The sequence below is a fragment of the Amborella trichopoda genome, chromosome 13 (assembly GCF_054954075.1).
Source record: "Amborella trichopoda isolate Santa Cruz 75 chromosome 13, AtrichopodaSantaCruz75HAP2 v2.0, whole genome shotgun sequence".
Classification (NCBI taxonomy): Eukaryota; Viridiplantae; Streptophyta; class Magnoliopsida; order Amborellales; family Amborellaceae; genus Amborella; species Amborella trichopoda.
Window position 1 is genome coordinate 52,313,777 of NC_142348.1, and position 116,384 is coordinate 52,430,160.

The 116,384-nt window shown below is 35.5% G+C and overlaps 4 protein-coding genes and 2 long non-coding RNA genes across 24 annotated transcripts; 4 read left to right on the forward strand and 2 right to left on the reverse strand.

Moving 5' to 3' along the window:
* The first annotated feature begins 5,468 nt into the window (after positions 1-5,468).
* On the forward strand, positions 5,469-8,384 carry LOC110008249 (late embryogenesis abundant protein). The gene is made up of 3 exons (XM_020674664.2): positions 5,469-5,541; positions 7,489-7,610; positions 8,009-8,384. Exons 1-3 carry the CDS (start codon positions 5,480-5,482, stop codon positions 8,071-8,073), a joined length of 249 nt encoding a protein of 82 aa, XP_020530323.1. The 5' UTR covers positions 5,469-5,479; the 3' UTR covers positions 8,074-8,384.
* A 9,521-nt stretch (positions 8,385-17,905) lies between these two features.
* LOC148779334 (uncharacterized) lies at positions 17,906-21,918 on the forward strand. Of its 2 annotated transcripts, none has more exons than XR_016048555.1 (3): positions 17,906-18,085; positions 18,233-18,527; positions 18,845-21,918. It is a non-coding gene; the product is annotated as an uncharacterized LOC148779334 (long non-coding RNA). The 2 variants fall into 2 exon arrangements; XR_016048556.1 differs by having other exon boundaries at positions 17,909-18,085; positions 18,233-18,530.
* Positions 21,919-23,548: 1,630 nt separating this feature from the next.
* Positions 23,549-28,848, forward strand: LOC148779335 (uncharacterized). The gene is made up of 2 exons (XR_016048557.1): positions 23,549-23,677; positions 28,646-28,848. It is a non-coding gene; the product is annotated as an uncharacterized LOC148779335 (long non-coding RNA).
* Positions 27,464-34,192, reverse strand: LOC18445826 (Protein kinase superfamily protein). Of its 2 annotated transcripts, XM_020674504.2 has the most exons (8): positions 32,627-34,192; positions 31,648-31,752; positions 31,400-31,522; positions 30,707-30,877; positions 29,092-29,221; positions 28,686-28,895; positions 27,742-27,907; positions 27,464-27,624 (listed from the first exon to the last, which is right to left on the reverse strand). In XM_020674504.2, the coding sequence occupies exons 1-7, from the start codon at positions 33,277-33,279 to the stop codon at positions 27,776-27,778; spliced, it is 1,524 nt and encodes a 507-aa protein (XP_020530163.1). In that variant the 5' UTR covers positions 33,280-34,192; the 3' UTR covers positions 27,464-27,624; positions 27,742-27,775. The 2 variants fall into 2 exon arrangements, with proteins under 2 accessions (XP_020530163.1, XP_020530162.1); XM_020674503.2 differs by having other exon boundaries at positions 27,464-27,907.
* Positions 34,193-52,136: 17,944 nt separating this feature from the next.
* On the reverse strand, positions 52,137-99,047 carry LOC18445825 (uncharacterized). 16 transcript variants are annotated; one of them, XM_088857009.1, is made up of 9 exons: positions 98,770-98,909; positions 95,567-95,664; positions 89,422-89,520; positions 85,268-85,386; positions 75,029-75,111; positions 70,935-71,056; positions 55,483-55,647; positions 53,913-54,006; positions 52,137-52,846 (listed from the first exon to the last, which is right to left on the reverse strand). In XM_088857009.1, exons 4-9 carry the CDS (start codon positions 85,376-85,378, stop codon positions 52,597-52,599), a joined length of 825 nt encoding a protein of 274 aa, XP_088713135.1. In that variant the 5' UTR covers positions 85,379-85,386; positions 89,422-89,520; positions 95,567-95,664; positions 98,770-98,909; the 3' UTR covers positions 52,137-52,596. The 16 variants fall into 16 exon arrangements, with proteins under 16 accessions (XP_088713135.1, XP_088713138.1, XP_020530226.1 ...); XM_088857012.1 differs by having other exon boundaries at positions 98,766-98,907; XM_020674567.2 differs by lacking the exons at positions 89,422-89,520; positions 95,567-95,664 and adding an exon at positions 97,400-97,440 and having other exon boundaries at positions 98,770-98,940.
* Positions 99,048-102,809: 3,762 nt separating this feature from the next.
* On the forward strand, positions 102,810-109,389 carry LOC18445824 (BTB/POZ domain-containing protein At1g63850). Of its 2 annotated transcripts, none has more exons than XM_020674589.2 (2): positions 102,810-103,975; positions 108,906-109,389. In XM_020674589.2, exons 1-2 carry the CDS (start codon positions 102,821-102,823, stop codon positions 108,918-108,920), a joined length of 1,170 nt encoding a protein of 389 aa, XP_020530248.1. In that variant the 5' UTR covers positions 102,810-102,820; the 3' UTR covers positions 108,921-109,389. The 2 variants fall into 2 exon arrangements, with proteins under 2 accessions (XP_020530248.1, XP_006856016.2); XM_006855954.4 differs by having other exon boundaries at positions 108,917-109,389.
* The last annotated feature ends 6,995 nt before the right edge of the window (positions 109,390-116,384 follow it).

Genomic DNA, 116,384 nt, shown 5'->3' on the forward strand with positions numbered 1-116,384 from the left:
AATTTCGACATTTTTGAACAAGTATTTTACTTTTTCTCATATACTTGGACTCTTCACCTAGGTAAAGTGTTATCATATTTTGTTTCAAACTTTTTTTTATTTTTTTTTATTACATATAAAATTAAGCCCTAAGGGTGATTTTAATTTTTGAAACGTCAATCTTAAATTAGTCTTTACAACACTACATGTCAATACATAATTTAGGAAGGGAAAAGGTTGGATAATGAGTAATGTTAAGTACTTTTGCAAGAGACGTTGAGAAGAAAGGTGAAAAAACATATTTGTATTTTTAAAGTATTACATGTGTGTGTCTTGTCTTTGGTGAGTCGATTGTGCAAAAGCACATGCATGCATGCCCATCTTAGATTGGTGCCAAGTTCAATAAGCAAGGGAACAAAAATTAACCTTCTCCAATGTTTTAAAATTTGCTTATTCAGATCGAATTCAGTCGGGGACCAACCCAGCAATTTTATGGAATTTGGAATTGGTTTGGCTCAATGAGCCAAGTGGTTTTTTTTTTTTTTTTTTGGGTAATTAATGACCCGAGTGGTTGTACTAACTGAACCACTCGGTTCATTCACACATAATATAAGTTTTTATGTTCTAATATTTTTTGACACTAGCATATTGTCGATTCGAATCGGTACAGTGGAGGGGTTTTGAAACACCACTAACTCTTGAAATTCACAAAAAACTTTGTTATGTTGTCACTTGTGGGGTAAAAAGTATGAAACGTTAAGAAAACAATGGACCGAATTTTATAAAATATATGAACTGAATTTATGAAGATTTGGATCGTAAAATGTCGTACTTCAGATTATCTGCTAGAAACCAAACATACTTCTTGCATAAATTGTGTGATTTGAATCCACGATCTCCTCTCTTTATATGCGCGTAAGTTCATATGTTTCTCATTTAAATATGTAATTTGAAAATTTGAATTTGAATACTACGATGTAGCCGTTATCTAGTTGTACAACGGGCAAATAAGGGGCTTTCACCTACCTAACTTAAAAAAAGAGGAATGGGGCATGTGAGCTCCCTTATTTTGGATTTCAAAAGTAAGAATAATGAGGGAAACTTTTATGTAGTCCTTTGGAAGTATGACTATAGATGTATTTTTGGATCAATAATCATTTGTTCATATTCGGGTCGTAGGAGGTGAGCCGACTGTAATGATAAAATTTATTGATGCACCTCAAGAACCATCAAAAAAGCTTGTTTTAATATTGAAAAAACTTCTAATTGATCATCACCATATGGAGATGTATGAATATAAAAAAGGAAAAATATATTGAGTCTCGAAAATAATGGAGATGTATGAATATAAAAAAGGAAAGAGATATCGAGTCTCGGAAATAATTCATCTTGTAGACCATCTATTTTCAAGATTTTTATATGTTTATATAGCTACTTTATTTTAACTATTTTTTTAGATTAAAATTTTACAATTAGATATAAAATTAGATTTTGAGATAAATTTTATAAATTTTTTTTATCAAAATTATATGTTATAATTAAATTTGAAGGTGCGCTTTAATTGGATTTTTTAAAATTGCAACATTACATAAACAACAAAAAAAACGTTACATTAGTTATGGCTAGTTTTGAGTTTTTGTGAGAGATCATGGGCAATGTAGTACTTGTAACAAACGCAGGTAGTTTTGAAAAGCGAGGAGGAGAAAGAAGAAAATGAGGTGGTCATGTCCCATCATGACATGCCAATCTGGTTCCGGCTGCTAAAGTTTCATAAACGTGCCACGTGGGCCCTATTTGTAGAGAGAGAAGAGATTTAGATGATTGCCACGGTTTTGGTGAGTCAGCGGACTCACTATTGCCATGCGGTCTCTTGTTTATCAAACATCTAAGAAAAAGTTTATACAAGGTTGAGCGTACCTAAAAAAAAAATAAGTAGAAAAAGTTGTTTTTATGCTGAAAACTTTCAAATCCAACATCTTGAACTTGAGATACATGGATATAAAAAAATATTAATGCGTCTTGTAATGCATTATTATCTAGACGGCCAATTTTGTAGATTTTCAAATGTTTATAAATATACTTGATGTGCACTTAATTTTTTAAGCTAAAAATTTATTTTCATCCATCTTAAGGATTTTTTATGCTGAAACGGCATCTTTCGATACTATTTGAATGTGCGCCTTACTTTGATTGTTTGGAGCCTCAACCTTATCCAAACCATACTCAACATCTATCCCTAAGATCAATATATAAAAGGACCCGGTTTTGATATGGCCAAGCCCACATATCTAGAAATTTTTTTAGACTTAATTTTTAAGGACATGTAATATCTAACATGGAGATCATGAATATGAAAAAATAAGTAAATTTTTAAAACTAAAAATAATAATTCTAGTAAGAAAATATTTGGACAGTTAGTTTCCATTGCTTTTAAATGGAACACCCACTTGCATCTATCTTTAAGATGGATGCATTACACTCTTTGGACCCGCATATGTAGTCTTGCGCTCTAAGCCCGCATGAAACAATTTTCCTATACAAAAAGATGGCTAAAATTGAATTTTAAAAAAAAGTGCAATTTGTATAGAGTTTAGGTTCTAAACAGTCGAATTAAAGCCTACGAAAATAAAATTAAGACGTATTTGGGTGAGTCAAATAAAATCTAAAGAGAGAGGGAAGGTGAAAAGAAATGCAAACACAAGGTGGCAATTAGTCAGGTCGCTTATCTCTAAAACAAAATAATGCAATGCTTAGGCGACCAAATGTGGCCCGTGAATCGGTCTTGGGCCTAGGCACAGAGTCGGCCTGGCTTGATTCGGGATTCTCTATACCTGGACTAGGGCCGGGATGGAGCCGGGTCCGTGCAGATGAGGGCCGGACCTTTACAGACCCAGCTCCTTGCCAACGCTACGTGAGCAATGAATAAAGTCCTACGATGACGGGATACGTCCTATGAAAATAGAAGTACTGGGCACGCATTCGTGAGCAGAGAGAGAGAGTGAGCCATCACCTGCGTGATGGTCGGCTTGTCTCTCGCACCAGGTGCAAGCCGCTGCCACCCCCTATTAACCCACGTGAACCCACTGACTCATTTGTCATTTCAATTCATTATTTTATCATCGTGCCATCATCCCTGCATCCGCCATTTGCATGTCACGGTGGGCGGTCGAGGATCGGTAAACCCTTCACTCTTTTGGTCGCAGTCGGGTTGGGTCGATTCGACCCCAACTTGGGTTCGGGTATAGCTTTAGCTCGGTATATGTCTAGGGTCTAGTTTTAGAAGTATGGATGTGAAAACGAGTATTTAAAACAGCATATTGACGACCCGAATCGTGCATTTCCGTACTCATGTCGAATTGGTGGATCGGATCAGAGAATCGGCCGAATCATAAATTTTGTCTCAATTTTGTTTTCAAAAAATCACCATAAATCTTTAAAAATATGTTATTTTCGTTTCTTAAAAAATTAGGAATAATGCATTATGTACTTTCCTTACTTTGTAAAAATATGTGAATATTGAGATGTTGTTTTCATTACAGCGAATCGTCGATCCCTGACGTCGTACACACAAATCCGCTAGATCCCGTTTTATGGCCAGATCCAGGATGGTCTAACCGATTCTCAATCTGGATCGCTCGATTCCGAATCAGGGCACCGAATTTTAAATACCGGTGAAAAACCAAGTCAGGTTGGGTTTGGATCTGGACATAATTGGATCACGCCTGACTCGACAAGTTATTTTCTATGTATAAGATACACCCATGTTTTTACAAATAGACCATAGTTTCACGGACTCAGCAAGACTCGACGATTCACTATAGCAAATCACCTATCCCTGACATCACACACCGATCCAAGACATCATACATGTGATTTACTGTAGCAAATCGGCCGGATGCCATTTTATGGCTAGATTCGCAACGGTCCAGCCGATTCCCAATTCGGATCGTCCGATTCCGGATCGAGGCACCAAATTTTTAAATAGTGGTGAAAACCAAGTCGGGTTGGATTTGGGTCTAGATATAATTAGATCACGCCTAACTTGACTAGTTATTTTCTACGTATAAGATACACCCATGTCTTAAAATCCGGTGATCAAGATAAGGAATCGTCAATCTAGGCCAGGAATCAGTAGGGACCAAATTGGTTTTGAGAAACTACATGTCCCAACCCAAGCCCAATTATCCGCTAATCCCCATCTGTCTATTTTATTTTTTTCTTTTAAAGTTTTTCTAATTCTTTTAGGTGGCCAAAATCCCCACACCATAAAATCTTGTTTTAATTTGTATTTTATCTTATAATTTATAATCTTTTATAAATCACTGATCTAGATCCAGCAATCCAATGCAGAGTCTATAAAATACCAATTTATGCTTAAGGTCTATGAAGTGGAAGAGGTTATGTCCTAAAATGTTGGCCACAAAAATAAGTTACATCCAATATTCAGAGTGCATAAATACCAATTTTTGGTTAGGGGTGTAATGGTAGCACAACCGCACTGCACTTCACAAGAGAAAATGTAATTTCCAAAGCATATCGTCTTTTCACTCTTGGAACTCTATAAAATAATTACGACTCCTAACCTCAAGATTTAACCTTCTCTCAACCCATTAACAAACTTCAAAGGTTTAGCTATTTCGTAATTATTTTATATAGAGTTATGTCACAAAGTTTAAAATTGATCAATAATAACCAATATTGTTAGTGACATTGTTGTATACAAGATAATTGAGTTTATTATATACTTCTCTTTTTATATATATTAAAACACTGGTAAGTTGGATCTCAATAGGTGTCATCTACTTTGGAAGAGTTAGATCTAAAGAGGATGACAAGATCTAGGCAGCTACTAATAAAAATAAATAAATTTGGACACGGTTTTGGTGAGTTAATTGAAACATGTTGGTCTCCTCATGCATCAGATGCCCATCTTATAAATGGACATAAAAAAATCACGATTTTAATGTATCTCAAAATGGATTATAGAAAGAAATATCCAGAAAATATTGTTTTATTTTGCAAAAATTGAAAATTCCATATTCATAATTTGATAGTTGAGACTAACAAATTCCAAGATTTTTATATTCAAATACCATATTAAATATGAATTTTGATGGAGGGCTGCACATCCCAATAGATCGGGTCTGAGACCATATATTGGATCCGAATTCTATTTGTGTCCGAGTCTGAGTTTGAGTCCAATAATATTTTTTTAGATCTCAGCATATAAATTATATTTAAATATATAGATATTTTAATTTTGGGTCGAGTTTAGATTTGAGTCGGGTCTTCATCCAGGCATGAATTATTTTTATTTTTTTTATAAATCCGGGTCTAGTAAAAAGCGCATGACACGTAGCATTGTGGATCTTTCCATGTAAGAAAAGCAACACGTAGAGGGCTCTGCAACAAGTGGCAGTGTAAGGTAGATCGACTTCTTCTTTTGCAAATCCATTGAATCCAAGGGAAAAAGCCCGACACCCATTTGCACGCAGAGAAGATGATGGATCAGAACCAGAAGAAGAAGGTTGAACATAACCAAAAACCATCCGAGGATAATGGGTATGTTCACAATCAATCAATCTCTCTCTCTCTCTCTCTGTCTGTCTTTTTGAGGAACTTTTCTTTAAGAAACCTCTCTCTCTCTCTCTCTCTCTGTCTTTTTGAGGAACTTTTCTTTAAGAAACCTCTCTCTCTCTCTCTCTATCTCTCTCTCTTGTCTAGACTCTTAGACCATGTTTTCAAAACAATATGTTGTGTTGGACCATCAAACTTCATCACAGATGGATTATGGTTTCTCATAGTATGAGGGATTGTGGGATTACGATATTGCCGCATGCGTGCCCTGACTATGAAGCATTCATTTGCTGAACTGTAAATAAGTGATCCAACCAAAATCTAAAATAAAGGGTCTGGACAAAATTTAAAAATACAATTTTTAAATTTTATAATTTATTATTGTCATAGTCTAAATTATGATTCCTTATAAAATTGGAGCCAAAATCCATGTTGGACGGTGCAGATTTTAGGGGACTTGTTTTGCATGAACATGTTTTTCACCAGCATTGGGCTGCATATAGAATCCAAGGTATAAATCCATATCATTTTTTTAGAAAAAAATCTATATGAGGTTGCAAACTTTAAAATGTAGAATTACATATGCACCACAAAAATCCATCGGAAAATGTTGTTTTAAGGTTGAAAAACCTTCTAATTGATCATCTCGATATCGAATTATAAGAATATGAAAAAAAAAAAAAAATTTAGTGCAATAAATAGTGTATCTTGCAATTAAAGATTTTCTTGATTTTAACTATTTTCGGAGTTTAAATTTTTTATAATTAAATATGAAAATAGATTTTGAGATAATCCTAAGAATATTTTACATCAAAATTACATATTACGATAAAATTTAGACGAGCGCCTTAATTGGATCGTTTGAAGGTTGCAACCTTATGGAAACCACACCCTCTTCTTCTTCTTCTTTTTTTCTTTTTTGTTTCTTTTTTTTATTCAAAGGACGCTTAAAGCTCCAAGAGTATTTATACTTTTCAAAGGAACTCAAGAAAAAATTGGGTCTGGAGCCCTAAAAGTCTCCTAACTACAACCTCCCAATTCAGTGTTTCATGGTGTTGCAAAGGCTACACCATAGACACGGCTATTTGGCAAGGTCTGAAGGCCCATTTTGGAGGTTTTTTAGGGTTAGTTGGCAAAGACTCATATGTAAATGGGGCAATTACGGCTAGTTGACAAGGTCTGAAGGCCCATTTTGGAGGTTTTTTTAGGGTTAGTTGGCAAAGACTCGTATGTAAATGGGGAAATTACGGCTATTTGACAAGGTCTGATGGCTCATTTTGGAGGCTTTTTAGGGTTAGTTGGCAAAAGACTCGTATGTAAATGGGGAAATTTTTTTGAGGTAAGAAAAAGGGCCCCTACTTGTGGTAGAATTGGAATTGGAATTGGAATTGGAATTGGAATTGGAATTGGAATTGGAATTGGAATTGGAATTGGAACTGGAACTGGAACTGGAATTGGAACTGAAATTGGAACTGGAACTGGAACTGGAACTGGAACTGGAACGAAATTGGAACTGGAACTGGAACTGGAACTGGAACTGGAACTGAAATTGGAACTGGAACTGGAACTGGAACTGGAACTGGAACTGGAACTGGAACTGGAAGCGGAGAGGTAACCCTCTACTCCCTTAACCACCAAGTACACTCGCCCATTTTTCGATGACATGGGTTCAGGAAAAGATGGGTTTAATGGTCTGGGCTTTATTCACCAAAGTGGTTTAACAGGGCTTGAAAGTTCTCTCTCCCTCTCTCTCATCTCCTCTCCTTCCTTGCACACATTAGGGGTGTTCAATAGAAATCAATGTCTGGTTAAATTCTAGATGAGTGCAGACTGCGTGCAACTCTTAAGCACAATCGCGCACGCATGCATACATATGTAACAGACATGTAACATAGGTTTTGAATGTATGATTAACATTCTTGAAACGTGTAGGGATATAATCACTCACTCCTTTGGAGCGGGGTACGCGACCCGTTCTGATGAGGAAGGATTCGGAGGGACCATAAATCCCTCCGAAACATTAAAAATTGTGGAGAAGGAAGAAAACCATCCTGGTAAGATAGATGTCTTTGTTCGTTTTATGCTTATGTTTGGATTATATGCTTTAAGGCCATCTAAATTTGTTACAAGTCACCCTTGGATGCAAAAAATTGGCTTGATTATAAAATATTCATATATACATCTATATTATGTATAATATCGTATTCGATTGATCTTGACCCAGACCTGAGCCAACTCGGATGGATCTAGACCTTGAACCCACCCAAGTTAGACCTAGATCATTTGGTCCTGAAGACAACTTACCATGTCCAGTATTTGAGGTCCAAATCTAGATCGGCCCACTGGTTATGTTCGATTAAATTGTTTTCTCTAGGAAGTATTTATGTTTGCTCTGGGTAAGATCTTGCTGGGGAGTGGCAATGTTACTTCACATTTTCATTGGTTCTTGTAGAATTTGACAAATCCCAAGGAAGTGAAGTGAAGGAGAAGGAAAAAGGAAGGCACCAGCCCCATTAGAAGACTTCCTTCTATGAAAGTAATAAGAGTTCTTGCTATATGTGCATCACAATAATCAATGCCTGATGCTATCTCTATGTGGGTTTTAGTTTGATATTACTTGTGAATAACTTGTTATTGCCGAGTCACCATGGATAATTATTCGCCAAAAGAAGAGCTTCATGTGTTGTTATTTGGTTTTTCTCTCTCATTGTGCGCCTGAAATTTCACTGGTTACACTGTTTTCAATTTTATTTCATTATTCACAGATTGAATTGTGTTTGAATTTTTAAGTAATGCAAGCACGCATGAAGTAATGGGTTCCATCCTCATATGTATGTGCGCCTGAAATTTCACCAGTTACATCGTTTCGATTTTATTTCATTTTTCGCATATTTAATTGTACTGTGTGTGAGCCTGAAATTTCACTAGTTACATCGTTTTGATTTTATTTCATTTTTCACAAATTAAATTGTACCATGTATGTGAGCCTGAAATTTCAAAGCAGGGTTCCTAGAGGTGGCTTCCGTATTGTACTCGGCGGTGTGAGTCGAGTTGCTTGGGCGAGATCGAGGGACTCGTCCATGTACTGTACATAGCTAATAAAATATTTGGAAGGACAAAACGGGTAGGATGAATGCAATGCTTCCTTTTTACGAGTCCTCCATCTAAAATCTATCATACATGTGGATTTTGGATTCAGAAATTTAGTGCTGAGAATGGTGATCATGAATATAAAAGACTACCTTTAAAATAAAAAAATTATATTCTAAACCTTGGTTGGACTACCACATTTTTCTCTATCGTTAATAGTTCGATTGACCTTTTAACCAGTGATTGTCCCTAAAAAAAGCCGATCTTTAGGATTATTTTCGATGTCTGATCTATTATGATTTGTGGAAAAGGATACAGATGAAGGATCACAACACGTGACACCCCTTTGTGTTAAAAATTTATAATTTTCTTTGTAAAATGGAGCTGGAATTGCTTTGAGTCTAGAAATTTATCTTTATTTTTTGGAAATAGAGTCTAGGAATTTATCTTCTTGCAGGTGGATTGAGGTTCCAAAACTCTGTAGATTAGAATGGGAAAATGCGTCGAGACTTGCAGTGGTGCATTCTAAAGTGTTTTAAAAGCAGTTGGCATTAATAAATTTAAAAAAAGCAATCGATTTTCATCAGGTCTGAAGTTCACATATGAAAAAAGGGTGAGAAATGTCAAGCCAATTCGATGTCTCGTGAATCGCCCATGTTTTCTGAATTAGCAAACATCAGAACTGTTGTCATTCGATGGGAGAAGTTGTTAGGCCGATTCGATGCTGTAACCTAGATTTCGAGCCATTCTGTATTCGAAATCGAATTGCTTCGGGACTCGACTTTGGGGACTTTAGTTCCAGTTAAAATTTATACCGTCTGGCACTGTCTTGCGCTTGAATCGGGTGATCTATGATTAAAGCCATGTTGATGGATCGTATAGAAACCCAATATATTTGTTGTAAACACCAGTAAGTAGAATCGGGTGATCTGTGATTAAAGCCATAATGAATCTCCTATTAATGCTTGTTGATGGATCGTGTAGAAACCCAATCTGCTAAGTTATGGTCGGGTCTTAGAGGAAAAGGTTAGTCATGGTCAGTTATCGATGAATAGGGATGTTATCTTTACTCTATCTGGATTGAATAGGGATGTTATTCTTACTCTATCTGGATTAATGTCCACGAAGTTAGCCTAATGCGCATCATCTGTCATTTACAGAGTTGATAGCCACTTAAAAAGATGATAAACCAACCCAGAACTGTGATTTGATAGCCACATATAGAATAATAAACCAGATCGTGTTTATGGAAGTGTACTGTGCAGAAAAAGTTTGCATACGGTTACAGCCTTAAAATGCAGAATTACGGTGTATCTCAAAAATCTATCGGAAAAGATTGTTTTGATGTTAAAAAACTCTCGAATTGATCATTTCGATATCGAGATGTATGAATATGAAAAATAAATAAAATAAATTGAGTTTCAAAAGTTTACAGATCTGCTTGAGTTGAACCATTTTTTGGAGTTTAAAATTTTATGGTAGAGATGAAAATAGATTCTTAGGCCATTGTTGAACCATTTTTGGAGTTTAAAATTTTGTGATAGAGATGAAAATAGATTCTTAGGCCATTGTAAAAACTTTTTATAGTAAAATTACATGTTATAGTAAAATTTAGAGGTACGTCATGTTTCGACTTTCATATAGATCTTTGGACAAACTTGATTTTATGACTAAGTGGGTCAGATTATAGACGAATCTAGATCCTGAGATCGAGATCTAGAGGATAAACAGGCAAAATGGTGGAACTGTTTCTTGTTTTCTCTTTTGAAAACAAAGTGATGCTCTTGGACAATGTTCAAAAAATCGATTCGACCAAGGTACTCGTGATTAAATCGGGCGTGTTCAAGTAACTCATGTCCAGCTTCTTCTTTTTTCTTTTTTTTTTTTTAAGAAAATGGAAAAAAAAAATGTTATTATATATATTATTAGTGCCATCTTGATATAGAATTTTGCAAGCAGGCATGTGGGTTAGCCTTCCCTTCGTAAAGGACCTCTCCTGAAGATGTGTCCGCATCGACCATTTCTTTTGTTGGAACTCAAAAAAATAGATTTTGGAGCTATTAAAAAAGGGAACTAAAAAAAATAGATTTTGGAAATTGGAACCATTAAAAAAGGGAGGCTCTAAACAGCCAAATTAGAGCCTAATTCAAAATTTTCACTTGAAGATGTTTTGATGCTCAAATATTCTCAAATTGATTATCTCCACATCAGGATGTCTAGATTTTAAGTTTTCAAAATAGTGCATCTTGTAATCCATATCTAGACCATCAATTTTTAAGATTTTCTAAGTTTTCATAGATCTGTTCGATCTACACTATTTTTTGAGCTTAAAATGTCATAATCAAAGATGAAAATATGTTTTAAAGTTATCATAAATATTTTCACTATTGAAACCACATTTCTCAACAGTATTTGAAGGTGGGCTCTAACTTGATTCGAAGCGGCAAAACCTAAGCAGTAGAGCTACGCAATAAAACATTCAAGCAGAGCTGAAATAAAGTTGACGTGATAATATATTTGAAGTTCAAAAAATGATGTACAACCTATTTGGTTAAAACTCGCATCGCCTCGCCTATAGGGTGAGGCTGAGTTACTCAGCCATGTCCGAGTTGCCTCGGCTGAGTTTTGAAACCATGCTCTCAGATTTGGAGGTTTTTCTCTTGTTCACATTCAAAGAAGTTGATCAAGTTTACCAAGCGAAGGACGAGGGCTGATGGGCCAAGACCACAGGACGGACCGAGTAAAAGAGGTTCGTGAGATTGTGCCACCGGTGTTCCCAAATGTGGCATGGGTACATTGTCAGAATGCATGATGAAGCGTATGATATTCTTGTGGAATGTTACAAGCCCTGCAGACTACTGAGTAAGGAATAGACTCGTCTTGTTTGAGACTACATTTTAAATCTGGATGAAGAATGGACAAGGCGAAGATGAACCTAGATATCATGTGAAGTGTATCAGTTTTCTCTGAAAAGACTCGATGTCTATTTTTCAATATGAATATACAAACTCATCTTAAATAGATAAATATAAATAAATAAATCACAAATATATATAATATACCCAGACATACCATAAAATACTAAATATTATAACTACCCTTCTCATATATACTAATTACAATATACACCTTCCATATTAACTTGACAGACGTCTTAATTTGATGGTTTAAGATTGCAAACTTATGCAAACCACATCTTTCGTTTTTATCATTTGAAATTTTGGGATCAAAGTGTTTGTAGATTACTTCTAAGAAAAAGATTTGGATTTCATATATATTGGTTAAGGCTAATTCATGCCGTCCTCGTACTAAAATTACGTCTTTTCACGTCCTCATACTAAAAGTACATTATCTTATGCAATGCTTTAAAAAATGCTGATCTAAATTGTAATCGGCCTATTCTGATCGAGAATTGTCAAGCGTAAATCGGTTCCTATCGGATTCGGATTGACACTTGTTAGGGGAACTGGTTCCGGTCCGATTCGGATTGACACTTGTCAGGGGAACCGGTTCCCATGAAGTATTAACGAACGGCTGGTTTCCCCACAACCGATTTGTATCAAAAAACCCACTACTTCTCCCACGGTCTTCTTTTGGAATGTTTTTTTTAAAAGAGGGGCGGCGTGGCCCACATCTCCTCTCCTCATTGGGCAACCTCAACGCTTTTCACCTTTGTTTGTAACTTGTTACCAACCCATACGCTTCTAATTTTTATAATGTGGAAAACGGTAAGATGTTTAAATATAATTATGTATCATTTACGTGTAAAATAGTAAGATGTTAAATAAATTTTTCTATGATTTATAAGTAAAACCGCAAGATGTTAGATAGAATTTTGTATGATTTATTCCTAAAAAGCACAAAAATAAGTGTTCAATTTATGCTTCGAAAATGTAATAATTATGATGGTAAAAGAGATAATTCATTAAAAAGTAGAAAACATAATGTATGTTTAAGAAAGGATAAAATAGAAGGCATCGCCCAACAACGTCCGACCTATAAAATGGGGGAAAGCATTAAGAAGGGAAAATAACATAAGAAAAATTAATTGAAGAAAAAAGGGATTTAACTCTTTATATACTATACTATTTAGTTTTTATAACTAAAGGTAAACTAAAAGGATATTTATTTCGGTCATTTTTTAAATGATTGCCTCCACTAACGGATCGATATGAATGTCTCTCTTACCCTCCCTTATAAACACTTTCTCTCCCTCTCTCTAAAGAAAAGAGAAAAAATTAAGTGTTTCGAGTTTTCTTTATTATCAAGAGCATCACCGATGTCTTTCTCTACCTGCCTTGCTCATGTTCAATATTTCAATATTCTTTATATATTTAAAATTGATTCATATGGCATGAGAAATAATTTGTGTGTTTTTTCGACAATATCACAATGATTTTATTACTCAATCAAACCAATTATTACAGTGAAAAGATGACAAACACAATAATTAAAAAGAAAAAGAATTGAGCACCAAAAACGGGTCAACTCTCCATCCTTAGCAAACGAGTCAGCCCTTTCATTCGCTTCCTTAAAAACATGATTAAAAGCCACAACCTTATTGTGGTATCTATAAACCCTGATATTACGCCTCCAAAACCAGCATATTCCAGGTTTTTCAAATAACTGCCATCAAAATTCAACTTAAAACATCCAAGATAGGGTGGGGTCCATTGGCATCGAATACTGGGAACTTCGTTGATGTAACAAACTCCTCATATTCAGCTGAACATCGATATTTGAAACCCCAAAATCTTATTTTGTATAAGTAAATCACAACCAAATATTTTGAAAAATCTTAACTTTCACACTATCTAACTCCGAACTGAAACACTGAAAAATTCGCCTATTTTTCTCCAACCAAACTTCCCAAAGGATTTAATCTCTAAAAATCTGTCATATCATCACCCCTTTTTTAGAGGGAGAATCGAGAGTTGATATGTCAAATCAAAATGATGTACCAGTAAAGGCATTTGAAAACCAATAATTTGAAAGGCTCAGATCCACAACGCTGAAGTAAACAGGCAATGAATAAACAAATGATCTCCAGTCTCCTATTCATTTTTACATAAGCAAATATTAACGGTTATTTTCCTTTTCTTTATTTGTGAGAGAGTCTATAAAAAGATTTGAATCTTATGTGGAATATGTTATTTCCAAATGAATCTAAGTTTTGGTTGTTCCCATCTTAATCTATCATAAAGTAATATATGATACACATGCTTCACTAAGAACATACCATATGTAGTTAACTCTCATATTACCTCATCCTCATGATGCCTGAATACGTAAATTGTATCAAGATCTAGCAATAGATCACGAAACTGATTAAAAACAACATCTGATACCCTATCATAGCTCAATCAAATATCCCAATATAATATATCAGCATTCCACCTTATAGCCTCCTCCACCTTTAAATGCTTATTTACAGACCTATCAAACACTTATTTATACTTAAATCTCAACAGATCATCACCGATTCACTTATGATTCCAAAAATCAATAGTAGATCCTCTACCCACTCCCCACCTCAAATTTCTCACTTCGACTCGCTAGTAGAGTATATACCTTTCCACAACTGGGATTGTCAATTTCCTCATCTTCTCTTACCAATAAAGCCACTACTATCCACATTTTATTTGGCAAACAAGACTTCCTTCCATAATTGATCTCCATAGTTAGTAGACCCCCACCACCATTTGGATAACATAACTAAATTAACAAAGTTGATCTTGCGAAGCCCCATATGCCCTTTAGCTTTAGGAGAGCAAACTTTATCCCCGCTCACCAAATGGTAGCTTTTGTTGCCATCAAAAGAGTCCCATAAAAAATTGTGCATGAGCTGTATTTTCAATTTCCTCAACGATAAGGGCTGACATATAAAACAACGATAGCAGGTAAACATGAATATTAAATAGAGTTGATTTGATCAAAGTAACATGCCATTGAGGAGATAAAAATTTAGACTTCTATAAATCCAGCTTAGAGATAACTCTATTCATAATTGGGTCCTATACCGATATTGATAACCTTTTATCCGAAATAAGAATACCTAGACAATAAAAAAATAAAATTATAAAATTGAGTGATGAAATGGGTTTCTATTGGGACATATCTCTTATCCAATTGGATAATTGAGATGGAGAAGATAAATTGTTCACTCTGAAATTAATGTAACGGACAATAAATACTCAAATATCGGACAATATTTATGTATTTTTAATAATAATAATAAAATATTATAATTAAGTGTCAAAAAATTTTTTAATAAAAAAATATATTTTTATATTTTAATTATTTTTCAAAAATTCTTAAAGCTGGATTCAACGGATTTTTCAATTCAGACTGTTGATCCCCCAATCCGATTTAATTTTTCTGATAGAAGATATGGGACATTAATCCATTTTTTAAAACATAGATACCGTGGCTAAGAATCGCCATTAGAAGGGTAGGAATTGGATTTTTCAAATGAGCGGGGACAGATATCCTGGCCAAGCGGCGAATAATACCGGTCGAAATCAATCCGAAATTTAGGTGAAAGTGGCGGACGATCCAAGGTGAGCCGAAATTTCGGTTAAATCGGCGAACAAAACGTTTCATCAGACCATTTTTAGTGGGGAGGACGTATTCCCTTACCTTTTCATTTGCCGCCTCATTTTACGAGTTCAATAAAAGCGTATCTTTTTTATCAAGAAAAGTTGTGATCCTTGTGAAGTCTCAACTTTACACCTAATATCTCTCAATTATATTGCCTTATATATTATATAGCACATAACTTCTCTTACAATGACAATGGAATTTATATCTCCAATAATATTGATGCTTTTAAAAGATGGGAAAAGTTTCTATATTTCGTATGAAAATTCTATATTTTCCCCGTCTAGCCATTCAATTTAGATCCAATAAGCCACTGATTATTTTGCTCTAGATCCAATGCTTTCGAGTATTTTATTTTTAATTTTTATTTTTATAGATTATATAACTATTAAATTTTGTATGAACTACCCCCAAAAATGATACTTAGTATTTAAAAAGTGGCGGGTTTGAATTGGATCGCCCATTTTCCTGTGAGGTTCAATTTTGGAGAAAATTGCACTGACCAATACTATATCTCAAGTTAGACTCTAATTATTGTTTATATTTCGAAACAATACTTAGTATTTATTAAGTGACTGGGTTGAATCCAAATCACTTGTTCTATTCAGTTTGGGAGAGAATTGCCGTATTCTCTTCTATTACTATTATTATTATAATAAGTTTGATTTAGCAGAATGAGCATAAGTTACACTTGGTCTCAATTTAAATAAATGTATGAATTGTTCCATAAGGGGAGGGATAAGCAAGGTCTCAATTTCAATAAAGGGAAAAGTTTATATAAAGTTGAGGCTCTAAACAATCAATTAAGAGCCTACCTAAAAACTTTCACTGAAAGATGTTGTTTTGATGCTGAAATATCTTCAAATTGATAATCTCGACATCAAGATGCATGAACATGATAAAAAAAAATGGATTTCAAGTTTTGGAAATAGTGTATTTTATAACGCTTTTTTGGACCGTCAATTTTCAAGATTTTCAAGTTTTTATAGATTTGTTTATCTACCCTATTTTTGAAGCTTTTAACTTTATAAATAAAAATGAAAAAATATTTTAAGGCTGTCACAAAAATTTATAGTATCAAAACCATATTTCTCGATACTATTTGAAGGTAGGTCTGATTTGATTGTTTAGAGCTTAGACTATATACAAACTGCAACCTTCAATAAATGTATGAAGTGTTTAAATGGGGTTGATTCCCTAAAATTCATTAAAAATTCGCTTTTTTTTTTTTTAATTTAAGTATTGCAGTTGAAAGATCTTCAAATGAACTGGAAAAGAATATTGACTTTTAGGAGAAACGAAAAAATTTCACTTGAATGTTTTATAACTTTGTAAATTTTTAAATAAATTTGAAAAATATATGTTTATACTATTTATGATTTTTTCTTTTATCATTGCAATGTAAAAAATTATATATGTTGATTACTTACCTTGTGAGACTTGGATTTTTAAGTATTTAGGTTATATTAAAAGTTAATATATTCATAGCATCGCCTTAAACTTGCGTTACGCACACATAGATACAAAAGCATACATATACATTGACATATTTTATTAGGTCCTCTGTATCAAATTCAAACAATTTAAGCAATGTTTTTTTCGCCTCTCATCATATTTACAAGGAGTCTAACGAGGTTCCCGATGCTTTGGTAAAGAAGAGTGTTTTTTTTCTCTTTATGGTAACTTCATTATTGTTTGCTACTAATAATAATTTCAAAATTGTAAAAACTAAATAAAATAATTATTAGAACTTTTATTGTGGGATTGTATACCTCGAGTATTGATTTGACTCTAATTGATCGTAATCATTCCGAGCTTGATCGATGATTTCAATGACATGCCCCACTATTGTGAAATGTGAATTGGGGATCGAAAGTGCTAACTTTTTAAGGAAAATGCTAAATAAGATATCAATCTTGTGCCCTAACTGATAATCTTTACCTCGTAATATATTGATATAGAATGAAGGATTTCAAATATAAAAAACAGTGCATCTTCCAACACATTATGTAAACCATCAATTTTCAAAATATTAATATTTATTGATGCATTCATATTTTTTCAGCTTTAAAATTCATAATTAAAAACAAAATAAAATTTTAAACCATTATAAGATTTTTCACTATGGTTACAAAATTAAAAAGAATTGTATAGACTGACCATTTATCTTTGGTACAGGATGGTCACAATTTTTTACAACCAACCGATGTGATGTGAAATCTGAATGCTTGCATGTCATAAAGTTTGAGAAGTAGTTTTTTGAATTGTGAGTTTAATCAATGAAATAAATGTAGTCACCGACTTTCATATTCAATGGTAAAAATTAAATTGTGAGCACTACAAAAGGTAAATAACTTTATTATATACTTCGTTTAATAATTTAAAATTTTAAAAGTTTAAATAACTCTGCAATTTCACTTGTAAAGGTAAGATCCCGCTCATCTATATAATTTACTTTAACTGTGGACTGTTAAGGAATTTGTATCGATTTGAGGGTATTTCAGGTAATCTAGGAGAAGCTTCTCGTGTTTCCGTCCTTTTCGCGGTCAGCATCGACACCGACTTACCACTTACCAAATCAATCTGGACCGTCCACTTTGGAAACTCCCAGCCGTCCATCTAATCTCTCTTATCAATAAATTAGGGTTTTCACACCTTCACAGCTCTCATTCCTTGCCATCATAGCTTCCATGCGTGACCGCTGTGTTATTTTCTTAGATCTATCTTTCTGGTTTTCTGAAATGGTGCATCTTTTTGTCTAATCGGTTAGGCCGATCGCCGATCTATCTTTTGGTGGTTGTTTCACTGTTTCCACATCTCTGTAACTCACTCTTTGCAGGTTTCGTCGTCCTCTTCTTATTCCGTTATATTTTCATTTGAAAATCATCTCTCAGTTCCGAGGATCCCTTCTTGTCACCCCCTTTTTGAACTTTTTGACGGAGGAGATCGGGTTTTAATGGGTGTTTCAAACTTTACTTCTTCGCAGATGGCGGGATCTGTTCTGTAAGTTGACGATTTTGGTTCCTGATCATGGCTTTGGGAGGTGGATTCTTTGAAGTGAAGGCTTTTGGTCCAGATCAGTTGTTGTTTTTGTGTAACTATGGGCATATTGATTAGATCTGCAAGGTGTAGGTTTTCTGATGTCTCTGAATGTAAGCAAGGTAGATCTGGAGAATCATAGGGTTTGTGACATGGAGGGACCAGGGTTTGTGATCCTGTGCGTCGTTCCATGGATGTAAGCGTGAATCTCGATACCCAGATGGAGGGTGAAGCAGGTTAAGGTGGTATGCTATTCTGTTTTTTGTTTTTTGTTAGGAGAGGGCGTTGCCATGGCAGGTGCGCTTGCATGGCAGCCCAAAAGCCTCAATAAAGTTATTTTTTCGTGGTTTTGGGGGAGGTTGCATGGGAGTTTATTAAATCCCGGGGCCTCTCCCGTGTCGTGTGTGCTCGTGTTCTGCTTTTTTTCTCTTTTGCTCTCTTTTGGTTTTTCCTTTTCTTTCGTTTTTTTGTTTCATGCACTTAGCACCACACCATAGGTTTAGATGAAATCCTGGTTGGGAGTTCGCACTTTTTCAATATCTGCAATTTCTGCAACCAGCAACCTGCGGCATCAATTTGAATTGAAAAAGAAACTGCAAAGGATGGTCTAATTGCCCTTGAAGCCACTCATTTTATCAATGAATCATTGGTTTTGAAGTTCCTTCAACTCATTTTATCAATGAATGAGTGGCTTCGAGGGTCCTTCAAAGTGCGTAGTTCTGGAGCATCATGTGTACTTGCGGCAATTATTTGGCAATCTCAGCAAAGGGTGGGTCGTAGCTATTATTTGGGAATCTCAACAAAGTTTGGGTCGTAATTTGCAAGGTATGGTCTAATCTTTAATCTGCGCACATTGTATAATTCGGTTTTATATTCTGAAGTAACGTACTCGATAATCATTGAAAATTCGCTGATGGGGGGGGGGGGGGTGGGTTAGAGGAAGTTAGTGTTAACGTTAATGGTGGACTATTTTTGTGGAGGACATCTGCAAGGCATATCATTTCGTCAATTCATTTTGTTAGCAATTTGGTTCATGGTTGAAGCAATAACCTTTTTGTTGGGGGAATTTGAATAGCATTAATACTGCATTGGGGTTATTAGTGTGTGTTTTAATGAAGTTATTGATGATTTATTTCTTTGATATTTTTAAAACTATGAATATTTTTATCTGGTTTGACGTTGGGTTTTTGTGAAAGAAATTGACAATTAATTTTTGTGGGGGCATTAGGCGAATACCTAGTCGAGTTGCATAGGAAGGCTATGTTACCCACTATAATAGGCCACTTTTTTTGTGAAAGTCGTGACTTTTTAATAAAAGCCTTGTGAATATTGGATTTATAATTCTTTGTTTATTTTGTGGGATATTATGTGACTATTTTTTTAGGGGACAGTTTTTTAGAATCTCAAAATATTTTAATATCGACTGATAAAATTTAAATTTTAAAAATGGTAAATGTCAAAGTTGATCCATGGAAATCTATTTTAATATCTACTTTTAAAATTTAAATTTTAAAAATGGTAAATGTCAAGTTGATCCATGGAAAATATTGAAAATGGCCTGTGTAGATAATATGTTTTAAATTGCACTATTCCTGTGACTAGGATCTTTTATTTTTCATGATCGTACATCTAGATGTCAAGATGATCACTCAAAAGGGTTGTTTAACATTCAAACTACCTATTCCGATGAGTTGTTGAGGTTGCATCCGTAGTTCTACATTATGTGGCGGTTTTTAGAGGTGCATCCGTAGTTCTACATTAAAAGGTAACATCTTTATATAACTTTTTATTTTTTTTATAAAAGATTTTCTTGTAATTGGAATTTGATGAAACTCTTTTCCTTTCTGTAAAAGATTTTGTTTTAATTGGGATTTGATTAATTAGTTTCATCCAATGTTGTCTTCGTTAGATTTAGTTTTAACAAAGATTTCTGTAACGAAAACACGCTGATATCCTTGTTTCTTAGTTGTTCTGCACTATCTCTATTGAGATGAAAACAGCCTCCGTTGTTCGACAGAAATGCCAATCAATATTTTTCATGTATTCATTGCTGATCATTACCTTATTTTCAAGGGGTGGGGTGCTGTACTTCGATTGTTTGAGGTTGGGACCTTGTATGACTGTCGGCGCTTTAGTTAGGATGAAGTTTTTACGAGACCTTGGCTTTACGCTCTCGCTCACTTTACACCGCTGTTCGTAAATTGCCCTCGGCAATAAAAGTCTATGACATATCGGTGATAGCAATTATATTCCAACACTTGTCAATTCCGACACTGTTACTAACATTTGAAGCTCGAAGAATGTGTAGATTTTGAGAGTACATCATGACATTTAAAATCAAAATAATTAGCTTAAATGATTAAGTGTGCTTTACACTATTTTAAAGCTAGATGTCTTCTCTTTTTTAACATGAGTAATATTCCATGACTAGATTATTGCTCTAAAGGTTTTCCATGGTTGGCTTCGGTATTTGATGAGTTGCGACGTGAGGGTTAACTTAGTTTTACAAGGCTGCAGTCCTATTTAACTATTTTCGTAGAGTGTTTTCTTTTGCCAGTTATGTATTTTGAGGCTTGTTTTGGACTGTTATGTACTTTATGAAGCTTTTTTGTACTTTGTGAAGCGTGGGTGATGGTGTGGTTTTGGGGTGATATCAGTACTTTTGTATGACCCCATGTTTGGGGAATATGTGGGTGTGAAAACTTGTTGATGAGGCAATTTTGAGTGTGTTGTTACTTCTAATTGCTTGTGGTTGCTGGTTCGCAATGTTATTCCACTGTTGGAAGAGGGAGCTCCAGTAGGTACGGGAAGCAAGGGAAAGCAACTTGAAGACTTTCATGATCTTCCTCGGTCTTTGAAGTCGTTATGGTACATTTGTTCGTTCAATTGGATTGGATTGTATTTGTTCGGGCCTGATCGAAATGAAGTTGCTGCATCAGGATTGTCCTGCGTGCAATGCAATAAAGCAATAAATCAAATGGATGTAGATTTAAGTTGCTCCGTCCTTGTAAAACAATTGATTTCCAGGCCGCTTCATAAGCTTAGTTTGGTGTCGTTTGCAATTCATTCCGTTGCTGTGCTGTGGGTGAATGTGCTGAGTTTGGCGAATTACTGATGACTGCATTTGACTGTCTCCAGTTGTGAATTTAGGAGGCATTCTTCTACTGTTGTTATCCACCAACATGCGGTAGTTTTACATGCTCTGATTTTGCAAGCTGTTGCTGATACTGTGCTACCATATGCTGAAGTAGTCCCTTCTGGATTTTTCTACCCCTGCTTGTTATCCATCATCAGGTTATCTCTTCATGCGGACTCCACTATCGTCCCCTTTCTCAGTTCATTCTTTTTAAATTCGTTTTTGAGTTTTTTTTTTAGGCTTCATTTCTTGTAGGTGAATTCTGCAAGGATGATTGCACCTTATATAAACTTTTTTCTTAGTGGTTGATCATCTTGAAAGATCAGATTGATCGCTATGTTTTTTATTTTTTTTGTTTGTCCTCTCTGAATATTAAATTAGTGATGTTTATAGTCTTGCATGTTTGCGTGTTTTTTTACAGCAATGTACTTATTGTTGTATTAGTGAGAGATGAAAACAATCTCTCATTGGAGAAAGGAGGGGAAAAGTTATCATGACCTGCTTTTTCTGTATTTTGTATGTTTTTTGGATCGATTATGTGAATTTGATGAGTGCAGATCGTGTAATATGCCGGTGTCTTTCAAGTTATCCCCCCCAAGATATTTTCCCTTTTTTAAAGATATTCAAAAATGGATATGGTATTTTTGTGCCCTGTATCTGCACATTGTCAAACGCAATTATGTTTTTAATGGTTATTCCGTAATTTCAAGGCGGGGGGGGGGGACGACTAGGTATTGTCAGGATTCTTTTTATGAAGTTTCCCTTTATTTTTATTTTTAAAATTTTAATGTTAAGCGGCCTATTTTTTTTTGTGGTTGAAATCTTGCATTAGTTTCATTTAAATACACCGCTTGGTATATCGCGTGATGCTGGATAGGTCAAAGGCTTTTTAGGACTTGATTAGATCTCTTTTTAAAGTACCTTTTTAAAGTGCCATTGGCAACGACGGCAGGATTTTTCCTACTCTAATTGTCACCAAGAAAATCCTTATCTTCCGGGGAGTGTATCTTCAAAATCAGTATACCTCTTTGGAGTATTTTATCGTGTTATTATTATTAATACTATGCTTATATTTTGTATACCGTATCGAGGCAAAGTGTGTTTTTAGTTGATCAATGTAAATATCTTGGGGAGCTGAGATTGTTTTGTTTTTTAAGTTTTCGTTACTGTTTTGACTATTTTATGATGTGTTTCTTAGGCCACAGATACTTGTAACCATCTCTCAGGTAAAAATGCGATGTTTACTTCGGATGCGTCCCTAATTAAAAATGCGATGCGAAGTATACTTTGGGTGCGTCACTTTAAGTTTAAAATATTTTAACCATCGCTCCTGAAAAAATGCGATGTGTAATTCGCGTGCTTTACTAAGTTTAAAAATATTTTAGTTTGAATTGAGTTTATTTTTGTTCTCTATTGTGAGTTTGGTTACTGGGAGTAGTCAAACCACTAAATTTAACATCCAAAGGTAGTAGTTTAGATTAATTTCGACTAAACTTTGCCCTAAATAGCTTACATTTTCCTTTATAAGTTGTCTGTAGAAAGGGTAAAAGTGATTTTAATTTTACTGCACCTATATTTTTTCATAAATTTGGGGATTTGTAGCTCATTGGTTGAGCGCTCGAAGCACAGATGTTTTGAGAGGTGGTGGTTCGAATCCGCCCTAATCCGTTTTCAAACGATGTCTTACAATTACTTGGTTTCAATTTTTTCGTTGTAGGACAATTGAGGCTAAAGAGAGTGAAACTGAAGTTTTTTCGGTTGTGATTAGTCTATGATTTGAATGGGATATACTTTTAAATTTTTTAAAGTCAGGATAATACTTAAATTCCTTTCCTTTTTTGATAAATGGAGTTATGCAATTTCAATGAATAGGACTATACAATGTCAATAGAAAAAGGGCAATTGTTTGGGGTTGGGGCATCTGAAAGTAATATTGTCTTAAATTTTTATTGATTATTCCGTATTCATGATTACCATATTAAAGAGTATCTGTTCTATAGAAATTAGGATCAAATTGTATTGAAAAAAAATATTTATTGCCAAGCCAGGTACATGTGCACATGCTAACGGTGTCTGGAAAACTACATTTCATGATACTATTGGAAGATGTGCACTACTGTTTTCTCGGGAAAGCTTTCTATCCCTGCGTTCCCCTTGCCTTGTTAGCTTCACTTCTATTATTGAGTACTCAATTGAGGGCGGCGAATAGTTAATGCTTTGGGTTTCGGAATAAATTTTTTGGTTGTCATGGTCAAGGTAAGTCAAATCCAGCAGATGATATTTACTTCTTTTGTATGTCGGATGAAAAAAATGCATTGATTACTTTTATCATTTTATTTTATAAATCTGTCTTAATATTCTTTGTATAATTATTTGTTAAAAAAGTTTAATTGTTGAAAAAGTTGAAGTAAAGTTGCAATAAGCCACACCACCTGTTTGGACAATATGAATTAAATACTAACTTAGATATCAGCATGGTTGTAATAAGCTACACCATCAGTTTATTTGGAGTGTGAATTGAATACTGATTTAATTATCAGTATTGTTGTAATAAGTTACACCGTCTATTTGGACTGTTTGGACAGCGTAAATTAAATCCCGACTTAGATATCGTCTTCTTGGTAGATGTAGCTGACAATTATAAAAGTTATCTTCTTCAATTGGAAGTTGTGACAATTTCTTCTTCAATTGGAAGATGTAGCTCACTTCAATATGTAACTGACAAATCTAAAAATCCGTTATTGGCGTTTTTAAGAATTTTCTGACTTGATTTCTATCATGTCTATTAATTTTGTTTAATATGTTCTTCAGAACTATTAAAGGTGATTTTAAACTGATTTAAACACTGTCCGTTCACTCTTTTCTGATGAATAACATGTTCCATTGATTTATTTTTTAGTTTATGTAAATTTAGGTGATGTATGAGACTATTCACTCAAAAGAACAAGCTGTTAAAAAAAATGCATGTACTTTGCTTTCTTGTAGAAGTATTACTGCCATGTGCAGGTGACGTAGATGGGATGGGAAGATTTTTCCAAACCGGAAGTTGCGGATCCAACATAGAACCAATGGATGATTATTTTCACGGAAGAAAATTTGAATTTTGAGTTTTCTAATACTTAGATCTTACCCTCGAAAGATTGGATGGTCTCTAATACTTAGATCTTACCCTCAAAAGATTGGATGGTCTCTATTTGTTCTTAAGACATTGTTTTTTCAAATACATAAGAGTGTGGTTTAGAAATTCTCTTTATTAAGGTCAGCTAATAGGTTTAAAGAAATTCTCTTTATTGAGGTTAGCTATAAAAGGTCATATCCCCAAATTTGGGGTCCTACAAGTATTTTCTCGATTGGGTTTTAACTGGGGAGTAATAGACTGTATGCTTTCCTAGAAGCATGAAATCTTTTAGGATGTGAAATAGGATGGTGATAATTTTTGTGAAAATTTTTAAAACATTAAGCAGATTCATGGTCCACCTATGATCATCCAAACTCATATTTGAACATCAAAGTAAATTTGTTTTATGTTTTCTAATATATATTAAAATATGCATAGAGCTATATGCCTAACCCATGTTTTGGACACTAAAAATGGGTGCAGAACTTCAAATGCGAAATCCATTATATTCTAACAAATTTAAAGAATTGGGTTTGGCGCTGCAAGTGCTGATTCTGCAACTGTTATGTGAAAAATGAAGATCTAACAAAAAAGAGACCTCGAGCTTAAAAAAATAAGAACATGAAACTATTTTACATTGTACAAAAACATAGAGGATGCTCACAAGAATTTCCCTGAAAATCATAAATTTCTTTACAATTTAGTATTTAAAATTGCCCTTGTATGACTACGATATTTATACATTTATGTGTTGCTCCGAACACTCAAAAGTATAACTATTTTTGAGAAGTTATAAACCTGTACGAATATTTATTTTTTATTTTTTTTATCTTGATAAAACTTGTATATTTACTCTGCAATACTTTGGAATATTCAATGGGGGTATCTTATGCATCTTTATTTGATTTCATTACCCATTATGAACTATAAGTATTCATAGAATAAATACTGCCCTTTCAATATCTCTTCCATTAATGTAGAATTATTCAAGTAACACACATTCTTTATGACATGGACGTTTCTATGTGGCCGAGCCCATATATATGTAGAAATGCGGGCTTCATAATAAATCTTTTTTTGAGATGGATTTTAAGACTTAATTTTTAAAGGCATGTAATCTTTAACATGCAGATCATAAATACGCAAAAATAAATAAATGTAAAAAACTAATTAATTATAGTAAGAAAACATTCGAACCATTAGTTTCCATTGCTTTTATATGGAAAACCTACTTGCATGCATCATGCATCTTTAAGATAGTTGCTTTACACTTTCTAGACCGCGTATGTAGAAATGCGGCATGAAACAATTTTCCTTATGACAATCCATGCTTTTGAAATCATGAAATATTTGTAGATTTAATTACAATAATTATGGCAGTATTTGTTGCATATATCGTGCCATTAATGCTGGGCATCTGTTGAGTGTCCATTGATCCATTCACCCTCATTTCTTCTCAAGATATAATTGCAACCATTGCATTCATATTATGTGAAGTGTGTTTTTTTTTTTTTTTATGTTTTCCCACATGTAGAATTGTTCGAAGCATAATTATTCAAAACCAATCGCAAATTATCTGAGTATTGTCTTTAAATCGGACAATTTGTATGTCAAATTTTGAAGAGTTTTATGAGCTATGAGGACTCGCATAATTGCAAAATAATATTTTTGAGAGAGTGATTGAATCAATCTTGATTGATTAGCATGTTTTCTCTATTACTTCATTTTACATAAGGTTGAGTAACAGAAATCACTATACCATTTCATCCAGAAATAAAATTAGGAATTATATTACTTTTACAGTTATGCTTCTCTCTCACTAGTAAATTAAATTGAATCACACAACTCTGAAAAATACTATTTCAAGATTGAGTATATTTCAATAATCTTACTTTAATATCACGCACATGTGTATCATTAGTATATATAAACCAATTCCATTATATGTGAATGATTAAGTATACAAGTAAATCTCATAATGGAATGATTAAGTATACAAGTAATAAATCTCTAACACTCCCTATCGAGGATACTGTAGCTTTCTTCCCTTGGAATGTATAATATTTGCTCCTATGCTACAAGAGCAAAATTCATTCGCTCCCTCTGTTGTATTACCCACTAAAGAGGATTCTCTTGATTTAGAATTTTGAAATCCACCTCAGAATTGCAAGAGGAGATTTATAAAAAAAAAAAAAAAAACAGAAGGTTTTAGCTCCTAAACAATTAGATGCGACCGGCCAAAATTTGACAGTCTGTGTGCAAACATATGGCATGTTTTTTATCAGGCAGATTTAAGGTACATAGAAGTTTTCTTTTTCTTTTTCCAGGCAGGTTTAGGCTGCATCTGAACAATCCTCTAAGCCAAGGTTTTGCCTAAGGAATCATATATCTTTTACTCCTAAGGGAGCACATAATCTTTTCAGTTACTCAAGTCCCTTTGGATTTTTTTTTTCCCAAATTTTTCTCAGGGATATCTTCATAAACATATATCAACATGACTATGTTTACAAGAAAAATCACCATCATAGCTTTTTTCCAATTAATTGGGATCGGCTACATAAATCATGATCCATCATTCTGCTTTGCTAAGGGTTATACCTTACGTGAAACCGTAAGTCCCCATATCATGTCTCGCTACTTCCAACCATGTTTACAAAAAAGTACAACGCAACAATCTACAAAAGGTATAACTTGCAGAAATATATCTCATGTTTTGAGCAATAATATCAGGAAGAGCCATTATTTATTTTATATCACATATTTGGTGAGAATTTCTAAGACAACTATGAAATTTCCTCAATGAATAATAAGCTTCATGGTTCGGACAGAATCAGAATAAGAAAAAGGAGATCAGGATATGTAACATAGAGACACAGACATGTTCTATGAAAGCATAGAGTCTGTAGGTCATTTCCATGAACAAATTGAACAAATGCTGCCATTTCATTCTTCCAAACTATCATTAAGAATTCAAGACTGTATAGCTACATCTCTTAGGTGGTAGGGTCTCTGCAAACTGCTTAAAGAACACTTTTACATCTGTAACATTAGGAATCATCCCCTGAGAGTCGCAATGATGGTGTGCCTAGAAAAGGAGGATGAAAAAGCACTCCCTATTTAACATAATTTTTTTTCTCCCTTCTAGTTTTTTTCTCTAATCAATGGTAATATACACATAAAAAATATGGACCATCTTACATACCATAATTGGGGCTTGAATGATTAACAATGGCTGCTCATCTCCACCTTGTCCTCTCAAGATTAGCAGCACTGCTATCTCCATGGGGTGAGAGGCCAAGCCTATTGGCTGCTGCTATAGGACTATCACGAGGAGGGAGTTGGGCTGCTTCTCGTGCTAATCGGTGTTCCTGCATGAAATTTGAATGGTTGATTATCTAAATTCGAATATAGTGATAACGAATTATTGTACCAAGACTGATTACCTTTAGTACAAATAGGAAATAATCATCACCAAACACATATGTGATGGCTAGGGGGTGTGCCATTTCTCCACACAAAATCTGAGGAAATTTCTCTTAGACTTGAGCATGGTCAATGGCACACGGCTTAGCTGCTCTCATCTGATGGCTAGGGTTCAGTGACTGGGACGTATATGTACCAAAGGTAGATGGACATATTGTATGCTGTCCCTAATGAGAATACACATCAAAGAATGCCTCAATTTTACAAAACAAAATTAGTTTGGAATATGATTAAGAGATCTCATTCTGTAGAAAAAAGGGATAATGCCCAAAAGGATCACAAGTAAGAAGGATGTCTAGTCTTTCATTTACTCTTTTTAATACTTCCAATCTGGCATTCATCCAGAATTGATGGGATATAGAAAATCTTAACCTTTAATTGAAGCCCAGCATTTTAATAAGAGAGATACATAGAAGATCTCTGTTGAAGTATTGGTATATTGTGCTACAAAGGTTCCATATCAAGACTAGACAGAGTTATGTAGTCTATTCGTCATACTTGGTAACAAATACTGTGAGTTTGATCTCTCTATATGTAAGATATTACTTCACCATATTTAAGATATTACCATTAATATGACCATTTTTATAGATGATCAACAATATTCAAGTTCTTATACTCAGATGTCATAAAGTAAAGCCTACAAAGATGAAGAGAAATTACCGCGCGAAAGGGGAACTCATCTGCTTCAAGCATGTGTATAACTTGTCCCATCATTGGCCGCTTCTGAGCATCCAAATCCACACATCGGAGACAGACAAGCAAAACCCTTTTCAATGCTCTCGGTTGTGGTTTTTCTTCAATCAATGGATCAACCACTTGTTCACCTCTGCGACTCCCTATCATCGCTTTAAACCAGTCTACCAGGTTCACCTGCATATGCACCATACTCTTAAATATCATCAAAATGGTTTCTTTTTATTTTATTTTATTTTTTATTTTAGAGGTAGTTCCACGGTACAATTGACGAAACAGTAAGAGCTCTCTCTGAGCCTTTAGCTATCCAATCAACTGAGAAAGAAATAAATAACTTTTTAATAAAGTAAAAACTTTGATAACTGAGAAATACCTCTCCAGCTGGTCTTCCATAATCAACGGGACTTCTTCCCGATATTATTTCCATGAGAAGAACCCCGAAACCGTAAACATCGCTGCTCTCGTTAAGCATTCCAGTGCTTGCATACTCAGGAGCCACATACCTGCACAAAAATAACCAGATGAAACTAAACTAGCATAAGGTTTCCGTGATATGTATGGATATGTTCTCCTTAACTATCATGTTCAATATCCATCAAACAATCATGTTTGGATTTATTGGGTTGGCTTAATAAGCAATCTCCTAATTGAAACATTTTACATTTGTCAAGGCTAAAGCACTCCAATCAGGGTAAGTTATTTAAGTATAACCAAATTTATTAGTAAGTGGCAACTAGCTGAATTTATTATGAGATTGAATACATTAAAAGAGATGGGATTTTAGGTTCACATGAATACTCCAGGAGAAAGAGTACACAAGGTCATATTGATTATTGAGTGTACAAGAATTGTAGTCTGCACAAGCACGAACTAAAGAGAAATAATTGAATACAAAAAGTAATACTTGATACATAAAGTGGAAAAAGTAATTTGGCAGAAAAAATAAGTTCAAGTAAACAAAACAAGAGACAAGTAAACAGATTTTCTCACATGCTTGTCACTTTCCAACTTAAATATTGGGAATAGCCGTCACTTATTTGATATGGCTCACTTGGTACAAGGGGCAGAAAAATCACAGAAAATCAAACATACAAATTGATTGTGCAAAATGAATGTAAATTTGTTTGTTACTTTTGAGAAAATTAAATGATCACAGAAAATTAAACATAAGATACTTCTGTTAGTTTGTGAGAAAAGGATGTTTAGGTGTGTGCAAGAAAGAGCAGCACCTTTCAGATGAAAGTTGAGAGTGAAAAATGAATTCAGTCACAACTGCAAGTGAGATCAAAACCTTAAAAAATTTACATATTCACATTTCCAATCTCTGCATCAACCAAATCCATTTTCTAAACAACACAATATTGTTTATCCTTCCAGAAATATATTTGCATTAAGTAAATCTGTTCATGAAACATCCCAATCTCAAAAGGCCATTTATATATTAGTGAAGGTGATAAGGCAATCCTTAGATTGAATCACTTAATAACATAATTAAATCGTTCCAAAATTTCACCAAAAAAAAAAAACCTTAAAGAAAAGAAAGAGATTAGGGTGTTGCTCAATCTGTTCAGGTAAACAACCCATTCTAATTCACTTAGCTTAAAGGAACTCATGTCATTTTACTAGTTTGACAAAACATGCTAAGCAAAACCAATAATGAAAGCCAAATAATACATTCTTCTGCTATACTTGTGGAGTTGCCCAAATCGACTCTAACTTTAAATTACAGTATTTATACGCAGAAACAATCTTTCCAAGTTGTTCTGAAAGGTACAATAACTACATGCACAACATACACCAGTATGAAAAGTGAATTATATATGTACGTTATTACTGGTCCTGACCATTTGAGAACTTGATGAGAATGACTATTGAAGATGATCAGAATTTAAACAAAAATGACTATGAAAATGTAGTGAAAACTTACAAGAATTAACATTAGAAATTCATGAAACTGATATGCTTCAAATGAAAAGTGCATAACTAACCCAAAGGTTCCCATAACACGAGTAGTAACAAAGGCTGAATCAGGTCCCAAAAGCTTGGCAAGTCCAAAATCTGAGACTTTTGAATTCCACCTCTTATCTAAAAGTATGTTGCTGGACTTTACATCCCTATGCACGACTTTAGGCTCTAAACCTTCATGCAGGTAAGCCAATCTGCAACAGGAGCAACAGTACAAGGTTGCATTAACCCCACACAAACATACACGCACACACACACACATAAAAGCTTGACATCATTTGAAGTAATATAATTTGAAGTAATATAATTTGAAGCTGATATCCCCAATTACCCGAACATTTCAAGGATTATAAAAATATTTCAGAAAATGCAAGGGCATATTTGAAAATATATCCCATGATTTTCATGACTTGGGTCACTTGCATCAAATATTTGGGTTGTTTGCGCCACTTCTATTCATTTATGGGTTTTCTTTTTTACATTAAGCAACATACCATAATAAAAAAGCATAAAGACAATGACTGGGTTTTGGAGGTCGTATCTGCGAGGTTCAATCACCCTATGGTTTAACTAAAAAGTCTGTATTTCAATCTTAGAACCCAATAACTTACCTAAATTAAGAAAGAAGAGAATTTCTAGAATCCAAAAGGAACAGCAGAGAGCAACTTTCATATATATTTCTCATTGTCCAACTCGTCAAATATCAAATATCATACCCTTTCGCTGTTCCAATGGCTATCTTCATTCGTATATCCCATGTAAGGGGGCTGGTTGGCCCAACATCACCATGTAACCATTGCTCCAAGTTCCCATTATCCACATACTCATAAACCAGCATCCTAGGTCCCAAAGAAAAAGAATTCCAATTGTATTAGCAACTGATTCTACTTCAATGATTAAATTTGAATATTCACGATAAATGATGAAAAATTAAAGCAAGCTAAAATAGACCATATAAGATTACCTTTGGGCACCTTCTGCACAGTATCCCATAAGCCCCACCAGGTTCTTATGCCTCACTTTGCCAATGGCCTCAACCTCTACTCTGAACTCCCTCTCAGCCTGGCCTCTGTACATATTGTGCTTGCAACAATAGCAGATTAGTTAGAAAATTAGAAGTCAGTGCGAAATTAATAGTCACAACACTATTTCTTTCTTTTTTAGAATGTTTTAACTTTTGTATCACTGCACTATTTACAATTACTCAATTATATAAATGTGTCAAATTTACTCAATTCAGAAAGGCATATGCGCACACACACACACACTCCTATTATTTTTCATGTCCTATCGATCTTCACAAAAGGATACAAAAAGTTTAGAGTACAATGTTGCCTCTGACTTGGGGAGCGAGCTAACCAGTAACTTGGAAAAAGGTTATGGGGTTCAAGTTCAAATAAGTCTTTAATCTTCTTTTAGCAATAGTGTTAATTCTTCAAATCTTAATTGGTTATTTCTGACCAATTAAGTCTGCTATCTTCTTCAACCAACAGCAATTGATGACACAATTTTTTAACATTGAAAAAAGTTACACAAATTTTAACACAATCTTCTTTGTTTATGAAGCCCTGATTTTCTGAATTGGAGTAGAATGCTCCTAATTTTTTTGAAGAGGGACTAGAATGCTTCTAATTGTAGGCCCTAAAATGTAATTGATTTCTCATGCGAACAAAAAATATTTAACTGGTTTTTTTCCAACACACACTCAGAGAGAGAGATCCCACTTGCTTCTGAAACTAAGATTAATACTCTCACTGTAATTGTAGGCCCTAAAATGTAATTGATTTCTCAAGCGAACAAAAATTATCAGTAAAATCACTTATTTCCATAAAAAAGGCAACTTTTCCCATAATTTGCGGTTAATTTTCACACCAAAAAAGATTTAACAAGGTTTAACAGAACAAAACCCATGACAAAAAATTTGGATAGGAGCCACCACTTACTTGTTGTTGAGGAGATTTTTAACTGCAATGACAGTGTTATCAGGAAAGACCCCTCTATAAACAACTCCATAACCTCCTTCTCCTATCACATTATCACTTGAAAAACCATTAGTGGCCACTTGAAGTTCTATCAGAGAGTACCATCTTCCCCATCCAAAGTTCGAAACATCTGAAACCGAAGATCCCTGCGTTCCACAAGACACATTGCTCTCTCCACTCAAAGGCCTACCTTTCTCTTCTCTTTCCTCTGATGATTTCTTCTCCCCTTTCTCCAAATCCCCAATGAAATCCCTGAATTTCTTCTCCTTCTTCTCCAAACCTCCATTAGAGCCCTTTTGATGATTCTCTGGTTCCTCATTGCTAGGCCCGACATTTTGAGCTTTCTCTGAAGACCCATCAGCCTTAACCTCTGTGATCTCCTTTGAAATCATGGGGATCAAACCAGAGGAGCACTTAACCAGTCTCCTCTTCTGCCTAGAAGATGTCCGTTTGCAAATAAAGCACACAATGAGTATCAGTAAGGTGGTTACAATAACACCAATGCTCACTCCTATCACCACCCATAGCTTGAGACCCAAAACTGAGGTTTTTTCAGAGAGCTTCTGGTTCAAAACACTTTGAGAGGGATCAGCGGTATGGGTTTTCCCCACCATTTTCAGATTAGAGGAAGTTATGAAATTTTGGAAATAGTGGGGGCAATGTAAGAGGTTTTACACCATGAATCTGGATTTTTTTTGAAGGAGTAAAGGTCTGATACTAATGGGTTTTTCACACCATTTACAGGAGGATAGTGATGGAGTGGGAAAATGTGAGAGAAGTTTTTGAGACAAGAAGAAAGAGAAAAGCCTGGTTTTCTGCATGGAAATTTGGATCTTTCATAGGTAAAAATGGCTTCTTTCTCTCTTGGAACACTAAATCTCTAGAATGGTGAAAATATGAGAGGTTCCATAGAATAAAATTGAGAAAAAAAAAAAGCTTTTTTCCAGATAGAGAACGACACTCTTTATAGGGACTTACAATAATATGGGTATTATCTGTTTTTTGCAGAGAAATGGGTTGATCTTAGTAAGAGAGTAAGGCTCTTTATAGGGGAAAAAAAGCATTTTTCAGAGAGAGAATGACACACTTTCTAGGGACTGTAACTACTAAGTACTAATTTATGGGCTTGGCTCATTTTTGCAGAGATGCTTGTAATATTAGTGAGCTTTTGAGCAGAGCGAGAGAGAGAGAGAGAAAAAAGTGGTGAGTGAATGTGGCTCCTTATAGATGCTAGATAATAACTAATGGGTTTTCCACAGAGAAAGATGGGTTCTTTTTTTTTTTGCAGAGAAATGGGTCTGATCTGAATGGGTTTTTAGCAGAGCAAGAGAGAGAGAATGGCGGAGCAGAGATAGATTTTGGAGAGAGATAATTTTAGAGAGAGGAAAACAAGCAACGGCTAGAATAAAGGAAGGGAGCGGAGGTTTACTGGTTATTAGGAAAAGGCCTCCTCTCTCTCTCTCTCTTGGAAAAGTGAAGGTTTGGAAGCAATGGGTCATGGTCGCACTTAACGTGCATAGAAGCAATAATGAAAAAGTTATTTTATTTGGCTTTTTCATATTTCTTTAATCAATCATGTAAGGAAATGAATCAAAACTTCTATAAAGTTCATAATCCATGAAGAGGACAAAAATATAAAAGAATTGAAAATATAAAATAGAGACAAATATTATTTAAGGGTTATGGCGATTTCTCACCTTCTCAAAATCGCCCCCAATATTACATAAAATAAGAAGTTTAATATAAAAGAATTTAAAATAGAAAATAGAGACAACCAAGGAGAATAATTATTTCAGGGAAATGGCGATTACTCACCTTCTCAAAATTCCCCCAATGAATGAAATGGCGATTTCTCACCTTCTCAAAATTCCCCGAATATTAAATAAATAAGAAGTTTATATAAGGTAGAACCCCTATATTAAAGAAGTATGTGCATCTCAAAAAACCACTAAAAAAAAGTTGTCCTAACTCTAGAAAATACTCAACTTGATCATCTTTTTTTTTGGTAAGTTATTCGAGGAGAAGGCCCCTCTCCGATTTTTATTAATAAGTAGAGAAGCAAAAGTACAACTCATAGTTTAATAAACTCTATTGTAGTGAGTTTGTGCAACATCAAATTTAAGATGTATGGATATGGAGAAAATAAGATTTTTAATCTAATAAGGCATTATCGGAACCATCAATTTTCAAAATTTTTAAGTGTTTATATATATATATATATATATATATGCTTGATATATATTATTTTTCAAACTTTAAATTTAACAATTAAGAATGAAAATAGATTTTGAAGCGACAACAATGATTTTCGGCACTTGCACTGCATCTCTTGTATTGCATCTTTCCAAATGGGTTAGAGGTGTGTCTTCCTTTGATTGTTTAAAACTGACACTTTATAGAAGCTATAGATGAGCATGATTCCTACTATGTTTAATATAATAATACCATTGTGTGCTTTGAGATGTCCAAAATGCCCTACCAATAAATCTATAAACAAAAAAATCAATATTAATTCAGTTTTGGTTTTAGAAAATCAGGCTGAAAATTTTGGTGACAGTGGAGGGCCACACCAAATTTGGGGTAAAAAGATGTGAATGGTTAAGATTTGGTATAATAAATAGTTAAAATAACAGGTGCTTATGTCTCTAATTGTGTGTACATGTTAAATAATAGGTAATTAATTGATGCATTTATTTAAAAACTAGGTAGTGGAATTTAAAAAATAAAAAAATCAACTTATTTAAAGATAAATCAATTGAAGAATAAAAATGGGACTTTGAACATGATGTCAATGTAATATGGAATGAGTTGGTTAAATATATCAAGAAAGTGACAAAAGAAGTTTTAGGAGGATCAAGAGGAAAAAAAAACTTCGATAAGGAAACTTGGTGGTGGAATGATGAGGTCCAGAAAACTATTGGCGAAAAACGATAATGTTATAATACTTGGCAGTTTAACACAAATGAACAAAACTCAGAAGAATATAAAAATGCAACGAAAACTGCTAAACAAATAGTATGTAAAGTTAAACTTAAAGCATATAATAACCTATAAAATAAACTGGGAACAAGAGAAGGTGAAAAAAATATATTCAAATTAGCAAAAATAAGAGAGAAAAAGTGTAAGGATCTAAATTATATTAAATGCATTAAGAGTGATGATCAAAAGGTCTTGGTAAAGGATGATGAGGCCAATGAAATGTAGAGAGTTCATTTTCAAAAATTATTAAATGACGGAAAAAATTGGAACATAGTGGTTGAAGGGACTGTTGGTACAAGTGACGACGGAGGTCATAGGTACATATTTAGGATTAGAATGTTGGAAGTGAAAGAAGTTTGAAAATGATGAAGATATGAAAGGCTTTAGGACCAGATGGTATCCCGATAGAGGTTTGGAAGTGCATGGGGGAAATTGGCATTAACTGGTTGACAAAGTTGTTCAACAAGGTATTAAGAACAATGAAAATGCCAAATGAAAGGAGAAAAAGTATTGTGATACCTATTTATAAGAACAAAAGAGACATACATAAATGTGCAAACTATTTAGGGATTAAACTTATGAGCCATACTATGAAGCTCTGGAAAAGAGTCATTGAGCAACAACTAAGGTATGAAATGAGTGTATCTAAAAACCAATTTGGTTTTATGTCAAGAAAATCAATAATTTAGGTTGTTTTTCTACTTAGGCAACTGATTGAAAAGTTTATAACGAAGGAAAAAGACATCCATATGGTCTTTATTGATCTAGATAAAACTTATGATAAAGTACCTCGAGATTTATTTGGCAGGTGTTAGAAAAGATATTCATCTCTAGACACTACAGGTGAGAGATATGTATGATAGAGCGGCTACTGGTGTATGAACAACTAATAGAGAGACGAGTGAGTTTTCAGTGATAATATGTCTGCATCAAGGGTTAGCATTGAGCCTGTACCTCTTTGTCTTAATTATGGATGACTTAACTAGGCACTTACAAGATGAAGTACTATGGTACGTGTTGTTCGGAGATGACATAGTTTTGATTGATGAGACCCGAAAAGACGTTAACACAAAGTTAAAACTTTGGAAGAATGCTCTAGAATCCAAAGGTTTTAAAATTAGTCGGACTAAGACACATTATATGAAGTGTAAATTTAGTAATAATAGGAGTAGAGACGAGGAAGTAGTTAAGATTGACGGCTAGGAAGTACAAAAAAGACCGCACTTTCGATATCTTGGGTCGATAATCTAAGAAAATAGAGAGATCGAGGAAGATGTCGCATACAGAATTATAGCTGGGTGGGCAAAGTGGAGATGTGCAACTTAAATTTTATATGAATACCGCATACCAATGAAGCTGAAGGGCAAGTTCTATAGGACATCGATAAGACTAGCTTTGCTTTATGGGATAGAATGTTGGACGGACAAAAAACAATAGACCTATCAAATGAGTATATCGGAGATGAAAATGTTAAGATGTATGAGTGGCAAGACAAGAAGGGATATAGTTTGAAATGAATCTATTCAAGAGAAGTTAGGCGTGACACCAATAGGCGATAAAATGAGAGAGAGTAAACTTAGGTGGGTTGGCTTTATGTGGCATCGATCAAGTACAACACCTGTTAGGAGGTGCGAATTAGTTCAAGTAGAATGACTGAAAAAGTAAAAGGGTAGGGCCAAAAGGACATGGTTGGATGTAGTCTGAAAGATATGAAGATTGATGACCTCATTGAGGATATAATCTTTAATATAACAGAATAAAGAATCAGGATTCATATAGCCAACCCCAATTAATTGACAAAAGGCTAAAATGATGATAATGATGATTTATTTAAAGCGAAAGAAAAAATAGGTTGCACTGCTCCTACACATCCGAAGATAAAGTTCAAACCCTTGTAAATGGCTTGAAAATGTATTCAAACCTCTAATAACCAAATTTAAATATCAACGAGTAATGTGGATATGGTTGATATAAAAACACTTGAAAATGATAAAACGACCGTATAATATGTAACGAGCAAGCTTTTTATACTTCTCCTACTGTATAAAACTTATATACTTCTCCCTATTTAACTGTCCATTCTTAATCGATGGCTGAGAAGGTCCAAATCATAATGTCATGCTTCTACACTATTTTATTTTTTATGTAAAATATTTTGACACCAAAATTTGGGCGTCCACTCCTCTCTTAAACTTGCATCTGTAAAAAATATAAAAACAAATATCATCAACAAAATAAAATAATCAAAATACTCCTGAAACTTTTAGAGATACCCCTGAAATGTTATTTTCCTTTAAAAAAAAGTTATTAATGAGTAACATATTAATAGACCAATATTACAACATTATACATGAATGAGCCAAAAGCAAATTTGAACTACTTTTTAAATAATTTTAAAAAAAATAAAATACAATGATATTTAATTTCCTTCAAATTTTTGAAATCTACGTTATACTAAACTTAAACCTTTTAAGTTTTTAAAAATGGGTTCAAAGCACTAAACTTAAACCTTTTCAGTTTTTAGAAATGGGTTCAAAGCATAGGTGATCAGGGGTTTCATTCCTATCAGATAATCCTTTATTTATTAAATTACAAAAAAAAAAAATTTATCTAAAAAGTGGTCTTTCCTAAAAAAAAAATGCATCTTATTCTCATAATCAATTTTTTTAAAAAAATAATGGTACTTTTTATTTTTTCCCCCAAACGTCAACTATTAAGGGCGTGGTTGTATAGAGCCGAGGCTCGGCTCTAAGCGATCATTGTAGAGCTCACCTTCGAATAGTATCGAGAAATCTGGTTTCAATGTTGGAAATCTTTGTGATAGCCTTAAAATATATTTTCATATTCAATTACGAAATTTAATTCTTCAAAAATAGGATCGAGCAGATCTATAAAAATTTAAAAATTAACGGTCCAAAAATGTATTACAAGATGCATTATTTTTAAAACTTGAAATCTATTTTTTTTCTCATGTCTATGCATCTTCATGTTGAGATGATCAATTTGAGGATGTTTAAGCATCAAAACAACCTCATCTAGTGAAATTTTTGGGATGGGATCTAATTTGATTGTTTAGAGCCTCGGCTTTGTGTAAACTTTTTCTTTGCAAGTATAAATAGAACTATTTTAAAAGAGATATTTTTGCTCAGGTGATGAGATATCACGGATATTTATGAGAAAATGAGGGGTCTCTGGATAACTGGGACTGGTTCGAGCGTTAATACGTTTGTCCGTTTTGAGAAAGAGGAATCCTGTGAAAAGAGGCGCATTCTCATGATGTCAGAAACCATTTTTAAATGGGAAAATTAAATGTATTTAGTAAAGGGCTCCCAAATATGGGGGCAAAATTTTAAATAGTTGTTAAATGTTAGTATTAAATAAATTCATTAATGGTTTTCCTGCTTTGAGTGAAATAAATTCATGGATTAATGGTTTTCCTATAAGTGAAATAAATTCATGGATTAATGGTTTTCCTACTTTGAGTGAATTAAATTCATAGATTAATGGTTTTCCTATTCTGAATGAATTATTTGCAGTATTCCTCGGAAATGAAATTTCAATTGGGCTCTTGGTCCCTTCGATCTCGTAACTTTTGCAAGAATGCAGTTAATAAATAAACTATTTAGCATTTTAATTCTTCATTTAATTTCAAAATATAAATAGTTGAAAATAGGCAAAAAATAAAGGAAAATAATTTGATTGGCTTCAGCCTGATCAAAATAAGTAAAACCTCTCCTCATAATTTATTGAAAATTACAATTTAAGCACTGGAAAATGTTTACATGATCATCCCGTCTTGAACATTATGGTTGTGAAAAAAATAGGATTTCAAGCTCCAAAAATAATGTATATATTATAATAAATTATTTGGACTGTTTATTTCTCTCTAAAATTAGCATTCAAAGATTGACAAAGTTTGTACATTTTTTTAGTTTCAAAATTTAGTGTTGGTGTTGGAAATTGATTTTAGAGCCATCATGGATATATATATATATATATATATATATATATATATGGCGTTGATTTCATCCAACCGTTGTATCATAGTATATTGCAACGACACTTCTAAAAAACCATGTTTGTAGTATTTGTATGACCCAAAATTTTGCACACACACTCTCTTCATCACAATAATCAATCCCCCAAAAAAATAATTCAATTTGAACCCTAGATATGGTCCGCCTCCAAATATGAATCTAGATTATTCATTCATTTAGCGAATTTCAAGATCTTAGCATTTATAAACTCAAAATCATTTCTTTCTTTTTTCACATTGTTCTTCTAATGGTAACAAAGCCATCCAAAAAAATTGAAAATGAAAAAATCCTTCCAAGGCATCGATTTAAGCATCTGACAAAAATGAATGGTATATGTTAATTGGGTTAAAACATACTTCCTAGATTTTATTTTCAAATTTTTATGTTTTGTGATTGTTTATTAGAATGAAAAGAGTGTATATTTCAAAATTTGGATCAAACAAATGGCCATAACATAGTTTTTGAAGGTTGTTGCATCATATTATTCTACAACCATATATATATATATATATATATATTAGGATTCATAAACGTGAAATTTGATAGTTTGGGACACTGTAAAAAATTTGATTTTTTATTTTTTTAGATTTGAGCCTAATCAATAGTACACCTCAAGCTTAAACCGACTTGATATCCAATGGTTGAGTGCAATTGTGAACCATTACACTAAAATAAAAAGTCTTATATTATATTTTTCCTTATCATTTCAACACACTCCCTTTTTTTTCTCTAATGTAAGCTTTATTTCTCAAGTATCTACAGACTCACATGCCTTCTTTCGTTGGTTCTCACCTGATTTAGGATTTGAATAAGTTATGATTTAGATTATAGATTATAGTAAGTGTGGATGGCAAGAAATAGAAATACAATATAGAACCATTTTTGGGTCCAAAATCAATGAGCAACATAGATTTTTAATGGGTAGATGCATGAGTGCAAGGACACACACTGACTATTCCCTCCGACTATTAGACTTTCATTGTTTTTGGATAGTTTCTTATTATTGGAGATTCCCATATGTTTTGAAATATTTGAAATTAGTGCATTATCCTAGGTATCTTTAACTTGTACAACTTTCATGGATAATTTCTAGTGGCATTGCATCATGAATTTGAAAACTGAGGTCAAACAAATACCTTTAAAGGTGTGTTGTGTTATATTGCTCTCAAATCGTAGCATGAAATCATGCTTATACATATACATCATCATAAGAATGCAGGATAAGATGCATCAAAGGTTTACGCTGGCTCTCTATCTAATACAACCCACCTCTTTTACCTGAGCTTGAGACGCATTAAAGAAAAGTTTAAGGTCCTCATCGTTATTACACACATATACATATACACATTTTTTTTATATAAGGTGTTAACTTTATACTATAGAAGTAAGATGCACCTCAAAAGTTCACCTAAAAAGACTCTTCCAATGTAATCCTACAATTGATCATCTTGATCTCAAGATGTATAGATACAGGGAAAAAAAGATTTAAAGTTCTAAAAATAATATATCTTGTAACATATTATCTAAACCTGTTATTTCCTAAATTTTGAAGTATTTATAGATCTGTTCGATCTGCACTATTATTTTTGACGCTTTAAACTTCATAATTAAAGGTGAAAGTAGGATTTTGAGTCATCGTAAGCGTTTTTAGTACTGGAACATTATCTTCTAATAGCATTCAGATGTGCGCCTTACTGCAATTGCTTATTAAAGTTGACACCTTCTAAGAAAGTGTTTTGATAGGGTCAAAAGAAAAGCCTCACTTCAAAACGAAACTTTCAATTCGATCATCTCGGGCTTCATCATTATGGTTGCGGGAAGAAAAGGGATTTAAAGCTTAAAAACGAGTAGATAATGTAAGATATTATGCATACAGTATATTTTGCACTAAAATTAAGTAATTCATGGATATGCAAGATCTATACTATTTTTTGAACTTCAAATTTCATAGTAGGTGTTGGAAATAGCTATCATAGAGATTTTCAGTGCCCAAAGTGCTTTCTAGACGAGGATTCAAGCTGAGACTTTACTTTGTTTTTTAAAAGCATAGGATATATATATATATATATATATATATATATATATATATATATATATATATGGAAAAAATTCATATGAGAATGCAACCTTATAATGTAGAACTACAGATGCATTTCAAAAATACATCGAAAAAGGTAGTTTTAATGTTGAAAACCCTATGATTGATCATCTCGACATCGAGATGTATGACCATAAAAAATAAAAAGATTTTAAGTCTCAGAAATAGTGCATTTTACAATATATTATCTATACCGTCCATTTTCAAGATTTTCATATGTTTATAGATCTACTTGATTTTAACCATTTTTTACATTTAAAATTTTATAATTAGATATAAAATAAATTTTGAGATAATCTTAAGAACAATTTACATCAAAATTATATACCATGATAAAATTTGCAGGTGCACCTTACTTCTACAGCTACGGATGTATCCATATGCCAACTGCACCTCTCTCTCTATATATATATATATATATATATATATATATATATATATATATATATATATATATATATATATATATATATATATATATATATATATATATATATATATATATATATATATATATATATATATATAAAAGATAATCTAAACTTCACAACCCTTCAAATTACAAAGATTCAAGCTAAAGAGAGTTGTGAATGTTGGATTTATTAATATTGTAGTTTATTTTTTTAAAAAAGTTGCTTTTGTGGGCCAATTTTGTAAATATTACTACAAGACAAATGATACTTTTGTCACATCAATAATGCGTAAAGTTTAAATTTTAACTAAAAGACAATAAGACTCTTACAAATAGAGTTCCAGAACATTAACTTCCAAAATATCAATATATTTTTGTGAAAATTTTAAATTTGCCATTGCTTGATGATAAATTACCTATTTAAATAATTTTTTAATAAAAAAGTAATGATTGTTTTGATAAATACACCCATCACAATATTTTCTAACTTAAACCTTTGTATTTTAAGGGGTTGTGACTTAAAATTCAATTTGAGCCATTGGGCTCATTTTTTCCTGTGAGCTAGTGGGCTCACCTAGCATTTCCGATATATATAAAGCACCGTTTATGTGAGTCCATATATAAATGAGTCACATCTTAAAAATCTATTTTTGAGATGGATTTTTGGACCTAACTATTACAGACATGTAATCTTTAATAATGGAGATTATGAATATGAAAAAATAAATAAATTTTAAAAATTAAAAATAATAATTATGTTATAAGAACATTTAGACAATTAGCTTCAACTAATTTTAGTTGGGCCACCTATTTGCATCCATCTTTAAAATGAACGCTTTATACATAAGGGACTCTAACTGTAGAAATACGGTCCCCACCGCATGAGTTCCACCCCAACCACAATCACATTTAGGTCAAATGGAACCGTCACCGGGTCCACAAATGGAACCAAAGCTGACTTGACTCGGGTCCACCTGCCTGTCTCCTGCCCTTAGCTTTGAGGAAAAAAATTCAATTTTTTAAAGAAATGTGTTGACATATGTGCCTTGGACGAATAAAAAAATCACAAAATTAGTCGAACACGAGGCACTGAATCATGAATTGAGATCCGCGAGGGCAAGTTTGGGAAATTAAAAATTTCAGACGTAAGGCATTCACTCAACTTGCGTATTATTAAAATAAGCACACGGCCTGCAATTACTAATTATGATTTACTTAAGCTAATCAACTATGGGTGTGATTTGTATAAGGATGAGGCCCTAAACAAACAAAAGGAAGGCACATCTTCAAATTGTGTTGAAAGATGTCATTTCAGCACTAAAAATCTTTATGATGGATTGAAAATTTATTTCATTTTTAATTATGAATTTTTTTTCTTAAAAAATAGTTTACATTAAGCAAATCTACGAACATTTGAAAATCTTGAAAATTGACGATCTAGATAAAGAATTACAAGATGCACAATTTTCAAGACTTCAAGTCCATTTTGTTTCATGTCCATGTACCTCAAGGTCAAGATGATCGGATTTAGGGGTTTCTAAGTATCGAAACAACTTTTTCTACTAATTTTTGGAAGTGCACCTTAATTTGATTGTTTAGGGCCTAAACCTTATATAAGCTTTTTTCCATTAATAATTTGTCGGGTAAAATTGACTAATTATTACTGCCATTTGACTTTGGAGGTCTTCATGTTTGATAACTCCTCACGACATCATGTGGCCGAGGTCGATATTTATTATCATTTTTATATAGACAGTTTTGGGGAGCTCTCAATGTATAAAACTAATATTATTGCATTTAGAGATGTTATAAGTTTCTTGTTTTGATTAAACCAATTGGCAGAAAGCCGTCAATGAGTTCAGGGAACACTTACTATATTTTCCCACCCATATATATTTTTTCTACGTCCTTATCTTCCAGTCGTTCGATCACAATGGCACGTTTATACATTATTTTAATTTTTAATTTGCTATAAGACATTTTAACAAAAATTTTAGGATATCTATTCCTCTCTTAAACTCACAGCTACAAAAAGTATAAAAAATATTACCGGAAAAATCAAAATTTAGAGATATTTTTATTATTTTATTTTTTGAAAATATTTTCTAAAGTTTTCAAATACACCCCATTGAGATGATGTCACATATCAAATTTCATATTCATACGATTAATAACAAAATTAAAATATAAATAGTACTTTGAGATATCATATCTAAATCATACAGTCAATGGCTGACTTGTGACATTATGGTTGAAGCCGTCCCAACCATCCATTCAGATCAGATGGCTAGGAGATGGAGAATGGATGAAAGATACATATGCGTGGAGAAGTATAGTAATTTTTACCATAATATCATATATTAATTCTAATTGACAAAAGTAATCAGAGCTAATCTATAATACTATATGTCAACCAAAATATAAATTGACCAAACTAAAATATACACACGTTCCAAATTTCAGATCATTCCGATTAGTTAAAAAAAATGAAAAATGAAAACACTATCAGACAACTGTTGATGAGGGTAGGCGAAATCATTGTTCATTTTCACCTATAGGCGTTTTGTAGTATCTTTTATATATATATATATTACTTTTTGTCATATATTATTTTATAGATATAAAATAATTTTTTTGGATCTGATTGGGTCTGGATCCCATGTATACTTTTTGGATTCGAATCCAAACCCAATCTGACCCACCCTCAATCCTATATCAAATAACTAATAAAATAATATTATTAAGCATATTAATTTCATATAAGATAATATATTCCAAATAAAACCAATTGCCACGCATGCCCTTACTGATTTTGAAGATTCAGTTATTATTTATGTGCCTTCCAAAATCTACTTGTGGCTACCAATTGATAAGAGTTAGGAAGTCTAATAGCTTAAAAGGGGTTTAAATGAATCCATGCCTTCATGGTGAAATTGGCGACCAGTTTCCTCTAATTGCAAGTACTCTTCAATTTCAATTGAGATTTATCCCATGACTCCTCTGTTTTAGCACAGTTAGAATTGATTATATTCTTAATTTGGCCAAACCTTTAATGATCATTTCAAAATAAGGCATTTTCGCTGACATGAGTTGGTGTCATTCATCGCAAGACTTGAATTCAATCCAAATTTATCATTCACTATACCAGGACCAGTTTTTAAAATGTTCCGGATTTGACTTGCCAGGCTGTCGAGCTTGAGTCCATTGGTCTAACTCGGGTGAGCCTGTGTCATATCGCCCAATTTTAGGGGTGGCAATGGGTCGGGTATGGGTTGGGTCCGGCCGGACTCGGACCTAGACACGAAATTAATGGTCTCAGACCCGGATCTAATTAGACCTAGACCCAAATCCGACTGGACCCAACTTTAAACAATCCAATTAAAGTCGCAACTTTAAACAATTGAAAATCTTATAAGGTGGCAACTTTTAACAATTGAAAATCTTATAAGGTCGCGACTTTAAACAATCCAATTATGGTGCACCTTCAAATTTTATCATAACATGTAATTTTAGTGTAAAAAATTATTAGGATTATCTGAAAATGTATTTTTATTTCTAATTATAAAAAATTTTACTCCAAAAATAGTTAAAATCCAGTAGAGTTATAATTATATATATGACAATCTTGAAAATAGACGGTCTAGATATTGTGTTGCAAGATGTACTATTTATAAGACTCAAGTTATCTTTTTTTTTTTTTTAACCATATTTATACAGATTGATGTCGAGATGATCAATTAGAGGGTTTTACAACATTAAAACAACTTTTCTGATAGATTTTTGAAGTGCATCTGTAATTCTACATTTTAAGGTTGCAACTATATATAAACTTTTTTCTATGTTAAATATATAAATATTATAACTAAAAATCAGGCCAAGTCCACATGGACCCAGACTAGAATAATGTTCAGGTCCAATATTTTGAGCCAAACCCAACCCACAGTTTCCAATTCTTGGACCCATACCCGGGGGTCCCAAGTCGATTGCCGCCCGTCTTGAATTTTCACATAGAATTTAAAAGTTTATAAATAAAAGGGGGAGTTAGGGGTTATTATGGTTGATTGAGTCCTAGTGAGATGAGGGATGTTTTTAAACACTGGGGTGGAATGGAAACCTTACAATTGAAATGTGTAGGTGTAGGAGGAGGAGGAGGAGGAGGAGGAGGCATGAGATTGTGGGTGAATTGCAAGGATTGTTCAGTCCCCATTAAAGCTGAAGTTTCCAGCGATGATGGGGATGTATCCAACCATACTCCTTTCTTTTTGTCGTCCACATTGATGTGACATCATTCTTTCCGGCACTTCACTTCACAATAATAATAAATAGCACCAAAATAAGAAGCAAAAAACAAATAAATAAATAAATGCAAGTGAAAATGGGCCGCAATAAATCTTTTTTCCCAAAATTGAGGTAATAGGGTTTAAAAGCGTTATGCCGTAATCCTAAACTAGGGGTATTTTTAAGACTCCAAATTCTAAGAACGTGACCTACTCACCCCCAACTATCAGACCAAAAAAACATAAACAAACGGATTGCACACAGATTATTCAAAAATTTGAACAATGAAATCTAGGTATTTAGGTACTTCGAAATATTTTTTATTCAAAAATATTACTTCGACCATTCTAAAACAGATCGGAAATTTTCATATCAAGTACTAAATAGAAGGTATTCCTCCCACAAAAGCGTAGCATATTCAGTCTATAATATTAATGGAAACAACAAATCGAATATATTACATTGTGGGTGAGGTGAGGTTTATATAAGGTGTTGACTTTATACTATTGAAGTAAGGTGCACCTCAAAAAATAAAGTTTTGGTGCTGCAAAGCCTTGCGATGATATGAAAATCCCCAATTATGAAAGTTAAAGTTTAAAAAATGGTGACGATCAAGAAGATGTATAAAACACTTGAAATTTTTGAAAATGGACAGTCCAGATAATTTGTCAGAAGATGAATTATTTTTAAGACTAGATTTCATGTGTATGAATCTCGAGGTCTTTTCAACATAAGAACAACCTTGTCTATTGAGTTTGTTAGGTGCACCTTATTAGTATAGTATAAGGTTGACACCTTATATAAACTTTTTCGTTTTCGTTATCATAGTTTAGTTCCAAATAACGGCAGTGTACCGTTAGATAATGCAATCAAATGGTCAATGGTTCCCCTAACTTTGTAGAGTAATGGGAGACAAATGGTTATTGTGTAGGAGTTCAGACATGTGCTTTCGGCCCCATTAGTAACATGCAATGGAAACGTTTGTCTTCAAAACAAAATATGCCCACTAACCTCATTTACTCGAACGACTTTTATACCTTCACAGAGACCAAAGTCCACCAAAATAATTCAACTACAATTTGATAGGGTTGAGAATTTACCGAATCTGGGTTCGAAACCCAAATTTCGGATCTAGATCTAAAATTTAGATCTAAATTACTATTCGGATCAAATCTGGGTATTAAAATACCCGTTGGGCTCCTATGTAGCGGTGAACTAGTCGGGGCTAACCTCAACCCCTCACTCTCTCTCTCTTTCTCTCTCTCTCTATATATATATATATATATATATATATATATATATATATATATATATATATAAAAGAAAAGTCTTCTTAACACCTATAGGAAAAAATGAACAGTGATTTCGCCTATACTCTTCACTGTCCAAAGTTCATCGCATCGTCACTATTGTCCGATAGATGGAAATGAACATAGGCAAAATCATTATTCATTTTGGCGCTATAAGCATTACGTAGTGTTTTCTATATGTATATATATTTTTTAATTTCAATTTTTATTCCATAAATCGGAATGATCTGAAATTTGGAGCATGTATTCGTCAAAAATAGGATAATCTAATAAAAATATAAAAAAATAATTTGTAAAATATAAATGGATCAAAATACCCCTAAAAATTTACAGAGGTATTTTGGTCAATTTATATTGTACGAAATATTTTGTCCTTATTTTTATTAGATGCGCCTCTTTAATATATACACACGCTCCAAATTTCAGATCATTTAAATTTATGGAAAAAAAATGAAAAATGAAAAATGAAAAATGAAAAGCTATCGAACAATCGTGACTTTATGATGAACTTTGCACGGTGATAAACATAGACGAAATCACTGTTCATTTTTGCCTATATATAATGTATATAATATTTTTAACTTTTAAAGACCTAATATTTTTGGATCGGGATTCGGATTTGGGGGATCCAAACCCAAACCGAAAAATTATCGGCCGTATAACTTGATACACAAGGGGTTGGTAGGGGCTTTGTCATTTTTAAGGGGAAGATGGCAAGCAAGCAAACAAACATGAGATATATTGTGAATAATCGTAGGCGAGGTTTAGTTGAAATCCATCTAAGAGATTGACTTTACATCTAATCATTTGCAAGTCTATCATCCACACCACTACAATTATGAATCTGAGAATAAAAACCTAAGCATACTATTTCTCTCTTTTTTTGGAGCATTCATTTTAGTCATTCAAAGATCATCAGATTCACATTGATTTTGAAGCTCCAAGTTCGTGGATTTTATTTTTTTGGGCAATTTAGTGGGATACCCATTTCTGAATTAGTTTGTGGTTTTTAAAGTGTCAATGGGGATGGAAGGCACAACGTGCAACTCAAGTGAGGTGTGCTACCAACTTGAAGCAAGAATATAACTTTACAGTGATTTTGGGTACTAAATCCCTTGAAAATCAGGGCGCTCACATGAGTTTGAGTTCTGATTGACTCACCAAATACTTTTCCATGAAATTCCTTGTTTTAATAAGAAAAATACATACAATGCTGCTTGTGTTAATGTTAAACAAAAAAAAAAAAAAAAAGCTCCCCCAAGTCATATGGAATCCAGAAATGAGAATATGCAACAAAAAATACATGAAATATTAACGAATATAAGAAAAAAGAAGGCGATAGCTAAGATAATCGGGGTATGCACCTCTTTGTGATCTCTAGGAGAAGATAACTTGTAGTCCCTGTGTGAACTGAATCTTAAAGAGAATAATAATTTTCATTATTCTTCTCAATTTCACTTTTCCCTTACGTGCATGTGCCTCTTTTTCTCTTGAATATAGAGATTTTATATCATCTTTTTTAAGTGGAAAGTAAGCCTGTTTTTTCTTTTTTATGGGAGAGAAGGTGGGGCAAAAAATGTATACTTGTATTCTTTTTTTCTTTTTTTTAAAAAAGCTTTTCGCCACTCTGTACTAGGAGAGAAGAGTAGCATACTTGTATTCTTTTTTTTCTTCTTCTTTTTTTTTAAAAAAAGCTTTTCACCACTCTGTACTCGGAGAGAAGAGTAGCATTTGAAGAATGACGGTCCGAATCATCCGATTCAGGCCCTAGTGAACAAAAGGTGGATAATCCATTTTTTCAAACACTAATTTGGGAGGGGGAAGCGGTATTCCCACCTTCCCCTCCCCCCCCTCTCACTGGCGCAACAACAAAAGAGGAGCAACTCCATAAACAAATAATTAATAAAATGACGAAAAGGAAGAGCAAGGAAAGCTCACTCCCTTGCGTTTCCACACATTTTTTCTTTGTATATCCATGGCCATAACCGGGGAATCTTTATTTAAGTCCAAACACCTATAATTTGCATGACTTATAACCATCTAATCAAGCTCCAACACTGGAATATTATTATTTAAGTCCAAATCAGTGTTCGCAAAATCGGCTGATCTAACTGCTAACCAGCCGGTTAGATCAAAACCGGCTAGTGGTTGGTTCCAGTTTTGGTGATCAACCTATATTTTAAATATTAAATAAAATACTACTTTAAATTTATATCAAGTACATTAGAATGGTTTATTGGTTAGCATGGTTCGAATCCCGCCTCCAGCGTGTTTTCTTTTAAGAATTCATTTCGTTTTTAAAAAAAAATCACTTGCCCATTGGAATCCCATAATCGAACTAGAATCCAAAGAAGTCCTTTATCATCAGACTCACTAGCCAATACGCCATTTTAAAAAAAGCACCTATATTATATATAGCTTAAGTTTTTCTTCATTTGCTTTTAACAAAAGAGTTGGTCAAGTAGATTTTTTTAACACTATTTTAATATTCCTTACATTATGGTAAAGATTAAATTTTTTTTTGGTCAATGATACTCATTTTTATATTTTTCCATCTTTTTCAAAGAATTTTTAAAATACCTCTAGACACAAATCGATTCGTTAAAATCCATTTTTTCATTAATTTTCAACTTCATTTGAGTATGTTTTGTTTTAATCACATTCTTTATATGCTTTTCATATTTTAGTAGATTTTTTGTATCTTTTTTATTGTTTTCAACTTTCTTTTTATCGTTCGGAACTTGCCCGGTTAGGGCTGTTGAATCGGCCGGTTTATTGGTTAAGCCGGTTAAATCGCTTTCAAGCCCATATCCGGTTAACTGTACTGGTTCGATTTTGTAAATTATGGTCCAAACACGTATTATTCGTATGCATGTAGAGGCTTATAACCATCTGATAAAGATCAAACACTTGGGAATGAGTTGGCAACAATGTAGCTAACATTTGCTATCAGTAATTTTATCAATATTAGGATTTTTTTTTAAGAAGAAATACTATAAGTTATTTCAAAATAATATCATTTAAGAACGCGTATACTATGTTCCTTATAGGCGGGATATCACAGACTTACTCCCTTATGTGAAAATGCTACTTGGGAAGATTTTTTAAGTAAAAAATTTGGATACAACTAAGAATCACTGGAAAATCATTTTCTAAAACAAAAATTTGGATTTCGATCTCTTCAATACTTAGATCTTACTCTCTGAAAATTGGACGGTCTCTGTTATTAAATATATTGGACAGCCCTGCCTTTACAAGCATCGACAGCGCCTCCTTCTCCAACCCACCCTACCCTTTCTTTCCCCATTTAGTGTGTATTGACGGTCCATAAGCACTGAAGCCCCGCCTTTGACACCATCTTCATCTTCTTCTTCTCCACCCCACCTTTCTTGCCCCATTCGCCCCTCTAGCTTGCTTGCCTCCATTGCCAAACCCAGAGAATAGAGAGAAAGGAGAAGACAGAAAAACGGGAAGAATAGGGATGGAAGCAGTAGATGGAGCACGGGAGAAGAAAGAGAATGGGTAATGTTTTAATAGGGCAGATCAATGTTGTCATTGTCAAATTCACATTCGAGTCTTTTTCGGTTTAATGAGAAAAATGGAACAATTCGGTACTTCGACTGATTTGGAAAAGAAGGCTTCGAACTTTTTTTTTTTAATTAAATTATATATTTATATATATAAAATAATTAAAAAAATTAAAAATATACTTCTATATAGGGTTTTTTTCTGACCGAAAAAACCCGAAGCTTCGGCCGAAGTATACCCAAAACAAACCGAAACAGCCTGAAGCGGTCTGAATATGATTGAAGCAGCAGCACCACGCTTCTCTTGGCTTAGGTTTATGCTTCTCAAATTTAATAACATTGGGGCAGATGGAAAGGCAATACAGTAAAATAGAATATTAGTTGAAAATCAATAAAATTTAATCAATTAATAACTTTTTTGTCAGGCAACTCTCTATGAAAGACTGCAGTCTTGAGTCTCTTGATATCAAATTGCTTCAACTCCAAATCAAACGGTACAACCATAACTATCAGTACCCGAATAGAAGTGCAGTTAACAACTAGAGAGAAGATCTTTAAGAGAGGGGCTGGATCATGGTGGTAACACTCCCATACCTAGTTACGATGTTGTGACTTTCAATCCAGCTAACACCACTCATTGATACCTTAAAAAAAAGCTAACTCCCAAATCTCTATGAACAAAACAAGCAGGGACCTGTCTTCCCCACTGAATTACCCAAAAAAAAACACTTTTTTTTAAATAAAGTTCAAGATGGATGGTCCAAAAGTCTCATACACAACAACTGGGTGCATTAAAAATACCCAGGATCATTCTCATGTAAAACTTTAGAGGATAAAATTTAAGTTTACCATTGCCCCATTGAAATTTACCATAAACCCGAATATAATGTTGAGTTAGAGGATACAATTGCCCCGTTGCAATAAATAAATAAAGGTTAATTAAACCTATGAACAGTATTACAGGAGAGACTACAATCGCTGCAGTCTTGAATAATGGCACTGGAGGCAACGTGCACTTGAAAGAGTGGTTCATACCAGCTGACATGCATCCAATAAATGATTAAGCTTCTTGCTGATCATTAACATCTTTAACATGCATAATTCTCCATCATGCCAGGTATTCGGTGCATGCGTCAAAAAGAATCTTAGCCAATAATCAATAAAAAGAAGCCTCTGCATCAGGGAGGTCCATGATGGATTTTTTCTTTTTACCTGTTTTTCTTGCAATTTATTCTAAACGTACTGTTCTTCAATTATCACTGTATTTTCATCCCCATGGTTATAATTGCATTAAATTCTGGACCTAATCAATCTTCTGGTTCTTGGACAAGATGGTACCTCCTGTGACTGCTGATTTTCTGGTAGATAACCAGCTTTTATGAAGTCCACTACAGTGGAGGCTAATTCTGACCCGTGAGAGGAATATACATGGTTTGCACCTTCTATTGTATGCAGTTTATGGTTAGGGATGAGCTTGTCAAACTCTAGAGCATCTTCCACAGGTACGATTTCATCCTTTGTGCCATGAATTGTCAAGACTCTGCACAAGAATTTTTAATCATTCTCGTGCACTAAGTAGAAAGCTTTGAAAAATGATTAAACATAATAAAATCATGATTATCATCATATTGTAAAGAATCTTCACTACTTCTGAGTTCCTATTAGTCTAAAAAATAGATGGCACGTGTGATACAAGCACTAATGACAATCTCTTCCTCATGTTTTCTAAACTTCAATGTTTTTGGTTTTGGCCATATCAACAAGGACATCACTACATGCTACCAAAGATTTACTTTGTCGACAATAGATCTATAACTGAACAAATTATCGTGTAAATCTATCAGATCCGAATCATAATCATCTGAGCCTTATCCCTACTATCTAGGGTCGGTTATACAAATCATGTTCTGTCATTCCACTTTATCAAGGGCCACACCTTTAGTCAGACTGTAGGTCACCATTTCTCTTCTCACTACTTCCATTCATGTCCATCCCATCCAAATAATGTTTCTAAATGCACTGAAGAGAATTTACTCAAATTCAAAATCCGGTAGAGTTAAACATGCGAATAACAAAAACAATGTAGGCCAGTATAGTTCTGTCTAGGTCCTATTTTTAACCCTAATACATAATTAGCAGTGCCACTGTTCAAGGGGAAGCACTGCCGCACATACAGTTTACATCCATATGTGGATTAAGGTGATTCTCAGTTATGCACAAATGCCTGCTTTATGTTCAACACAGTTTCCAATTGTCTCTACGTTGGACAGATTACCCATTTCAGCTCCTATGGGGTTTGTAAAAGATACTCAGTATGGTGACTTGTTGGTGAAGTTCATTCTACTGTAGGTCACATGGAATCAAATCTCTGATAGTAACTCATTGATTTACTAGTAAACTAAGATTTTGGCATCCTGAAAAAGCCAATCTTTGGGGTCTAGATAATGCGTTGGTTAACGCATGATTCGTTTCTGGGGATAAGCACATAATAATGTTGTTAAAAATCTTTTATTCAGGTATGCAAGAACTAAACCAAATCTAAATCGAATGTTATTACCACCCATCTGATACATAGAAGCTATCCAAAGGAAGAACTGAAATTGAACCTGCAATTTTTATCAATCATGGGGGAGGCTACATGCATATCTGTACTTAGACGATCCATCAAGCTTTCTTCTGTAACACGGTACTCAAATTTCCCTACAAGTTCAAGCAAAATAAGTAATCAAGGACTTGATCAAAATGGTTTGTCAAGCACAAGCAATCAATTTATAAATGTAAAATAAGAGAATGAATCTGATTTCCTTGCAATGTATATCAAGCAAGTTATAGATGGATGCCCCGCAGCTACTACTAAAAATAAAAGCCAGAAAATATAGGTTCTTCAAAAGAAAAATGAAGGGACATATTCATATGGGAAATAAATCAAATCTATGCACAAGATAAAAGTAAGAAATAGAAAAAAATAGAACTTAAGAAATAAATCAAATATTTGCACAAGATGGGGCACACTTATGAAGTAACATTTGGGGGCCAACTGATTCAAAAATTTGTATCCAAAAAACTTGCAAGTTTTGGGAAGCCAATTTGGAAAAACTACTGATTTAATTTTCTGATGCTGCAGGATTGTTTGGCCCTTCCATAGAACATCAAAATCCATTTTTATTTGCCTAGTATGCCTGTTTGGCCCTCATAAAGAACATCAAATGCTTCTTTTAGGTTTTGTCTAATCATGTGACGTTGAAATGCAAGCAATTTTTACCATGTCAAAGGATTGAGTATTCTTTCACACAAGGATAAACTAGACTTTTGAAAATTTTATTTATGCATTCGATCATTTAGATTGACGGCCAGGAAATACCAAAAAGAGTACACTTCGATACCTTGGGTCAATAATCTATAAAATTACTGCTGGGTGGGGAAAGTGGAGATGTGCAACCAGAATTCTATGTGGTTGCCGCATACCTATGGAGCTAAAGGGCAAATTCTATATCACAACTGTGAGCTAGCTTTGCTCTATGAGGAGGAATGTTGGGCGGTTAAAAAATAATATACCCATAACATGAGTGTAGTGAAGATGAGGATGTTGAGATGGATGAATAGCAAGACAATATGGGATAGAATTCGAAAATGAATACATTCAGGAAAATTTAAGTGTGGCACCAATAGGCAATAAGAAGAGAGAGAGTAGACTTTGGTGGGCTGGACATGTATGGTACAGACCCAATACAACACCTGCTGAGAGATGCAAGTTAGTTCAAGCGGAAGGGTAAAAAAAGGCAAGGGGTAAACTCAAAAGGACATGGTTGAAAGTAGTGAAAAAAGATATGGGAACCAAGGGCTTCACTGAGGATATGACCCTTAATAGAGCAGAATGACGGACCAAGAAAGGCTTTGACGATGATGATGCATTCGATCATTTATGAGAGAAAATTTCGATTATACTTGCTTATTACCAAAAATGGATTCCATACGTGATCAAATTAGGAATCCAATAATAGATCAAAACTACTTCCCGCGACACATATTAAAAGAAGTTTTGGAAAGATTTTTGCAAATATAAGTTCAAAAAATTTTTGCAAATATAAAAACGTCTTTTCCTATACATTAAAGACCTCATTTAAACACAAAGAAAATTCCCTTCTCAAGGACTCTTTTGTGACAACAAGCACTTACCATTCCTGTCTTTGACATCAATGAATATGTCGTTCTTGATCTTTTCCATGAAGTCTTTACCTAAGCGACCCACAATTCCTTGACACAAATCAAAGCGGCCACAAACATTAACCACAGTATCAACGTCATGATACTTGGAAGCATACAAAAGCACTGCATTTCCTCCTGCAACAGAATTTAGAACAATGAATCCCACCGAACATGCGAAAAATAAACAAGTATGTGAAACACAAGAATCTCACGCATAAACCAAAAAAGAATGAAATTCATGGAACTATTATTAAACTGTAATGAGTAACACTAGCCATAATAAAGAAACAATTTCATGTGAAACACAAGAATCTCATGTATGAAGCTAAAAGAACGAACATAACAAAACCATTATTTAGAGGAAATGCAATGTTTCACAATAGGAGGAGGAGATGTTAATTCAAGAAAAAGAGAACAGGGAACTCATTAAAATTGTCAGAGTAACCAGCTAGAAAAAACATTGATAAATAAATGGAACAGGTCCCCAACTACAATTCAATCCCATAATGGTCAATAAACTTGTGAGTAGAAATAGCTAGCATAAAAAATATCATACCCTACGTCCATTCAATTAAAAAGAAAGGCATGCATCAAATAATAAATAATACAATATATATAATACAAAAGATTTAATGAAGAGGATTTAGCGAAAAAAGAAGCGTGTAATCAAGAGGACAACAAAAGCTAAAAGGACAAATAAGTCCATGTCCATGCATGGAGAATAATGTCAGCATCATTTGCCGAATTCAGTAAATAGCAATGAATAAACAATCAAAGAAATCCCTAAACTATTTAAAATCCAGTGGGTTACACCCAGTGTTCACAAAATCAAACCGGAACGGTTAACCGGACATGGGGCTGGGAGCGGTTTGACCCGGAATTGGACTAACTGGGGCGGTTAACCAGACTAACCGGTCAAGTAGATTTTTTTAAAAAAACAAGGGTCAAAAACCCCCAAAAAAATAAAAAACAAAATTAAAAAAACTTAGATTAAGTGTATAATATCTTATTACATAGATTTATCTTACAAAAAAAAAATTGAAACAACTTGTTATAAATTAATATTTGAATACTATTGTCATGTACATGATCCCAAGCAGGTCACATAAATCATTTTGTTTCCTAGATTAGGATATTCTTTGAAGATATTTTTGTCATGTAACATCTTCTTCCAAGAATTAACATATTCATCCCAAATTTTACATGAAAAACTTTCTAGTTTCTTTTGTACAAAAATCGCTAACATTAGGAATGAAAATTTATGCACTTTTTTGCAAATAACAAAAGTAGCTTGATGCTATTGAATCAAATAAAAACGCCAACTAATTACGACAGGAAAGAAAGGACCTCTTCCATATATAGTTAGATAAAGCATAATTCATACAATATTTTTTCGATGAATTAAATAAGGCATACTTCACGAAAAGTACATCTCATAATATGCAACAAAACGAAAAATCAATGCATAGCACACTGAAATGCTCTACTGTTCTTATATGTATCTACCATATCCACATCAGTGTGTTGTGCATTGATTTTATCAAAAAATAAGTACAGTAGAACAAATAATTTTATCAAAAACTAAGTTTATTCTGAAAAATAGAAAAACACTTCCCATATTTATCATAAAACATAATTTTATTCAAAAACCATAATTTTATCAAAAATAATAATTTATTAAGCAAAATGGAAAAACATTTCCCATATTTATCATAAAACATAATTTTATTCAAAAACCATAATTTTATCAAAAATAATAATTTATTAAGCAAAATGGAAAAACATTTCCCATATTCATCATAAAACATAATTTTATTAAAAACCATAATTTTATCAAAAAAATTATTTTGTTAAGCAAAATAGAAACACACTTCCCATATTCATCAAAAAACATAATGTTTTATTAAAAAACATAATTTTATTAGAAAGATAATTTTATTAAGCAATATAGAAAAAACCTTCCCATATTGATCAAAAATAATAATTTTATTAAGCAAAATGATTTCTTGTTTTAGAAAAGTCAATTTCTCAAAATGTAAGGGATGATTTGAAATTAAGATCACCTTTGTAAAACTCTCTCTCTCTCTCTCTCTCTCTCTCTCTCTCCAGTGACCGGTCCCAAGTTAGTCGGCCGATTTTTTTAAAATCAGCTGACATTTTAAAGACTCTTTCCATAACATTCCAAAAGCCTTGATAGAAAATAAAAAAAAAAAAAATGAAAAAGAGATGAACCAAGCACATACAAGACAATGGTGTTGCATTCCATTGAACATAAGGCAACCAAAATTTTTGCATGCACTTAAAGAAACAAAATGTCCCATTTCCATCATTACAAATATAACTATATCATGCACTTGAAAAAACATAATTAAAAAAAATCGAGCAACATTATCATGCACTTATCAAAAAGAAGAATCAATTTCATCAAAAAAATAATTTTATCAAAAAGAATAATTTTACTAAGCAAAATAGAAAAACATTTCCCATATTCATCACAAAACATAATTTTATTAAAAAATCATAATGCTATTAAAAATAATTTTATTAAGCAAAATAGAAAAACACTTCCCATATTTCATTAAAAAACATACTTTTATTAAACAAAATATTTTTTTATAAATATCGATTTTTCAAAAACCCCTAAAATTGAGCAACATTTCGAGCAAGAAACGACCCTCAATGTTTGGATAATCGAATGCACCAAATCTCATCAAAAAATATTTGGTATTTTTAATTTAATTGAAAAAATGGTAAAAATCTCAGATCTATGAAATTTTCATGATATGGTGCAACAAAAAAATTCATATTAAAACATTTAATCAATCATAAATAGACATACCTATTTTATTTGAGAGATTAAGCCTTGATGATCAAAATACACAACTTAATTTAATAAAAAAAGGACCAATAAATTGATAAAAAAGCTGTGTTTTTGGATCGAACGCATGTTCTTTGAGCAGCAACATTTCGGGCCAAAATCAACCCATAATATTTGGTTTTATGAACAAATTGAAACATGAATCTGATAAATACTTCGATTATCTATCAAACCCACCAAATTTCTTCAAGAACCATTAGGTATTGAATAAATTAATGAAAGAATGGCGGAAATTTTCAAAAACCTAAAAAGTCCGCCATTTCGATCCAAGAAACTCCTTTTTTTTTATGTTTCAATCCAAATTTCTTGTTTTATATATTCTAGATAGTGATATACGGCAATAGATCACGAAAAAAAGACAAAAAAAAGGCACGAAAACGAATAAAAAAAATTAAAAATTTAGATTCAAGAATGCATGCTGCAAATAACGGCCACGATTTCAAAATAACTGCCGTAATGGGTACATAACCATTATTTTGTAAAAAACGACCGTCATATTGTCTAACCGGTTCGATTAGCTTAAAACCAGCCGGTTCTACTAAAAAATGACCGGTTCAACCTCCAACCGGCCTGTTTTGGGCCGAAAAATTTTTGGGGGTGTACCCTAGGCTACTTGTACCCCAAAACCGGCCGTAACCGGAGCCGAAACCCTGGTGATTCCGATCTAACAGGACGGTTCCAGTTCGAACCCGCCGGTTTTGCGAACAATGGTTACACTAGAGCAGGTACCGCCCATCCTTTCCTCAATCCAGCCCTTCCCCTGGCCAAAGCCAAGGATATTACTTTGGGCATCAATGGTGGCAGCCTCTAATTGGGCTCTATGGATTGAACACAACAACAGAATCTTCCAAGGAGAATACTCCCCGTGGATCAAAATTTTCACCAAGCTCAAATCCATGGTCATTTTTTGGGCAACCAATAACCACAGGTTTAAAGGAGTTCCCACTTCGGCTTTTTTCCAGGATTGGAGCACAGTACTTAGGCATAATCGCAAACGACCTGCTCGGGCTTCCCTTTGGATTCCCCCCCCACACACACACAGGGCCAGCTTAAGCTGAACTTTGATGGATGCTCCCTCGAAAATCCAGGACCATCCAGAGTGGGAGTCATCATTAGAGGCCATCTAGGCACTACTGTGGCTACTACTTCCATACATATCGGCCATGCTAACTCAATGGAGGCCGAGGCGATAGCTCTCTTGGAGGGGCTCAAGCTCCTCCAACCTCTCTGTCTGAACTCCACCACGCGATTGAGGGAGATTCGAAGAATACCATCCCTTGGGCCCAGAGACCTTCTTCATCAACCCCCCCCCCCCCCCCCCTAGTCCCTTGTCCACTTCTTTGATCAGATTTATTACCTGTGCAGGGATATGGATGTCTCTTGGATGCATGCTTGGCTAAAGAAGCGGCACCAATGGACGAATTTTAGAACTTTCTGCATTGGTTTTTGTTTGGATTTTTTGGATCAATTTCTTTTTCTAGGTTGCTGTTTCCATACTGTAACCTTCAAAAAGAAGGCTTTGGTATTCCACTTTTGTTTTTATTTTCTTCCCTAGAGCATCCGCCCTTGTGGATTGCCTAGGTCTCTTGTACTTATCTTTTTCCATAATTTAAGGTTAACATTATAAAAAATAAATAAACAATCAAAGAAAAAAAAAAGCGCGATGTTTGTGCTCCAAGAGTTTGGAACCTTTTGAGACCTTCAAGCAAGGCGATGGGTTTGATTGTTGCTGCATCAAAAATGCTGATACACACTGAGAATTACCTTATGGTGTTTCCTTGCTCATCTATGAAGATATCACCATAGCCTGCAGGACCAGGGTACCCCAGGGAACAACCATCCACATTTGCATGTGAACAACCATCCAAATTTTTTGAGTTTCCATATTCCCTGTGGCTCCATGCCTAGAAGTGGTAGCAACCAGGTGATTTGGTCAGCGATAAGGTGAAGAATTATTTTTGTTCAATCACTCCCTATCCCCATCTTCTCCAAATCCAAAGCATCAATGGTAGAGCCAGGCTAACCCCAGTTCCCCCAAAAGTACAAGCCTTCAACTGATTAGTGCTGTAGAGAAGAGGATGAAAAGTGACAATGGTGTATGAACTCAAAGGTTTTCTTTTATTTCTTTTTATTAATATCGGCAAGTCTACTAACAAGACTTGGACTGGTTACTCACGTGGCTATTTTGCTGATATAGATGGAGCTGCTAAAGGCAATCCAAGCCAAGCTGGTTTTGGTTGAATTGTCAGAGATTGGACTGGTCAATCGTGTGGCTCTTTTGCTGGTTACTTGCGACGTGCCACTAATTTCTATGCTAAACTTTCTGCATTTTTCAGAGGTGCTGAGTTTGCTCGTACCAAACAGATTGACAAATTATGGATTGAGAGTGATTCCAAACATCTTATTGCTACTGTTAACTCTCAGTCTTTTCCTTGGAGATTTCATCAGAGATGGCTTGAGATTACACCATATCTGGATTCCATTATGTGGAAGATATCTCATGTTTTCAGAGAAGCAAATGTTATTGCAGAGAAACTCGCCAATAAAGGAATTGAAGTTTAAGTAAATCAAGATTAGAGGAATGTTCCTTCTGGAATGGAAGATGAATTGGCTTGGGATGCTTTAGAAAGACGAAGGTTCAGATTCTTTAAAGCCAAGCATTGATTTTGGTTGAGGTTTCTCAACTTCTTTTTGTTTTGTTTGATCCAGCATGAATATTGTTGATGGCCATGCCAAAGGTGGTATTCATGTTGGAAATTTGTGACTTGTAATACGCCTGAGGTATGTTTTGGCATTCATTCATGTACCTTATTCTTTCATTCATTTATAAAATTCATCGCTTACCCTTTAGCGAAAAAAAAAAAGTCTACTAACGAGCAACTTAAATGCAAAATATGAAAAACTAAATCCTATACAATTTAAGGATCCACTCTTACTACCACGAATAAAAACCTTATTCATAAAAGAAAGAATAACTACAAAATAACAGTTAACTCTTATAAAAAAAAACAAGAATAACTACAAAATAAAATATGAATCAAGAACTAGGGAATTTTACCGGAAATAAGTATGCCTCAATACTCTAATTTGTTGGGGTAGAGAGCATAACCAAGAAGAACCTCCTTCTAAACAATTAGGTTTAGAAACCCTTTTTCTATGGGGTGTACCCCCTCCCCAATCCAATTGGGCTGGCGTGCTACACTAGGGCTGCCTAGGTGGGTGTGCACTACCCTAGGTGAGAGAGAGAGAGACTGGTCATGCTACAGTAGGGTTGCCTATGTGGGGGTAAGAGAGAGAAAGAGAGGCTAGGTTTTGAGGTGATGGAAATGCGGAGAATAGACTTCCAAGGCCCTAGGGTATGCTATGTTAGATTAGGATTCAATTTGGACCATTAAACGATAGTGACCCGTGGGGTGAAGAAAGGCTTTAATCTCAACCCTTCATTCACTAAATCAAGGCTTTAATCTCAAGCCTTCATTCACTAAATCAATCATCATGATAGAGGGAAAGATTCTAGAAACCCTTATCTCTTAGTTTCCTTGACCTATTCTCTTTTACTTATAATAGGATTAATTCTATCCAAAATAGGAATTAGATCTATCTATCTTAGGAGGTGCGAGTTGGCTCAAGTGGAGGACTCAAAAAGGACAAGGGGTAAGCCCAAAGGGATATGGTGAGAAGTAGTGAGAAAAGATATGGAAACTTATAGCCTCACTGAGGGTATGCTCCTTGATAGAGCAGAATGGAGGACCAAGATTCATGTAACCGACCCCAAATAGTTGGGAAAAGGCTCTAATGATGATGATGATCTATCTTATCTTAATCCTCGAGAAGCTTTATCTTATCCTTCTAGAAGATCTAATCTTCTAGAAGTTTTATTTTGTTCTTCTAGAAAAAAACTATTTCAGGATAATTCCATAATGTAAATATTCTTTTCAACCAGTGGACGTGGTCACTCCTAGCTTCACTCCGCACTTGTATCAGGCTTTCCTTTACACTCCCTGGCCCAAGGCAGGAAGAGAACTTTGAAAAGCCTCTGTTTCAGCCACACTGTGGATTCTGCACATTGCAGAGGAAAGAGACCTTCAGTTGGGGCTTTGGCGGACAAAGTCACGAGCTTAATGGCCTTTTGGCACGAACCATGGCTTGTTTAAAGGCATCCCCTTATCTGATTTTTATAGGAACAGGCACAACTTACTCCAGGGGGCAAAGCCAACTATCTCTAGATCTTCTCTTTGGAGACCACCTGAAGTAGGCTCCAAAAATCAAGCTCTTTGATGGCTATTCCCTTGGGAACCCCAGCCCCTCAGGTGTAGGTGGGCTCTTTCGTTCATCCGATGGACAGACCTTGCATGCTTTTTCCTGCTCCATTGGCCTTGCGGACTCAAATCTAGCCGAAGCCATGGCCCTTTTAGAAGGTCTACATAGTTTTCGCATCACCTGGAGGCACACCTTGGTGGTGGAAGGGGACTCCAAGAATGCCATAGCTTGGGGATCCGGTCTCTCTCCCTGCCCATGGTGTCTAGATGACATCTTCGATGAAATATCTCATTTGTCACCAGATATCTGAATCTCGTGGTGCCATATTTTATCGGGAGGCCAACTCCGATGCTGATTATCTTTCTAAAGAGGGAGCCTACTCTAATTCCCTAGGGGGGCCTTAGATTTTTGTTAGATCGCCCACATCCATCTTTGGAGTTGTAATTTTGCTTTTGTACTTTTTTATATCCTTTGGGGATGCATAGGGTGCCCCCTAAGAGGGTCCCATTTTTGTGTACATTTTACTACTCAGTAATACAATTCTAGTCACCTTTAGTCAAGAAAAATTCTTTTCAACCAAACCTTATCCCATAAAATAAAAAATCCAATTACCTAACTAAGGTTCACCAGTTCACCTAGTCAACCTCAATTAGGAAAGAGGAGAGAGGGGCATGCGAACCCATAGAGGCCTTGTTGGCCCATGTGTCCGACACCTAGATGGGGCCCACATGTGTGGGCCCTCATGCATTGGGTCCCCATGTAGGTCCTACAATTTTTCTAGTACCTCCAAACAATTTTTTAATACACTCATTCATTTGAATTTTTATTCTAAAAAATCATGTGTTTTGAATAAAAAATCCATAAGGCTAAAATAAACTATGTAATGGTGTTGGAAAAATTATTTTTGTTTTTCATAATTTTTTAACATAAACAAATACTATTAGAAGAGAATTAGATCCATCCAGTCAAGAATATGCGAATTACTAAAGCACTCCATCTATGCTAAAAACTAGTAACCCTCATACTATCTTCTCTAACTAACCCAATGGAACACATGACCTACAAACAATCGCAAGGGCTCGTGAGTGTTTGGCCAATAAATAGTGGGAACACAAATTTAGCGTATGGATTACATATTCCCGCTAAGGACAAGCCCTATTCAAATGGATGAGTACACATTATTGTAATAGTGCAGGGGGTCCTCTCTTTAGCACATGTACACGTACTACCCTCTCAGACCGCTTCCCATAATGCGGTTGTGGGGTGGTTGTTGAGAAGTTGGCCCTTACCCTTGCAAGCCCACAACCAATACAGAAGAGACCGGCAACCACCAAGCTAAAACCATCCTATGCATCTCTTCGACCACAATGACGGATTACCTTGCAAATCCTCTCCAATTGTGCTTTGTGCCCAAGGCTAATGGGTTTAAGACTCATTCCCCAAGCCTAGACCACCCAACCCGTGTTAGTCAATCAGAATTACCTAACATGCTTCTCAAGTACCAATGGACCTCGGTCCCACTGGAGCACAATATCACTTTAATCATGAGTTTTTACATGCTCTCAAGGCCTTCAAAGCCCACATACCCAACAAAGCACTAATAGTTGATCAGTAAAGAAGGGAAGTACAACTGTCTAACAGATGCATAATGTGCAAGGCAGCAGAAGAGACCTTTGATCATATATTCCTGCATTGTATAGTGGCCAGCAAAACCTAGGGCTCCCTGCTTCAAGCTTTAACTGGTGCTTTGCAATGTCTAAAACTGTTCAACAACTTTTTTGTGCCTTCTATTTTCCCCCACCCTTCAGCAGCCCTCTTCCTTTGGAGCGCCTCAACTATAGTTGCCAGCTAGGTTATTTGCCTAGAGAGAAATACCTGAGTATTCAAGGGAAAGGAAGCAACCTTACAAGCTATCCTCAATAAAATGAGAACCCTGAGAATCTTTGGGCTAAAGGATCTAAAAACATCAAGTATTTCTCAGTCGTGGATTCTGAAGCAAAGAAGAAGGTCCTCTTGATCTTCAAACCTCCAAAATCCCATGATCTAGTCTTTGAAGACCACCTGACCAGCCAATAAAGCTCAACATAGAGTGTGCCTGCCCTTCAGGAAACCTGGCACCGGCAGGCTCTGAGAAATCTCGAGAAAAGACTCAGGCTAGGTTCTACTGTCATTTTTAGGATACAGTTGGCATTGTTGCTTCAACAATGGCCAAGTTTGTGGCCCTGGTAGGGGCCTTCTCCCCCACTGACTTACCCAAAAAAAAAATATGTTTGTGGCCCTCCTCGAAGGACTCAAGCAATTTGACACTGCTTGGGGAAATTCCTTAATTGTTGAAGAAAATTCCAGAAAGTTATGAAATCATTCTTTGGGCATCGAATATGTTTAATGCCCAAGGAGATTAGAGACACTATTTGGCATCATATTTGACCTTTGCAGTGCGAGTAACTTTCTGGCACACATGGCGAGAAGCCAATGCATCATTATGTACTAGTGGGACGTACTGCAGGTGGCACTACACAACACAGGAGGGTGCAGTTTCCACCTTTTTTTAGCATTGTACCCTAGGGAGACCACCCCCATCATTATGCACCAGTGGGTGGCAGGAGTGGCAATGGGTCAGGTTGGGTCCGGGTCTGGCCGGACCCCAACTTGAAAAAGTATTATGGGACCCAAACCCGGACCAAGACCGGATACGATTGAACCCGACCCAAATAATCAAAATATCTATATCGTCCAATTTTTGGACCCATACCCGAACCGGTGTCGGGTCTACACATCGAGTCCGGGTCCATTGCCACCCCTAGTAGGTGGAGTGGACAACTACTGCATTTTTGGTAGTTCATATGTTTGATCAAAGCACCCAGTATTGAGATGCCATGCTTGGTGTTATACAAACCTCACCAGAGTTGACTTTTAAAAAAAAAAAAAGTCCAAAGACTTATTAAGAATGTTTCAGGAGAAGTACAAAAAAGGATCTGGATAGCAACAGATGTCATGGTGCCATCTCATTGATCTCCACCGTAAATACAATATATCAACTCACACTGCAATTCTCCAAAGCATCCACTTCAGCATTCGCTTCCCCAAGAATATGGCAAAAAAAGATAGTTCTAGATACACAGATTAAAGATATCCACAAGAATATTCAACAAAAAGGTATCAAGGCCTCCCCACACACTCTCCACAATGAGCCTCCAATCTACCAAAGCAACGCGTTTGACCAAACATGAAGGCTTGGGCTGCTACATAGAACAAAACACAAACGATTTAAAGTCCCAAAAAAGGTAATAAAGAAAAAATAAAACCTTTGCATCTATAAGTAGTCCCTCAAATGCCTCCCAGCCCATCTATAAATCAGTTTTATTTAGATCCATTTTTTTTGTATTTTTTTAACCCTATTTGGACCTTTTAAGGTTGCTTTTATTTTTACTTTACATTTACCGCCTTCATTTTTATTTTTCATATTTTTATTATTTTTTTAAATTTTTCTAGGGCATTTTTGGCCATTTATAGGACTCAGGTAGTCCACTCAGGCTCACCCGAGTTACTTGGGACGGTCAAGGGCCAAGTGCCTTGGCCGAGTCAAGTTTCAAAATAATGGCTGGTAAAAATAAGCACCGCCATCGCTCCTTGGGCAATTCAGGCGAAGACTTAGGATCTTTTTTAATATTAAATAAAAACCTCAAAAGTAAGCATTTTTCAATAGATCGGGTATCATCATCATCATCCAAGCCTTATCCCAATTATTTGGGGCTGGATAATTCATGATAAGATGTGGCAAAGTTTTATGCTGCCTGCCTATCTATCGGGTATATTTTTCAAAAATTTAAACATATTGGGCACTTTTCTTCTGCTTTGAATAACGAGTGATATGTTGAAAATATCATTTTGGGCTCAAGGTTGAGTTCGAATAAGGAGAAATCAGAAGAAATAGGGTGGGAGCAAATGAGGGATTGTTCGCTATTCACTAAGCTGAGTCCACTAACATGGTTCAGTGCTAGTCGATGATTTGGGAGTTATAGAAGGGATACATTACAGGACATGTTCAACAAAGCTCAACCCTAAAGCCTCAAAGCTTGGAGAAGATTTTGGTGTACTCGTTTAATTACTCGTTGAGATTGAATCTCTCTCGTGGAATCGAACAATCCTACAGGCTCTGCTCTGACCTAGCGACCTGTTCTTGTCTTACAGATGAACCTCAAAGCTAGATTAGGTAGACGAAGAGTGGGGAGGTGCCTCCAAGTAGTCGGAGTCGGATGGGGGGCCCCAACGGGTGAGAGCTGGAGCTGCCATAGGTTATGGGTAGAGCAATGGGAGGGGCCCCACCACAGCAACGAGAACAGTCGGGATAACGAGCACTCCACCCGCAAAGCGGCCGGCAGGAGCTGCAGGCAAGTGCTTAGTAGGCCAACAGCGTAGTGAACCGGGCGGGCCACTCGACGAAAGGGGGGCACACAGAGCAAGCAAGTACGAGAAATTTGCCCCGCTTTCTTAAAAGCAAGAACCGCTACGGGCCAAGAATTCGACGGATATTCATGAGATTGGATTTGTTAGAGGCACAAGCCCAATATTTCAGCCAAATCAAAGCAATCAGATAATATTTGCCAGATGACAGAACCTCTCCAATAAAGCCATCTTAATGGCCCTCAGAACTTGAAAGTAAAAGTTAATATGGCCCACATAAACTAAGAAGAATCCATGATAATAGCCTAAATATTGAAACCGAAACAACAGTGAATCAACAACCGTTTCGACTTAGAATTGTCAATGCACATGTTGTTAATATAGGACCTCTCCTGTCAAGGTGATCCAATGCCCTAATACTACCTGTATATGATAGCCATCCAAAACAACCGACCATTGGTGGGGAAGCTCCACAAAAGGGACCAACTCACTAGGTCATCCCTAAGAGCCCTATAGAAGGATCTTGATGAAAAGATCCCTCATGACTCAAGGATCCCCTCTTGTCCATGCCTCTTACTGGGATATAAATATCATCAAGGGTACACATAAGGGCCATAAATACCATCAACTCCGCATCCTTGAGATCTCCTGGAAAACTGGACACTCCAGCATGTATTCTCTCAAACCAATCTAAACACCCTAGCCTGAGGATCAACAAGAAGCCTGAAAAGTGTAGGGTATGTGACATTCAACAACCTATTGCCACGCCAAACAAGGGACCAAAATCAGGTGCAGGTGCCAACCCCAGTGGACCCAAGATATAAACTTAATCCTAACATGCTAGTAGTCTAAAGTACCCCATCCCAAGACATGTCTCATACTTCAAATAAATCAACGCCATCCACAAGTCTCTACAATCCTCAACGACCACTTACCAGCAACGCCTAAATGATCACTCAAATATTTTCAAAACAAACGTCACCTTACCTCATTACAACATTCCAAAGGAAACTGCTCCGCAACACTAGCAGGCATATCAAAAGCGACAAAGCAAATATGGACATTAGTTAACAATTGCCTTAATGAAGGTCATTTTGCCATCAGTCTTCCAAGAAGCATGGCAGCTGTTGATCTTTCTGGGAATCATATAGGCCTTTCTTGGGCTTACAAATGTAAATGGGAAGTCCCAAACAAGAGGAAACTGAGACACATGGAAAACCAATCTGCCAGCCAGCATTCTTGAAGAGTGGATGGCATAGACACACACAGATAGTAATTTAGCAAGGACAATTAGAGACAGAAAGAGAGGTACATCCAAGAGCACTGGACAGTTGAATGCTTATAAAATGGTGAGATTTGAGTGAGTTGAGACGTGTTAAATTAGGCTTCGGTTGAGAAGAGGAAAGACTCCTTATATAACACTTATATGTCTCCTTTTTTCCACTATTTGGCTTGTATCTTTTATATTTTAAAGTAACTAAGGGATGTTCAATTTTCAAATTTGAATTGATCCCCAGTAGCCTCCCAATACCTCCCTCCTTCCCATCACAACCACCATAAGCACTGAGAAATCACCAATTAGGATCGGAGATTGTCCGATCCGACTCAGAATCAGGCAGTCACCAGTTTCGGATGCCCCCAAACCCATTAGTCACCCTACTATACAAAAATTGCCGCCTGTTCATTTTTTCTTTTACTATCTTAACAAAAATTGCCCCCAGTTCATTGTAGTGAACCAGGTAAAAATTCAGGAATTGCACAATTTTCAAAAATCACCCAATTGACTCCTGAATAAAGGACATATTGCCCTATTTCTGCCATTTGATTGGTTTCTCTCTAATTTTAACCCATTTTTTCTTTCGAGCAAACCTGATTCCAACCATTTTTCATAGATGTGCAGGATCAATACATTTGCTTTGCCCTTATCTTGTTTTGCTTTGATATGGGGTCTGACTTTGAGACCTAGGATTTGAGAATGATGTATACTTGGTCAGAGTATCAGGAAAACAAAAAAGCCCGGGCTTTATGGGTTTTGACTTTCAAGAATGCTTGTTAATTTAAATTTTGGCCTTGTAGGTTTTGATTTTCAGTGAACATTTTGCCATACTCTGCAACTTCAGGTTAGGATTTGATCTTGAAACTTGGCATTGTCGTTTCTTAATTAGAGTTTTAGAATAAAACATTCAGTGTTTGGCATTTTATGGGATACTATTGTGCTGGATATGTTTATGGTCCCAAAACTGGATCGAATAAGAATGAGAGGCCAGAAAAACTTCCATTGAGGTGCTATGGAAGCCCAAGTCGGGACACATTCATAAGTATCTCAAATACATACTATATGATGCATTTTTTTATAAACCAAAAAACATATATTTTAACAAACTCTTCACCTTTTAAAGCTCAATTTAGCCGAGATCTCCCCAAATCAAATGATCCAACTCAGATTTTCAGGCGACCAAGTGAAAAACAGTTCCTGTTTTTTAAACGATGACCACCACCGCACCACGACCACCACGTCTACCACTCACTCCGACACTACTGCCTAGCCACCACGAGATCACCCACTCCATTGCCACCACTACCACACCACCTCCACTACCACTACCACCGTCACGGCCTAGCAGCTGCTGCCACCACCACCATCACTCCATCAGCACTTAGATGCCACCCATTTCCTCAATCTGCCAACACCTTTTCCACCACTCAGATGCCACCACCACTTCCACTTCCACCAGTTCCATCACCACCAATATCACCATTACCACCACCGTCACACTATTACGACCATCAACATCACACAACACTAACAAATCACAGTTCATAATGAATCAATCAATCACACAACCAAATTGCCATGTGGTAAATTACAAATTAAAAAGACCACCAGTTGTCAAACTTTTGAAATAAAACATTGCCTAAGATAAGATTCTGAGATATATACCCTGGATCCTAAAATTTGTATGCATCTATATCTGTAGTATCTAGGACACACCACATCTTCTTGTAATTGTTGTCTATACATTCGGCCTTCATTGTCACTAGGCCATATTTTTTGCTTAGTGGGCTACTCTGAATTAATGTACAGTGCACCCTTCTTGGTGTGTTTTTTGTACTCTCTTAATATCAATATAAGTTAACTTTCTCAAAAGAAAAAAAATTGTATGCACATCATGGATGGCTAGGGGGTGTGAAGTTGCTTTTCATGGTTGAGAATGAATTTTGCCTAAACATTAACTGATACGAAGTCACTCATACATCAGATTTACGATTTCAAAGTGTTCCAAGTACAGAAATATTTGAAATAACCTCGACATATGGAATCAAGTACACATTATTGTTCAATTATAAAAAACTCTAAATATGACAAAATACTAACAATATAAGCCCTAAACACACTGAATACTTCACTGAGCATCTACAACAATTAACCTTCATTATTTTGAACCAATTAACACACCTTATACCAGTCTATATATATATACAATAGCGAAAATATATTAATCAAGAATGATTACAGAAAAATCATAATCCATAGCGTCATCAAAATCCACTAAAATGATATATGGTGATGGAGAGAAAGCAGGACCACCAGATTAAGATATGAACCCCAAGCTGTTCTCACTCTCTCCGTCAACATCACTGCCCATCAGGACTTTAACTAATGGCCCAATGAACTATGATTTCCCCACAGCCCATTGGATTCATTTACTTTGCAAAAAACTGTCAAATGAACTTCTAAGCCACTCAAAAGTGAGTGATGAGATAACAATGCAACCCAAAGCAGCCATAACTGACACACACATCAAATGGTATCTAACTATACTAACTTGTCAGGCCATAAACATATAAACAATGTTCATGTTACACAACTCAAGATCACCTTTACTGTGCCCGACAATAGCTATAATTTTACGTTGAGCCCCAGAAAGGTATTCAACCACAGAACGCAAATCCTCAACCTCTTTCCAGTAATTTCCATATTGAAATGATCCATCACTTTCCCTGGAAAAGGAATGTCTCTGAACATCAGTTTTGATCGATTTCTACCTAGACAAACAAAAACACACCTAGGAATTTTGTAACACCCATAACTAAATTTTTAAGAGCATGCAATAACGCGGAAAAAAAAAAAAGCAATAACTGAAACAAAGATACATTGACTCAGAAGTTTGAAAATCCTTGGAATGGCACTTACTTACCAGAGCAACATGAATACAAATATGCCATGACTCAATAGTGTTTCTTTGGCACATCATTTAACTTAAAATAATTAGGAGTTTTAGGATGAGTTATCTTGTATCATTTTTCCAGTTTTAATTTCATTTTATTTTTCCAGTTTGCAAACAAAGCAATCTGCTATCATTTGAACACAGTTAGGTCATTTAACCAATTTCTAAATATTTATTTCAAGCTTTACAGAGTTCTTGAGAGTCTCATCATTAAGAATTAAACATACACTTTTCCAGATTTCCAGGAAGTTTAAAGACACTACAGTATTACATTTTTTTTTTCTTCAAATTTCCATAAATAGCAATTTCTGCAAGTCTATCAACTTTTAGTTATCTATTTGGGATTCTTTTCTAATTAATCCAAGCCCACCTCCTCAGCCAAAGTTCAACTCTCTGTAAAATCACCTTAGGTCTCAAATCCATTGATGAAGGAATGGCCAACTTATTTTTCTTTATAGAGCAAATCCTTATATAACAGTACTGCTAGTGTCTTATCATGAAAACCCTAGGCTTTCTTCATAAGTAAACCTATGGAAAATATTATTTCAAGGTAATAAATCTACACTATAATCTAGAATATAACCACCATAGCCCATGGTCCAAACTAGGAAGCTTATAAACGAAAACCTAATCCATGATCTATAATCCAAAGCCCACTAAAGCCCACATTCATGTGATACACAATCTATGTTCTGCAGCTCATGAACTAAAGGTGCACCCAAAATTTTTTTGGGAAATTATCGCAAATATACCTTAATGCTTGTCTATTTAGAAGAAAAAAGACCCAACTTTTATAAACTTCGTCCACACCTTTTGTCTTCAATTTTGGGCATTTTGTAACCAAAGTAACCTTCACGGTAGTCGTATTACCGTTAAGAACAATTACGGTATTTTAAGGGCCGTAAAGTTTAGCGCATTTTATACATACTTAAAATACCGTGAGAAAACCTTTCGGTATTACGGTATTGGAATTACCGTAATACTAAGTGATGCTAGAACCAGAAGAGACACTTCCATCCTCTGAAATAGAAGTTAAATTCGACATAGCCGATAACCCAAGAGAGAGAAAAAGAGGATATATAGACAGAGAAACTCTATAGCCTGAGCTGGGTCATGGGTTATATAATCTAAGGAAGAAGAAATTGCACCTTTGACTGAAAAGAATCCCTAAACTGTGAAGACCTCGTTCAGTGGGTCTATAACCACTTCATTTTCTTATATCCCTCTGCTCTCTCTCTCTCTTCCTTTATTTTTTTCTCTTTCTAACAGGGACTTCTAAAATAATCAGAGAAATTACAGGGACTTCTCTTTCTAACAAGGACTTCTCTTTCTTCTATCCACTGCTGGATTTTGCTTGTCTGAGCACCCCTGCGACCAAAACTAAGGTCCAATTTCTTCACAAGACTATAATTAAAGAAAAGAAGAAGAAGAAAAATAAAGGGAAAGAAAAAAGAGAGCTCCCCATCTTTCGAAGCCTTCATATTCCATCAAAACCATTCATGAGAGAGAGAAAAAACAGCTATGAAAATGGTGATAGCGATGAGAGAGAGAGGAAACCTATGAAACACGCTAAACCATAATGTTCTTCACGGTAATACGACTACAATGAAGGTTATTTTCGTGAAAAAAAAAGCCGAAAATGAGGAAAAATGGTGTAGACAAGGTTTACGAAAGTTGGGATATTTTTTCAATTAAGCTAAAATTAAGGTATATTTCTGATAATTTCCCTAAATCTTTTATAATTACAGGTCAACTTTTTGTACAACTTTGCAAAGTAATTTACCATGGATTTTGTACAAGAGATATATTTTAAAATAGCACACACACAGGCACACACACACATATTAAGGCTTTGAGATATATTCCCAAGCTTTACTGCATCCATTTTATTAATGGATATTTTCATCATCATCTTCAAAGCCTTTTTCCAACTAATTAGTGTTGGCTACATGAATCTTGTTCCCCCATTCTGCTATTAATGGACATTTTATGATGGTTAATTATTAACGGACTATATCCTCCCTTTGGGCCAACCTCTCTCTCTCTCTCTCTCTCTCTCTCTCTCTCTCTCTCTTTGACCCATGGGATCACAATCCCATGAAAAACGGATTGCAACTCCAAGGTAGATCCACTCATAGAGAAACAGCAGTTTCGGAGCAGGACCACCCCGAGGGGGAGTGAAAAAGATTTCTCCTAATAGTGACTGAATAGTAAAATTCCCTTGTGGACAACCTTACCAATTTGTTGCATATAACAAAAAAACAACCACCATTCCAAGGCTGACAATCTACCAAGTTACTCCTAGGTCAAACATGTTGATCTTTCCTCACTCAGGCATGATTTTCTTCTTGACAAACTGCTCATGAAGATAGTCATGTACGACACAAAAAACGCTCTAGCTCCAAAACATTAAGATGCCAAGATACCAAGCCATACATCACTCACATTAAAGAAGCCATGTTGCATATTAGGAGATGTTTTTTCTTCTCAATGTTTCATAACTCAACCGAGTCGACGTGGACTCCGCTGAGTAACTTGGCCTCACACCCTACCAAGGCAAGTTTTTTAGACTAACTCGGGTTTGTTAAAATCAACTAAAAAAAATTATTACTCATCAGTAATAAAATGTTCTATATGTTTTCAATATAATTTTTATGCTATTTATGCGCTGTGAATTTTTCTTATTATATGCTCTAATTTCTATTTTCCCCTTTTCTGGATTTTTCTGAATTGTTTCAAGCTATAAAGCATTTTTTTTCAAAATCCATCTTCTATACATTTTTTTTCCATCTCTTATAGATTTTTTTTTTTTGGAAACTGTCATCTCTTTTAGAACTTTAATGATGTTTATAACTCTCTTTATTTGTAATAGTTTTAATTAGTTTTTAACAATTTCTTATATTAGTTTCACAATTTTGGAGCTATTTTTGGGCTCGTGCAGGACTTGGGCACCTCCACTTGGACTTGCCCAAGTTACTTGGCTTGGGAGGGGGCCAAGTCCTGAGCCAGAGCCAATTTTTTAACATTGTTGTTTCTTGAGCAACAACAATACTTCAATCAGATTATAAATGGTTACATCTGGTAATCAGATTATAAATGGTCACATATGGTTGTTCCAGCTAGAACAATCAAACATAAATGCCAAGAGACAGAGTGAGAGTGTCAGAGTGAGAGAGAGAGATAGAGAAAGTCAAGTTGGAATGGAGGGGGCTAGCGCCAGTGAAGCGATCGTAACTTGTAGACTGTTTCATCAACCAACAAGTGACACCAAATCAGTATTTTCAACTATTGTTGACCAAACTGCTAAGCTATTGGTAGCGCACATCATCGAAGAATCATATATCATGAGTTCATGACAAAATTTCCATAACATAAGAATCTAGACACATCTACCTATATGTTGTCAGTGAAATCTCTCTCTCTATCTCTCTATCTCTCTCTCTCTCTCTCTCTCTCTCTCACACACACACACACATACACACACTATTCCATACACATATATTAAATAATATGGTCTGTTTAGTTTACTGCCTGCTGTTTCTATGAAAGTATTGAATGCTTGAACATTAAGATAACCAGTTTTATTTTTTTGCCAGCCACAAAAAATAAGGTCTCATTGTCCACTAGAATTTTCTTTTTAACCCCAATATATAATCATAAGATACAACATGCATTACTAATGGATCACAGACATCCAAAGATAATTAAGGGAAATACTTACAAAGTGAAAGAAAATGCAGTTTACCCGTTTCCTGAAAAATCAAAATGAAATGCACTGATTCCTTCTCTAGTTAAAGCTGTTGTGATGGCCTTGATGGTACTGTCATCCTGTTAAAGCAAATGCTTCAAGTTCCCAAGCTTAAACCATGACATATTGATGAAATGAATTAAACGTCTACACCAGTAAAGCGAGTAAACTGCCATCCTGTTAAAGCAAATGCTTCACGTTCCCAAGCCTAAACCATGACATATTGATGAAATGAATTAAATGTCTACACCAGTAAAGAGAGAAAACTGCCCACCCCTCCCAAGATAGAAGAATTTATGTGGTGGCAGGATGATAAGAATTTATAAAAACAAAAAACAAAAAACAAAAAACAAAAAAAACAAAAGAAGCCAGCGGTAAAGTAATTAAAAAATAGGCAGTTAAGAAATCAAACAGCATGTCAAACAACCATAGAGTATTCAACAACCTTCACCACAACAACATGGCATCCCATATATGGCAGGCACTGAATAACACATTTCATAAGTAGCCAACTCTTTCCGGTCCCAAAGGATGTAAGATAGAAGAGAGTTTAAAGAACAAAGATTTAGCATTTGCATGTTTAGTAAAGTGAATCATTATATAATATATAATATTAGCCATCCCCAAATAGTTGGCATAAGGCTCGGATGATATGATGACAATGATGAGCAAACTGAAAATGGTTCATGACCATGAAGAACGCCCTAGGCCCAACAATGCCTTCTTAGGGATACATTTCCAATGATATCAAAAGTATGATTTTTTTTTTTTTGAGAATAATTAACTTTGTTGCATAAAAATAAATATATTACAATAGATCAAAATGGAGAAAATAAAATGCATCCCACACGCTGGGTGTTCAGATTACAAGGGGGCAAGAGAATATAAAGCAGAGTACTTATAAGCGAGAAGTTTGAACATGGAAAGAACTTCATCTATGTCCTTTAGCTGATATGTCAAAATAAACTCCTCGAGACTAGGTTGGCCCAATCCACAAGTTGAGTGTCTGAGATTTGAGAGGTCGTGGGAACGGTAGAGGCGATCCTCCTTGTGTTGAGGCGAAGGGGATGAGCTAAAGAGGACCTGGTACAGCTTAGCCTAGTAACAAAAAAAAATTTCTTTGTAATCCTTACTGAACGTGGGGAGAAGGGGTAGAAGGGGAAAGGGAGTGGGAGAAAAAGAGGGAGGAGGGGCGAAGAGAGAGAAAAGGGGACAACGAGTGCTAGAGAGTTTTAGAGAGAGAGAATGGGGAGAGAAATAGAAAACGAGAGAGGGGAGGGAGATAGGGGGTGGAGGAGTTAGACCAAGGAAAGGGAGTGAGGGAGTAGATAGAGCTTATAAGAAAAAGAGAACGGAGAGAAAGAGAGAAAATGCCAAAGAGGACGGATGAATTTGATGTAGAAGTTAGACTTAGGAGGGGGGAGGGGGGAAAAGGGCAAGGATCCTTATATTTTTTATTTTTTTTTCCTATCTTTGTTCTCCACCCTTTTATTCTTTTTCTCTTTTCTTTTTTTTCTTTCTTGTTTCTCTTTTTTTTAAAAAATAATTATATTTTTTCTCTTTTTTTACCTATCTTTGTTCTCCACCCTTTTATTCTTTTCTTTTTTTTCCTTCTTCTTTCCCTTTTATTAAAAATAATTATATGATTATTTAAATTTACATGATTCAGGGAGACAAACATCTGAATCAAAACTCAAACATTTGTGCTATGACACTGAAGGTCACTTCTAGAAATAGTATCTGTTAATGACTATTTTAAGTACTAGCAACCAACAGTAAAACCACACTGTATGATGTTAGTCAACTCAAAAGCAGTGTGCCTTAGAAATTGCCTCGACGTTTTGCTCTTAGCTCAGAATTGGGCTTATTGGTACTCAATGTAAAGCTCTTTCAAAACCCTACGACACCCCAACCTGCTCCACCAATTGGGGAAACGTTTTTTTCAAGAAAAGCCCTCTAGAGGCCTGAAAAATGGCCTTTGAACCTTTTCATCTTTCAGAGCATTTTCGACTAGATTGCATTTTCTTTCTTCTTTAAATTCTATTTACAATCATGATTTGAAGTTTGTAATAGCAAGTTATCTTCCCTTAAAAAAAAAAAAAAATTATAATAGACGGTCCAAATGGTGCTTTCCCTATGGTTTAGAATTTTGACTATCAATAGGTTATGATATACGGGGGAGGGGAGTTTTTTTTTTTAGTTCTATCCTTAAGGTTTCCTGGTTTTATTTATCCAGAGGCATGGCTATGGAGTTTGGATTGAAAGCTCCCTTTACTACTTGAGTCTTTTCAATCTATCAGCAGCAATAAGCAAAAATTTGGCTGCCCAGCCGCCTAGGAGGCATATTTTGAAAAACGCATAGTCGTGGACTAGGTGGCCTGTCCTAGGCAGTTTGGGCTAGGCGACCCCCTAGGCGGCCTTGACCTGCACCAAAAAATAGTATTAATTCGTAATTATTAATTTATTGGTAAACCAAAATATTGTATTAATTCAATTTTAATTAATATATGGAAGGATTAGGCTTTTTATGCCACTTGTTGTTTTGCATGTAACAGTAATTATTAATTTATTGGTAAACCAAAAAATACTATTAATTGAAACTTTCTCAGGACAAAAGAAGAAAGGAATTGAGCAAAGCCACCTACCGAGTGCCCTATTAGAGAAGGGCCTCCTACTTTCGACCTGAACCAGACTCGCTTTGAGTGCGTACTTACCGCTAAAAAGGCAAAGAGTTTGACTACGGTCCTTCACCTTTCATAATTATTAATTTATCGAAAATACTTTTTGCACGTGATAGTAATTATTAATTTATTGTTAAACCAAAAAAATCGTATAAATTCGTAATTATTAATTTATCGAAAATGCTTTTTGCATGTAATGATAATTATTAATTTTTTGATAAACCAAAAAATAGTATTAATTCATAATTATTAATATATTGGTAAACCAAAAAAAAATATTAATTTGTATTATTAATTTATCGAAATTATTTTTTGCATGTGATAGAAATTATTAATTTATTGGTAAACCACAGTCAACATATTCAAAAAAAAAATTTATTGGTAAACCTATTAATTCATAATTATTAATTTATTGAAAATACTTTTTACATGCAACAGTAAATATTAATTTATTGGTAAATCAAAAAATAGTATTAATTCATAATTATTAATTTATTGGTAAGCCAAAAAATAGTATTAATTTAGTGTTAATTAATATATGGAAGGATTAGATTTTATGCCACTTGTCGTTTTGCATGTAACAGACGAACAATAATTATTAATTCATTGGTAAACCAAAAAATAGTATTAATTCGTAATCATTAATTTATCGAAAATTCTTTTTGCATGTGATAGTAATTATTAATTTATTGGTAATCCAAAAAATAGTATTAATTCATAATTATTAATTTATTGATAAACCAAAACATAGTAATAATTCAGTTTTAATTAATATATGGAAGGATTAGACTTTTTATGCCACTTGTTGTTTTGCATGTAACAGTAATTATTAATTTATTAGTAATCCAAAAAATAGCATTAAATCGTAATTATTAATTTATTGAAAATGCTTTGTGCATGTGATAGTAATTATTAATTTATTGGTAAACCAAAAAACAGTATTCGTCGCAATCATTATTATATAATATATACAATAAAATGGGGGGAGGGGTGGGGGATCCAACTTTAAAAAAAAAGACAACACATGCCACCTTTGGGTCTGGGAAGCAGCCTTAGCGCGTAGGCGACCTAGAGCCCAAACTGCCTAGACAGCCACCTATGCCTTTTTGAACATTGATCAGCGGGTTTCCCTTGTTTTCCCTTTGCTTGATCCTTTTCCTCCATCAGCTAGTACTAGAGCAGGTCGACTCCCAAAGCACCTCGGACACTACAACTATGCACGATGGCTGCTAAAGGAGCTCATGGAGACCGTGGCCATGGTGGTGGTTTTGGGCCTACAATGGTTTTGGGCCATGGTAGTGGTTTTGAGAGGATTTCAATGACCTGTTGAGAAGATTTAAGGAACCGGCGCATGAGGCACCAAACTCGTTCCAAGTAGGGTTCAGTCGTCCATAAGAGGGACTAATTAGAGCCTGGAGAAGAGAAACCTTTCTATAACCAGGGGAGGGATGAAGCTCAGCTTCCTAACCGGGGGAGGAACCTCGACATGGCCCTCGAGGAGCATCTAGTGCGGGCCTTTGAAGGATTGGATAGAGGCATCTGACTAGATGTGCTTGAGTTCTCTGGTTGGCTACAATCAGATGACTTTGATTGGCTCGCTACTGCCGAGACATTTTTGGAGTGGAAAGAGCTGTCTGAGCAGAAGAAGGTGATGTTCGTACCCATGCCCTCATCTGATAGCACCAATTGCAAGCCAATCGGTTAAGAGGCAAGGAGAAAATCTTGACCTGGAGGAATATGAAATCATGACTGAATGAAAAGTTCGTCCCAGTTATTTACACCTAAGATCCCGGAGGAAGAGCGTGCAAGGATATACATAAGGGTTTTACCTAAAACCCCTATAGAGAGACAAAAAGAAATTCATGAAAATGATGATCAGCTCATGAAAATTTACTGCCATGTTAGTGACTTGAAACTCCACATTCAAAATGAGCTCATCCTATACCGGGAGACCAACGTGGATGAGGCATATTTATTTGCCTTACAAATGAAAGCAAAGTTGAAGAGGAGCGTTTTTGTTTGCTACTACGATTGAGGAACCTCCTCGACATCAAAGGGCGTTGTGCTAATCCAAGGCCGTGGGAGCTGGCTGACCCTAGCTTTCGACCTGGAGATGGGGTGACAACAGGAACAAACCTGCCCATTAAGAAGCCTGGCCAGGCTTGACTTCAAATGTGGTGAACAGAGGCATTACTCTTTCAAGTGCCCTGTGGTGAACAAAGGCATTGCTCTTTCGAGTGCCCCAAGAGGCAAGTTGATCCACACCTTTGGGCGGCAAACAAGGACAATTAGGGAGATAATGAAATGGAGCTCGTCTATGATGGGGAGTCTGATGATAAACCAGGAGGAACAACAGAGCTGTATCTGGATGAGGTAGAGTTGTTCAATATTATCCGCACTGAAAGTAGTTGAAGAGTCATGGTTGCGAACAAATATTTTCGCACCAGATGCGACGCTCAAGACAAAGTTTGCACATCATCATCGTTAGTGGGAGTTGCGGGAATATGCCGTTGCAGGAGATGGTGGACAAGCTCAAGTGAAGTGTGAACAACACCCTCATCCCTACATGATCTACTGGTTAAACGAGGTAACGAAACCCTTGTTAAACTGTCGTTATTTGGTCAAGTTTACCATTAGGAAGTCTTAGAGGAGTCTATGTGTTGTGACGTACTCCTTATGGATGCATGCCACGTTTTGTTGGTTGCCCATGGCAATATGACTAATCTACCGTACACCATGGGAGACACAACACATATACCTCTTGGAAAAATGAGGTTAAAGTTACCCTGCAACCCCTGAAAGAGGATACCCAACCTGAAACTAAGAAGGGAGAAAATGAGGTCATTCTCTCCATGAATCAATTTCCACATGAGGGGCGAGAGCAGGGGATCTTGCATACCTTAGTAGCAAAAGAACCCTCTCCTCCTACTGCCATTCCCACAGTCATAGAGCCAGTGATCGATGAATTTAAGGATGTTATGCCAGAGAAGTTGCCTAGTATGTTTGCCTCCTATGATAGATATACAGCATTGTATGGACTTGGTTCAGACACCAGTCTTCCAAACCTATCCGATAATTGCTTGAGCCGAAAGAGCATTATGAGTTGCACCAGCAGGTCTCCAAGATACTACATAAGAAGTTGATGAAGGAGAGCATGAGCCCTTCTGTTACCAACTTGCTAACACCCCAAGAAGGATGGATCTTAGATGTGTTTGGATCGTAGGACAATCCTAACTGTGAAATACCGGTTGTCCGGTTCCCAATCCCACAACTAGATGACATGCTTTATGTGCTAGCAGACTCAAAGATCTTCTCTAAGGTTGACTTGAACAACATGTATCACCAAAATCAAACTAACCATGGTGACAAATAGAAGACCGCCTTCAAGACCTGAGAAGGGTTGCACTTGTGGCTTGTCATGCCATTTGGGCTGTCCAATGCCCAGGGTCCCAGAGCGCCTTCATGACGGTGATGAACGAAGTAATCAAACCCTTTATTTGGAAGTTCATAGTAGTGAATTTGACATCTTTGTTTATCATTGCACTGATGAAGAGCACTTGGGCTATTAGAGGCAAGTGTTTAAGGTTTCGAAAGGACAAACTATTTGCAAATGTGACGAATTGCTCCTTTAATGACACAGCTTGATATTCCTGGGATTTGTGTAGGTAGAAGGTGTTAAGGTGGACCAAGCCACTATAAGGGAAGTTAGAAGCTTCCACGACATTACTACCTTTTACGGGAGATTTATCAAGAAGTTCAGCATTGTCAGCGCCCTTATGACCAACTATATGAAGAAAGGTGTCTTTTAATGGACTAAGGCAACCAATGAGAGCTTGGGTTAACCGATGAGAGCTTCAAACCCAATAAAGAGACGATAACTGATTCCCCATGCTAGCATTATCAGATTTGACGTCTTTCAAGTAAAAAATGATGCCTTCCCTTTGGGTATAGTTTCCCTTAGACAAGAAGGAAAACCAATGGCCTTACTACAATGAGAAATTAAATGAGACCAAGGCCGGAAGTCCCGCCTACGATGTGGAGTTCTATGGCATTATGCAGGCTCTAAGGCATTGGCAGCATTACCTCGTACAACAAGAGTTCATTCTATCTACAGATCATGAGGCATTGAGGTTCTTGAATGCGAAAAAAAAGCTCCATAGCAGTGTTTCAAAAAACGGTCTGCCCGGCATCCACACACCCAGACCCGGCCGGGCCGGGCCGCCCAGGTGGGCCCCCTTTTTTTGGGTCATTTTTTTCCCCTTTTGTTTTATCTTGAGAGGCCTTTGGGGGCATTCTACACCCCCAAGTCAAAAAAATATCGGAATCTAAGCCCCAAATCTATTGATTTTCAAATCTATGTGAATCGAAAAAAAATTCAAGATTCCAAGAAAAATCTTGACTATTGGCTTTGCACCTTTGTAAATTTATTGAAAACTTTGAGTCCATGTGATTATGGAATATTGAGAGTTGGGTTTAATATTGTAATACACTTTAAACTTTTTTAAGTTTGTTCACTAAATTTTCTAGATTTGAAGTTTTGAACATTTTTATTCTTAACATGCAATATGTTTGTATGAAAAAGGTTAGTTTACAATACATAAAAATGTAAAGAATTACAAAATTAACATAAATATATGCATATGGATAGCACATACATGCATATATCTACAGAATTTTCACTACAGTGCACCTGCCTAGGCTTTGGGTGCTGGGCTCCAAGCTGGCAGCCTAGTGTCTTTTGAAACCATCCTCCATTGTCATCATGCTAAGTGGATTTCCTACTTGCAAGAATTCACCTTTATTATTCGACATAAGGCCTGCCACCAAAACATGATGGCTGATGCTTTGAGCCAAAGAACCTATTTACTTGTAGGGCTTCTAGCTTCGGTGGTTGGATTCGAGATCCACCAAAAACAATATGCCACTGACCTTCATTTCTATAAATTCGTCGATCAATGCGTCGCAAGGAAGCAAGGTTCCTACCTCTGACTTCGTATTGCAGGATGGCTTTCTTATCAAAGGGAGTAAACTATGCATCCCACAGTAATCACTTTGCATCAAGATCATCATCGAAATACATGGTGGGGTCCTTAGTGGCCACTTAGGGCAAGATAAGAAAACTGCGGTTGTGGAAGAGAAGTATTATTAGCCTAGACTAAAACAAGATGCCAGTTGGATCATAGAGAGGTGTCAAAGTTCCCAACCAGCCCATGGCCATGCCCAAAACACATGCTTATACACACCTCTACCCATCCCTTCCAAACTTTGGACAAACATTAGCACAGATATTATGGTGGGACTCCCTCGCACAGCTAGAGGGGACCCCATCTTTGTCATGGTGGATTCAGTTTTAAAGATGGCACACTTCATGTCATGAAGGAATCACTCGATGCAACCCATGCGACTGATATACTCCTTGAGGAAGTGTTTCACCTACATGGAGTCCCCAAAACCATCACCTATGACCAGCAATGTTAAAAAATTAAAACGTAGCCCGGCCCCTAGGCACCCAGGGAGATCTAGAGTACACAGGCCTAGGCGGCCACCTAGAACATCATGCCTTGAGGTGTTAGATATACGTATATATGCATATATGTGTTGTTAAAATGCACATATACACAGGTATATTTATGTATTTATATGTATTACGACTGACTTTTTAGTGCGAGTGTTGAAACAAGTTCAAATTACTGAAATTTTCATTCTTCAAATAATTGAAATAGTGAAAAGCAAAAAAACTTCATAGTGTTTTAGTGATTTAGTGTCCATACAACATACTCCATACTCCTTTTCATGGGTTAAAACAACCCAGAATGCCCCCCACAAAGAAGTTTTTTCTGTCATTTTTATGGCGGTTCCTGGGCACTAGGCGGCCGCCCAGAAACATCTGCCCAAAATGGCCTGACCCAGCATAGGCAAGGCAGCCTGTCGCTTCTTGGGTGCCTAGGCGGCCGCCTAGGCTTTGTGCAAGCCATGTTTTGGAACCTCGCTGACCAGGATACACGCCTGTGAGTCACTTTTCTCGCACTTTGCGTAGGAAGCTGGGCACCAAGCTTCAATACAGCAGTGTTTACAACCAGCTAACAGATGGCCAAACTGATGCCTGGGAAATCTCCTTCGGAGTCTTGCCATGGGCAAGCCCAGCCAATGGGATCAGGTCCCAAGCCGATCACACCCACAATAGCAATGCCAATTGGCCAATGGGGAGGTCCTTTTTTGAGGTCGTCTATGGTCAGTAGCCGAGCAAAGTGCTCAACCTGGTTACCTTCCTAAAAAAGAACAAGCTAGTGATGACACAAAGGCTGTAGCCAAGCAACTTCAAGACATCCATATGTACGTGCAAGAGAAGCAACAAGCAACCTATGCTAAGTATAAAGAAGACGCTGACTAACACTAACGAGAGAGTATAGTGAAGAAGATGTGGTAATGGTCTTTGTGGCAAGAGCGCTTTCCAGTTGGCGCCTATCATAAGCTAAAAGTATGAGAAGATAGGTCCTTGTCGAGTGCTACAAAGAATAGGAAGTAATGCTTACAAAATCGAGCTTCCAGAGGGGTATAACACCTCCCATGGTTTCAATGTTGCTAATCATTACAAGTATCATGGAGCACCTGCTAGCATAAGCGAACCCGAGTAGGAAGCCCAGCTGCCTAAGCAAGCTACCGAAGTCCTTCATGGGGTTTTGGATATACCTAGTTCAGTGGAAGGGTAAGCTGGAGTTCGGAGAACTCATGGATCTCAGAAGAAGACTTAAAGCGGATCAATGAAGAAGCACGGAGGAAGTTCATGGCCAAGCAGGACTCGAAGACGACTCCTCTCAAACCAGCGGATATTGATGTAGTCAACTTGTGAGCAGTGAGCATCTGAAATTGCCTGACCTTTCACTCGTAGCATAGAATCGTGCTTATTGGTACTCTAAGGAAAAAAAAATTACAAAAGTCCTATGATGTCCCAACCAGTTTTGCTGATTGCAGAAACTGATTTTCTCAGAAAAGGACTCCAGAGGCCTGAAAATGGCCTTAATAGCACGAAATGCAAAGTCAATAACAGTTTCATCTTTCGAGACTTTTTGGACTAGATTGCTTTTTCTTGCCTTTCCACTTTATATTTACGGTCACGATTTAATGCCGTAATAGACAGTCCAGATTGTGCTTTGGTTAGGGTATAGATCATAAATAGATCATGATGTAACGGGGAGGGCAGTTTTTTTTTTTAGTTCTATCCATAGGGTTCCTAGTTTATCCAGAGATGTGACTATTGAGCTTCGCTTATAAGCTCCTTTTACTATTTTTCAATCTATTAGCAGGTTTCCCTTGTTTTCCTTCGCTTAATCCTTTTCCTACATCAGTAGAGAAAAACGCATATGGTATCCAATATCCACTGTAAATTTCAAAATTCAAAAGAGATAACATTACCTAAGAAACAAAGACATGATGGAGTTCTTTCAGTTCAAAAACAAAAAAAGGAAGTGATCTAAATGATTATCAGAGAATGTCATTTTATTATTAATATAACAGAAATAAAAGCTAGACAAAAACACAATTATCTAGTGGTCACCTTTGATGATCGAAAGCCATGGCACAAGACTACAATGGGCTTTGAACCAGCCTCATGCAACAGTCCAACAAGCCTTTCATTGTACTTGTTTGGAATAATCACCGTTTGCATTGGAATCACTAGAAAACATACAATTAATTTATTAAATTGACTTAATCACCACCCCAAAGTTGATAAAAGCAAGATATGAAGCAAATATCAAATTCAAATTCAAATTCAAATTCCCAATTTTTAGAAAACAACTTCCAAGCACCCGTTCACCACAAAAAAGAAGTACAGATATCTTATGTCTTATAATTAGGATGCACAGCAAGTAAAATGTATTGACGGTCACAGTATAAGAGAAAATAACACATGTTCTTTACGATGAGTATCATACAACTACTATACAATACAACAATAAGACAAATGGAGGACAAGCTCACATTTGTTTGTTTCAATATATAACAAAAATACAAGTAACTTGATGCTTGGATTCTATGCTTTGAAATTGTTAGAGAGAAGCTATATTGGAATCAATTTATCCTATGACACTTCTCATGTCCCCTAGTGTTCTTTCAAGAGCACACACCATGAAAATTCAAGGTTGTCATTGGCTGTATTCGTACCATTTTGGCACCTTTAAATGTCACCATTTCATAATATTTTTTGTTTTCCTGAGTGATGATTTAGTTATGATAATAACAAAAAAAAGAGCAAAGACTGTACCTTTAAGAGTATCCCTATGTTTGTTATAATGTTCTGTTATATTTATGCTCCATCACCAATCACTATTCCTTGCTCCCATTTTAGTATCGATGCTGTCATATTTTGGGATTCACCAACTGATGAGTCACAAGTTACATGTAATACAAAATTCCTTAAAGTAGATTCACAAAATGCATGCATTATTTCAGCTTTACGTTGAACTTATCATGGAAGAAAAAAATGATGTACAGACAAAGCCCTCTGCACCCTCTCTCCACACTGCACAACCCCACGATCCTCCATAGTGTAGACAATTACTTCCTCTACTCCTAATTAACTTACTAATATTGCATTAGTGGCCGCATTGGATCCTGGTTATGTTCCATCTCGTGATTCTAATGCATTTGAACTAAGTCTGGCAGAAAGGCAATGCCAAAGGAAGTGCAAACTTCGCAGGATACTCATATGTGGGATCAAAGCCCAATCCTACCAAGAAAATAACCCAATGGATGCAAATGTGGGTACACACAAGTGGAAATCGGTACACTTGATAACTATAGCATGCTTGGTTGAATAAGGTTATCAACAAGAATATGGCTTAGATAAATTTAAGCCAGATTGGTTGCCTAACATTATCAATAAGAATATTCATTAGATTATGAGGCCTTTGCTAGTGTGGCCATTATGACCATTATAAACAGGTCCATAAATATAATTGCCATGGCCTCCACTAGGCATTGGGATATGCATCAAATGGATGTTGAGAGTTCATTCCTCTATTGTGATTTTGCGGACCAATAGAGGAATGAACTTAAAATCCAAGCATTCTACAAACTTGATACGTACCACATGCTTTCAAACAAGTACCTGATGCTTGGTTTGAGACATTCCATATTGTTTTATTGAAGGCTCGGTATCATCAGACTAATCATCATTAATCTCTCTTACTAGAGATGGTTGAGACCAAATCAATAATCAGAAGCACATAAAACCAGACTCCTATTTTTTTAATGAAGGAACTGGGGTATGAATTATTTCATGCAAAAGTGTGCAAGTCTCCTTATTGATGCTGATGACTTAGCTAGAAAAAAAATAAAAAATAAAAATACATTGATGATTCAATGAAACTATATGGAGGATGCAATATCTAAAATACTTCGGCATCGTCTGCACTCTAGTATGGGTCATCTGCTTTCCAAATAGCTATTTATGTCCTAAAACGAAAAGAAGCAAGAAACAATCCTCAATTCTAGCACTAAAGCAAAGTATAGCACGATGTGTTATTTCCTCGAGTGAGGTTGAGTCATCTACCAAATAGAGTTGGTTCAGGGAAATCAGTTACCAAACATCATCATCACTACTCATGCCTATAATAACCAACACACCCATAAGATGAGTACAGCTAAGATGAAGAAGTGGAGATGGATGAATTGCAAGATAAGAAGGAATAGAATTTAAACGAATACATTCGGGAGAGCTTAGGTGTGGCTCCAATAAGCGATAAGATGAGATAAAGTAGATTTAGGTGGTCTGGCTGGCCATGTTCAATGCAGAACCAATACAATACTTGTTAGGAGGTGTGAGTTGATTCAAGTAGAAAGCTCAAAAAAGGCAAGGGGTAGGCCCAAAAAGGTATAGTTGGAAGTAGAGAGAAAGTATATGGGGACTTATGGCCTCACTGAGGGTATGGCCCTTGATAGAGCAGAACTGCATACCAAGATTTGTGTAGCCAACCCCAAATCATTGGGAAGAGGCTCTGATTGTATAATGAAGATGATGATGATGCCTATAATAAATAACCAAAAATATGAAACTAATCCAAGTGCAACAGCCTCCATTCTTCCTATTTCCACATCCTAGTGCAGATTGTGGATTAGGCTTGTTGTAGATTTTAGGGCGTACACAAATCATAAATGACAATCCCCAAATTCCTATTATCAATAAAATTTTCACAATATTAACTGAGCATCAGAGTTTTTTCAAATGGGATATCCAATCACCAAGCTAATTCTCATGAGGTAGATCGTTCTAAGATGACAAATTCAATGCTTTATGGAGGAAATAACTTCTCAATTTGTTGTATGGGGCCTTACAATTGCCTGATCCTCATACAATGATTGATCAATGAAGACTAATCCACAAAGGACTACACCTTTTCGACAATACACTCTTACACACGAGATCATAATAGAAACAACATATCCACACTTCAAAATGTTTACTAAAACAAAGAAAAATTAAATACATTTCTCGTGAATATCATTGAGAAATAAACATGAAACGAAACCAAATATGATTATAGTCAATGTTAACTTATTCAAAAAAAAAACAAAGATGATTATAGTCAATTGTAATAAGTATAGAATCTCAAATATGCATGTCCTTGGTTTCGGTCGGCATCCTTTTTTGTATTGTTTTTATCTATTTAAAGTAACAATTCTTCTATACTTCATCTTTTCGGTTCACTAAACACAAGAAAGGCATATTCTTTCATGAAAAATTATGGGAGAGTTTCCTATGAAGAAAGAAGTTGTTGCAATTTCTGAATATCCCAAAATACAACTCATAGAATTAAACTTTTATGAGTTCAAGTATGGATAAAAACATTGTAGTGAAAGTGAAGCCCCATAACATTCTATTATAAGAGGTATGTCAAAATAAAATAAAATAAAATAACTGAACAACAAGCTGAAACTCTAAAGAATCTACTCAAAATATATATATATATATATATGGAAGGTACTACAAAACACCAATAGGCAAAAATGAACAGTGATTTCGCCTACCCTCATCACCGTCCAAAAAGTTCATCGTACGGTCAGGATTGTCCGGTAGTGTTTTATTCTTCATTTTTTTTCTACAAATCGGAATGACCTAAAATTTGAAGCGTGTGTTCATCACAAATAGGCGAATCTACAAAAAATATCAAATAAATATTTTACATGAAAAAAATTGACCAAAATACCCCCAAAAAGTTTCGGGGATATTTTGGTCAATTTTTTTTACGAATTTTTTTTTTTTGTTTTTTAGATGTGCCTCACTAAGATGTACACACGCTCCAAATTTCAGATCATTTCGATTTGTAGAAAAAAAATGAAAAATGAAACACTATCGGACAATCGTGACCCTGCGATGAACTTTGGACGGTGATGAGGGTAGGCGAAATCACCATTCTTTTTCGCCCATAGGCATTGGGAAGAGTTTCTTTCAATAGATTTTCTTTCAATATAGGTGTTATGTTAGGGTGAGACCCATCACTACCAAAATCTTCAAAGAAAAGCTATAGTACGTGGTTAACATGTGATTTGGAAACGCCTGAATCCTCAATCACACAGCTTTCTATGTCTACGAAGAAATGAAGTTACCTGCCAAAGGAATTCTATATTTTCTCTCTCCACAAAGTATATTATTTAGACTATTTGAAGAATAATTGAGTGGCATATGTAGAGAGATAAAGAAAATCTTACCACTAGAATAGTACGTCTAGGAACCTCCAATAGCACATCTTTGATGACCCAAAAAACCATTCACATTTAACAAGGTGGCATAATGGATGAAAGAGGCACCTAGATATAGAGGAGAACTTCATTTATCAACAACCAATATCAATTAATTACCCATCAATTTGATCGAATATTTTATTTATTCTTAACTATATCAATTAATTGCCATGTGATTTCTTTGTGGCTAGTTTGTTGGGACTAGATACTATACTTAGTGCTATATATTTTATGGGATTGTATACAATGAGACCACTTACCTTTTGTATAGGGAGGTCACAATTACTTACCACTGTTCGATGTGAAATCTCATAGCTTAGGTGTGTCACAAAGTTCGAGAATATTTCTTTTGAACTTTAAGCTTGGTCGATGAAATAAAGGCAGCAACCCAATTTCACATCCAATGGTCAAGATTAATTGTGACTACCTTGTACCAAAGGTAAATGGTCTCATCATATACTTTTCCATATTTTATTAGGTATTCATACCCAAAATCCACTATCCATGTTTGGACTTCAAGTGGTGGAGTTGACAAAGCTAGGACTAGATACTATGCTTCATGAGTATTTTGGTTACTCTAACAGTCTAACTCAACATCTATTGTTCATATTTAAATGAGCAGCAGAACAAATGTTTTTAGTGAAAAAAATAGTGGAATATAAGAGTAGGAAAAAAACTCATTAACCACCGCCTTTGGATCAACATTATTTGCGTATGTTCAGTCTGAGTACTCCACCTGATGCTTGTACTATGTATTAGAACTTTTTCGAGGTAAATCATCCCCTTTAAAAATATGGGTGACTCTACAAAGAGACAATATATCAAATCCACGACTCAAGGATAAGGATAGACTATGGATGTGAGGAATGGAAGATTGATGTTAGATTTGAGCACCCATCACTATACTTGTACATAGTACATTATATTTTGCTAGTTGTACGAATACTCTTATCCAAAATCCAACGTCCATGCTTCCATGAGTAGTGGAGTTGAGTAGCTAACCTTGCCAAAAAAAAATTGTGAATATGAAAGTGGGCAACAACTCATTACCCACTGTCATTGGATAAACATAAATAGTGGATGTTATGTCTGAGTACCCTATCCAATACTCTTGAAGGACCGAGAATATTTTCCTTAGGTAACCCATGCCCCTTAAAAACAGTTTCATCTTTCAATACAAATAATGACTAGAAACCCAAGGATACTCACCAATAAAACTAGATGGCTATAAAAGTGGGTAACAACTCATTATACACCATCTACTAAGTTTGAGCATCTAGTATTGTACACAAAATTTTCCTAGTTATAATGGCAGGAACGAATACTATAGTCCTCAAATCTTTCATACTTATCCTCGGTTGGTGGAGTTGAGTTATTGTTCGCTTTTAAGAAAAATATTACGTATCCACTTGCAAGTATCAAATAGGGAACTCAGACCCTACATCCACCGTTTATATTTATCCAAGGACAGTGGGTGATGAGTTATTTCTGACTTTCATAGCTACACAATTTTCTTTTCTTTTTTTTAAGCAAGGACAGCTGCTCAATTCTACAACTCATGGAAGCATGGACATTAGATTTTGGGTAAAAGTGCCCATACAAAATATACTTTACTTCGTATGAGAAAAGTGATGGATGTTAAAACATAACACCCATAGTTCATACCTCTCAAATTAGCCTTAAGTGGTGGAGTAAGCTATTGTGCCCTTTTAAAATTGTCCTTATTTTCAAGGGGGGTGATTTAATCCAAACAATATTCAAATACCAATTATTATTATCAGATAATATGCTTAGACCCATCATCCACCGATGATGTTGACCCAAAGATGATGGGTGACTAATTATTGCCTACTCTTATAGCCCACCAGTTTTTCACATAAAAGGTTAACTCCACTTCCATGAAAATATGAATTATTAATGTTGAGCAAGAGTACCCGAATACTTGTGCAAAGCATAGTATCCTATCCAAATATAGACAGTGGATGTTAAGTGGGAGTACGCAATAAGATATTCTAAACTAAGTTCCAGTCCTATCATTTTGATATTGGTTATTTATAAATAAAAAATCTCCGCTCAAACTAGATGACAATTAATTGATATTGGTTATTGACATATTAATAATTATTCATGTCTTTCTCTATGTTTTTCTCAACCATCATGCCACTTTGTTAAATGTAAATTTTTTGGGTGATTAGAGATGTTTTGCTAAAGGTTTCTAGATGAAATATTTGTGAACAAAAAATTTCTACTTTTCTATCTCCATTAGTCAATCAATTCCTCTCCAAATAACTCAAATATTTTACTTACTATTGAGAGTGAGAAAACAAATAAGGTTTTTATTTGTTAATGTGATTAAGATATTTGTTTCTAGGTAGATTCGTTAAAGTTTCATGTTACTGGTTCGCCTATTCTTATTCGTCTTTCATTACACATAATAAAATGTTTTTAAGGTTTCACTACAATGTTCTTATTTTTATACTTGGGCTATTAAAATTTTATTTTATGAGTTGCTTTCCAAATATCCAACTTGCAACAATAATCTATCCTTAATTTGTTCCAGTGATCTAAAAAGCGGGCCGCCAAGAGCCTATGCGGTCCAAAAGGCCTGGGGGCATCGCTTAGGCCTAGGCGGCCAATCTGGGCAGTCCATTCCTGGGCGGCGGCTTAGAGCCTGCGCCTCGCCCAGGGGCGGAAACCCATTTTGGTGGGGGCAAATTTGTTCATATTACCTTGTTTTTAAGGCCCAAAATTTAGGGTTTTAGGTTCATTTGAAACCTAAACCTTGTTTGAGCCAAATTTAAATAGAGGAAACCACAAATAATTAGATTTGAATTTTTTAAGATCGAAGGGTTACTCAAAGTTAACCAAACTTGATCAAAACATCACCCATTGGTACTATATTTATTTATGTTTTGCAAAGTTATTTGGGGTGTTTTAGATGATTTTGAGCATTTAGAAACATCTTTGATGTGAAAGTTTGAAGATTGAGCAATCAAACTCAGTTACTCAAAGTAAGTGATTTTTTTTATTACTTTAGCCGTTAGTAATTTGCATTATTTTTTAGATGTCTTCTTCGAGATCTAATAGGAGTGGTGATCCCGGTTAGAAATACGGTTATAACCCAGATCCTAATGATAAAAATTGCATAAGATGCAATCTTTGTGAAAAAGATACAAAAGAGGGTATCCGATTCAAGAAACATCTTACTGGGATAAAAGGGGATGTTGCCCCATGTAAAAAGGCTCCTGATATTGTTAAAGAGGAAATAAAGAATTTTATGAACTTGGTAAAAATGAAAAAGGATGAGAGATTTGCCTCTATATCAGAGATTAGGTCTGGGGTTCGAGTCAATTTTGATGATGATGATAGTGATGAAGAAAGGATTGGGGAGGAATGTAAAGAGGTTAAGCAATCCATTATTAGGGAAAAGGGGAAGGGAGAGTTGAAATTGCTTCTGGTTCTGGGAGTAAGAAACCTCATATTTGAGGCCCTATGGATAGTTTCTTACCTCGGCCTGACCCTGAGATTGCAAGAGAGAAAACAAAAAAGCAAACCACCATTGAAAATAGAATCAAGACAGAAAAGAGAAATAGAGCTGCGCATTATTTGGCTACATGGTTTTATAAGGCGGCCATTCCTTTCAATACCGCTCACTTGAGCAGCTTTTATGCTGCAATAGAGACAATTGGCCAATTTGGCCCTGGGATGAAACCCCCAACCCCATATCAGCTTTCAGAGCCTTTTTTAAAAAAGGCAGGCAGTGAATGCCATGAAGGAAGCTGTAGAACTTAAGAAAGATGCATGGGCTCAGTATGGGGTTTCTCTTATGACTGATGCTTGGAGTGATAGGAAGAGAAGAAGTCAAATGAATTTGCTTGTAAATTGTCCAGTAGGAACTGTTTTTTTTAGGTCTATTGATGCCTCTGATCATATCCATAATGCCCATTACATATTTCAAGTGATAGAGAAAGTAATCAAGGAGGTTGGGGAGCATCTTGTTGTACAGGTTGTCACAGACAATGCTGCTCCTAATGTTGTTGCATCTAATTTATTGCGCATAGCTTATCCTAGAATCGTTTGGACACCATGTGCAGCACATTGTATAGACCTCATGCTTGAGGCTCTTGGCAGTTTAACCGAGATATCAAGTGCAGTGAAGAAGGCCAAGTATGTTATGAATTTCATTTATAGCCACCATATCACCCTCAGCATGATGCATACCTTTACAAAGAAGAAAGAGATTGTGAGGCCTGGGGTCATGAGATTTGCGACCTGGTACTTATGCCTAGATAGCATACATTCGAGGAGAGTGCAGTTGAGGCAAATGTTTACCTCGGATGAGTGGAGAGCATACAAGTGGTCTAAGGCTCAGGTTGAGAAGAATGTGAGAGATATTATACTTTCTAAGGCTTTTGGCGAGGGGTGAAGTACACCCTTAAGGTATTTTTTCCTCTTATCAAAATCCTTCGCATGGTTGATAGTGACAAGCCTTCTATGGGCTATATATATGATGCCATGGAGAAATGCAAAAAAGAGATAGCCCAAAATTTCGATGATGAAGAAACCCGCTACAAGCCTATTTGGGAGATTATTAATGATAAGTGGGATAAGTACTTACATCAGCCATTGCATGCAGCTGGTTATTTTTTGAACCCAACTTTGTTTTATATTAACAAGGATATACAAACAAATGACACAATTATGAATGGATTTAATAAGTGTGTAGAGGTGTTAGTCCCTGATCTTGAAATGCACTGATGAGCTGATAAATTACAAGTGCTCATTAAAGTCTTTTGGGAGTCCAATGGCGATAAGGTAAAAGACCAAAATTAATCCAGGTATTAAATATTATTATATTAATAACATTCTTAAATTCATCTTCATCAAGTTCAATTGTTCAAGTAGTCAAGTATTTATATTATTTATTTATGATTTTTTTTATTCCTTTTCAGCCCATTGGTAGAGCCAACATGGGCGTAGTTCTCCAAATTTACAAAAGTTGGCCATTCGAATCTTAAACCTAACCACTTCTTCATCCGGTTTTTAGGGCAATTGGAGTACTTTTGATGGGGTGAGGCCATTAGGGTAATTTGAATAATTTTATAAATAATACATGAGCCATAGATATTAGATTTTAATTAGTTCACTTTCATTTTATTTTGTTAGCTTCCTACAAAGAAAAGGAACAGGCTTGAATCAAAGAAGCTCAATGACCTTGTCTATGTCAAGTACAATCGATTCTTGAATGACAGATTTGCTAAGAGAGATAATAGAGACCCCATCCGATCAAAAAATATAGACAATGCTATGGAATGATTAGTTGATGATGATGAGGTCGAGGGGCATAAAGAATTGACATAGGACATGGTCATGGATGCTTCAAGGACATCAGCTGACCCTCCTAAGGCCACTAGAGCTTCTGCAATGATAACAAGGGTAGAGGAAGAGGAGGAAAAAGAGGCAGATTCACAAGAGACGGAGGAAGACGAGTCACAATATGTCGAGGAGGGTGACGACTCCGTCGACTCCTATGAATATGATGCCAATGCAGCTGACTCAAGATTTTTTGATGATGAATGAATGTTGATTGTTGAATAATTATTAAACTTTGTTACTTTGAAGTTTGAACTTTGATTGAAGTATTGTGTATTGAACATTTGAACTATTGAAGATTCTTTTGAGTCTTCAAGTATTACTTTCATAGTTTTATAATTTGGTTGGTTGAAATATTTTAAGTTTTAATTGGATATGGATTATGGAGTATGAACCGACTTATGGATTATGGTTATGCTTATAGAATGTGTGCTAAATGCTAATATGTAGTATAATTTGAATATAACAGATAGTCTGATACTCAAATAACTGCAGAATCCTTATTTGGATTCAACTGGACTTCAGAATCCTTATTTGGATTCAACTGGACCGCCCAGGTTCTGGGCGCCCGCCAAGGCGTTGGGCAGCCTGGACCCCCCAATTCGCCTAGGACCCGCCTAGCGCTTTTTGAAACACTGATTTGTTCTAAATAATTTGACATTCATGTATTTAATAAACAATTAATATAATATAAAGACGGATAGATAAAGCCATACGAAATAAGATGTGAACTTGCTACCTTAATCTCATGAGAAATTTCATTGATAATAGGTATATGGGGCTTATCGATTGTGATCTTTTGTGAACCTTATGACGTACAATTGTCTAGCCCGTAATCTGCAATTTAAGTAGAATACCGGAAGAATGAATTCTGATGCACTTATAATAGTTTTATATTTTTGGTTTGATTTAGTCATTTATAGCCAACCACCCCCGCCTCCCCCACACACCCACGAAAAAAAAACAAAGACTCCGCCCTAACCCAACCTCATTAAGCACAGGCTTGACAAAGTAGTCATCTTGATGGGTGGTGCACTGCTGGTTCTATTCTCTTCTTGGGGGATGGAAGGAGAGTCGGGAACATGGTTGTTGGAATCGGGAGTGAGACCTAGTCATTCTCTTCTTGGGGGGATGGAAGGAGCGTCGGGAACATAGTTGTTGAAAGCGGGAGTGGGACCTAGCAGGAATTGTGAGAGTAATGGGTTCCCTGCTCATTCTCGCTCCTGATCCCAACAAATATGTTCCCAACTCTCATTCCATCCCTTACCCCAAGAAAAGAATGAAAGCCAGAAGGGGACCACCCATCATAGAATCATAGTTCACTAATAAATTGAGGAAATTTCACATTCTGATTGCATCATTGCATTTGAAATAAAATGAAATTCAGTTCTTATCCAAACAACCAATTTCTTCCTATAGAGTAATGAAACTGAACCAGTTATTAATTTAGATAGCTATGATAACACAAGTTTCACCATAAACAATGAAATTGGAAATCAGGAACCTAAAAAAACTGATAATCAAATTCCATAACAAACGAAACCCAAATCTCCAATCCATTCATTCCATAGATAACAAATAACAATTAACACAACCAATCACGCCACATTCAACATATATAATAAAGCAGATGATAGGGGAAAAAAAACCTTGAGAGCTAATTAATTAGCGTGATTTTGTGGAAAAAATTCGTAAGGGTTTAGACAGTTTGGAAGTTTGGGTTTAGGGTTTTAGAGTTTACAAATTTACAGGTTTGGGTTTATAAATCTGTGATTTTTGAGCTATAAAACCCAAAGCATGAAAACCTCTAAATCTGTGATTCGTATACCACACTAGTTACCTAGACTGGCTTAATATAGCTAAACAGTAAAACATATTTCTAAGTTTCCCCATAGGGACCTTAGATTTCTTGTTCAATACATATTTTTAAGTTTCCCCATACCTAATTTAGGGACCTTAGATTTATTGTTCTTCCTTCCTTTGACATCTTGGATTTATTATTCTCAAGAGTTTTGCAGTTGTTTCTTCTGGGGGAGGAGGAGAGATGGCATGAGAGTTGGATTGTGCGAGAGAATGGAGGAAGAGAGAGGGTTGGGAGGGTGAGAGAGGGCACGTGGGTGAGAAAGGAATTAGGTAGCGTTTGATAACTTTCACTGCAGTGTACTTGGGAATCACCCCTGCTGCTAACTTTCCTAAATTATGAGATGCAGTTGAAAATTGGTTAGGTGAAAGCTGAAAACCCAGTTTGATAAACTGAGGTGCTGGTAATTTCACCTATTTGGCAATGGGAAAGCTGGAAACTGCCTGTAATACTGTTCATTATGTATTTCATTGGTACGATGAACGAAATGCAGTTTTTTTAAAACATTTTGTAATTAAATAATATCCATTATGTATTTCATTGATAGTCCTATGTCATGAAATCATTTAAATATTAGCAGCATCGATTGGTATTAATGTGGAAAACAAGGGGATCGCCATGAGCTACAAGTGAAGATCCCAAGTAAACAATATCACTACAAAGAAAAAGGAAAGCGTGGAGCATTGAAGACTCAAAGGTGTTTTGAAAAACCATATAAGCTTGTGTATTTGAATGCCTAGCAACTTTAAGGCCTGCATCCATGAATTTCATCTCATTCAGTATTACATATTATATTTAAATCATTGTAAATGCATGATCTATCTAAAGCACATCCACACCTCAATATGCAGCTCATTAAGCAAAGTTGGATCCAATTATCAAGAAGCTAAGATATAAAATCAAATTTGCCTAAGATATCAGAAAAGGACAATGGAGAAAAAGGCAATCAAGGAATGTTAAGAATTTAAGAATTGGAAGCAACAATTTGTTCAAGCCAGGGGATTTAATTATTTTTTAAATGAGAACCAAAAGAAACTTTGCAATGGAGACAATTAACAGAGTTCACAATCTTCAAAGACGCTTGAAAGGATTTTCAAAGAAAAAAATGTGAAAATATTATATACAATTAAAGTGTGAGCGTGTGAGGTGAATGTTATTGGACTTTAATTTTCAAATTAGTGAAAGTGTCTGCAATTTGCAATCATGCAAAGCTCACTAGAAATTTAAAGCTAAACAATGATAATATTCACTTTAACACTACCACACCATGGAAGTTAACAAACCTAAGTCCAGGGTCACCACTAACTCCCAAGCGTTCTTAAAAAATATTTGACAAGTACTAACTAGCTGATCAAGAGAATTAGCTCTGATTACAATCTAAAAAACCCATCAAAGTAATTCAAGTTTATTACAAACTTTTGAAGTCCCCAATCCCTCAGTCGGTGGTTCACATTCTAGCAGGAAAAGTAAATCTTTTGTGAGAGAGAGAGGTGGTAGCAGGTAACACAAACAAGTAGCTCCAACACTTGCAAAAGAATATCAACCACAAAACCAGTATCAGTTTCATTTTTTATCAACAAGAAGTGACGCAGAACCAGATGCTAAATTAGAGACTCGGAAGAATCCATGGTAGAAACATTCATGTCCACAAGGTAAGAAATGTGTGGTAAATTGCTAGTTATCCAAAAGCACAGTAAGTTCCTATCTTCTAGAGAGAGAGAGAGAGAGAGAGAAAGAATCTGGTATTAGAGGCCAAACATGAATAGCCCAACCATATGCAAAAAGTAATAAAATTCCAACCCAAAATTAAAATTAAAAAACCCAGAATATAGAAAATCAATTCCTTTAAGAGAATTCTCAGCAAGTGTCCATTATCAAAGTCAAATTTTGATATTACCCACACATCTCAGATGAATAATATAGTCATACATAAATAAAAGAAAAAACAATTTCAATTGCATGGAGAGAGGCTTATCAGCAATTTAACTCGTTGGGGTTTATAGCAAAAATAGCAGAAGAATATTAAATCACTGAATTAGGGTTTGTCATCATAATAAACAGAAAAAATAATAATAACTGACTGATTCGTGGCTTTAATCTCTTCAAACTCTACAATAACGGAGGGCTGCTGTGGGCGTCTTTCTCGTTCTACAACCTCGGTTTTTCACGGGCTCTCTTCTTTGAGAGGAGCTGCTGTGGTTTTTAGATACAAGGGAAGCACGTTTATGACTATAAGGTTGCAACCTTAAACAATTCAATTAAGGTGCACCTCCAATATTTATGTAATTTTGCAGTAAAACATTCCTAGAATTATCTCAAAATCTAGTTATAAAGGATAAATTAGTGGGTTGACGGGCACGTGGAAATGAAATAAACAATGATATGAAAACAATGGAAAAAAGATAAACAAAAACTGAATAACTAAACAAAGCATACACATAAATATGAATTGGCATTGTATACAATGACACCATTTACTTGTTATTCATGGAGATCACAATTACTGACAACCATCCGATGTGAAATCTGATAGCTTGAATTCTCACAAAGTTCGAAAAAATCTCTGTTGAACTTTAAGTTTGGTCAATGAAATAAATGCAGTAACTTAATTTCACATCCAACTATGAGTTTGGACAATGAAATAAATGCAACCACCTAATTTCGTAGCCAATTGTCAAAATTAATTGTGACCACATTGTACCACATGTAAATGGTCTAATTATATACTTTTTCATATATATTATAGAAATAATTTTGTTTTTTGAGTTTGGGTTTTTTATTCGTTACTTTAATTCAAAAAATCAGTGAAAGAAAATAAATATTTTGCATTCTTACCAGATTATACATCCTCTAAGCCCACCAAGATCTTACCCGCGCTACAATATGATGACCTCTCTCTCTCTAATGACTTTGCGCATTGGAAATTTAAAATTAGATAAAACCATGACAAATTATCTAATGAAAACAACAAATTTAACTAAATTGAACCGTTATAATATAACACAACCTGAAAACACGAATGGGGAACCATTACCTCAAAGAAGTTCAAAATCAGGTAAAACATGACGAAACTATATTTTTTTCTTTTTTGAAAAGGAAAGCATGATGAAACTATATTTTATGAGATAATTGTAATAAATTTTTATTCTCAAATTACATGGTATGGTCAAATTTGGAGGTGCGCTTTAATTTGATTGTTTGAAGCACCCTTTAAATAATGGGAAAACTTTATATAGAGTTGAGGCTCTAAACAATCAAAATTGAGCCTACCTCAAAAAGTTTACTAGAAGAGGTTGTTTTGTTGTCCAAATATATTCAAATTGATCATATCGACATCAAGATGCATGGACATGAGAAAAAAATGGATTTCAAGTTTTGAAAATAGTGTATTTTGGAACGATTTTTGGGCAGTCAATTTTCAAAATTTTCAAGTTTTGATAGATTTGTCGATCTACTATATTTTTGAAGTTTTAAACTTTATAAATAAATATGAAAATATATTTGAAGGCTATCACAAAGATTTTCAATATTGAAACCACATTTCTCGATACTATTTGAAGGTAGGCTCTAATTTGATTGCTTAGAGCCTGGGCTCTATACAAACTGCTTAAATAATATATATATATATATATATATATACCATTTTTTGGGTTGGGTCCAGTCGGTCCAGGTATGGGACTCATACTTTCTTTCGGGTTCGGTTGCCACCCTTACCATTTAATGGCTTCATTCAACTTACCCCCACTCCAAATCAACTATTCATTCAACTTACCCCCTCCCCACCTAAAAACAAAAAGGAATCTAAGACAATACTACCCCTCCCTTACCTACGAACCTATTAATACTTTCGCTTTCTCTCTTTACCTATTTATACTATTGCTCTCTCTCTCTCTCTCTTCACAATTTACCCGCTTTTACCTATCCTCTGTCTTTCTCCCTCATTAAAGCTTCCTTTCAAGCCCGAGCTTTCAGCCTATCTCCCTCTCTTTCTCTCTCCCGAAGCAATCAAGCTCTCACCCTATCTCCCTCTCTCTCTCTCTCCCGAAGCAACCGAGCTCTCACCCTATCTCCCTCTCCATCTCTCTCTCTCCCGAAGCAACCGAGCTCTCACCCTATCTAACATTCTATCTTTACGAAGTATCCACCACCTCATATTTCTGCAAAACAGACGGGCTAGTGTTTTATGAGGGGCAGTCCGACAGTTAGGATGCTAGTCCGGTGTTTGTGTACTGTGGTCTGGCAATTAGGAAGGGCAATCCGGTATTTTTATGGAGCAGTCCGGCGTTTCATCTCACTATAACTGCTCCGGTCCGGCGTTATGAGGGTCAGTCCGGTATGTTTAAGGTGCAGTCCGGCGTTTATGTCACTGGAACTACATCGTCTGGCATTCTAAGGGGCAGTCCCGCAGTTAGGGATGCCAGTCTGGCGTTCGTATATTGCGGTCCATCGTTGGGAAAGGGCAATCTGGTGTTTTCATGGGGCAGTCCGACATTTTATCTCACTGAAACTGCCCCGGTCCGGCGTTCTGAGGGTCAGTTCGGCATGTTTAAGGTATAGTCCAACATTTATGTCACTGGAATTGCCTCGGTCCAACGTTCTGAGGGTCAGTCCGACGATTAGGGAGGCTAGTCCGGCGTTCGTTTATTGCGACCCAAGGATTTTTTCTGTTGGAGGGGCGTTTCGGCGTTTTATAAATTCGATCCGGTAATTTTGTTTTATTGGACCCAAAAATAACTTTTTAAAATACGGGAAGGGTATCTTTGTTAAAAAAGTTCACTTTTTGTATTGGGGGGTATTTGTTAGGAAATATAGTTTTTGAGAAAAAATTGTTAAGAAAGCTCAGTGGGGGGTAAGTTCAATGAATAGTTATATTTGGGGAGGTTTATGCAACCTCCCCTTATTTTTTTTTATCTTCTTTGACAAATTCATTGATTTTATAGTTTTCAATTTTCATTATCTTCTTTCAAAGCCTCGAGTTGTTTTACTCACGTACCATTGATTCACTAATTTTCGATTCTTTTGTTACAAATATTTTTTTCTCTTCTCTATTTCATGACTTACCCCCAACAAGAGGAGAGAGAAATGACTCAAGTAGTGTTTTAAAATCCGGGAATCTAGAGCAGGTATTGATAATTTGGACCAAGGATAGGCCAAGACTGAATTGGTTATGAGAAGGTAAGAATACTTTTTGATTAATTTTTTGTTGTTTTCCCTACATTTCCCTTAGGGTTAGCAATGGATCTGGCCAGACATAATCCAAACTTTGGACCTAACAGGTCAGGTGTGGGTTTGGATCCAAAACTTGGGCTCGAATACCATTTAGGTATGGGTCCAGTTGGACCTAACTTGGACCTGAATAGTATGGGTATATGGGGTATTCATAAATGTTGCCAATACGTTTGTTTTTTTTAGGAATTTCCAGTTTTTACATAAAACAGTAAGAAACATGGTAATATGTGGGTATTCATAAATGTTGTGTAATTCTGTAAATATTGCCAATAATATAAGTATATAATGATAAAAACCAGGCAAAAAAAAAAGAAAAGAAACTCATAGTTATAGCCCATGTGTCTCAGTGGATGGCAAAGGATCCAACCAGAGTTGACAGGTAGACCCGACCTCGGGTTTGGGTACCGAAAAATCGAATCCAAGCCCAAAACTTGGATCCAAATACTATTTCTAGGTCCATCCGAACGGCACCCCAAGTCTCCCTAATTCTCCACACGAGAAAACCGTTTTTTTTCTAAAAAAAATTACATATTTTTACTAATGCCAAATCGCAGTGATTGGACCAATCTAGAATGGTGCAATAATTGGATCCATTGGGTGGACAATTAACTCTGCCCATCCGGATTTTGAAACAGCTGGCGCAAAGCATCTCATCAACCAGCTTTAGTTTAAAAAAAAAGATGGCAATTGGATAAACGCGACTGCAGATCCAGTCCACAAAATAAAAAATCACATCCCCACGTGAGATTCCGTTGAAAGAATATTTTTTTATTTTTTATTTTTAATTTTTTTTGTAAGGAAAGGGGGGTGAGCTTACAGTATATTCCGGCGGGAGCACGCTATATGCTTCGCTATAAACAGAGATCATGTTCCTTTGCAACCTCCCGTTGTAGGAAGTGAGAAATGAGCACGGCCGGGAATCCGAAGAAGAGGCCACGGTCAGGAAGCAGCACCCGCCTCTCTTCCCTCCTTTCCGACCCCAACAGCAAGCCCCCCTCCAAATCCGACGACGCCTCCTTGCCGGAAAATAAATTCCGGCAGCTATTACAGGCGGAATCCGGGGGCTTCAACGACGCTCTAACCGCAGATGTCATCCTCCATCTCCTACCTGAAAACCCTAATTTCGATGTGGACAATGAGAACAGCGAATTCGTCGATGACCAACAAGGCCTGGAGCTTTATCTTCACTCGTCTTTTATGCATCGATCGAAGTATTTCTCTGCTTTATTGTCGGATCGATGGAGAGAGAGTTCCTCGGTGAAATCCGGCAGGTTTTTGAAGCTCACTCGGAGAATCCCTTTGAAATCCCTGGAAGATTATGTGATGGTGTTGCGGTTGATGTATTTGAGCGATTTCTATGGAGTCATCAGGGATGCATCAATTGCCCTCTCCTTGCTCCCTATTGCCCTTGAGTTCCTCTTCGATGACTGTGTTAGGGCTTGCGTAAAGTTCCTCGAAGCGGTGCCATGGACTGAAGAGGAAGAAGCCAGGGTTTTAAGCCTAGCCCCCCTCCTACGACATGAAGAATCTGTGGAGCTCCTCACTAGGGTTTCTCCCGAGAAGGTTGATGCTTCTGAGGAGATGCTTCATGGCCTTATCCTCGCAGCCATCCATAGCCACCCTAATGTTGCTACTGTGAAGGCCTTTGTCGCGAAGCTTTTGAGGGATCACTCGTCAAGAGAATCGGTGAGGAGGGTCCTCGACTGTGCTTTCGATACGAGCTTGAAGACAGTGAAGGAGTCACTGGAGGAGTATTCAAGTCCTAATTTGAGGGGTGATCATGAAGAGATCGAGGCGCTGCAGAGGCTCAATTTACATAGTGCAGTTGTTAATGGCAGGCATTTGCTTTGGCTTGTAGAGAGGATGACTGAGTTCAGGGTGGCGGATAGCGCTGTGAAGGAGTGGAGCAATTTGTCGAATTTTGCAGCAGATTTGCAGAGGGCATTCACAGACGACGCTTGGAGGAATATTGCACCGGGACTACCTGCACTCATTCTGAGGTGCACTTGGCGCCTAGGCAATGCAGTGGCGGCAGGATCAATATTGGTTGATCGGCAGGTAGATGTAATTTTTGTTTCTTGATGGTGTAACTTTTCTTTTATTTTCTTTTTCTAGTTGCGTATTATATGTTTAGATAAAATTATCGTTTGTGATGCTTTAGCGTAGCGATCAATTATGCAGGTGGGTGCAATTCTTTTGTTTAGATTGTTCGTATGGAAGTTTTCTCTTGGCTTATGGCTCTTGATTTATTAAGGGGTGAGCTTTCTATGTGTGTCGATACACAAATGATCTACATGTGTCTGCGAATGAGTGACGTTCTTGGCTCGCTTTGAGCCCTTCAATTAAGACCAGACGAATGTGAGTCTTCAGATGCATATAGACTATGTGTTGGTGGAGAGACATAGACAGGTTCCCATTTCTAAAATGATACGCAATGATGCATAGTTTCGACTTATAGATATACTGCTAATGGGTTTTGGAAAACATTGAACCTTTCTGTAGGAAGTTTAAATTAAAGGCTGCATCTGAAGTTCGAACTATCTCCTAACTACTCACGAAAAGGCGGTCTATATCTTCGTGTGCACTATACCAGAAATATGTTACAAATTTTCAATGCCATGGCATTATTGAGAATGTCACGAATTCATTTGACTATTACAGAGATTGGCCTTTACGGCATGTCAGCTAAACCCTGTATCATTTGGTTCAAAAGGAGCAAACTTTCTCTCCTCACATTGTTGGTGGATCGTGATGATACTGTTCTCGCTGTACTCAGGGCATAATTTATTCTTCCCACATGAACAATATTCGTTAGTGAGCAGCAAAGTTTTATAACTCAGGGTTGGAGTAATTTTGTTTATCAAGTGGGGGGTTATTTTTGTGGGAAATAGGAACTTGATGACTGGAATGTTTGCTCAAACATGGCTTCGAGCTGGAGAAGCCTGGAAAAGTATTTCTGTGGTTATCCAAGGACTTGAGATCTTTCCATATTGAGAAATTTATGGTTTTAAAAGGGGATCCATGGCCAATGTGTACTCATTCCTGGCTACCAACTGTAATTGTGTTTCTATTGCTTGACTACGAGATGCCATCTCACTCCGCAAGCCTTTTTTTTTTTTTGTAATAATGAAGTTGACATTATATTAATGCGCTTATAATAATTACAAAAACTCAAGAGGAGTGAGTAAAGGCAGCCCACGTATCAGGTGCTCATACATAAAGAAAAAATGAAAAGATTGAGAACTGTCTAAAAAGCAAACTGAGATAGAGCTGCAAAGAGAGCAAGGAGAATGGTGACAGAGCTGCAAAAAGATATTTTAGCTTAGATGCATGATCGGTGAAAACGTTAGAAAGGTAAGACTAAGAAATCGGAGAGAAGGTAAGAGAGTAAAGAAGAGAGAGAGAGAGAGAGAGAGAGAGAGAGAGGTGCATCTCAGGCAAAAAACTATATATTACTAGGTGAAGTTGTAGACGGAATGCTTTGAGCTCCCTGTTTGCCCAGTCGGTCAGCTTCTTGATTTTTCTCCCACGAGGGTTGCAGGAAGGCAACTTGAAAGGGTCTGCAGAGGAAATGAATATAATCAAAAGTACGTAGAAGGTGCCAAGGGGTTCAGAGGATTTGGATGCCCAAGCGATGACATTACAAGAGTCGGCCTCAACGATTAGACTGCTGCAACAGCTGGTTTGGAACCTCTTCAGAGCTTTGAGCAATGCAGTAGCCTTTGCCAATTTGAGCCCCATAGCCAATATGGATGGAGAAGAAAAGAAGGCAATTGCCATTGTAGTCTCTGAAAAGACCTCCAACTCTGCATGTGCCTGGGTTTCCTAAGGAGTAACCATCAATATTGGCCTTAATGATATTCACTCCAATTTTTTGGTCTTAATGGTATTCATTGAAAAATATTGGCCTTAATGGTGCCTTGGGCTGGAGGGGTCCAAGGGGCCGAGCGCAAGGGCTTTCAGACACTCGAATTAGTGATTTGGAGCCAATTGTTTTGGTGAAATCCTCGAGTGGTTTATAAGTTGGAGCCCAGAAGATGGTGAATGTTCTTACCTTTTGCGCTATCGCTATTGATGTACTATTGGTTTCATGGAAGATATAGGAGTTTCGCTCCTAAATAGACCACAAGGTTGCTTGGATGGAGGCTTTCCACAGGAAAATCCCTGCCCTGAGTTTTTTGTTCTCTTTTTTTTTTTGTTTGGAGGGGGGCAGTAACCAACTGTAATTGAAGTCCCTTGAATGCTTGCTCTAAACCAGTCGAGCAAAGTGGCAGCGGATGAAAATGGACCACTCCTCTTCCTCACACATATGACACCCATTGCGCAGGTTAAAACCTATTTGTTGGAGCTGATCTATGGTTAGGTTTCTGTGAGAAATAGAAAGGCAAGAGAAAGTTTGAATTTTGGGTGGGAAATAGTTAGCCAAGCTTCGTGATGGCCAGTGGGGGTAAGAGGTTCTTGATGGAGCAAAAATTTAGAGCAAGAGGCCACAGAGAAATTTCCAGAGTGCTGTTTGGGCCCAATGGGTCTATACTCCCCCAACTCCTTTGATGAAGATGGTTGGACAAGTGATTGAGGAGGCTGAGGAAGGAGTCAAATTCATGGTTTTGTAAGGCTCTTCTGAAATAGGAGCCCAGATTTGGTGGGTCTTGTTAGGGTGAAAGTAGCTGGCAATTGTGGCAGGCCATAGGTTTTGAGGAGCAGTGTCCCCAATCCACATGCTTATAGAACATGACTTTAGTACCTGAATTGACTTTTTATATCTGATACATGGCATGAAGCTATCCTTGCAAGAGCATAGGCTTTAAAGAAGGCAGAGAGGGTGGCCAATCTAGAATAATCAGCTAGAAACCCATCCATTTTGTCAGAGTTGTATTTTTGGCTAAGGACACATCGCCAAAGGGAATTTTGGTTGGTGCTAAACCACCACCACCACTCACCCAATAAAGCTTTGTTCGTGAGTATGAGATCCTGAATCCCAAGCCCACCAGAGTGTTTAGGTTGGCAAACTTTGTACCAAACAACGAGGGGAATCTTTTTCTTAGAGAAGTGAGCAAACCAAAGAAAGTTTCTCGTGAGCCTGTTTAGGATGTTGACATTGGAAGCAAGATAATGAAGAGAGACATGGGATAGATGGTATGCCAGAGAAAACATACTTGATAAGGGTGATTCTACCTCCTAGGGAACCCGCCTTTCCAAAAGGCAAGTTTCCTTTGGAAAGTCGCCACTGTAGGGTTCCACATAGCTTTCCTAGGATTCCGAACACAAAGTGAGAGACCGAGGTATTTGGCCTGAAGAGTATCAATATCACATCCAAGCCCATCCACGAGAAGTTGAAAGTGATCAACTTGAACACTGATTCCTAGCAATTTAGATTTGGACGTGTTATTTTCAAACCTAAGGGCAATTTGAAACATGTAAGTAAGGAAAAAGTTTATATAGAGAAGTTTATATAGAGCCAAGGCTGTAAACAATCAAATTTGAGCTTACCTCAAAAACTTCACTAGAAGAGGTCGTTTTGACATGAGAAAAAAATGGATTTCAAGTTTTGGAAATAGTGTATTTTGTAATGTATTTTGGACTGTCAATTTTCAAGATTTTCAAGTTTTCATAGATCTATCGATCTACACTATTTTTTAAGCTTTAAACTTTATAAATAAAGATGAAAATATATTTTAAGGCTATCACAAATATTTTCAGTATTGAAACTACTTTTCTCGACACTATTTGAAGGTAGGCTCTAGTTTGATTGTTTAGAGCCTAGGCTCTATAGAAACCGCACCCTTTAAGTAATGTCCAAAGGCTAGTGATCAAAAGTTGCATCTAGGAACATGAGGGCATCATGGGCATGTTGGAGATGGCAGATATGAGGACATCCGCATATTGGAATGTGATCAAAAGTTACCTCTAGGAGTATGAGGGCATCCGCATATTGGAGATGGCAGATATGAGGACATCTAGGATTGATGAATAAAAACCTTAAAATACGCTGAAGTATTTTACAAATTACATGCTTTTTTGACATCTGATTTTTTAGGTAATGGAACCTGTTCGGAGTCTATTTTTTTGACAAGTCAATATTTATTGTTGTGCGACCAATACTAGGCAAATAAAATTAGCTTTTGTTCTTCTTTGGAAGGGGAGGTAGAGGGGTGATGAGAGGAAGAGATGAGGCCAAAATCAAAATTCATTGTTGAACAACAAAATGGGCATATATGGAACCAAATTAGCTTTTGATGTTTTATAGAAGAGCGAAACAATTCTGTAGCATCAGAAAATCAACTCACTCGTATTTCCAAGTTGGTTTTTAAAAACTTCCAAGTTTTTCAGGTGTGTTTTAAGTCATGTATCCAAACTGGCCCTTGGTTGTTAAATTAGCATTTGAAAAGTGAAATGTGTACATGTGCAACTACTGATCCATAAAACATTATGAGTTCTTTCTTACCCGTGCCATCTAAACTCGTGCTTATATATGTGCTTCCTGTTTTGGTGCTATAAGTGGCCAACTGTGCAGTCTTGCGGATGAAACTTGAAGGAGCTGTTTTGTACCGCACTTTTCTCTGTGGTTAGCTTCAAGGGTCTGTCAACTACGTGTGGAAAGACATGACATATCCTTGATTTGGCCATTTCATAAAAAAAGGTGTTTCGTTTCTGCCGTGGATGAGCCCATGCAGACACTTTGCAGCACATATCTGCGCAGGCGCATAGAACCTGTGTAAATGAACTCTGACTTTTTTTGTTTTTGTCTACAATATTTCCCCCATTGAATGTTCATACTCTTCCCGTGGACATCTCGTGAACCATTTTCTTTTAGACATCTCAAGCAGCATTGCCTTGGTTGTGAACTAGAAAATACCACTCCTATAGGTGTGTCAAAGTTATTTGGTTAAGTTAATTAATTACTAAGAGAGAGAGAGAGAGAGAGAGAGAGAGAGAGAGATGGCATTATCTTTGGAAGATCTTTAGATTGTGTATTGATTTGCTCCAGAAGAGATGCAGGTGAGGATGAAGCTCGTCAAAGACTGGCTTCCAGTGCTCATAGTTTGCAAGGACAATGCGACCCCAATACCATCAGGCCAGAAATCGCTTTACCTAGAGCTCGAGGAGACCTTCCTAAGAATCATCTCGACTCTCCCCATGTCCCATGCGCAAGAATTGCTGCAACAGTGCCTCACCTTCTCGACTCGCAACGTTGAAGAGTGTCCCCACCTTGTTTCCGCCTTTGACACATGGTTCCGCCGTGCAGCCCGTGCACCTCCTTCTGATGCCGGGGTGTGATGTTTGGTGTTGTTCGACAGTAACTGATTGCTGATGTATATAGTGTTTGGTTGTGTTTTTGAGGTTTTAGTTAGAGAAAAGGAAAGCGGCCTTGTATGACACATGAGAGCCAGCTTAGCAATTTGTAAAAAGTTCTCTGACCTTCTTGTATCATAAACGTTCATCTTTTATTTAACAGTTTGTGATTGGAACAACCTGGGTCTTTTGTGTTGGGGAAAAAACGTTTTGTATTAATAAAAGGTATATCTTGTAATATTTTTTCTGGATCATCGATCTGTACCAGCTTTAGAACTCCAAATTTCACTGGCAATGGATTTATAAGCTATCCTGTTGTTTCACTGTACTTAAAAGTTTTTGGAAACACCAAATTCCACATGAATGGAAGGGAATTTGCATGAAGTAATGGTGTTTTGTGGCATCATATATGTGTTTACGATGCATAATTTCCTCCTCATCTATCTTGAGTGTGCGATATTAAGAAGCATGTCGTATCTAACAAGCTGGAAGATACTATACACTCCCAGGGTATTATACTGCCCACTTACTCCATTAGGTAAGGCGAATGTAAAATCAACTTTAGGACCCCAAATTTTGGGGGTTTAACTTCTTCGAGTCGCGAACTAATTTTAATTTTAAAAAAATCCTAATTGGAATATCGAAGCACTTTAAAAAAATACTGAAGGTTTAATATAGACGGATCAATTAAAAATCCTAATTGCAAAAAAGAAAATGCTGACGATTGAATATAGACGGTTCAATTTTTATAGTTACAAATTCAAAATTTTCTCTTGAGAATTATTGTTAGTTATTCTTATGTAGTTCATAAAATATATTTAAGAAAAATTGCTTAATTTTGTCGATCTAGTTCTACTTATTAAACCACCATTTAATCATTTTCATCGTCAATTTTTTTTTTTAATTAATTAAAATCGACTATATGAGTCTGAATCCGTTATTCTGTTTTATTAAGAGTTATTAAAATATATAAACCTTCATATCTTTTTTCGTTACTTTCAATCGTATCCTTTCAAATCTATCTTTCTGTCTTTTTTTTTAGCGTTTCACTTGAATTAACTCGCACTCGCACTCCCAAACAATGTGGTAGTGGGTCTGCACCACATATGACGAGCCCCCCACCTAAAGTCTACCCTTTCTTATCTTATCATTTAGTGCCTCACCTAAATTTTTTAAGCCATTCGTTAATACTAGTTAATTATCAGTTACGACTTATTTTCACTCGAATACGGTTTTTGCTTTAGAAATATCACTTACGACTGATTTTCGCTCGAACACAGTTTTTGCTTTAGACTAAAGTCCACGATGCAAATGGTTGGACTGGATTCCAAAATCCTTTAATTTTATTTAGGTAATCAATTATTGCCCTCCTAAGAGAGAGACGTAATTGAACTCAAAAATCACGAAATGATGCTCAAGAACAAATAAACCCATTTTTTATCAGAGAGAGAGAGAGAGAAAGAGAGAGAGAGAGAGACATTCTAATTCAGCCACAAAAACTTCATTGAATCGATAAAGAAATTATTAAAACTCATGTACACAAAAAAAATGTGGTGTTTCCATCGAGAATTTGAAAGAAGAAGAAGAGCCAACAGAGGAGTGAGTCGTTTCACCAACCCTGAACTGGCCATCTCCTATCAGGATCAGGCCTCCATGACCACTTTCTCTTCTCTTTCTCTCTCTTCTCCTTCACAACCGAAACTTCCTCACACTGCTTTACCTCTCCCCTACCAAAACTCGAAAAGAAACGGCTCAGAAATGAGGTTGAAGACGGTTTCCTGTGACTGCTTCTGATTTCTCCTACTTCGAATTTCATTGATTTTGAGAGCCTCTCGTAGCTGGTAAACCTTGCACACTCTGAAGGGATTGATTCAGATAATAGGATAAGGCTCTTTGATTTACCCTTTCTAGAGGTGGATCTCTCTACGCTCAAGCTTCTGCACCTCATCTCCTCCATTTTTTTTCTCTCTCTAAAATTTTCTCTCTCTTAGTTTCTGGGACTTGAGAAACAGTAAGGCCTACTTCTCAATTCTATGCACCCACGCGTACAGATCATCCGACCCTTTTTAAAAAAATAATTTTTTTATCTTCATGAAGGGTCCGGTTTTGTACAAGGCCTCCTCCTCATACTATAGAAATAAGGCACACTTCTAAAATTTGTTTAGAGGTATAATTTTAAGTACTTATAAAATTTGTTCAAAAATGATGGTTTTACAATTCTATTTTCAAATCTAATTAAAAAATTTTAAATTATAAAAATAATACAAATCTAGCACATATATAATACTTGAAGATAGATCGTTTATATAAGTTGATAGTACTATTTTTATGACTTAAATTTCATGTTCATATATTTTAAAATATAGATGATCAATTGCATGGACTTCTAACTTCAAAACACTATCTTCTAGAGGAATTTTGAGGTGCATGTTGCTTATAAAGTTGAACCTTACTTTCCTTTTTTAAAAAGAGGGAGAATTTTTTCTATGCATACTCTAGTGCAAGCATGTTGTACAATGGCTCTCCCAACCAAAAAGAAAAGAAAAAGAAAGAAGTAAATAATGTTTTGATGTTAATTTTGGAATACATCTAAAAATTTATTATTTTTTAAATATTCGGAAATAAATTTTGAGTTCCTCGACAATTAAAACTTGCCCGACAAAATTGGAGGCATGTTCAAATTTGGGATATTATTTTATCCCAAATAAGTATACAATGAGATCAATTTTTTTTTTTTTACAAGGTGGTCGCAATTAATCTTGATAATTACATGTGAAATTGGATGAATGCATTTATTCTATCCACCACGCTCACATTTCAAAATAATTTTTTCAAAGTTTTTAACACTCCAAGCTATCAAATTTTACATTGGATGGTTATAAGTACTTGTGACCTCCTTGTATCACATGGGATTCTATTTATTTATTTTTGTTGAGGTTGGTCGTTTCGTCTCCATTTTGAAGGCCTATGGGAAATTGTTTGCTTGATTTGGATCCGCAGGAGCAAATAGACATTATATTTCTGCGGGAGCAATAAATCATTTCACGCTTTTTCATACAATTACGACTTTGAAGGTGCCGTCAACGACTTACACACGTCCGTAATTAATGGTGCCGCATCTCATTCGATTGATGCATGCATGTGCTCAGCATGATCAAAGCCCAAATTTTGAGATGATTTTTCTTTTTCTCAATTGTTCATTTGCCATATTATTTGGCTGAATTTTCCTTATTCTACCTTCCTAACACCCCTGATTTTTAAGGATTATGTATTGCTGGTAACCGACCCGGACCCGGGTGGTCAAAAAATTTATACCCATCGGGTCGGGCTAGGTTCGACCCGGCCCAACCGAATGGTGTTATGATTTAAACAATATTTATTATATAGTATTTGAATAACTTTTATTTAAATATCTATATATTTTTAATTATAATATTTAAATAAAGAAAAAATTTATATAAGAATGGAACCTTAAAATGTTGAATCACATATGCACTTCAAAAATCTATTGGAAATATTGTTTTAATGTTGAAAAACCCTCTAATCAATCATCTCGACATCGAGATGTATGAATATGTAAACAAAAGTTTTTGAGTCATGAAAATAGTGCATCTTGCAACGCATTATCTAGACCGTCCATTTTCAAGATTTTCATATATTTATAGATCTACTTGATCTTAACCATTTATAAAATTTAAAATTTTCTAATTAGGTATGAAAATATATTTTAAGATATTATTAAGAATTTTTGCAACAAAATTACATGTTATGATAAAATTTTAAGGAACGCCTTAATTGGATTGTTTAAGGTTACAACCTTATAGAGACTGCACCCTTTAAATAATACATGTACATATTTAATATAAGGAAAATTGCTTCATGCGAGCTGGATTGCATGACTAATAGGCGGTCCAAAAAGTGTAAAGCATCCATCTTAAAGATTGATGCAAGTATGTGTTCCATCTAAAAAACAATGGAAACTAACGGTCAAAATGTTTTATTACTAAAATTATTATTTTTAGTTTTTAATTTTATTTATTTATTCCATAACATTTTAGAGATTACATATCCTTAAAAAATAAGTCAAAAAATCCATCACAAAAATAAAATTATCAATAGGCTTGCATTTCGACATATGCGGCCTTGGCCACATAGAAACCGGGTCCTTAATATAATATTTAAATATATTAAAATATATTTTATTTATTTATTTTTTATTTGAGTCCAATCGGATCTAGGTCCGGACTTGGATCCGTTGCCACCCTTTCTTGGTGCATTTTTAGCAGTACCACGGCGCACGATATTTGGTAAAGCGTCATCTTAATATCCTATTCGAAAATGTAGTTTTAGCTTAAAAAAAATTGATATATTGCAAATGTATTTCCATCCGTGTTATGAAATTTGAAGTTCAAAAAATAAAAAATATTATGTGGGCACTTGCCCAAAAATTAAGGAAAATTTATCAAAATGTCTATAAGAGATGACCTATTTAACTGTTTACCATTCGCAACTATTAAAAAACTATGTGTTTTTATGGGTATTTTGAAACTAAAATAGGAAATATTAATAAAGTGCTAAACTATTTATCTCTCATGAGTAATTTTGATATTTTTCCCTAATATATTACAATATAAGTCAATAGAATGGATGTTGTCGGCCCACGGGCAAACTGCCACAGTGTTAGTCCATGGCCCAAATTGAATCTGGGTCGATCTGACGGTCACGATCTTATTTCATATTTTTATTTTTTTCTACAAATCTAAATCACTTAAATATTTAAATTTATACTCTACTCATCAATGTGCACCTAATAAAAATATAAAAAAATAATTCGTAAAATAAAAATTGACCAAAATACCGCCATAAAGTTTCAGGAGTATTTTAATTAATATATATATTTTAATTAATTTTAATATTTTTATAAGATTATACTATTTTTTAAAAATAAACGCTCAAAATTTAAAGTGATTTGGATTTGTATAAAAAAATGAAAAATTCAAATATGAAATAAAGTTGTGACCATTAGATTGGCCTCGAGGTTCAATCTGGGTTGTTGGCTTATATTATAAATGTCAGGGCGTGGGACATAATCTTTTTCCTATTTATATATGGTCTGGGCCATTGGCTGACATTGTAGATGTCAGCCTGTGGGCTGATAGGATCTTTTTTTTATATAGGCGTTAGGAAAACTCTTCCCAACGCATATAGGCGAAAATAGACATTGATTTTACATACCTTCATCATCATCTAAACTTCATCACACGATCGCATTTGTCCGGTAGTGTTTCAATTTTCATTTTTTTTATACAAATCAAAATTATTTTAAATTTGGAACGTGTATACATCTTAATGAGACGCATCTTATAAATATATGAAACAAATAATTCGTAAAATATAAATTGACAAAAATACTCTGAAAATTTACAGAGGTATTTTGGTCAATTTATAGTTTACAATTTGTTTTTTTTTTCATATTTTTATTAAGTGTGTTTCACTAAGATGTACACACGCTTCAAATTTTAAATCATTCTGATAAGTAAAAAAATAAATATGAAAATCGAAATACTATCAGACAATTATGACCGTGCAATGAAGTTTGAATAGTGATGAGGGTAGACGAAATCACTGTTCATTTTTTCCTATAAGCATATTTTGTAATATTTTATATATATATATATATATATATATATATATAACCATCCCCCGTCCATGTGTGTAGGGCCCTATAGGATCACTATTAAAATTGGCACCGATCTCTATAAAAGTTATCACATGGGTGTGAGGCTTGACTTTTCTATGGATCGGTGCCAAATTTAATGGTGATCATTTGGGGTCCTATACACATCGGTGGGAGAGGATCCTATAGGATCATTTCTCATAAATATATTGCATATATCATTTTTCTATAAAATATATAATATATTAAGGATTTATATACTACGAAACTTTCATTACAAGGAGTTTAGAATTACTTTTAGCCATTAGACGTAAAATTCAATAGATTGAAGAGCATCACAATATTCAATAAATTTTGTTTCAGATTTTGTACCTAATTAATAACACATCCCCAATCATCAAAATTTATATCTAATGATCAATAATGACTACAATCTCCTTACATCAAAAGGTAAGAGTCTCACGGTATACATTTCCATATATTATCTATTTAATTAATTATTTATATTTTGACCCATATTTGACTTAACTCAACCACACACTGTCGGGTCAAGTCAAGATATATGGCCCTATGTTGGCCCGACCCGCAGTACACCGTAAGTGTGCATAGAAAAGTTGGAAGTGTCACCTAACAACTTGCAAAAGGAAAAGAAAATGAGGTATTAAATTATTGAAAGAGGAAAATGCCACTTAACTTTTGTGGAACACAATACACAGACAAAAGACATTGAGAGGAATTGTCTCGAATCACCTTCACTTGTGCGTGGCAAATTCATTAAATTAGCAAAAAGTAGTCCCTTTTAAAAGAAAATTTCAGTCGATTACCTCTTTTTATTTTTTCATAATACTTAAAAGGCCCTGTTTGGTCCCCTAGGGATGCATATCTTATAGAGATACCTCTCCAGGAATTGATATATTCCTTTAAATTAGACACGGTTTATATGAGTCCATGTAGAAATGAGTCATCCCTTATAAATCTATTTTTCAGATGATATTTGGACTTAATTTTTAAATATACGTAATCTCTAATATGAAAATCATGAATATGAAAAATGAATAAATTTAAAAATTTAAAAATAATAATTATGTCAAGAGACCATTAGTTTAAATTATTTTTAGATGGACCACCTATTTGCATTTATCTTCAAGAAGATTGTTTTGTCCTAAAAAATAAATGTTCACAGATCTTGGGATTTGTATATATTTTTAATTTTAAAATTTTACAGTCAGGGTTGATAATTTGATTTTAGAGCTTTGATAGAGATTTCCAATACCTAAAAGGCTTATAGAAGAGAATTCGAAGTGAGACTTGGACTTTATTTTCATAAATCCCAAGCCTTCTACCACTCAAATTAAGACTTTACTTTGTTTTCCCAAAGCGTAGACCTTACAGAGACCACATCATTAAACGTTCTTGCAACGCCATAGACTTTATTCTGTAACTTTCTCTCTCTAGTAGCATTTTATGAAGAAAATGGTTTGATAGGGCTGCAGCACT

Coding starts and splice junctions, on each gene's coding strand:
- LOC110008249 (XM_020674664.2), top strand. CDS start 5,480: ATGATGGATCAGAACCAGAAGAAGAAGGTTGAACATAACCAAAAACCA. Junction 5,542..7,488: donor AAACCATCCGAGGATAATGG/GTATGTTCACAA, acceptor TGAAACGTGTAG/GGATATAATCACTCACTCCT. Junction 7,611..8,008: donor GAAGGAAGAAAACCATCCTG/GTAAGATAGATG, acceptor TGGTTCTTGTAG/AATTTGACAAATCCCAAGGA.
- LOC18445826 (XM_020674504.2), bottom strand. CDS start 33,279: ATGGTGGGGAAAACCCATACCGCTGATCCCTCTCAAAGTGTTTTGAAC. Junction 29,222..30,706: donor CGTGTTATGGGAACCTTTGG/GTTAGTTATGCA, acceptor ATTTTTGTGCAG/GTATGTGGCTCCTGAGTATG. Junction 27,908..28,685: donor ATGAGTTCCCCTTTCGCGCG/GTAATTTCTCTT, acceptor AATTTCATGCAG/GAACACCGATTAGCACGAGA.
- LOC18445825 (XM_011629372.3), bottom strand. Junction 55,648..70,934: donor TATTGTCGGGCACAGTAAAG/GTGATCTTGAGT, acceptor ATTCTGTTGCAG/GAGGAAATGCAGTGCTTTTG. Junction 52,847..53,912: donor ATGATTGATAAAAATTGCAG/GTTCAATTTCAG, acceptor ATTCTTGTGCAG/AGTCTTGACAATTCATGGCA.
- LOC18445824 (XM_006855954.4), top strand. CDS start 102,821: ATGAGCACGGCCGGGAATCCGAAGAAGAGGCCACGGTCAGGAAGCAGC. Junction 103,976..108,916: donor CAATATTGGTTGATCGGCAG/GTAGATGTAATT, acceptor GAAGAGATGCAG/GTGAGGATGAAGCTCGTCAA.